The sequence below is a fragment of the Puma concolor genome, chromosome C1 (genome assembly GCF_028749965.1).
Source record: "Puma concolor isolate L17-30 chromosome C1, mPumCon1.1.hap2, whole genome shotgun sequence".
NCBI lineage: Eukaryota > Metazoa > Chordata > Mammalia > Carnivora > Felidae > Puma > Puma concolor.
Window position 1 is genome coordinate 215,264,154 of NC_141674.1, and position 139,224 is coordinate 215,403,377.

At 44.4% G+C, this 139,224-nt stretch overlaps 2 protein-coding genes, 1 long non-coding RNA gene, 2 other non-coding genes and 1 pseudogene across 7 annotated transcripts; 2 read left to right on the plus strand and 4 right to left on the minus strand.

Moving 5' to 3' along the window:
- Window positions 1-3,185: 3,185 nt before the first annotated feature.
- Window positions 3,186-60,189, minus strand: PDE6D (phosphodiesterase 6D). The gene is made up of 5 exons (XM_086719928.1): window positions 59,948-60,189; window positions 11,746-11,834; window positions 11,007-11,132; window positions 10,176-10,281; window positions 3,186-8,291 (listed from the first exon to the last, which is right to left on the minus strand). Exons 1-5 carry the CDS (start codon window positions 59,995-59,997, stop codon window positions 8,210-8,212), a joined length of 453 nt encoding a protein of 150 aa, XP_086576054.1. The 5' UTR covers window positions 59,998-60,189; the 3' UTR covers window positions 3,186-8,209.
- LOC147578737 (uncharacterized) lies at window positions 25,022-59,930 on the minus strand. Its single transcript, XR_015255627.1, has 2 exons — window positions 59,212-59,930; window positions 25,022-27,398 (listed from the first exon to the last, which is right to left on the minus strand). It is a non-coding gene; the product is annotated as an uncharacterized LOC147578737 (long non-coding RNA).
- A 372-nt stretch (window positions 60,190-60,561) lies between the features above and the next one.
- On the plus strand, window positions 60,562-85,325 carry COPS7B (COP9 signalosome subunit 7B). Of its 3 annotated transcripts, none has more exons than XM_086719926.1 (7): window positions 60,562-60,777; window positions 67,877-68,054; window positions 71,785-71,860; window positions 73,203-73,291; window positions 74,954-75,156; window positions 77,452-77,557; window positions 83,569-85,325. In XM_086719926.1, exons 2-7 carry the CDS (start codon window positions 67,893-67,895, stop codon window positions 83,725-83,727), a joined length of 795 nt encoding a protein of 264 aa, XP_086576052.1. In that variant the 5' UTR covers window positions 60,562-60,777; window positions 67,877-67,892; the 3' UTR covers window positions 83,728-85,325. The 3 variants fall into 3 exon arrangements, with proteins under 3 accessions (XP_086576052.1, XP_086576053.1, XP_025790673.1); XM_025934888.2 differs by lacking the exon at window positions 60,562-60,777 and adding an exon at window positions 65,914-66,021; XM_086719927.1 differs by lacking the exon at window positions 67,877-68,054.
- Window positions 85,326-97,679: 12,354 nt separating this feature from the next.
- On the plus strand, window positions 97,680-97,787 carry LOC112849026 (U6 spliceosomal RNA). The gene has a single exon (XR_003222477.1). It is a non-coding gene; the product is annotated as a U6 spliceosomal RNA (small nuclear RNA).
- A 4,537-nt stretch (window positions 97,788-102,324) lies between these two features.
- Window positions 102,325-103,568, minus strand: LOC112872078 (pre-B-cell leukemia transcription factor 2 pseudogene; annotated as a pseudogene).
- Window positions 103,569-123,036: 19,468 nt separating this feature from the next.
- On the minus strand, window positions 123,037-123,109 carry TRNAA-GGC (transfer RNA alanine (anticodon GGC)). Its single transcript has one exon. It is a non-coding gene; the product is annotated as a tRNA-Ala (tRNA).
- Window positions 123,110-139,224: the final 16,115 nt, after the last annotated feature.

Consider the following 139,224-nt stretch of genomic DNA (forward strand, 5'->3'; position numbering starts at 1 on the left):
TCTCTCAGCTGCCGGTAGTCTGGGGCCCTGTGACCCTTGTCAACACGGCCCAAGAGGTGGTTGGTATCAGTAGGTTTGGGTGGAGCAAAAAGTGGAAAGTGGTACAAATCTTTCTGGAAAGCATTTGACCCTGTATATCAAATTAAAAAAAAAAAAGTGCACATATGCTTTTGACTTAGGGATTCATCTGCAACTCCATTCTGTACCCTAGGAAAATTGCTACCACTTCCCACAGGTATTCTCTGGGTCCTTCTCACCAGTCTCCCCACAATGTCCCACTAGAGCTGGGGGCTGTGGCCTGTTGGAGACTGATGATGGGCAGACATCTAGTCTTGAAGATACTGAGGCTGGATGGGTTCCAGCACCAGGGGGGAGGTGACAGTGGATTCTACAATTCCGATCCCGTTGTCAACATTGTCCCTAGCCAGCTTTGAGGGGCCGCTGGCCTCTCTACTGGTCAACCTCTCAGTAAATATCTCTCTCCAGGGGATGCTCATTTCTTTCCTTGGAGACAGTGTGGTCTGGACGCATTTTATTTTATTGATTTATTAAAAAATTTTTTTTTAACATTTACTCATTTTTTGAGAGACAGAGAGCACAAGCAGGGGAGGGACAGAGAGAGGGGGAGACACAGAATCTGAAGCAGGCTTCAGGCTCTGAGCTGTCAGCACAGAGCCCGATGTGGGGCTTGAGCTCATGAAACACGAGATAGTGACTTGCGCTGAAGTCGGACGCTTAACCGACTGAGCCACCCAGGCGCCCCTGGATGCATTTCAAAGACCTTGGCATTAAATGAGTCCCATTATTAGGTAGGCGGGCTTTATATTATTTTCCTGGTCTGCTCAGGGGCTTGCCAAAATCACAAACAATGACTTAGCTTTTAAATTTTCTTTTTTTTTTTTTTTTCAACGTTTATTTATTTTTGGGACAGAGAGAGACAGAGCATGAACGGGGGAGGGGCAGAGAGAGAGGGAGACACAGAATCGGAAACAGGCTCCAGGCTCTGAGCCATCAGCCCAGAGCCTGATGCGGGGCTCGAACTCACGGACCGCGAGATCGTGACCTGGCTGAGGTCGGACGCTTAACCGACTGCGCCACCCAGGCGCCCCTGACTTAGCTTTTAAATGGTAGTCTCTTGTGGGGCGCCTGGATGGCTCAGTTGGTTAAGTGTCTGACTTTGGCCTAGGTCATGATCTCGCCATTCCAGAATTCGAGCCCCGTGTGGGGCTCTGTGCTGACAGCTCAGAGCCTGAAGCCTGTTTTGGATTCTGTGTCTCCCTCTCTCTCTGCCCCTTCCCCCACTCATGCTCTCTCTCTCTCTCTCTCTCAAAAATAAATAAACATTAAAAAAAAGTTATAAACGGTTCGTCTCCTGTAATGCCATGACATTTTTTAGATGTGGCACTCCCAGTGGCCACTTGCCTCTGCAAGGAGGCCAAGGAGGTGCCTGTGGGCAGGGGCAAGGTTTTTTTCAGCAAATGATGATGTGTCTTCTTCAAAACGCCACCAAATCCACAGTGAGGTCTCAGAATTCTGTGCCAGAATGATATCATCTGGGCCTGGAAATGTTTGAGGATCACTGTGGCCATAAAACCACCTGGATATCATATAAGGTGTCTACTTTTGGGGTGCCTGGGTGGTTCAGTCGGTTAAGCCTCCGACTCTTGCTTTTGGCTCAGGTCACCATCTCCCGGTTCGTGGGTTCCAGCCCCACGTTGGACTTGCACTGGCAATGCAGGGCCTGCTTGGGATTCTCTCTCTCCCTCACTCTCTGCCCCTCCCCCACTCACAGGCATGTGTGCTCGTGCACTCTCTCAAAATAAATAAAGTGTCTACTTTTAAGTAGATGTAAACCCCTCAAGAAAAACCTTAACCCAATTGTACCAAATGTATTGCTGATCATTGCTGAATACAAGCCAATTAAAAGAGGGTAACAATTCGACAATTTGCCAGAAGAAGGGATTTGGATCCCAATCCTGACCAAGGGCTGAGCCCTGAGTAAACAGTATATATACATGGCCCACAATATACCATGAAAGAAAAGAAATGACCATTATCAATCTCGAACAACATAAAAAAGTGGAATGAAATTCCAAGTTCTGTAAATAGAACCCCTGATGACATAGGGGTTCCCTGTGCACCATAAAATATTCAAATACCATATTGTATGGCTTTAATACACATATGTTAGCCCCAGATGAAAATAATAATTATACATAAAACATTCATGTGATAATAATCTTGCTTATCCTCTTATAATTGAGAAGAGCTATTTGGAGGATGATTTGAATAAATCAAGTCACTTAAAAAGCCACTCTAAGAAATTTGAATAAATGCCTTCTTTTCCCTTGAAAACATTTCCTCTAATAAGTACAAGAATTCAAAAGCATTCCATGGAACCAAGAGCTGTCTGAGTTCGGGAGATGGGGTGGGGAGGGGGTGGTCAATACCCAGTTTTGCTAGCTGCCATTGAAGGTTTTATGTGCGTGTGTTTCTAGCCATCTGAAAGGTGGATTTCATTTTAAGTAATCTCTACACCTGATGTTGGGCTCAAACTAATGACCCCAAGATCAAGAGTTGCATACTCTACCGACTGAGCCAGCCAGGTGCTCCTGAAAGACATATTTTTTTAGAGATTTTTTTTCCTCAATGTTTATTTATTTTTGTGTGAGAGAGACAGAGACAGAACATGATCAGGGGAGGAGCAGAGAGAGAGGGAGACACAGAATTTGAAGCAGGCTCCAGGCTCTGAGCTGTCAGCACAGAGCCCAACATGGGGCTGGAACTCACGAACTGCGAGATCATGACCTGAGTGGAAGTCAGACGCTTAACCCACTGAGCTCCCTGTAAAGCATATGTTAAACTAAAGGCTTAGGGCACCTGGCTGGCTGTTGGTAGAGAATGTGACTCTTTGATCTCAGAGTGGTGAGTCTGAGCCTCACACTGGGTGTGGAAATTACTTGAAAATAAATCTGAAAACAACAACAACAGAACACCTAAGGGCTTACTAGAAAGTCCTTAAACTTTCTCTGTTCACAGCATCCTTAGTGTCTCAGTAGTTTTTTCATAATGCAACTAAACCAAAATAAACAACACTTCTCTTTATTATGTAGTATATTAAATATTTATATCCTAACCTAGTTAGTAGCTGTCATATTATCTGGGAAAAAGAAAAGCCACATAAATTGCGAGAAAAAATATTTTTATTTTATTTGTAATCACAATGACTTACTGATGGGCTATGTGCCTGCTGAGCACCGCACAGCTTCTCAAACTTTGGAATCAGATTGGACACAACCACCCTCATTTCCTATTCACGTTGATTTTTAAGGGGTGCTTACTTATCACCCAAACTTCCCAAAACTCGGTTTCTTAAAGATACCTCCTCAAAAAGAATGTAACGTGGTGTAATGTGATGTTGAAACCGAACTGCCTTGAGTTCATAGTGACCAGTGTACAACACATGTCCCAAATTGTTGCATTTCCTTTGAAAATTAAAATATCCTTTGGCACCCTTGTGAATTTGCTGAAGTGCCCTGGGGTGCCTCGGTGCACAGTTTGGGAACCAAATCTCTACTTTTCACTCCATTCCACTTCACCCCTCTGTTTTATTCAAAACTACAGCCAAAGATGCTCGTTTCAGACCCAATAAAAGCACCGAAAAAACTGCTAAGCAGATTATGTCTTCACTGTGAGGACTATTTTAACAGTGTATTTTGAAAGCTGCCGAAACAATTGCCTGCTCACCAGCAAGAAATTCTAAAAATAAACCATTCAATACAGAGGGATTGGCAACCAGACGCACATTTTGGGGCTCTTTTTGGCCGTGATGCGAAGGATAAATCAGAAGGGGAGGCGATGCAGTTGGCCCCACAGGCCCCAGGTGGTTGTGGGAACCACAGCACGGGGAGCAGGGCTGGAAAAGATGTCTGTGAAGCTGGTCAACAGGCTGGTCTGAATTGTGGGGCAGCCCATTCTCCCCACTAACCTCCAGGGAGGGGTCATCAGCTCTGAAGTTCTCCTCCTTCCCTGACCTGGGCAGATGTTTCTGCCTGCCAGTCCCACCCGAGCCTGGGGGGTGGTGGTGAAGGAAAGCAGGGACCTCTGTGGCCCGTTTTGTCCTCAGTTCTCCTCTCCACCCTGCACCAGGCTGCATGGGGCCGGTTCATGCCTCTCACAAGGAGGAGTCCCTTGTAGTAAATTAGAGAGTCGTGGGTACCATACCGGGTTCTTGCTTTGTTGAGCGTTTAGGGGACTTAAAACATCTTTTCGAGGAGAAGCCTGGCTGTCAAAGGCTGTTGGCTTGCTGGGGACTCATCCAGCCTGTTTTGGTGGTCAAAAGCTGAACGCCGTCTTCTGTTCCTTTTCACACCAGACTGATGCTGCCATTGCGCTGTCCTATTTCTTCAGAGCATTGATCACTATCTGAAATTATTTGCTTCCTGTCTCCTCTCATTAGAATCTAATGGTAGGGACTTCCCTAGTCTTGTCCAGCAAGTACCTCCACCATTTAGAACAGTGGTTGGTATATAAAAAGAGCTCGATACATATGCGTGGAGTGAATGTATAATGCTTAAAGGGTTTGCATATCGTATATTCTCGATATTCAAGAGCTAAAAAAGAAAGAAAGAAAACAAGAGAAAAGAAAAGAAAGGAAAAGAAGAGAAAAGAAAAAAAATCCACTAACAAACATTTTAGGGACAAGGTGGTTGGAAGCAAATGAAGAGTCTGAAAGGAGCTGAACTCCCAGAAAAGGGGCTCCCTGAATCCAGAAGAATCTCCAGATGTCAAAAGGATTAAAGGCAGGAGACAGAACAGGAAGGACCAGAAGGGGGCAGTGGATCAGTGGCGTTCGAGTATGCACTGGAGGAGAGGAGGCCCGGGCCAGAGCCAGACAGCAGTGGCCGAGGAGTGAATGAGAGGCAGGGAGTGGAAAGGAGTGGAGACAATTCCAAGGAGTTTGCATCTGCAGAGAAAGAGAAGGATGCAGCAGGACTGAGGGAAAACGTTATTTTTAAAAACTTGGTTTTTAGGGTGACTTGAATACATTTTGAGGTTAAGAGCTGAAGGACTCAGAGAAGAGGGCTTTGCTGATTTTTCTGAATTGTGTGTCATCTCTTCTTCCTTTTTAAATTTTCATCTTATTCATTTATTTTTTATCTCTCCTTCATTTCTTTTAAAGTTGTATTAAAAAAATTTTTTTTAACGTTTATTTATTTTTGAGACAGAGAGAGAGCATGAATGGGGGAGGGTCAGAGAGAGAGAGGGAGACACAGAATCCGAAGCAGTCTCCAGGCTCTGAGCTGTCAGCACAGAGCCCGAAGCAGGGCTCAAACTCACGGACCGCGAGATCATGACCCGAGCCGAAGTCGGACGCCCAACCGACTGAGCCACCCAGGTGCCCCTAAAGTTGTATTTTTTTTAAGGGGCTCAAACTCACAACCTCGAGATCAGGAGTTGCATGCTCTTCCGACTGAGCCAGCCAGGCGCCCCGATCTCTTCTTCCTTTAAATTCACCCGTGCTTCCCTTATGGCAGGCACTTCTACTCGTCACGTCCCTCTACTAGAGGCACGTGAAAGGCAGGCCTGTGCCTCACACACACATATATAGTAAGAGTATAAGTGTGACCTAATGTGGCCTTTGGTAGACTTGACTGCCTGCACCCCCTGCTTTTGCCCAACGGGGGCCAGACTCAGTGCTTCACCACACGCCCACCACAGAAGTCCAAAAACACCGGCAAGGAACGCAGCAAACCTCAACCAGAGTTTTCTACATAGAAATCTGTGTTTGAAAGGGTCTTCTAAGTTCTCCCACGTCTTTCTCCAAGGTCATCTGTCTTCTCCTCCCCTACCTACACAGACTCTTCAGGTCCTCTTGATTGCCCGCAGCATCTGAATGCTTACCCTCTGCCTGCACAAGTCCGAACTGGGAGCACCCTTTGTTCATCAAGCATGCTGCCTGGAGACTTTAGTTTATCTTACAGCCACCTGTGTGGCTGTACATATTTACAGCCAGTAAATGTCTCCACCAGTACTTCTCAAAGTATGGTCCACAGACCACCTGCAACAGAATCACCTGGGGTGTTTTAACAGGTGGATTTCTAGGCCCCGCGCCGACTGAATCAGAGTCTCTGGCAGGTACTTGTAAATGTTCGAGAACGAGTGGCTGTACGCTGTGCTACGCCTGGGCTGTATGCTCTCTTTCATAACGTTCTGTGGCCTTCGATGTATCCACGGACGGCCCAGCTCTGCAGGCATTCGGATCTGCACCCACTCTACCAAGGCGGACTTTAACCTACGAGGGCCTCGTCCCCGCAGCTCTGTCCTCTCCTTCTGCCTGTGCTCCCCGCTGCCCGTGCTCCTCACCCCTTCTCCTAGTCCACCACAGCTGCAGCCCCCCTCTGGGCCTGCTCCGGTCCCTCCTGCACGGTCCCTCTATCACACTGTCCCTGGAGTACACACTTTTTTGGCCTTAGTTGTTTCACGATAAGATGATCCACATTGCCTGAGCATATGCGCTGTTGCCTGAGGAGATGGTAGGAGTCTAAGGAGGACTGGGCTGTAACTTTTTTTTTAAGAGCAGCTGGCAAAGAAGTGTGTCCCTGACAGTGAAGGAGGCTCTAAGCAGGTGGAGAAGCTTCCCTGGGATGGTCTTTTCTCCACTGGGAGGTGTCCAGTCCCCTGAGAGCCTTCCTTGATGGGGAGCAGATACAGTTTAGGAAAAGGAAAGGAGACGAGCTCTCACTCTGAGAAAAGAGATGGTATTTCCAGAAAGTAAAAGGAAACCTGGATTCATTTGAACTTTGTTGTTGTTGTTTTAATCCAACCTTGGAATTTAAAAATTGGCTTTTGGAGACAACAGCCCTAATGTGAAGAATAGAATTACCACTGAAACAGGGCAATAGTATACTAAAAATGTACTTCTCTCCCCATCCACAGATGCAAACAGACCCTTCGGCAACAGACAGAAGGAGAGGAGGAATCTGGGAGCAGGGGCTACACCACAGAGGGCCCATCTTTTGGTGTAGTCTCCTCCCCTCTGGCCTCAGACCTTACTACTGTGGGAACCGCAAAACTTTTAATTGTTGGTATTTTATAAAGGATAGTGAAAGCTACTGGGAGGTCAGAGGTAAGTTCCTAAAAAAGATCCCTTCTCTCTCTCATGTCGGACTTGCAGGCACTGCAGATATGATCGCTCTCTCCCACACCACACCGGTCACACCACCATTTGACTGGGTTTTGAGGCCTCCCAGCACCCACCCCATCCCAGATGCATTCCCATCGTTCTCCACATGACTCGAAGGAGATTTTTTTTCTCCATTTTGTAACCTCTGTTCTCTCACTTAGGAATATAAGAGTCCCTACTCTGCCAAGGAAATCTCTTGAACAAATGTACATCATAAAGGTATGAAAAAAGTTAACAACAAACAAACAACAGGCGCATCTATGTTCTGGAAGAGAACCACTAAATATCACGTCTAAAAGACAAATGTTAAGGTCATGGGTCTTGTCTGGGTACGTTGTAACATTCTTGGAAAGCAGCAACTGAAGCAACAGGAACCGCAAGATCTATCAGTCGATCTCTGGAGTAAAACATAGTGGTGATCCTATGGTCTGATAAATGTCTTTCTTCCCATCATGGGGCCGAGTTCATGTTCCAGAAAAAGTAGAGATGAAAGCAGTGCCATGCTAAAGACTGTAGGAATATTTTAATTCATATGTTTTAATTCATTATGTAATAATAATATCAGTCTATTTTACAAGTTAGGTGTATGAGAATGTATGAAATAGAAATGGTAGGAAAAAAACTAAACATAAGTCAGGAATATGAATTTTTCCAAAACCAGGGGCCAAAGGAAGATGTGTTGCCTGCAGGGCCCAAGGAGGAGGCGGGGAGGGGGTGGGAAGAGCATCCACTCTCGTGGTAAGCGTTTGTCCCTGTGTCACCGTGGGAAGGACTCAAGGCTCGCCTTCTACCCTGGTCTGGGGTTGGGAGTTTAGTCTGGTCAGTGGAAGATGGCAGCTTGGGAGGAAGCAGCCATCTGGTTACCTACACAGAACTGGTCCCCTGGTGGCTGCAGGTGGGTTTTGCCATAGAGGGAATTAGGGGTGAAAGTGTCAAAAACCAAATGTGTGGAGGAAAAAAGTAAACAGTTTCCTCCTTTCTCCCCAAAACCCCAAATTCTTGAAATGCACACACATTCTTCTCTCAAACGTAGAAAAGTCTCACTCTGGATGTGCTTACAAGAAGATCGTCGTCAAAAAACTTTGTCTCTATGATAACATTCCCACTATAAGTAAGAAAAGAGGGCGAAAGAGTGAATGTGTTAGGCAACAGATTTCATTCTCACCAAGTGGTTTCAGTTTGGGTCTGCTGGGCTCAAGGACATGCACCCACCTAGAACCTTGGCTTGGGGACACTAAAATCTATGTCTAAATGGGGTTAGAAGTCTAATGTGACATTTAACTTTCTGCAAGTTCAGAAAACAGAAGAGAGAGCATATCTTAATCCTTGATATATATAAAGCCCTTAGTAGAGGACTTTGCACACAGGGGTGCTTATAAAATGTGACTTTTTTTTTTTTTTTTTTTTAAATAACTGACTTTTTGTTACGCTTGGAAACCTGTAGGCCTCAGGGGTGGTATCTTTCCCTACAACACCTACTCTGGTGGACAGCTGAGGGTTGGCCTTTCCTGCATCTGTTCTCATCACTTTGGGTAACAGCACTCTGCTCTTCTTTTGGGGACCCACACCATCTCCAGTCTGTGTCAGTCAAGTAGCCCCCGCTTCACCTGGCAAAGAGGTGGGCATAGGACATAATTTGGGCCAGTCAGACTCTCTCCCTAGAGCAGGATACTTCCTATGGCTGCTCCTGAAGGGAATCATCCACGGATTCCTGCCATCTGCATCTTTTGAGCTGCCCAGGTCTCAGGACACCCCACACCTTTCAGCTCTGTCCTGCTAGCTGGAGTCAGTTTCTACGGCTTGCAGCCAAAGAACCCCAAATGATACACCTGTATTGCTGCACAGAGTGGAATTTCATTTTTCTTGGTGGGTATCTCAGTGTTTCCAAACCAAAGCACTCTTGAACCAAGTTAAGGGCAACAGAGGAACTGATTTTAGGTTCCAAAAAGTAAAATATGACTGAAATAACCTAGATATGTCATCATATACTTACTGGTTTTAGTACCTGAAAAAAATTGGGCTTGGTCAAGTAGGAGTCAAATGAAGGCTAATAAAATATAAAAAACGCCCTTCTATATACTACCCTGTACTTTTCCAGGGTAATTAATAGCCAGCAGATACATTTTTGCTGGTAATTAATTATAAAGTAGGTACATAAGAAACTCAAGATTTAAATGGCTAATAGAATATAAAAACACCTACTATTGTAATTAAAAAATCTATTAAGGACTTATAAACAACCTCTATATTCAGTGTGGCTTTCATCAAGGATCTGTTTAAAGGGACAATCCAATATTACACGATTATCTGTGTGAATAACCCAATACAACACAGTATTACTAAAACCTTTGAAAGACTAATACCTTTTTCCAAGAGAGAATGGTAATTGGGTTGTTACTGACAGTTGTTTTGGACAAAGGACAAACTAATTATTCTTTGAGCAGGAAGCATAGCTATTAAAAATGGTAAGCTAGTCTCTGAAAAACTGTAACCAAAGATTATCCTCTAAAACAAAATTAGACCTTTGACAGACTCCATTAAAGGCTATTCAAGAAACGTACAGAGTATCAGACGTTTGGTAGTCAGGAAAGTGAGCAAAGTAGCATAGATTTAATATATAGCACACGCCAGTGTCCTTCCATATCATCTCATTTTGTCCGGACTACACCTCTGTGAGACAGAATTATTAATTCTATGTTTAGAGAGGAGAAAAATAAGGCCAGAGGTATTGTCCAAGATTGCACAGCTAGTCAGGGTTAATCAGGAATTTAGTCTAAATCTAAAGTTGTTTAGTCTAAAGTTGTATATTTTTTCCATTTGATCACACTATCTTTTTCATATGACAGAAGTCAGTAACCTGTAAATCTGAATATCTCTGGATACTCTTTACCCTTATTTTCAACCTAGGTTGCCTGCTGACCAGTCCCCCCACTGCCTGGAACGCCTGCTTCTAGACACACTCCACAATCCCTGTGGTCTGCTCACTCACGTTAGCACGCTGGCAGGCATCATCTGGGACTCGGGCGCTGCCTCTATCAGGGACTGCCAGGTGTTTGTGGAGTTAGGGATCACAAAGCCAAACTCGAAGAACCATTCTGAAGGAAGAAGGAAAAGCGGGTGAGTGGGCGTCCCAGACAGTCTCAGGACTCTTTGTCCACCCCCCTTTGGAGCGAGCCTCTTCTTACCCCAAGAACCATAAATGCAGCCATCAGAAACCTCTGGAGCCAGAGCCATAAGAAAGGACATGGAAGCCCCCTCAGGCTGTCCTCTGAACCCACCAGAGGCTTGCTGCCTATGCTCCAGGGTCTAAAGCACTAGGACCAGTGGGCAGATACAGCATAAGCAAGGCTTTCTTAGAAGTAGGCAATATGTAAATGATAAAGAGAAGGACAGAATAGGCCTTCTACTTGGAATTTCAGCTCTAACACACATACGTGCACTCTTACAGTCCATGGTTAGAAAATCAGTGCAGAGTGGCCTTGCCAGTCAGATCTGCCTGAGACTGTATGGAGAGCACTGTACCAGGCCCCAATCGGCTGCTTCCTCGTGACCTCGTTACAATTCACCAGTGACAAAGTAGACACCAACCCCAGGCCCACCAGGGTCAGAAACCCTTTTGTTGGGCTCAGTGCCCCTTGTCATCAGCTTTGTTTTTGTTTCTTTTTGCTGGGGGTCCTGAGTCTCGCAGGGTGTAGGAATCCTATCACAAATTGAGTTGCAAAATGAATGTTACCAAAGCAGTGCTTTAGTTCCCTGGATCTTGCCTTTTTTTTCCCTGTCACCCGAAGTGTGGCTTCTAGGCACAAAGGCCACAGAATACCTTCTAGGCATTGCCCTTTGAAGTAAACTTTTTGCTCCAGGCGGAATTTTTCCATTTGCTCTGCTGAAGAGAAGTTCAATTCTCGAGACACTGCCTTGCACTTGAGGATTTTCTTGGGAACACGGGCTGGTAAAGAAAAAGAAATATTGAAGCCACCCTCAACGAAAATCACATACTATGGTGCTTCAAGTTTCTGGGAGCTTTTTAGAGCTGATTTAGAGAACACATTATCTATGTTAAATTTCAGAGGATGCCTTGGTAACAGAATTATACTTTTTAATTTAGGCAGAGGTCCCCAATTGGTCAAGTGCATCTGACTGAAAGATCATCAAGAAACACAAGATATAGTGCATCTAAGGGCCTTCCCTAGCTGCTGTCATCAGGAAGTGGGCTGAACAGGCACCTTCTCTACTGTGTTTTGTTAGTTTTAACCCCTTAGTTTTTCTTTTATTTCAGGGGGATAAAAAGGCAAATTTTCTTTTGGAAAAAAAAAAAACAAAACAAAGTTGAGATCTTAGTTTGTATCTTTAGGTATGTTCTGATGCTAAAATTTCAGCACAAAGTGGACTTTGGGAAGTGAGAGAAAGAACGATAGGAAAGGAACTAGGAAGTTCAACAACATGTGCTGTGCCTGCAGGGGCTTGCCCCCCATTAGGGTCTGCATTAATTCAGCTCCCTGATGCTTGGGCCCTGCTCCTGAAACATGAGAGCCCTGTGCAGATAAAGGGTTGGGGAGTACCTTCATGCTCCACACCGGGGACTGACAGGTCTTCTGTTCCTTGCCATAGTATCTTCCCTGTCTCAGCATCCCGGAGGTTCATCCAATTTCTGATCAAATATACTAAGGAAAAATAATGCACTGAAAGTGACTCTTACTTTGTAATCTAGATGTGTTCTAGCTCTCAGATCTGTTCCTACTGACTCCTGTTTACTGTTTAGCAAGTTGGCCTATCTGCTAAGTGCCATGGAAGCAAATAAGAGTACAGGAGGGTCTAAAGGACATCTAAAGAAAGATTTTAGCAGAGACCCAGTGGAGATATTTTTATCTACAACATAAGAACCAAAGACCATATACACCTAGAAATTGCAAGAAAGTGGTAGAAAATAAATAGTGCAAAGTTAGAAAATTTCCAACAGAATCAGACCAGCCAAGATAAAAGACCTAAAGAGGGGTGCCTGAGTGGCTCAGTCAGTTAAGGGTCTGACTCTTGATTTCAGCTCAGGTCACAATCCTGGGATGGTGGGACTAAGCGTAGAACTTGCTCGAGATTCGTTCTCTCTCTGCACCTTCTCTCCCTGCCCTTCTCCCCTGCTTGTGTGGTCTCAATAAATAAATAAACAGACCTAAAGAAAAAGGTAAGACAGGTATACCAGTACGCATGCAGACCACCCCAGCCCACAGTGAGGCTCACAGCCTGTAAGTTTTACTCACAAGTCCAGAGCTCTCACGCACCTGTTTAGTGGCCTGCTCTTCAATATCAGAAAATAGCCAAGGATCACCAGAAATTGAGGAAAGCATTTACTATGAAAGATAGACCAAAATAGGGAGAAAAAAGCAACTCAGAGGAAAAAAGAGAATATACAGGAAGATACAAACTTTTAAAAAGATACATTAAAAACAAACAAAACAGCCAGAGATAACATAACCCTTATGGTCGCTAAAAATTATATACAATAGAATTTTGTATATTTTAGGTGATTTTCTCTGGCTCAAGCTTACAATTTTTTTTTAAATTTATTTATTTTGAAAGAGAGCGAGAGAGAGAGAGCACTGGAGGGATGGAGAGAGAGAGAGAATCCCAAGCACAGGCTAGAACTCACGAACCGTGAGATCATGACCTGAGCCGAAACAGAGCCAGACCCTTAACCAAAGGAGCTACCCAGGCACCCCAAGCTTACAAATTTTGAGGCTAGTCGACTGACAATCTCTTTTTGTCATAAAATGCCTTCAAGTAATTATATTTTCTAGTTTCTGTATTGTTCATCATACAATAAATGAGTCAGTAATAAATAGCAATGAAAAAATGAACATTCAGAAAAATGTTAGAAATAATGTTAGAAAAAAATATTTTGTTTATTCATTCACATTTAAAAATGTTTCTTTTTGAGAGAGACAGAGAGAAAGCATGAGTGGGGGAAGGGCAAAGAGAGGGAGAAAGAGGATCCGGAGTGGGCTCTGCACTGACAGCAGAGAGCTCGGCATGGAGCTTGAATTCACAAACCACAAGATCATGACCTGAGTTGAAGTGTCTGACTTCAACTTCAAGCCACCCAGGTGCCCCAGAAAAATACACATTTTGATAGCAGAACCAAACAACTCAATGTAAGGGTTGGAAGACAAAGTTGAGGAACTCTTTCAGAAAGAAAAATAAAAAGCCACAATGATAGAACACAGGAGAGTAAAGATACAAAAACTGGGTATCAGTCTAAGAGGTCCAACATCTAAATAACAGCAGTTCAAGAAAGACAGAAGAGAAAGACTAAGGAGAGAAAGTCATGAATGAGTTAATTCACAAAAATGTCCCAGATTGAAAGGGTCCAGCAAGTGCCCAAGTCACATCAGAGAGAATCTGCAGAACATCAATGTTAGAGAGAAGCTTTCAGAGGGAAAACAAGCTGTCACATAAAAGGTCAGAATCAGAATGGGAAAAAAAGAATCAGAATGAATTACACTTTTCAACAGGGACTCTGAAGGATAGAGAAAAAAAAAATGAAGCAGTGACTTTAAAATTCTCAGGGAAATTCCTGGAACTAAAAAAAGATTTACTTTCTCAAGAAACTAATGGTAATCTGCTATTTCAAAGTAACAGGTGAAGACTAAGGAAGAGAACAATATTGAATCCAGGAAGCAAGGGATCTGAAACAAGATACAGGTGAAGGTCCTCAAATGATTGTGAAAGAGACCCCAGAACAACAGCTCCTTAGTGGGTCTGGAGGGCAACTGGTCAAGGGTCCAGACAAGAACAGGTCAGAATGCTTAGGGAGAGGGGTGCCTGGGTGGCTCAATCGGTAAAGCATCTGACTTTGGCTCAGGTCATGATCTCATGGTTCATGGGTTCAAGCCCTGCGTTGGGCTCTGTGCTGACAGCTCGGAGACTGGAGCCTACTTCAGATTCGATGTCTCCCCCTCTCTCTGCCCCTCCCCCACTCATGCTCTGACTCTCCCCTCTCAAAAATAAATATATGTGTAAAAAAAAAAAAAAAAAAAGAATGCCTAGAGAGAGATTAAGAAATTCATTGAATATCGAATGTGTTTATATGGGAAGATTCCTACAATTAGGGGAGATTTGGGGGTTAAATTTGTGAGAAGCACAGAAAATCTAAGCAAATAAATAAAAAACCAAGACAGTAATCATCACCAGGGAAAAACCAAAGGTAGTATTGGAAGAAAAGAGTAGTTATAGTTGACTACACGGCTTCATCGCAAAAATGTTCACATAGTCATAATAATAAAGACACAGGCTGTGGACCCAATACCGCTATCCCACGAGGATGGGGGAAGGAGAGCATGTATGTATGCTCAGGCAGAAGTGCTGGGAAGAGTAAAACTCATTTTCCAGAGTGGGAAGTTGATAAGCAATGTCTAAAGTGGAAACATTAAGACATAGCCACAGTGTGCAACTCAGAAATATGAAGACAAATACCAAATAAATCAGCCAGAAATTGAAAACAGTTTTCTCTGGGGAGTAGAAAACAGGAGTCAGAGGGCACAGAACTCTGCTCATCATGCAAAACCAGGTAGAACTAGGACACTGAGCCACGCACACACACAACTGTGACAAAGATGGACTAAACTTACGAAGATAGTCCTGAGGTGTTGTTTTTTTTAACAATGGACAAATAATTACGGAAAAAGAAAATTAATATTATCTATCCATAGAGGCTAAGTCTGAGAAAAATCGTTCATATTTGTAAAGAGACTGAGCTTCAGATAAATACAGGTGATACGGTCTGGTTTGCAGGTCTTGTGTTTTCTCTTTCTGCTGTCTAGCAACCAAACCCTCTTCCCAACAGCACCCTGCAGCCTCCATGCCCTCATGGGAAACAGCCACTGCTCGGCGGTACTGTAACTAGCAGACCCAAATCCTTCTCTCGGGAGCCTGGAACAGCGCGAGGCAAGCACATGGCCTAGGCTTGGACGCCTGGGCACCAGTTTGAGGGCCCAGTCACACAAGGGCTTGAGGAAAAGGCGGCCGTTCTTCAGAACGGGGCAGCAGGTGGTGCTAAGCCAACCTTTCCTGCAGTGTGGCTGTTGCTGCAGGTTCTGGTCCGACTGCCAGTCAGTTCTGAAACCCCAGGGAGCCTTTGGCCTTTCCCACTGTTTGGGCAGCTTGCGGTGTTGAACCCCAAGCGGCACAGCTGGTTAGCATCACTATGCACGTAATGGTACATTTAACCCTCTGGAGAGATTCTTTCTAGGTTTTGCTGCGGTAAGAGAAAAGTCACAAAAGGTAGCCAAGGGTTATCCAGTAGAGTGCCTTGAATGTGAGGGGTACGAAGCCTCCGGGGCCCTCCATTTGCTTGTGCACTATATCCCCACCCTCCCACATGAACCTACCACTGCTGTGCTACTCTCCTCTCGGTGTGTGCAATCCTAACCACGTCTCCTTGTATGCTCATTGTATCATCAGATACTGCTGCTCTTATACACCTATGTGGTGTTCTCTTCCCTACTTCATATTTTGAAATTCCACTTTATTTTTAATGTTTATATGTTTATTTGGAGAGGAGAGTGAGAGAGAGTGGGGGTGGGGGGGAAGGGCAGAGAGAGAGTCCCAAGTAGGCTCTGTGCTGTCAGCACTAAGTTCAATACAGGGCTAGATCTCAGGGACCCTGAATTCATGACCTGAGCCAAAACCAAGAGTCGGATGCTTAACTGACCGAGCCATCCAGGCATCCCTGAAATTCCACTTTTTTTAAAAACAACTAAATTCAAAAGCAAGTCAAAAGTATACATACTTATTAGATCACTTTGTTGTTTTTTTTTTAAAGTAGGTCCTACACCCAGTGTGGGGCTTGACCTCACCATCCCAAGATCAAGAGTCAAATGGTCTACTAACTGAGCCAGCCAGATGCCCCTAGATCATGTATTAAAATTCCAATTACTACAAATACACTTATGTATTCTGGGGTCTCCATATATTAAGAGAAAGCTTCCCCAACTGGAGAAATGAAACAATGTATACTATCGCTCTGTCCAGCAAGTCCACTCTTGAGCTCAGATCTAAACAGAACTGCCTTAGACATTTAAGCCCAAGGTTTTCAGAAGACACGGTACTCACTTAACCTATCCTATACATGCTTTTCATTCTTTCTCTTCAGATAGATACGTGTACCAATATAGCTACGTTGGACACCAGATTTTCTTAAATTAAACAACAATACTAAAATTATTCTTCAAGTTTCAGGCTCACACACAAGTGGAGCTTTCTAGCAAAACTACTGCAAGAAAAGCCTGGGAAAAGGGGCTCCCTTCATAAAGCAACAGCTAGATCAGACCTAGCAGTTTTCAGAAAAAGCATTATTGCTGCTTGCCCAGGTCAGCAAAGAAAAGCCTGGCACCAGAACTTACTCTTCAGTCTATTAGAGGATAGAAAGAAAATGAGTGTTCTCTCCGGTAATTAGTGGATAGTGAATTTAAGCTTCCTCCATTTTATAGCAAGGGAGATAAGCTGCTAAAAATATATGGCTTATCTCCCTAACATAAGCACCTCTTCTCTTTATAAATAATCAATTTAAGAACTTTAATTATCTTTTTGGGAAATAGATTAAAAAAATATTTTGGCTAGTTCAACAACTAGGCATTTCCTACATGTACCTTAGTCTGGAAACCTATCAGTGTCTATGTCATGTGCTTCATTTTATAATCCTAAGAAAACCTGTAAGACTTTACCCTCAATAAGTAACACAAAATGAGAGAAATACATACAGAGTTCCATCCAGTGATGTTGGGGTGGAGGCTGCTTAGAACCCCTCCAAGTTCTGTAAGTCAGAGGTACAAAGGAATACTCTTTAATTCATGGCAGAGATGCAGCCATTTGGGAACAGCTTTATAAATCATAAAAATAAAAATCCATAACAGCCCAATAGCAAAAAGAAATAAAAATTATTATTATTTAATGTTGATCTACTTTTGAAAGAGAAAGAGCACAAGTAGGGGAGGGGCACAGAGAAAGAGAGAGACAGAATCTGAACTGAGAGCAGAGCCTGATGCGGGGCCTGAACTCATGAAGAGCGAGATCATGACCTGAGCTGAAGTCGGAAGCTCAACGGACTGAGCCACCCAGGTGCCCCAGAAATAAAAATTATTAAGGTAGGTATCTTAAAATAATAACAATGAGAAAAGATGGTCCTCAAAAGAAGCAGCATATTTGGCTAAAAATGCTGGAAATGAAAGGCAAGCTTTGATGGCTGATCATTTGGCTGAAAACATTTTTAACAGCTTTTTGCTAACTAGATTTTTCAGAGAAAAAGAGCCTGAGTTTTAAGACTCAAAGGTCAAGTCACTTCCAATCTTGAGAGAGGAGAGGATTAGGCAGACAGGCTTTAAGGAGGGGGGCTGGAGGACTATTTATAAATACCACCTTCTGGGTCAGCCAGGTCTTTTCTCATTTAAAAGCTCCCAGGTGATTTATACCTAAGATGAGCACAAAGGAACACTCCTTTACTATGGGAAGCCTCTCTGAGAGAGCTGTTCCTGGTAGCTTATTTGGAACCAGGCAGACAAAAGTAGCACTCTCATATGTAAGAGCATCTTAAAAATAAGCTTCGGCCTGGAAACAATAAGCTCCAGAAAAAAAAAAAAAAATCAATAGATGGTAAAGTGTCCAGCCTTTTAGGAAAGGTAAAAAAGGAAGTATAAACTAAGATAAACATGGAAGAGTGAGAGTCACTTGGCTCAACACAGAAGGTTACATAAGTCCTCTTATGTTTTAAATAGCTGTGACCTGGTATGATTTCGATCCAGTGCGGGAGCTGAGGACAGACCTGAGGTAGAGAAGACAGCCAGGGAGGTGGTGGTGGAGTGGGAAGTGAAGGCTTGGGGGCTGGAAGAAACTAGTCAGGTGAATGAGGTACTAGGTAAATTTCCTTGAGATGTGAATGAAGGAACTGGGATAAAAGAATTTAAAATATTTAGTGACAATCATCTAGAAGCATTTTGGAATGAGTACTGGCTCTTGCTTAGTTTTAAATGGAAATGGTCAACCTCAATTTTTACATATTAAACAGAACAGATACATGGCAGTACCTCACTGGCCAGTTGAGAGGAGAGACAAGAGGGAGATTAGGGGAGGGGGAGAAGGAGAGAGGAGGAATGGGGAAGGCAGAAAGGGGAAAGAGGAAAGAAACATAGAACACGTAAACACACAGAGAGGCATACACAACAGATGGAGTGAAAGAAAAAAGATACTGAGAAAGAGACAAATAGAAATGCCCACATGTAACTGATGACCAAGAGACAGGCCCAGAACGGATGGGAACAATAAGGAAGAAGTTCAGAGATGAGATTCTAGTTTTTCCTGCTTGAATCGTGTATTGTAGAGTTGTCTTGGTTAGTGGCTTTCATAGAATGATTTGAAATTGATGGGTAGGAAGACTGCCTCCCTGAAAATGTTAATTGACTGATTCATAGTTTCCTGTAATTTGTCATCCAAACTTGTACTTTTGAGAATGAAAGAGGGTGCTAACTGGACAGCACACTTAAATGAGTTGGTTCATGTAAGGTGCTTAGAACAGTGCCCAGGCATTTAGTGAACAGAGTGTTGTTACAAATTCTTTATCATCTCCTACCTAGTCTCCTGATGGTTTTCCTTGCTTCCATTCTTGCCTCCTCTTTCAATCCATACTCCTCACAGAAGGCAGTTTCTTAAAAACTGTGAATTAGATGGCAATCCCTTGTTTTCCTTTGCACTTAAAAACAAAACGCAAGTCCTTTCCATGGTTTGCAAGTTCCCCAGTTACTATGTTCCAGCCATAAGTCTCCTTTCTTCAACACGCTAGTGTCTTCTGCTCACGATGTCACCTGAGTGCTCTTGCCCTTACTCTTCACACCCCCACACTCTTGGGACCACTCAGTCAGTCTACAGTGATCTCTGAATCTAGATTTGCTGCCTCCTAAGTTGGGGTTCCTTCTGTGCCCCTATGCCAACCCTGACCACAACCTGGCTTCCCCTGAGCAGTTGGTGCTATCTCCATTTCCCCTGAGAGGAGACTAAATACCACTTCACCTTTGCTGTATTACTTTCCTGGTCAAAGACCTTCAAAGGATCCTCACAGACTGATCCAGGTCTCTCCATATATCTGATTTCAAACTATTCTTCTTCTTTTTTTTTTTTTTTTAGTGTTTATTTTTTAGAGAGAAAGAGAGTGTAAGCCGGGGAGGGGCAGGGAGAGAGAGAGGGAGACAGAATCCGAAGCAGGCTCCAAGCTGTCAGCATAGAGCCCGACGCGGGGCTCGAACTCACGAACTGTGAGATCATGACCTGAGCCGAAGTCAGACGCCCAAACGACTGAGCCACCCAGGCATCCCCCCCCTTTTTTATTTATTTTGAGAGAGAGAGAGAGAGAGAGAGAGAGAGAGAGTGAGCGAGCACATAAGCAGGACAGAGAGAATGGGAAAGAGAGAGTCCCAAGAAGGCTCTGTGCTGTCAGCGTGGAGCCCTACTTGGGGCTCCATCTCACAAACCATGAGATCATGACCTGAGCCGAAGTCAGGAGTTGGATGCTTCAAAGAGCCACCAAGGTGCCCCTCAAACTATCATTCATTCGCTAAGTACTTATTAACAACCTCCTATGTGCCAGGTATTGACATCAAAGTTGCATGTAAAAAATTTGGGCAATACGGTTTCATAAAAAGTGACAGACATATAAAGCACAATATTTTTATATCTATACATTATTTTATAAATTTATGGTGTCCGAGAAGTAAAATATATATTTGTCTATTCCACTCACATCACTTTAAAAAATATTTTTTCATTGGAATGGTAAAAGATTGTCTTATATTCACGGTCACCTTATATTTGGGCATTATTCTACTAATTTTGTGGATTTCCTCTATATATATGGCCAAAAAACTTATTTATTCATGCCCTTCAAAACAACTCATACTCAAGCTGGATAATTCCCAGTGATACTGAGATAACTCTCTAATGATATTAACTCAGATCCTGATTACTAATCTAGGGATGGAAGATCTATATCATTTCAATTCCTAACAATTCACCAGGAAGGGAACTGGTTTATCAAGTGTTATTCTGTTCTAGCTCTTTTTAAGAAGTTTTAGATTTACAGAGAGGTTATAAAATAGCACCGTTCTCATATACCCCCACACCTAGTTCCCCTATTAGAGACAGATTTGCCACAACTAATGAGCTAATATGGATACATTATCAGTAACTAAAGTCTACAGTTTGTTCAGATTTCCTTAGTTTTAATCTAATGTCCTTTTTCTGTCCCAGGATCTGGTCCAGGATCCCACATTACATTTAGTCGTCATGTCTCCTGAAGCTCCTCTGGGCTATGAGAGTTTCTCAGACTTCCTTTGTTTTTGATGACCTTGACAGTGTTTAGTACTGGTCAGGTATTTTCTGGGTGTCTGTCAATCAGGGTTTGTCTGATGTTTTTCTCCTGATGAGGCTGGAGTTGTGGGTTTTCAGGAGGAAGACCACTGAGGTAAAATGCTATCTTCATCCCATCACATCATGGGTACGTACTATCCACGTGACTTATTACTGTTGATGTTGATCTTGATCACCTGGCTGAGGTGGTGCTTGTCGTTTCTCCACTGTAAATATACTTTTCCCCTCCTTTCCACGTTGTATTCTTGGAAGGAAGTCACTATATGCAGCCCAAACTAATGAGTGGGGAGTTCTCCATCTCCTTGAGGTAAGAATAACTATATGAGTATTTGGAATTTTGCAGTAGAGATCGGTCTCTTCTATTTTTTAAAGTAGGCTTCACGCCCATCGTGGAGCCCAACGTGGGGCTTGAACTCATGACCCTGAGACGAAGACCTGAGCTGAGACTGAGTCACTTAGCTGACTGAGTCACCCCTCCCATTTTTGATTCAATTATTTATTTATATCAGGCCATTTGTTTATTATCAAATGACTGTGCTCTGATCCCTAAATTTTTATCTCCCAACATGAAAATATTTCAACACTAAGCAATCTGCTTAAGAATATTTAGTTAAGATGCTCATCTATACAGGTGCCTGGGTGGCTCAGCAGGTTGAGCATCTGACTTCGGCTCAGGTTCATGAGTTTGAACCCCATGTTGGGCTCTCTGCTGTCAGTGTGGAGCCTGCTTTGGAACCTCTGTCTCCCTCCCTCTGCCCCTCCCTTGTTCACTTGTGTAAGCATGCATGTGCTCTCTCAAAAATAAACAAACATAAGGGGCGCCTGGGTGGCGCAGTCGGTTAAGCGTCCGACTTCAGCCAGGTCACGATCTCGCGGTCTGTGAGTTCGAGCCCCGCATCAGGCTCTGGGCTGATGGCTCAGAGCCTGGAGCCTGTTTCCGATTCTGTGTCTCCCTCTCTCTCTGCCCCTCCCCTGTTCATGCTCTGTCTCTCTCTGTCCCAAAAATAAATAAACGTTGAAAAAAAAAATTAAAAAAAAAAAAAAACATAAAAAAAAAAAAAGCTCACTTATAAGTCTCAGGGATTCATTTGGGCTGTGGGAGGAAGAGAGAGACCACAGGATATATTAGCATATAGTCATAAGGCAAGGCTGAGAGAGGGGAAAATAAAAATTGGTTTGGAGCAAAACACCTGGGTTGGAGTTGTTTCTATTGCATAATAGCTGTGATCTTAGATAAGTCTTTTAACTTACAAGAGTTTTAGTTTATAAACCACAGATAATACCAAAGCCTTAAGGTTACTGCAGCATTATATGAAATGCCTACAAAAATGGTTTATACATTGTAAAACATGATGCAAATGTTGGACATTATTATATCATTATTATTCAGGACTGGCAAAAGCAAAAAAACCTGATGAAGTAACTTTTTATGAGCTATTTCAAATTCTCTAATAAAAGCACATATTATCTTGGGGCACCAGGGTGGCTCAGTCGGTTGAGCATCTTATTCTTGATGTCGGCTTGGGTCATAATCCCAGGGTGGTGGGATCAAGCCCCATGTAGGGTTCTGAACTAAGCATGAAGCAGGCTTGGGATTTTTTCTCTCTCCCTCTACTCCCACTCCCCTGCTTGGGCTCTCTCCCACAAAAAAAAAAAAAAAAAAAAAAAAAAAGTAAAAAGAAAGGAACATATTATCTTAGATACTCTATAATTTTCAATAAGGGAAAAGTCACCAAAAACTTAGTTGTATGAATATTTGACTTTGGTTTTATTCACTCAAAATCTTCTAATTCCCAGAAAATATGCTGCAGTCCTTTGTGTTGCTCATATATTAATCTACATCCCTTCATCTGTTTCCGAGTACACATAAGACCTAATTCTACTTTTATGTTTGTAAAAACTTATATTCTACATATCAGATATATAGAGAAAAACTGCATTTGAGGGGTTTGAGTTATCTTAACCATAAAACAATTTAAAGGTAGGGATGCTCCCTAGTTTTAGCATTTCCAATAAAACCTAACTTTAAGTCCTGATTTTCTACTTTACCCAATTTCACATAGAAATCAGGATTGATATGTATTAACTAAAATAGAGACTTAAGTAGATTTCTTTGAGAAAAAGGACTAGAGAAGAATGATTTCCCCCCAGTGTTGGCACTTGTAGTTTAGCTAGTTGTCTTAAGGTATTTTTTCTCTTATTTTTTTAACAATTGTTTTAATGTTTGTTTATTTTTGAGAGAGACAGAGTGCGAGCCAGTGAGGGACAGAGAGAGGGAGACACAATCTGAAGCAGGCTCTGAGCTGTCAGCACAGAGCCTGATGTGGGGCTCAAACCCATGAACCTCGAGATCATGACCTAAGTCGAAAGTTGGAAGTTCAACCCACTGAGCCACCCACGTGTCCCTATTGTTGATACAATAGCCTTTCAGCTAACTTATCTCCTTCAATCTCTAGTCCATTGTTTCTCAAAGCATAGTTTGATGATCTTGTTAAAAATGCTGTTTCTAGGGCTTCATCTCAAACCTACTTAATTAGTCTCCCCAAGTGAGGTCTGGAAATGCTCATTTAAAAATGTATGTATGTATATATGTATGTATGTATGTATGTATGTTTGTATGTAATCTCTATGCCCAATGTGGGGCTTGAACTCACGAGAGATCAAGAGCCACGTGCTCTTCTGACTGAGCTGCCCAGGAGCCCTGGGAGTGCCATTGTAAAAAGCAATTTTTATGTGCAGTAAAGTTGAAGTACCACTCATCTAGCCTTTATAATCTAATACACAGTGACTAGAGTAATGCTCCTAAAATCCAAGCTAAATCATATCAATACTTCCCCTTAAAAAACTTTCAAAAGATTTTCACTGAGTAAAGTCCTAATGTCTTAATGTTTAAAGTTCTTGTTTTTTGAGGGGTGCCTGGGTGGCTCAGTCAGTTAAGCATCAGACTCTAGATTTTGGCTCAGGTCATGATCTTACAGGTTGGTGAGGTCAAGCCCCGCACTGGGCTCCTCCCACTTATAGTGCGGAGCCTGCTTGGATTATCTCTCCCTCTCTCTCTGCACACCTCCCCACACCCCCACACATGCTCTCTCTCTTTAAATAAACTTAAAAAAAACTTAATAAAAAAAATAAAGTTCTTGTTTTTTATTTTTTTTATTTTAGAGAGACAGAGTGAGTGCAAGTGGGGGAGAGGGACAGAGGGAGAGAAAGAGAATCCCAAGCAGACTCCATGCTTAGCATGGAGCCCAATGCAGGGCTCAATCCCACGATTCTGGTACCACGACCTGAGCTGAAATCAAGAGTAAGGCTCTCAACCGACTGAGCCACCCAGGTGCCCCTAAAATACAGCTTTTAGTCCTTTCTTAACATTAGGTCACTTAAATTTCTCTTTCATTTTCTTTTTAGTGATGATTTGGGTCTGGGTTTCTAATCAGTCTAATATACACCAACTTCTTTTGGAAGGAGAAGAGTCCAGCAGGGTCCACTGAATTTGATCAGATTACCCTGTGCACCTTCTACCATGTCAACTCCGGAGTCACTGGTGTCACTTCACTGAAGGCAGAGGTGTGCAGCCTCTCTAAAGAGAGGGGCAGAATTATCAGGCCATATACATGTACTTCCCAGCTAAGACATTATAATTCTACATCTCTGAACTAATCAACACCTAAAAATCAGCTTCTACTTGCCAAATGGCCCCTCCTCAGTGCCTGTTTCTTCTCTTCCTCTGTGATTTTCTAGTACGTGCTCCCTCTTACACTTCTCAACACTCATAGTGCTTTCAGTGGGGGTTTTGTGTACTAGTTACTGTCTCCCTAATTTGACCAGGTGCTTCTTGAGGGCAGAGGTGTTTCCTCTCGTTGAGCTGACAGCAAAAGCAGGGAAATCTTTGACTATGAGTTTCTGGCATTTAGCTACGTCAATCAGTAACTTTCTGGTGTACGAAGGTACTTACCAAAGATTTTTTCTTTTGGATAATATGGCTAGGAAGGACAAATGATAGAGAAACTATTTTTAGATTATTAGGTTTGGGGCACTCTGTATAAGAATAGTCAGTTATCAGTTTTTTCCAGGGTACATTTTCTTAGGAAAGCCTTTCATTTTATTCATTTTTTTTTTTTAATGAAAGCTTTTCATTTTAGAATTATGTTTGAATTAAGGCAAAAAGGGGACTGATTTCTTAATCGGTATTAAAATTTTTTTTAATTTTAGTTTTTTAAATTTATTTATTTTGAGAGAGAGAGAGAGAGAGGGAGGGAGGGAGAACAAGTAGGGGAGGGGCAGAGAGAGAAGGGGACTGAGGATCCAGTCCTGTGTTGACAGCAGAGAGCAGGATGTGGGGCTTGAACTCAAGAAGTGTGAGATCATGACCTGAGCCGAAGTTGGATGCTTAACCAAATGAGCCACCCAGGCGCCCCTAAATATTTATTTTTGAGAGAGAGAGAGAGAAAAAGAGAGAGAACGAGTTGGGTAGGGGCAGAGAGAGTGGGGACAGAGGATCTGAAGTGGGCTGTGTGCTGACAGAGAGAGCTGAACGCGGGGCTTGAACTGACAAACTGCAAGATCATGGCCTGAGCCGAAATCGGACTCTTAACTGAGCCACTCAGGCACCCTTAATTATTATTATTTTTTAAGTTTATTATTTATTTTGAGAGAGAGAGAGAGAGAGAGAGAGAGAGAAAAAGCACGAGTAGGGGAGGGGCAGACAGAATCCCAAGCAGGTTCCACACCATCAGCCCAGAGGCCCACTTGGGGACCAAACCCACGAACCATGAGATCATAACCTGCGCCGAAGCCAAGCTGGACGCTTAAGTGGCTGAGCCATCCAGGTGCCCCAATCAGTATTTTATTTTTATTCTACTTTGTAAAGTCCAAATGATCTCCTTCTTATGGCACTTATTAACAGGTATCTTAGAGTTGTTGTACAGTTCTTATTTTTAGTCTATTTAAAAAATAATCAGATTCTAGAAATAATCCTTTCCTGTCATTTTAAGGACAGTTTAGAATTATAAACTTTGGAAAATGAAATCTCTTAAAGATACTACCAAAGTCAAAACAGGGGCACATTGCTAAAGCTACGCCAGAAAAACAAAGATCACTAGCTCGACTAGCATAAATATTTTTTTGTTAAAGTTTATTTATTTATTTTGAGAGAGAGAGAGCAAACCATGAATGTGCATATGAGCAGGGGAGGGGCAGAGAGAGAGGGAGAGAGCAAGAATCCCAAGCAGCCGTGTGCTGACAGCAGGGACGTGGGGACGCCATCTGACAAACCCTGAGGTCATGAGCTGAGCTGAAACCAAGAGGCACACGCTTAGCCAACTGAGCCACCAAGGCACCCCTCTACTAGCATAAATCTGGAACAAGCACAAATAAATCATTATTTTGGTCTTAAATGCTTTTAATGAATAAATCTCATTTAGAATGATTTTTCCCATTAAGTGTAGAAATCATAAACACACAATCTTTATCTTATAAATGTCTTCAATTCACTTTCAAATAATAGGCACATCCATTTGGAAGTCCTTGAATTTTGCTGACATAAATATTCCACAGGATTTTACGCTGAAAATTTTTTTGTATTTTTATTTACTTACAATTTTTTTTATTATTGAAGTATAGTTGACACACAACAAAGGGATCTTTTTAAAATGGGTACTGTTCTAAATAAATAACAGAGTCTTTTTAGATTTCCATACTATTTTTGGAGATTTGTTAGCTTCTATTTATTTATTTTTCAAGTTTTTTTTTTTTTTTTTTAATTGAGAGAGACACACACACAAGTTCATGTGCATGGTTGCAAGGGGGGAGGCAGGTAGGGACAGAGGGAGAAGAGAGAATCTTAAGTAGGCTCCATGCTCAGCACAGGAGCCTGATGAGAGGCTCAATCTCACAACTGTTAGTTAGCTCATGACCTGAGCCAAAATCAAGGATCACAGGAGATTTGTTAGCTTTTAAAAATAAACAGATTCGTCTGCTCGCTGGTCATGTGAATGCACACTTTTAAGTAGAAAAAGATACCGCATCTAAGAGCCTGTGAGATGCCTTAATATGAGAACACAGAGGGCTGCCTGGGTAGCTCAGGCAGCTAAGTGTCGGACTTTGGTTCAGGTCATGATCTTGTGGTTCAGGAGTTTAAGCCCCGAGTCGGTCTCTGTGCTGACAGCTCACAGCCTGGAGCCTCCTTCGGATTCTTTGTGTGTGTGTGTGTGTGTGTCTCTCTCTCTCTGCCCTTCCCCCACTCATGCACTGTCTTTCTCCCTCTCAAAGATAAATAAAAACATTAAAAAAAAAAGAGGAACACAGAAAGAATGCTTTTTTATACAGGCGAATTTTAGCAACTTAAAACAGTCGGTGGGAGGGGTGCTTGGGTGGCTCAGTTGATTAAGCATCTCCCTCGGCTCAGGGCATGATCTCACAGTTCGTGGGTTCGAGCCCCACGTTGAGCTCTGCAACTTTCAGCGCAGAGCCTGCTTTGGATCCTCTGTCTTCCTCTCTCTCTGCCCCTCCCATGTTCTCTTTCTTAAAAACAAAGACAAAAACAAAAACAAAAACAACCCAAAACCCCTAAGACATTAAAAACAATTGGTGGGAAAAGAAAAAAGAAACAGTGAAAATGAAGTTTGTTTTTGTTTTTGTTTTCGTAAATTAAACAATTTAAAAAGCTCTGTTTTAAAAGTACCAAATGGGGACTGCTGGGTGGTTCAATCAGTTAAGTGCCTGACTCTTGATCTCAGCTCAGGTCTTGATCTCAAAGTGTTGAGTTCGGGCCCTGTGTCAGGTTTTGTTTTGGGCTCCACACTGGGCGTAGAACCTACTTAAAAAAAAAAAAAAAGTACCAAATGAGTTATCTAATCACATTGCAGATACTGAGTCCCCTAAAAAGCCAGACCTTAATTTGTCATACCACTGTAATATACCTTTCCTTGCCACACAGGACTTCTCAAAAAAAAAAAAAAACAAAAAAACAAATTTCCTTTGATGTCTTCATAAAGTTAGTTGTTTTTTTTTTCCCCAAAGAACCTGAAATGTAGCACTGTCATATATACCGATGACACTCTATGATAAGCATACACTTCCAATATTGCCTCAAGCAAGGGCGAAGACCAAACTATCTATGGGAAACATCCAGGGCAGCACAAACTTTGACCAAAAGAACCTGACATCTAGGCTATATTAGTAACTGCTGGCAGATGCGGCCATTGTCAACTTGTTCCTGTCATATTATTTTCCTTTGTCTCAGTCAGAAGCCACAGGGGAGGGCTACGGGGTTTGCTTTTGACTTGTAACAACAGCAGAGGCTATGGATTCCCTCCCCTGCCTAACTTGACTCCTGGCTCCTCCCCTGGAAACAGGATAGAGCTGGAGACAGAACATACCAAACAGGACGAGTAATCTGCTATTCCATGAAACTTCTGGTTGGCTACTTGGGGAACATGGAAATGTCTGTCAGAGGAGGATCAGGAGGAAATTCTGAAGACCTGGCTTTGACAACAAAGTCCAATTATTACCCTTTGCTTCTTTGTTCAACTTCTCACTTCTTTTGATGTACATCACCAAACCTGAATGTAAATAAGATACTTGAAAAGCTGCCGGTTCCATGACTGTTTTGCATGGTTATTTGCCAAGTGAACTCTCAGGGTAATTCTAGAATGTCTGTTATCTAGGTAAAACAGCAGTTAATGGTATTCTACCACTGTCCATTTCCTGGTTTTGATAATATACTATGGCTATGTAAGATGTTATCATTGAGGGATACTGGATAAAGGGTTTATGGGAATTCACTGTACTATTTTTACAACTTCTTGTAAGCTAAAATTATTTCAAAATGAAGCTTAAAAATAAAAAAATTAACAAAGACACCCACATGTACACCCACATTGCTAGTTTCTAAAACACTCAAGACTTTACAGCTGTGCCTTTCTTTATGGCCTTCAATACCCCATTGTTGTTTTACTTTACTTATGTTTTAAACCTTATCACTTAGTTTTTTTATTCCTTAGTAATATCAGAGTAAATGATATTCCAGTAGTATAACAAAAATTTCAATAGGGAAAAAAGGCAAAGAGAGGCCAGGAGTATAGTCCAAGTGAAATTAAAGGGAAACTACGGAAAAGGCTGGGAGGAGGGTTTTGTTTTTGTTTTGTTTTTTGTCCTCCTTTGACTGGGGTCCATTTCTCTGCCTGACAATTACAGGTTTCAGGGTGGGAGAAAAATTAAGAAAAGTTAATAGTTGTAAACAGCTGGTGGTGGTTTGGAACCAGGGTAGCTAGAAAAATAAGGAAACTTTCTAAAACTTAAGGAATTCAATGGGGCAGCTGGCTGGCTCAGTCAGTAGAGAACTGGACTCAATCTCAGGGTCGTGAGTACAAGCCCCACGTTGGCATGGAGCCTACTTGAAAAGCAAACAAACAAGGAATTCAAGAGAGAAAACGGATTTTACTTTAGAGAGGAGGGTTTTGGAAAGGGTTGGTAAAGAAGGAGGCTAACAGGAAGGCCCTCCACAAACCTTAAGAAAGGGGGGAAAAAAGGTAATGTAGAACGCGTAGGTGGTAGTGGCGGGAAGTACACTAAAGTATACTTTTCCAAACTACAATTAGTGTGGTACTAGCATAAAAATAGGCAGATTGATATACCAAAAAACTTAGCTGTGACCCTAGCATGTACTGACTTTTATATATGCTAAATTCCAAATCAGTGAAAAAACAGTTAATTATCTCACACTGCTTACTGTAATAGACAAGTTTCCCCCACTATCCAAAAGTGCAGCGTTCCTATAAAACCTTTCGCAAGCCGAAATGGCAAAAAGCAAAGAAGTAATTAGAGTTTATGTGGAAAAAGTTCTGAGTGTTTCTACACCTATAAAACCATCTCTCTTAGGCTTTTCTGATACCGTAGAACACATCTTGCCAACAGATGCGCAAAGTAAATCCAGATAAAGCACAGATTCTCAGTTCAAAGCTATGGTGGGTGTAGTTTCCAAGGTAGGAGCTGGATGGTGCTGTGCTCGCAGCTGGCGGGGGTGGGGGGGGTGGGGGGGGTGTACTGCTTCCATAATGGCTCACGGCTGGACAAACGCTCAAGGCTATTGTTGCTTTTTACCTTTTCCATAGAAGTGAAGATTCTCTTTGGATTTCTTTCAGTTAGTGAAAACAAGTACTGATGTAGGTCTTTCATAAAAGTGAAGTGGCCAAACACGAACTTTTGAAAAGCAGGGGAATCCCTTAACCCAGGTGGCCTCAAGAGTTAGATATAAAGAAAATAGAGGTGAATATTTTATATGAACTAAGGATAAAGAAGGCCTCCCCGAGCAGAAAAACAAAAGAAGAATCATTAAAAAAAAAAAAAAAAAAAAAACAACTAAATATATATGATTCCACAGAAAAGGTTTAGAACCTGAGTGGTTTCAGTAGAAAGGAAAGAGGACTAGGATTGGGTACATACAGACAAAAAGAGACAAGTTTATTCAAATTGTTGTTAAGTTTTTACAAGTTAAATATATTTGTGTATTCCCTGAATTAATTAAATTTAGTTCTGAAAGTATTTCTGAAAGTAAAAACAGAACACCTTCTACACCTCAAAGCCATCATAAATCAAGTCAAATGAAAAACTAGAAAAATATTTGTATTATGACAAGCAAAGGGACAGGGTCTTTACTATACAAGGAGCATTTATACAAGAAAAAAAATAATGTTTCAAAAGAACATTAGGCAAAACATGGGGGAAATGCAAATTTTCACCTGTCAAACTGGCACCCTGAGCCTGGCCCTCAGTGGGTGGGGAAGAGCTGTCCTCCCTAGCCCTCTCAAAGAAGTGGCCTCCTGGGGAAGGGTCAGGTGTCAGGGAGGCAGGGTCAGGGAGGCAGGAATGGGAGGGAGGACTCTGTGAAGAGTCCCAGGAGGGAAGGGTTTTGTTTAGAATGGAAAAGGGCATTCAGACAGGGTGCTGTTGGAGAGAAATGGGTGGAGTATAAGCAAAAGGATGAGGCCACCACAAAGGGCTGAGGCCCGAGGAGCCTGCATTTTGGAAGTACAGGAAGTTTACAGGAATGAGAGTCAGGGAGACATTTATAGCCTATTCTCAAGGTTTCCAAATTTGACAAAGCTATTTTGGTGTCAAAATTGCCTGAGGGCTCTGTCTCTTTGGGCACTGACCTTCACGACCTCCTGACCTTCCTTTGTAGTCAGTCACCAAGCCCTGCTATTTCTCCCATAGAAATGCATTTGCACGTTTTTTCAACCCAATCTGCACACTACTGCCAGACTATTGTTTCTAAAATTTCACTTGGATCCTGCCATCTCTCTGCTTCAAAACCTTTCAGTGCTTTCTACAGTCACTGGATCAAGTATAAACACAGCCCTCATCCAACACCCTTAACTCTGAGATGCCTCCAGTTTGCCTCAAAAAATATCTGCTCCAGTCTACTGGTTGGTTCAATCACTGACCTATCTCTATATGTGACACCACCCCCTGAAACCTTTTCTATGTCTTCCTATGCCCGACACTGCACCTGAAATCCTCTTTTCTTTCCCTTTTACTTCTCCACATTCTAGCATTCTCTCATATTTGGTTCCATTCCCTCTCTTACCATCACTGTACATGTGGTTAAAGCACAGGTGTGGAGTCTCACAGCCAAGGTTGTAACCATGGCTCTGCCAGCCAAAATGTAATATGTACTTACATGATTTTTCTGAAGATTTGATGAGAATTAAATGACAGTGCCTAGAACATAGTAAGTACTCACTAGATCAGTATTAATATTATTGTCCAAATACACTCTTTTCTCTGAGTGTCAAGTCTGTTTCACTAGCTGGTAATAGCTTGTGTGCATTGTTATTTTATCTCCCACTTAAACTTTTTATACTTAGGTCTTGTCTCCTATACTATAGACTTCATCTCATTAACAGTCGGTGTGCCAAGCCGTGCATTAGGGGCTTTACAGATACAAAACCCCATGATTTAGGTATCGTTACCTCTATTACTTCACTTTCTGGATGGGAAAATGAAGTTTTGGAGATATTAAAACCTTACCCAATATTAAACAGCTAGCAAACAGTGGGATAAAGACGCAAGTGATTTTTTTTGATTGACTTCTTTTTAAGATAAAAATTGCCTAGGATTTCTACAAATGATCACTGGGCAGTCCTAATGAGCCAGTTCTGTCATTCTTCCCTTACCTAGAGATTTCCCCAGGGAGAACTGAGCATTGTCACTAGATCTGGCTTCAACATCACTCAGCAAACAGTCAGAGCCCATGCTTTCCTCCAGGGACTGCTTGTTACCCTTTGACTTTCAGACAGAGAATATACTAGAAGGACCATGTTTTGTTAGAAGAGAGGAAGATCATTTCCAGAGTCAGAAATCATGCCATCAGGGATCAAGAACAAAAACCAGGTTTCCATCAGCAAAAGGCATCCTTTATCCTCCTTTAGTTTTTTGAGGATAAAAAAGAGGCTCTTAATACAAAGAGCCAAGCCTCCTGAGCACAGAAGAGGCCAAATTTTCCCAAAGGTAACATTTAAAAGAGTGTGAGTCTTAAGAGTAAGAAAGACAAAACCCTCAAGGGCATGGGAAGGACAAACCCTACCACTGTGTGTTCTTTACTCTGATCTATTACATGAGAGTGCAACTACATACAAGTAGAATTTGGCAGGGCGGGGGGGGGGGGGGGACGGGTAAGAACTGAAGGAACATAAAAATGAGCCATTAACTGATATTGTATTTAGGTTTACAAACTGATTTCCAATGGAATCATTACACATTGCTTCTTTAGAAGCCTACAGTTTATAGACTGAAGAAGCATGGCATCTAAGCTAAACCTGCAAATTTTATCTTGCTAACTCCCAAAATGTTTTGGTTGATAAAGTTTAAAGAACTCCTCCAAAAAGACAAGCAAAAGAAACTAACAGCCATAAGACAAAATGGCAACAACGAAAAGCAATCTTCTCATGTTCAGGAAAGTGAAAGTTCTGAAGGAGACAAAACCAAAGGGTTCATCTACTTAGGAAACAAACATGTCTCCCCTGCTCTACTGTGTCTGATCACTTAGGATACTTTAGAGGTCAGAAGGAGCAAAATATACATCCCCATCAGTAGGGGAGAGGCCCACTGTCAGCCTATGGAAACCCTAGGTGTGGATTCTCCAAGGCTGGGAAAGATGGATGACTAATAGGGTTCTGAGGGTTTTTTTTCTTTATCCATCCACTTGTTGGATTCTCCCTGGAGGCTTTTTACTTGTGGAAGGAGAGCAAGAACTTCTTCCATGATGCTTTTTGTTATTCTCTCCTGTAGATCAAAAAAGAATTACATGGATGGCACAAATTAATACTGTTAAAATGGCAATACTTCCCAAATTCATCTACAGATTCAGCTTAATCCTTATCAAAATCCCAGGTGGATTTTTTTTTTATGAAAATTTACAAACTGATACTAAAATCATATAGAAATCAAGGGTCTCATAGCAGCCAATCAATCCCAAGAAAGAGAACAAAGTTGGGCAACTCAGATTTCCTGATTTCAAAACTCACTATAAGCTACAGTAATCAAGATAGTGTGGTACTGGCATAATGACAGACATATAGATCAATGGAATGGAATTGAGAATACACAGATAAACCTCACATATATGGTCAATTGATTTTTGCTAAGGTTGCCAAGATAATTCAATGGGAGAAGAGTCTTCAATAAATGGTGCTGAGACCACAGATACCTACATGCAAAAACAAACTGGATTCCCAACTCTCCCATACATAAAAATGAACTCAAAATGGATCACAGATCCATATGTAAGAGTTAAAAATTATGAATCTGTTAGAAAAAATACAGGAGTAACTCTTTGTGATCTAGAGTTAGGCATAGTCTTCTTAAATATGATAAAAAAAACATAAGTGACCAAAAAAAAAAAAAAAATCCCACCAATTGGACTTATTCAAAATTAAAAACTCTTAAGCTTCAAAGGATACTATCAAGAAAGTAGAAAGACAATCCACAGAATGGGAGAAAATATTTGCAAATCATAGATCTGACAAGGAAATTGTATCCAGAATATATAAATAATTCTTATAACTCGATAATAAGCCAAATAACCCAATTAAAAAGTGAGCAAGAATCTGGACATTTCTCCAAAGATGGCCAATAAACACATAAAAAGAAGCGGAACATCATTAGTTATTAGGGAAAGGCAAATTATAACCACAAAGAGATACCATTTTATACCCTCTAGGAGGGGTATTATCAAAAAGACATAAGTGTTGATGAGGATGTAGTGAAATTAGAACCCTTATCCACTACTGCTGGAAATGTAAAATGGGGCACCCACTTTGGAAAAGAACCTGGCGTTCTTCAAAAAGTTAAACATGGAGTTACCATATGGCCCAGCTATTCCACTCCTTGGTATATGCCCAAGGGAGATAAAAACATACGTTCACGCAAAAACTCGTATGTGAATGTTCATAGCAGCATTATAGATAATAATCAAAAAAGTGGAAACAACCCAAATGTTCATCAACATATAATTATTTTTTTAAAAAATTACAGAAATATTAAAAAAAAAAGACTTTCAAAATTAATAAAAGGGTCATAAAATGTTTCAAAAGCAAAAATCCAATAAAGAACAGAGAGACACTTGGTAAGCATGTGAAAAAGGGATCTATAGGAATGGAAAGGGTCTAGAACAAAGAACATATTCTTGGTCTGGATTTGTTCTGAAAAAAAAAAAAAAAAGAAAAAGAAAAAACATGTTGATTATATTGTGATAAAACTGGAAAAATATTAAAAGAAAAACTAGGGAGAGTCTAACATAACCTGTTCCACCTTTCTTTGCAGTATTATTGTATAAATTACAAAAAAGAGTCTAGTCTGCATATAGACTCTGTAGATATACAAAAAGCTTAGTGGTAATTATTTTTTATGACCAAGAAAACCTTCCAACCAAATGTTTTCCAAACCATTGTTTTACTAGATTTATTATGATTATGCAATAATAAAAAGATACAGAATTGGTTTATCAAACCTAAGGCCATTAATGAAACCCATCATTCATTTGTATAGCACCTTAAAGTTTATAAATCATTTTTAAACATATTTTCTCAGCTGACCCTCTTAAAGTAGGTATCATTCCCATATTAAAGATTAAAATACAGGGGTGCCTGGGTCACTCAGTTGGTTAAGTGTCCAACTCTTGGTTTCAGCTCAGGTCATGATCTCACGGTTCTTGAGTTGGAGTCCTGCATCAGGCTCTGCACTAACAGTGGGGAGCCTGCTTGGGATTCTCTCTCTCCCTCTCCCTCTGCCCCTCCCCCACTTGTGTGCATATGGGCATGCACTCTCTCTCTCTCAAAAAAAAATTAATAAAGATTAAAAACAGCCTGAGAGACATTAACAGACTCAAAGCCTCATAGCTAGTGAGAGGTAGAACTACATTAGAACCCAGGTCTTACCTCTACTAAGCCACCTTTTAAGCTTATGAAGAAATGCTCTTTTGTACAGAATATTCCTTTATTTTTAAACTTTATTTAAGTGATCTCTATACCCAATGTGGGGCTCAAATTCACAACCCCAAGATCAAGAGTCAGATGCTCTACTGACTAAGTCAGCCAGGTGCCCCAAGAATATTCCTTTATTTTACTACAGGTTTTTCTTGATGAATTTTCTCTTACATACAATATTTAGAACTCAGTATAAATAGTAATTTGGTATATACTAAAACACAGTTAAAAATACAGTATAATATATATTCTAATCTCAATCATATATATTTCATTTCTTAAACATAAAAATAAAAAACTATCAGGCTGAACAAATTCCAAGCTGACTACCACAGATACTAATGCTTAAGAGGTCAAAATAATGCTCTCAGGCAATAACTTTGCTAGGCATCCAAATATCAAACATTCAATTTACCTAATATATTAACATCAGTAGCCACAGAAATCATTTTCTTTGTGTTTTCATCTTATTTAAGAGGTAAAGCAAGGGGCGCCTGGGTGGCTCAGTCGGTTAAGTGGCTGACTTCGGCTCAGGTCATGATCTCACGGTCGGTGAGTTCGAGCCCCACGTCGGGCTCTGTGCTGACAGCTCAGAGCCTGGAGCCTGTTTCAGATTCTGTGTCTCCCTCTCTGACCCTCCCCCGTTCATGCTCTGTCTCTGTCTCAAAAATAAATAAACGTTAAAAAAAAAAAATTAAAAAAAAAAAAAGAGGTAAAGCACTATGAGGACAGTGCACTATACACACATACTCCAACACATGTTCATTCTGGACACAAATGTGGTCTAAAATTTAAATTCCCCAATTTTGGGGGAAGATCTTATTTTAGGGGCGCCTCAGTGGCTCAGTCAGTTAAGTGTCTGACTTCAGCTTAGGTTGTGATCTCGTGGTCAGTGAGTTCGAGCCCTACGTCAGATTCTGTGCTGACAGCTCGGAGCCTGCAGCCTGCTTCAGATTCTGTCTCCCTCTCTCTGCCCCTCCCCTGCTTGCACTCTGTCTCTCTCTCTTAAAAATAAACATTAAAAAAAGTTTTTTTCTAAATAAAGATTTTAAGTAATCTCTACACCCAACATAGGGCTTCAACCCACAACTCTAAGATCAAGAGTTGCATGCTCCCCCGACTGAGCCAGATAGGTGCCCCCAAAGCCCCAATATTGATGTAATTTTAGATAAAAGGTTTCATAATTATTTGCTTCCAGAATGTCCAGAATAGTCATCAACTTTACAGTTGTTAATCACTCACTGGCATAACTGGTGAAAAAATAAAAAATAAAGCTAACCCAGATTAAAAAAAAATTTGTTTAACATTTATTTATTTTTTAGAGACCGAGCATGAGAGGAGAAGGGGCAGAGAGAGAGAGGGAGACACAGACTCTGAAGCAGGCTCTAGGCTCTGAGCTGTCAGCACAGAGCCTGACGTGGGGCTCAAACTCACAGACCACGAGATCATGACCTGAGCCAAAGTCAGATGCTTAACCGACTGAGCCACCCAGGTGCCCAAAGCTAACTCAGATTTGAATACGATCAGAGGGTTTTGGATTATAACAAGGCTGAATTGGACATTCCAATTGCCTAACATTTACTGAAGATTTATAAGTGTCGGGCTCAGGGCCAGGATATACTATGATTAATAATACATAATACCTGTACATATTCCCTGGAGCTTCTCCTCCAGGAAGGGAAAACCACCAGGTAAAATAATAATTACAGTGCCATGTGAGAAGGACTGTCTATAAGGGAAGCTTGTACAAAGTACCATCTTCAGCTTACTTGTGATCAAGTCTTGTTAGATAAGATAAATATCAGTGTCTAAAACATGACTCCAAAGCTGAACACACACTCGCTAACCTGTATCACCTTGCGATACAGTGTTATACCCTGTCCCTGTGCTATCTTGTCTCTTCCTGATTTGCATATTCAGATAAGATAGCCAAGGTTGATAGTGTGCTACCATCTCAGGTTAAGGGTAAAACTCAGACCAAACATTAAGTACTTTAAAGAATATACATCATGTCATGACCTCAGTCAACAGGTACAGCTCCTGAAGTCTTTAGGTTATGAAGTGCTTGGGAATCTTTCTCTTCAGAAGAAATGCTAAGTTTAAAAGCTCTATTAGTCAGAACTTTAATTCTGTGAATAAATATTAAGCCTATTTTTCCAAAACTGCACATTTCTGAACGTTTCATATACAGATTTTGGTAGAGAAAAGGTTATAAGGTAAAGAAGATGCCAAATAGAGCTTTTCTCCTGCAGTGCAAGCTACTGTGCATCTTTGAAAGTTTCCCCAAATGCAGACTGTGTCTCCTTTCGTGCAGAGACCACTAGCAAAATTATTCTCTTCCCATATGATACAACTTAACTGGGTTAAGGACAGAAAGGTTTGAGAGGTAGATCATTGTTTTGAAGTTGTAAAACCAGTTTTTATTCCTAAGGTTTGGGAAAGAGGATGTACTTGACTTTCTTTGATTACATAGCTTGGCCAATTCCACACCACTGAGGTTTCAAGATGTTGCTCTAAGAATTTGCCAGCTTTCCATATCATAAAGTACATATTAATAAACAGGAAATTCAAACTATAAGAGATATTGTCCTGAAGCACAATTCCAACTAACCTAAAAAGGAAGTTTAGAAATATAATTCCCTCCAATAGGACACACAGGTTGCAATCCAAACATCATTAAGAATTCCCTGGGAGCAGCATATTCTGCAAGAGTAAAGTCAGGTTCTATTTATTGGGTTTCAGAGCTCAACAAAACTAAAATGCAGCCTACAGAATGGGAGAAGATATTTGCAAATGACATATCTGATAAAGGGTTAGTATCCAAAATCTATAAAGAACTTATCAAACTCAACACCCAAAGCAAAGAATCCAGTGAAGAAATGGGCAGAAGACATGAATAGACGTTTTTCCAAAGAAGACATCTAGATGGTTAACACATGAAAAGATGCTAAACATCACTCATCATCAGGGAAGTACAAATTAAAACCACGATAAGAGCCACCTGTCAGAATGGCTAAAATTAACACAAGAGACAACAAATGTTGGCGGGAATGCAGAGAAAGGGGAGCCCTCTTGCACTGTTGGTGGGAATGCAAACTATGCAGCCACTTAGAAAGCAGTATGGAGGTTCCTCAAAAAGTTAAAACAGAACCACCCTATGATCCAGCAATAGCACTACTAGGTATTTACCCAAGAGATACAAAAATACAGATTTGCAGGGGTATGTGTACCCTGATGTTTATAGCAGCATTATCAACAATAGCCAAACTATGGAAAGAGCCCAAATGTCCATTGGCTGATGAATGGATAAGGCTGTGGTATGTATGTATGTATGTATACACACACACACACACACACACACACACACACACACACACACACACACACACACACACACTGGAATATTACTCAGCCATTAATAGGAGTGAAATCTTGCCATTTGCAACAATGTGGATGGAGCTGGAGTATACTGTGCTAAGCGAAATAAGTCAGTCAGAAAAAGACAAATACCATATGATTCCAATCATGTGGAATTTAAGAAACAAAACAGATGGGGCACCTGGGTGGCTCAGTTGGTTAAGTCAGACTTCGGCTCAGGTCATGATCTCACAGTTCTTGAGTTTGAGCCCTGCATCGGGCTCTCTGCTCTCAGCACAGAGCCTGCTTTGGATCCTCTGCCTCCCTCTCTCTCTCTCTCTGCCCCTCCCCTGCTTGTGCATGCTCTTTCAAAAATAAATTAGGGGCGCCGGGGTGGCTCAGTTGGTTAAGCATCCGACTTTGACTCAGGTCACGATCTTGCGGTTCGTGAGTTTGAGCCCCACGTCAGGCTCTGTGCTGACAGCTCAGAGCCCGGAGCCTGCTTCGGATTCTGTGTCTCCCTCTCTCTCTGCCCCTTCCCTGCTCATGCTCTGTCTCTCAAAAATAAACATTAATAAAAAAATTTTTTAAAACGTTTGAAAAATATAAGACAAAAAATAAGAAAGGTATAAATCTTATAACCCAGAGATTACTGTTTAATATTTTGGTGTACGTATTTCCAATATTTTTTCTATGCATATATACTTCCTCCCAATAGATGTGACTTTAAAAAATACAGGTTTTTTTGTTTTTTTTTATTCATTAGTTTTGCATTGATTTACATATACACGCTATTCTAAAAATCTAGGACAAATTATAAGATTCATGTACAACAGTGGTTCTCAACCTTGGATACATATTAGAATTGACCTGGGGAACATTTAAAACTCCCAATGGGACCTTTCCCAGACCAATTAAATCAGAATTTCTGGAGATAGACTGAGGTGCCTGGGTGGTTCAGTTGGTTAAGCATCTGACTTTGCCTCAGGGATCTCACAGCTTTTGAGTTCGGGTCCTGTGTCAGGCTCTGTGCTGACAGCTTGGAGCCTGGAGCCTGTTTCAGATTCTGCGTCTCCCTCCCTCTCTGCGCCTCCTCCCTCACGCTCACTCGCGCTCTCTCTCTAAAATCAACATTTAAAAAATTAAGAAAATAAAGAATTTCTGGAGATGGAGTCCAGGTATTGGTATTTTTCAAAGTTCCTCAGGTGATTCCACTGAACAGCCAGGGTTGAGAACTACATGACAGTTTCCCCTGCTGTGAACACATCATGGTTGATAGCAGTGCTTTCTTAAACTGGCATGTGCATACAAATCCTCTGGGGACCTTGTTAAAATATACATTCCAGTTCAGTAGGTCTGGGTAGGACCTGAGATGCTGCTTTGCTAACTAGCTCTCAGGTTATGCCAAGACTACTGGCTCAGGGACTATACTTAGAGATTTAGGGTTCTGGGAAAGAACCTTTCTTTTAAGAATGGAAAGAACAACTTGTAGCCCCTGAAGCCCATTTTTACACCGTAAGACAGGGAGTGGTGATCAACAGGGGATGAACAAGGAACTGACGCTGTTTGTTAAAAGATGTTTCTAGGAAGTTAAGATTTTAGAGAACTGGAAAAAAGTTCCCAATAATACATTTTTCAGAGGAAAACCAGTCATTGAAGCTTATCTATTTTGTGTGCACAAAGGAGGACAAACAAGCAGGGGGAAGAAGAGAGGTGGGCAGTGAGAAAAAAGATCAAATGTCTAAAAAATTGTTACGGAAAAAATAAAACCCTTGGCTGCAGTGCTAGAAAGGGACAGAGAAACACTGCAAGGAGACCTGCAGAGTTCATTTCTCTGCCAAAAACATGTTTGGGAACCACTATAGCTAATAAACTGAAGGTGGTGTAGATTAAAACCGTCTTCCATCAACTCCCTCCTGGGAGCCTAAGAAGAGACCCCAAGAGTATTAAGTCTCCCTTGGCAGTGCTTTGGGAACCAACAACAAACAGTGGACTATTTGCCCAAATGTTTCTCTTTGTGCACAGAAAGAACATCAAGAAACTCAAACGTGGGGTCTCTTTGCGGCTTCTCCACAATACCCTTTGAATTTCTAAACGTCACTAGAAGTATTAAAAAAAAAAAAAAAAGGGAAAAATTTCTTCTCCCTGAGGACTTTCCCATGGAAATTGGAAATGTTTAGGATATTTTTTTAGCATGACAAAGTTAATAAATACTTAATATAAAAATATTCATGTCACTACCAAGCTGTTATTTTTTCCAAAGTAATTTTAAAAACAATAAAATATGAAAACTTTCATATAAGATTACCTGGAGCAGTTATAAGAATCAGTTAGTATACTTTATCAGACATTCCTTATTAAATGGGCCATTTTTTTGTAATGTCTATTTATTTTTGAGAGAGACAGAATGTGAGTAGGTGAGGAGCAGAGAGAGAGGGAGACACAGAATCCAAAGCAGGCTCTAGGCTCTGATCTGGCAGCACAGAATCCGACACGGGGCTCGAACTCAGGAACCGTGAGATCATGACCTGAGCTGAAGTCAGATGCTTAAATGACTGAGCCACCCAGGTGCCCCTAAAGGGGGCCATTTCTAAGTAAATTTCTGTTTAAATGAACAGAAGAAATGAAAGGGGAAGATTTTACTAAGAAATGGAAAGAATTCTGTTGCCAGATAATTCATGTTACACATTTCTTGAGTGTAAGGATCTTTGGCAGAAACATAGACAATCACAACAGTACCGCTGATCTTTACATTCAGCACTTATTTATTGTATAATGACAATGGCTAACATTTACTGAGTGCCAGATATGGGGCTAAGTGCCTTATCCATATCTAAATCAATCCTCACAATGCTATGAAATAGGCATTGATTATTAGAGTTGGTATATGAATGAGGAATCTATGGTTTAGGGATGGCAAGTACCTTGCTCAAAGGTCAGCAAGCCAGTAAGCAGTAAAGTTAGTTTTTGACCACCTGATTTAATGTCTATATTCTTAACATTTATGACAAGATCAGCTATCCTGCATGCCCAGTTTGTATCAGGGAGAGACTATACGTAAGACAGGGGGACATAAGATGAGTAAGTCATGATCCTTAAGCTCATGGTACAGGGTAAGCAGTCCTTCCAGGACCAGAGGCTAGAAAGGCAGTTCGAAACACTGTGGGATACAGCTGTCTTTGGTATCATAGAATGCCAGCTCGGATTATGCTTGCTAGTGTTTTCCCCAGGTCAGAATTCATTTACTCTTGGGGTCCCTGATTCTCTCTCTCTCTCTCTCTCTCTCTTTTTTTTTTTTTTTAAGGGAGAATGAACGTGAGTGGGGGAGAGGGGCAGGGGGAAAGAGAGAGAATCTTAAGCAGGCTCCATGTTCAGTGTAGAGCCTGATGCAAGGCCCAATCCCATGACCCTGGGATCATGACCTTAGCTGAAATCAAGAGTCAGGAAGCTCAACAGGCTAAGACACCCAAGCACCCCTGGGGTCCCTGATTCTTGATCTTTTATATATATTTGACGGGTAAAAAATATATTTACAAAAAGGACACTTTGTGTGACTAGAGACACCATATTCTAGCTTAGTCAAACTTTTTGGAAATTATCGAACCACATCAAACTATATAAAATTGATAAAGCCACAATGTCCAAGTAACAGATCTAGCACCAGTTGAGGGTTGGTCTCTTCCACGTTCAAATGCTAAGGCGTGTGGCCTAGTTAAGATTGGGAAAACAGATCAGTCTAAGATTAAGGTTCTGGTCTCTCTTCTGAGTTTCTATAAAGTCTTCCAAGGGTAAGGAAAACCTCACTCACTGCATTAGCCTAAGGATGGCTAAAAAGGTTAAGAATTCTCTTTATTTTTAAGTTTTACTTATTTAAGTAATCTCTACACCCAAAGTAGGGCTCAAACTCACCACCCAGAGATCAAGAGTCACATGTTCTTCCCACTGAGCCAACCAGATGTCTCAAAGTCAACGATTCTTTATCAGTGCTTCATTACTAATGCAGACGAAGTCCTAACTCTTTTGCATTTCTCAGAGCTGGCTTCCTAACAGTCTTGTTTAACTTAGTAATTGCTGACAGTATAAGGCCAGGGAAAAGGTAAACAGTACCTCCAGCCTTATCTGGCAGCTGGCTACATTCATTGCTTAAAGCTAGTACTCAAAGAAAGATGAGGCAGGGTAAAAGAACTAATATTTGAGTACCTACATTCAATATATATATATCTCAAGCACAGTAGGAAGAGCTTTTTCTTTTAAATTTTCCAATCTTATTTAATACTCACATTCACATGAAGCAGTGGTGCTCTCAAAAGTTAAATACCTTTCTAAGCAACCCACAGCTAGTAAATAACATAGCTAGCATTCAGAGATATGTCTACACTATATACTCTTAGAAAGACAGTGGCTTCAGGCAGCTGCAGGGTCCTAGGTATTTTTTTGTGAGGACAGGTATCCAGAGCTGGAAGAGCTGAGGGAATTGATAAGAGGGTGCGAAAGGCAGCCAGATCCCCAAATATGCCATGGAAGTGATCTTTTTGGTCTGCTAACAATGTTCTCCTGGGGTATGTTTAGCAGAGAATGAGGATGATATACTGAGTTATTGATGCTGTACTGATCCATGATGGATACAAAATTCTACTTATGATAATAAAACTCCCCTATTGTAAGTTACATTCAAATATTGAGTTTGAATATTTCAAAATAACAATATCCTTCAAAAGCAGCCAAATGTCTGAATATTAAAAAACAGACCTGCTTTTCTATCTTCTGAATGCTACCATGAATCCCTGTTATTTGAAGGGGATTCAAGACCTTACAATTGGCTTTTAAGAATTGAGAATTTGCAGTGTTGTAAGCAAGCTAAAATTATGTTAATTGACATTGAAGGCTAATTTGTTACAAAGTTTTTGATAAAAAGACCTTTTGGGGTGCCTGGGTGGCTCAGCTGGTTATGCATCCCATGCCTGATCTCAGCTCCAGTCTGCTCTCAGAGTCATTCATGAGTTCAAGCCCCACATTGGGCTCCATGCCTGGTGTACTTTAAAAAAAAAAAAAGAAAGAAAGAAAGAAAAAAAAGACTTCTTACCCTATTCAGAAGATACCAAAGGAAGCGAAAATCTGAGGCAGGGAAAGCATTTGGCAGTATGGTCCATATTACAAAATGGAGAAATAATGCTTTGATTCAAAGAGCAGGGGTTAGTATTTGAAATCAATCCTAGCCAACTGAAGGCTTGCTCATGAGAGCTAGTTCAGAGACATGGGTTGACATCTGCAAACACTGAGTTAAGTTTTGCATAATCGGCAAGATCAAACTATTATTTCTCAGAAATCTACACAAGTGATTTACTAATATGTTTCTTCTTGCTACAGAAACAAAGGAACGACAATGTTCAGAGAGAGTGATGAGAAAGAGTTTGTTTTATATGGAGAGTAACATGCAGCATTCTTTCTCCCTTTATCATTTCCCCCAACCCTCCAAGGAGAGCTGCTACTGCTATTTTCTCTTTTCTACTGTAATCATGTAGCCATCTCATTACAAATCAAAACATGCACTGAGGTCCTACTGTGTACCCACAAGCTGTATTGAGGATTCTACAGCTGTGCTGCCGAAAATGTGATCCACAGACCGGTGAAGCTGGTTTGTGAATGGTCTGTTACCAGTCTGTGGCAAGGTTAAATGTTTAAAAACTTTAAAACCATTAAGCAGAGTAATTTGTTGATTCTAATAAAATTTTTCAGCTTTTATTTTGTATGTCATTTTTCTAATAACTCATTTTTATTTATTTTATGAAAATATTGGTCTGTGAAGGATTAGAAGTAAAAGCCTGGATTTTTACCAGTAATAGTTTAAGGACTGTTCTAGATACAAAGATAAGACCTCTGGTCCTGACATGGTCTCAGTATAATTCTATGTCAATGTCCAATGAAAAAAAAGTCCTTCCATTTTCAGACATAAACCTTTCCAAGGGGCATATAAAGTTCAGGTTTTGTAAAAAACAGGGTTGGGGAATGTTGATTTTTTTTTGAAACTATTTTTTTAATGTTTATTCATTTTTTTTTTAAATTTTTTTTTTTTTTTTTTTTGAACGTTTATTTATTTTTGGGACAGAGAGAGACAGAGCATGAACAGGGGAGGGGCAGAGAGAGAGGGAGACACAGAATCGGAAACAGGCTCCAGGCTCCGAGCCATCAGCCCAGAGCCCGACGCGGGGCTCGAACTCACGGACCGCGAGATCGCGACCTGGCTGAAGTCGGACGCTTAACCGACTGCGCCACCCAGGCGCCCCTAATGTTTATTCATTTTTGAGAGAGAGAGAGAGAGAGAGAGAGAGAGAGAGAGAGAAAGTATGAGCGGGGGTGGAGCAGACAGAGAGGGGGACAAAGGATCTGAAGCAGGCTCTGTGCTGACAGCAGCAAGCCTGATGCAGGGCTTGAACTCACAAACTCCAAGATCATGACCTGAGCCAAAGTCAACTGACTGAACCACCCAGCCGCCCGATTTTCTTTTTTTTTTTTTTTCTTTTTTATTTTTTTTCAACGTTTATTTATTTTTGGGACAGAGAGAGACAGAGCATGAACAGGGGAGGGGCAGAGAGAGAGGGAGACACAGAATCGGAAACAGCCTCCAGGCTCCGAGCCATCAGCCCAGAGCCCGACGCGGGGCTCGAACTCACAGACCGTGAGATCGTGACCTGGCTGAAGTCGGACGCTTAACCGACTGCACCACCCAGGCGCCCCTGATTTTCTTTTTAAAGGGTTAGGAGTTAATAGTAGGTTAAAAGAACAACAGAGAGGGGTGAGATAGGAAGGCAGTGTCAAGTAGAAAGGACAATTTGATAAAAAACAAGAACTCAGAGGGTAGCAGGTATAATAAAGTGCTATAACCCTGGGATAATGAAGTTAAGAGGGTAAATTAAGGTTTGTTGGGGGAAGAAAGACACTGAGTCTGGTCTCTGCCTTTCATTCCATTCTTGAGCCCCCAGATGCACCCTATCCTCCAGCCATGTTTAGTTGCTACATTTCCCAAAGACGGTATATTCTTGTGCTTCAGCGCTTAGCACATGCTGCTCTACTCCGCCTACAACATGCATCCCACTCCCAGCATGCTCCTTAAAGCCACAGTGCTACGCCAGCTTCCTCTCTAACTGTGGTCCCTGATACACCCTGAGGCAAGGCTATTTATTTGATCTCTTCTCACTGCACCTGTACACTTGTTTACACCTGCATCACAGTACTTACCAGAATGCAAGCTAAATTCCACTGGCACAATATTATTTACACCTTCTCAGTGCTCAGCCCATAATTGGCACTCAAATATGTGTTGAACCACAATGAGTATCAGAGAGCAAGTCAGAGGGGTTGACTAGAATTCTCTCTCTCAGGCTGAGCAACCAGAAAGCAAGGCTCAGTGAAGAGTATCCAGGAGCCAAACATGGAGAACTGTTCACTGAGGATTCAGAAGGCCGTTGAAAGGACTACTTAGAACTGGAGCTCGGCAAAAACAAGAAGCAAACCAACTAACCAAAAAACCCCCCTTCTCCCTAAGGAGAACAGCTAAGTCAGGCAGCCAAATTGCAGGTAAAAACACATTAGAATTTAAAAACCCATTCTACTTGAAGTTGAATTCATGACTTGGCAGAGTATCTGTAAATTATATATGGGCATGTGGTTCATTACCTATAGTTTGAGGAATTTCAAGGTAAGTAGAATTTCCAGGCAAAGTGCCTGACTCAGCACATACTGATATATGCTAATGTCTACCATGGCAGGCCAGAGCAAAAGGAGGCAAAGCTTCAACACCAAGGTCACAGGCATGAAGAAAAACCTCTCTCTTCTCATTTCTCTGGGCTGGAAGCAGCTGCAATGACCAGAAATAAACAAAGGGAGTTTCTATTTGGTGGTATCCTAAGCATTTTCATCATAGGAATGCCTTTCTTTGCTCTGCTTTCCTAGTTTTGGGTCGTGGCTTTTTCTTTTTCTTTCTTCTTCGTGCTTGCTTTTAACACTCTGCCTTTATGATCTCTCCCCACTCAAACTCTCTCCATGCTCACTTTCTGAACTCATTTCCTTTTCTTGCTCCCACCTTCATTCTTTCACTTTTATTTATTCATTCATTCATTCATTCATTCATTCATTCATTTATTTATTTATTTTTTAAGTAATCTCTACACCCAACATGGGGCTTGAAATCACAACCCTGAGGTCCAGAGTCGCGTGCTCTACTGACTGAGTGGGCCAGGTGCCCCAAACCTTTGTTAATTCTTTTTTTTTTTTTTTTTTTTAACGTTTTTTCATTTTTGAGAGGCAGAGAGAGACAGAGCATGAGTGAGGGAAGGGCACAGGGAGAAAGGGAGACAAAGGATCTGGAGTAGCCTCCAGGCTCTGAGCTGTCAGCACAGAACCCAAAGCTGGGTTCGAACTAATGAACTGCAAATTCACGACCTGAGCCGAAGTTGGACACTTTACTGACTGAGCTATCCAGGCGCCCCGAACCTTCAATAATTCTTAAATATCACTTCTTTCAAAGCCCTTCTTGTAGGCTTTTTCTGCACTAGCACTGGTTACACAGAGCAATCTGTACATATCCTTACATTTATAAGAGCCAATTCTAATTCACAGACATTTACACATCTTTCTCTGCCCCAAAATTTCCCAGTGATTTTCCCTGTGGCATTTTTTCCTGTTTGTGGGGGACAAGGTGAGAAAATATAAATGGATCCCTGAGAAACCAGGTTTCAGTATCCTTGAAACATAATATGCAGCACTGTAATCAGTGGTGATGATATCCCTGTGAAATAATACTCTAGCCCTGGCAAAGGCGCTGTGTTTGGAAAGCATACAATCAAAATTCAAACTGGCCTGGGAAACAGTGGAGGCAAGTAATTTAGTAATGAGAAAAAGATCACTATTTGAAATATAACAGTCTTCTCACCAGCAAAGTCAAATGAAACAAACCCTTTTTCTTCTAACAGGTCCATTACTCTACTGATGTGTGCAGTTATGTGCCTAAAACTGGTCAGAAACAAGCTAGAATAGACATAGCCCTAGAGATTCTTAGAGATCCACTTTGCATTTTTATTTGCTTCCCAGAACCTCCTGATTGAAGAAGAGATAATACAAGGTCCTTTCCCAAGGATATGTTCCTGAAAGTATCAGCCACTATTTCTTATATACTATTTGGAGGCAGAGGGATATTGCTTTGAATCTAACCAAAAGCCACATTCAGAGATATGTGAATTTTACCTAGATTTTAAAAAACGCTAGTATTGAGAGGGAAATCAACTTCCTCAAGTTATAACCCTCTTTTTTTTTTTTAAAGATTTTACTTTATTTAAAATGTTTTATTTAGTTTTGAGAGAGAGAGAGGGGTAGGGGCAGACAGAGAGAGGGAGAGAGAGGATTGGAAGCAGGCTTTGCACTGATAGCAGAGAGCCCGATGTAGGGCTTCAATTCACAAACCCCAAGATCATGACCTGAACCGAAGTCAGACACTTAATGGACTGAGCCACCCAGGTACCTCTAAAGATTTTATTTTTTAAAGTAATCTCTACACCCAACATGGGGCTAGAACTCACAATCTTGAGATCAAGAGTTATATGCTCCATAGACTGAGCCAGCCAGGTACCCTCTTCAAGTTATAATCCTCTTAAAAAAAGAAAAGCAAAAGCAAAGATGATTTTGGTTTTCAAATAGGACATAAGTGCCATGTAGAAGGCTTCCTTTGCTATCACTCTAATAGTCACTACCTCCCAGAACTGTGAAAACAAAGCTTCAGATTTCTAAGCTGGAGTAAAAAAGAATCACTAAGACTCTGGCTTTTTATTAATACCCTGAAACATGAAACCTACACATTTACAAAAGAGAAAGCAACCCTGAACTTTAAAGCAAAAATAAATAATTGAAACAATGCTATAGTAAGCATAATGCATTTGTAGAGCTATGGTTTTTAAAGTGAGTAGGCATGTATTATTTCACTCAAATTTCCTAACATCTCTGTAAAGCAGACAAAGCATTTTCCTTGTTTTATAGATGTTAAGCAACTTGCACAAGGTTAGATAGCTTAAATAAGTGATTTTCATCTTTTTAAACTAAGTAATCTCTATGCCCAATGTGGGGCTTAAACTCACTGCCCAACCATAAGATCATGACCTGAGCCAAAGTCGGACACTTAACTGACTAAGCCACCTAGGCACTCCACCCCTCCATTCTTTAATAAAGATCTATCTACTAAAGCTACTTCTCATTCATTCAGCTATTCATTTAAAAATTTTTAAAAAATGTTTATCTTGACAGAGAGAAAGCACTCATGGGCAATGGAGGAGAGGGGAAGTGGGGGGAGGGAGGGATTAGGGAGAGAGGAAGAGAGGGAGAGAGAGAGATCCCAAGCAGGCTCTGCGGACGACAGCAAAGAGCCTGACAGGGGGCTCCATCTCATGAAACCATGAGGTCATGACCTGAGCCAAGATCAAGAGTCGGCCACCTAACTGACTGATCCACTCATCATTCATTTATTTATTTTAGAGAAAGAGAAAGAGTGTGCTTGAGCAGGGGAGAGGGGCAGGGGGAGGAAGAGGGAGAGGAGAGGGAGAGGGGGAGGGAGAGAGAATCCCATGCTGAACATGGAGTCCAAAATGGGGCTTGATCTCATGACCCTGGGATCAGGACCTGAGCCAAAATCAAGAGCTGGACATTTAACCAACTGAGCCACCCAGGCTCTTAAAGCCACTTCTCTAATCTCTGCTTTCCTAGGTCACCAGATTCTTTATAAAGTAATTTATTCTTGGGGCGCTTGGGTGGCTCAGTTGGTTAAGCGTCTGACTCTTGATTTCAGCTCAGGTCATGATCTCAAGGTTTGTCAGTTCGAGTCCTGTGTTGGGCTCTGTGCTGACAGCACAAAGCCTGCTTAGGATTCTCTCTTTCTCCCTTTCTCTCTCTGCCCCTCCCCTGCTCACACACTCTCTCTCGAAATAAATAAACTTAAAAAAAAAAAGAGTAATCTATGCTTGGTGACTTTATTTCCTCATCTATTATCCATTTTCAAATCTTGGCAGATTATAGTTAATTTGTTTCCCCAAATATCAGGTACTGTCAAAAGGATCACCAATGATCATAAGGGATCATCAGATGTTCAGTAGAGTCTCAAATATTCATTCATTGAATGAATAGTTTCCAGCAATTCCAAGGACTTGTTTTTAACCCTCAATCCTCCTCCTTCTTGATCCCAAATCCCCGCTGAAACACTCTCTTTCTGAATTTTTCACATCATCATTTTTCTTCCTGTTACTCTCCAATGTCTTCAAAATTAAACTGCTCAACACCTACTCATCTTTCAAGATCCTATTCAAATGACAATTCTGAAGTCCTCCACAACACCTCCAGCAGCAGCCATTCTTCCTCTGAGATTCCACAGCACTTTATGCTACTAGGCACTTATCACATTGTGTTCTGCCTGTTACTGTCCCTTCCTCTCTCCCTTATACAACTTCTTTGGATATGAAAACTGGTTTATCATTTTGCATTCGGTTAACAGTTTACATGGCACTTATAGATCCTGCTAACAAGTGTCCGAATGAATGGCCAGTTAAGTGGCAGCCTAAGGCCAGAGCTCCTCTGCTTTTGCTCTTTCCACAGAAGATGGCTCAAAAGCAAAGGCTTAGAGTTAAATTCCTTATTTCTTATTCCATGAAAGTGGCCGGGTTAGATTCTCAGATTTAGTCTCTTAAAAAAACCTTTCATTTAGCAACAACCTGTCCATGAACCACCCTTTCCAAGTAGAACTGTCACCCAGGTAGTAGTGCCACATATGGTATAGTTGTGCTCTCCTACAATCTGCCCATTCACTCTCTTGCCACCATGTGAGGACACAGGGAGAAGGTGGCCATCTGCAAGCCAGGAGCAGAGACCCCTCTAGAAACCAAATGAGATAGTATCTTATCTTGGACTTTCCAGCCTCCGAACTGTTGAGAAATAAATGTCCATTGTTTAAGCTACCTAGTCTATGGTATTTTGTTATAGCAGCTCTAATAGATTAATACATGCTGCTTAAAACTTTCTGGAAGATGTCCTTTTCAAGTAACTCTAATCCCAAGCTACACCTTACTCTCTGTAACTGAGAGTTGAGGAAAAACAAAGAAGACCACAATAGAAAAGAATGATTTTCAAGTGAAAAATAAATCTGTAACTTAAACACTGAGGCAAGTTTTTAAACTCAAAATCAGTAATACAGAAAAAATTTCTCTAGAGAGACATCATGGTACATTGTAGAAAAAACCAGTTTATACAAAGATAAAGCAAGGTTTAAATTAAGGTTCTGCCTTTATCTCAGTGATAACCTCATCAATCTTTAATTTCCCATCTATAAAGTGAGGATAGTAATGTATAGAATTGTCATAATGTAATAATATATCAAAGTACTTTGAAAATTTGAAAAAGACTATAGGAAGGTCAGATATTATTAGGCCACCCCTTTTCTTCTTGTCATAGTTAAAGTGTTATTTATATTAGAGCTATTTTGTTTAGTTCTGTAGGCCGCATCTAAATTCAGAGACAATAATTGCTCTCCATGATTCTGAATCAGTGGATCCACAATGCACTGAACAGAATACTTCATCAATACTGAGTATCTAGGAAGAGTGGTCTGAAAAATAAAATGGAAATGATATCTTGTTTAATTATATCAAATTACAAAAAAATGTTTTGCCTATTTTAGGTGTAGCATATATCTGAATAGAAATACTTGCTGAAAAGAATGCTTGTTGTTAATTAAGAATGACTGTCACCAAATCAAAGAAATGCGGTATTGGAAAAGGATTTGAGTCCTTCTGGAGAACATCTACTCTAACACCTTCTCTGATGCATGTATAATCTCCTGCTGCAATACTCTTGATGGACAGGAGCACCCATGTGCTGCTGAAAATACTTTCTGGAAAATATGTGTGTGTGTGTGTGTGTGTGTGTGTGTGTGTGTGTGTGTATTTTTTTTTTTTTTTCTTTTTCCCCTCAAGGTAATTCTAATTGTTAGAAACTGGGCTAAGTAAACCTTGTCCCCTATAATGTCTACCCTTGAGTCTCATACTTCTCTGAGAGCCACATAGAACATGTTTACTTCTCTTTGGAACAGTATCTTAAGCTTCAGAAGAGAACACTCACCTCCTTTGCCTCATTTTTCATCTTTAGGTCAAACCTTCCCACTTCTCAGATCATTGTATGTATGACATGTTTCTAGTGCCTCTCCTCTGGGACAGCACCACTTAACCATGACCCCCTCATTGTAGACCAAACAAATTCCTCACGTGTGGGACTATTACCTTCTTTGCCAATCACTGTGATCTTTATGGACATGGGACTGTAAGAAAATAGATTTGCTTTTCCTCTCAGCTCCAAAATTATCAGCAGGTCAGAAGCAAATAAAGAACACTGCTCTTAAAAATCTTAAAAATTAAATTTTAAGTATTCAAGCAATGACTGGCCTTTAAACTACCTTCCTACGATGCTAAAGCTCAGGAATAGGGACAAGTCCATACATTCAGAAGTCAAGTTCTCCTCTGTCATGGGGATTTGAGGATGCAGAATGCTGACAAGGAAGGCTTGTGAGCCAAAAGTGAGGTCAAGTTTAATAAGAACTTAGGGCTGCCAAACCTCAGCACTGTTGCTAGCCCTTTATCAAATACATTGACAATACAGCTAGAATTTTTCATGGGAGTCTTACCATGTTCTGTTCCATTTCTCCAGAAGTTACTATAATTTTCACTATAAACCATATATAGAACCTGAAAGAAATTTAGAAGGTCTGAAGAAGACTATAAATATCTAATTATATTCCAAAATCTTTCCCAAAATGCGAAAGTAGGAATACCCATTTTAAAATTCTAAGTAACATGATCAATAGGACATTATATTCATTTAATCCGTTCAGGATAATAATAACAACTTCTCAGAGTCCATGCTTGAGGATCCTGGAAAACATACTACCAATCACAATCTACTTGAAATTTATGACTAGACAATGTGTGATCCACAGTGTTCACTGGCTATATGAATGCTATGTTTTGGTTGCTTTCCCAGAGCTTCAGTTGACAAACAAAACTGTATTTTAGAAAAGCATAAACCACAAACTCATTTTTAACACTTGGCAAAGGCATCTATTAGGGAATACTGATATTCAAGAAAAGTTTGACGGTCTACTATTTTTTTTTTTTTTAAAGTAGGCTCTATGCCCAGCGTGGAGCCCAACGTGGGGCTTGAACTCATGACCCTGAGATCAAGACCTGAGCTGAAATCAAGAGTTGGATGCTTAACCAACTGAGCCACCCAGGTGCCCCAGTCAACTATTTTTAATAAGGAAATCTAAGTGAACAAAAGATCTAAAGCCAACTATTTTTGACTGGAAGTAAAGTCAAAGATCAAGGTGCTATGAGAAAGAGGATATGGGGGATCCAGGACCAAACTATGGACAGGAAATGCAAAAACACAAGTGAAAAATACTTTCAGAAACCTTTTGAGCCAAACTAGCTCTTTTTCTGTTGTCATACATTGAAATGTAATTAGTTCCTAGAAAACAAGAAAACACTAGGCATACATATTTGCTTATTAACTAAATCATTTCTTCAAAGAGGCAAAACAGAAATATTATGGTTTCTCAATAAGGAGAATAACAGCATGAAGGCATTGGTTTATCTCAGGAAAAAAATATGGCTTTCCAGTAATACTAACATCCTGGTTATTATCATAAAGTTAGTAATTATTAATAAAACAAATAACACAGTTAACACTTATTACTATGTGCCAGGAACTGTACTAAGTACTTTATATGTGCAGTCTCATTTAAGGCTCATAACAACCCTCTGAGGAAATTAAATGGATACTGAGGTTCCGAGTTTGAATGCTCTGTCTAGGGTAACAATAGTGGAGGCATTAAGTCTGAACCCAGAGTCCACACTCTTAACCACTGCTCTATGCTCTGCTTCAGTTATGTGTAAACTTTTGTAGGTCTCAATTATTCTCCATAAAAGCTATACACACACAGCATATGAAGCAAATGAAGTCCCTTTCCATCAAGAGTTGCCAATACTGAATATTATCAATTGATCGTTATTTATTTATTGATTGATTGATTGATTGATTGTACACTCCGTGCCCAATGTGGGGCATCTGGGAGGTCAGCTGGTTAAGCATTCAACTTCATCTCAGATCATGATCTCGTGGATTGTGGGTTTGAGCCCTGCATCAGGCTCTGTACTGACAGCTCAGAGCCTGGAGACTGCTTGGACTCTGTGTCTCCCTCCCTCTCTCTCTGCCCCTCCCCCACTCATGCTCTGTCTCTCTGTCTCTCTTTCTCTCACTCTCCTCAAAAACAAATAAACATTAAAAAAATTAATAGGGCCCCCTGGGTGGCTTAGTCGGTTAAATGTCTGACTTTGGCTCAGGTCATGATCTCATGGTTTGGGAGTTCAAGCCTCACGTCGAGCTCTCTGCAGACAGCTCAGAGCCTGGAGCTTGCTTTGGATTCTGTGTCTCTCTCTCTCTCTCTCTCTCTCTCTCTGTCCTTCCCTGCTCACGCTCTGTCTCTCTGTCTCAAAAATAAATAAACATTAAAAAAAATTTTTTTTTATTTATTAAAAATACTCCAATGTGGGGCTTGAACTCATGACCCCAAAATCAAGAGTCACAGGCTCCACCAACTGAGCCAGACAGGCACCCCTATTGACAACCTTTTAAATTTTTGTCAATTAATTGGGAAAAAGGGATAGTTTGTTGAGTTATTAAGGTTGAATATCTCTTAATTTATTCATTGGCTATTTTTCTTCTGTGAACTGTTCATAGCCTTTGTCCATTTTCAGTTAAATATCTTCTTGATTTGGAGGCAGTCATTTATATTCTAGATATTATATTAACTTCTGGAATATAAGTAAATAGGAATGATTAGCTAATCTTCAAAGAAAAAGTTAAATTACTACTTCATACCTTAGACCAAAGCAAATTCCAGTGGAGTAAAAATAATAAAATCATAATTTTTCTTATGGTAGTCTGTCAGCTTCTTGATATTAATAAAGTTGTACAGTTGATTCTTGAGCAATGCAGGGGTTGAGGCATCAATTCTCCTCATGGTCAAAAATCTGTATATAAGTTTTGACCCTTCAAAACTTATTAATAGTCTATTGTTGGCTAGAAGCCTTACTAACAACATAAACAGTCAGTGCGTGCTTCATATGTTTATATATATACATATATATATACACACATATATATAATAATATGGCATATATTCTTATATACATATAAAAATATGGTATATACTCATATATATATATACACACACACACACAGCATATACTCTGTACACCCATTCTTATATATATGAATATATACCATATTCTTACAATAAAGTAAGGCAAGAGGAAAAAATGTTATTAAGAAAATTGTAAGAGGGGTGCCTGGGTGGCTCAGTCAGTTAACTGTCTGACTTCCACTCAGGTCATGATCTCAAGGTCTGTGAGTTCAAGCCCCGCATAGGGCTCTTTGCTGACAGCTCAGAGCCTAGAGCCTGCTTTGGATTCTGTCTCTCATTCTTTCTCTGCCCCTCCCCTCCCTCAAAAATAAATAAACACTAAAAAAATTTAACAAAAAAAAAGAAAGTCATAAGAGGGGCCCCTGGGTGGCTCAGTCAATTAAGGATCTGACTTTGGCTCAGGTCATGATCTCACAGTTGGTGAGTTACAGCCCCGCATTGGGCTCTATGCTGACAGCTCAGAGCCTAGAGCCTGGAGCCTACTTTGGATTCTGTGTATGTGTCTCTCTCACTCTCTGCCCTTCCCCCATTTAAGCTCTGTCTGTCTCTCAAGAATAAACAAACATTAAAAAAAAATTTTAAAAAAAGGAAAATTGTAAGAGAAAATGCAAAAAAATAAGGAAAACACATTTACAATACTGTATACTGTAGTTATTGAAAAAATTGTCGCATAAGTGAGCTCATATAGTTCAAACCCATGTTGTTCAAGGATCAATTATATTTATTTTGAGGAGGAGCAGTTTGAATAGGTAGAATAGTGCATTACACAGACTACCCTAGAAAACTAGTATAAGAGGACTGTGATACGTTTATGTCATGGAAAGCAATTAAAAGTAATTATCTTTGGAAATTACGAACATGGTAAATTTATTAAGTGAAAAAAGTAAGTTACAAAATAATGCTTGTGATTCTATTTTTATAAAAGCAAATACATTACATTAGCTACATTGGAAGGCTGTATTAAATTATCAATAAAGGTCATTTCTAGGTGGCTGGAGTTTGTAATAGAAAATTTAAATTTTTTTTTTTTTTTCAACTTTTATTTATTTTTGGGACAGAGAGAGACAGAGCATGAACGGGGGAGGAGCAGAGAGAGAGGGAGACACAGAATCGGAAACAGGCTCCAGGCTCTGAGCCATCAGCCCAGAGCCTGATGCGGGGCTCGAACTCCCGGACCGCGAGATCGTGACCTGGCTGAAGTCGGACGCTTAACCGACTGCGCCACCCAGGCGCCCCTGTAATAGAAAATTTAAATACCATTTTATTTACTTTGTAAAGATTATATATATATTAAATAATCTCTGCACTCAATGTGGGGCTCAAACTCATAATCCCAAGATTAAGAGTTGCATGCTCCATCAACTGAGCCAGCCAGGTGCCCCTAAATATTTCTTTTTCTTTTCTTTTTCTTTTTTTTTACAGTTTTTAAAAATTTATTTTTGAAAGACAGAGACAGAGCGTGAGCAGGGGAGGGGCAGAGAGAGAGAGGCAGACACAGATTCAGAAGCAGGCTCCAGGCTCTGAGCTGTCAGCACAGAGCCCCACATGGGGCTCGAACCCATGAACTGTGAGATCATGATCTGAGCCGAAGTCGGATGCTTAACCGACTAAGCCACCCAGGCGCCCCCCACTAAATATTTTTTTAAGTGGGCTCTATGCACAGCCACCCAGGCGCTCCCCTAAATCTATTTTAAAACTGCACAAGAACTTAGAGTTCTACCACATATCATCTGTGTAAATACATTCCAGGTGGATTAAAGAGCTAAACATTAAAAAAAAGATGAAAATAAAGAGTATTTAATTAATCTTGGGATAAGGAAGGTCTTGTTTTATCTGTCTGTTTAGTTATAACAATTCACTTAATCGAATTCACTTTAAACAATTCACTTTAAATTGAATATTTAAAAAATGGATGCAAAATGAGAGTTGAGTGACTAGCCCAAGGTCAGGAAAGTCTTCTTAAAAATTTTTTTTTTTTTTCAACGTTTTATTTATTTTTGGGACAGAGAGAGACAGAGCATGAACGGGGGAGGGGCAGAGAAAGAGGAAGACACAGAATCGGAAACAGGCTCCAGGCTCTGAGCCATCAGCCCAGAGCCTGACGCGGGGCTCGAACTCACGGACCGCGAGATCGTGACCTGGCTGAAGTCGGACGCTTAACCGACTGCGCCACCCAGGCGCCCCAGGAAAGTCTTCTTAAGATACAAAATGCAAAAGCCATGTGCAAAATATTGATGAATTTGAAATGATAATTTAAAATTTGTTTAACAAAAAAGGAGATGAGCAATACATTGATAAAAAATAGTTGCAATATACAGAACAGGCAAATGATTGATATTAAAATAAAAACACCTATAAACCAATAAGAAAAGTAAAAAATTCAAAAGTAAAATGGGCAAAGGGAAAATTAACAAGCAATTCACAGAAAAGAAATTGCCAAACAGAAGATTTTGCAACTTCTCTAACAATAGCTAATACATAATGCTTACAAGGGATCAGGTGTTTTTTTAAATGCTTTAGCTATCAACTCATTCAATCTTCACAACAATCCTATGAGATAAGTACTATTTTTATCCCTGATTCCAGATGAGGAAATTGAGGCAGAGGTTAAAGGAGTTGCTCAGGGACACACAACCAAGAGTGCAAGGCTGGGATTCCAACGCAGACAGCATATAGCTCTACAGTTCGGAATCACTCTTAAGCACCATGCTATATTGCCTGTCCAGGGATCTAGGTACCCAGGGAAATACAAATTAAAACAAGATTTCATTTGTGTAAATTGGCAAAAATAAAAAAGACATAGTCAATGTGAAAAATGAGTACTGTCAACACGGTCAGTAGGAGAATATCTCAGCACTTTCTTTTTGTAGAAAAAACTCTTACAGAAACAGATACAAGGAAAGTTTAGAAAAACAATTTACCCAATAAAAGGTGGGCAACAGGTAGTTTGTTTTACTAAAATACTGGATGTTTTCCTTGAAGGTACTAGCAAATATTAGAACTCTTTTCCTTTTCTCTCTTAATCCTCAGATGTCAACAAAGGGTACCAGACGATGGCATCTTATTGGTCCTATGCTAACTTTTTAAATTTTTTTTTTTCAACGTTTATTTATTTTTGGGACAGAGAGAGACAGAGCATGAACGGGCGAGGGGCAGAGAGAGAGGGAGACACAGAATCGGAAACAGGCTCCAGGCTCTGAGCCATCAGCCCAGAGCCCGACGCGGGGCTCGAACTCACGGACCGTGAGATCGTGACCTGGTTGAAGTCGGACACTTAACCGACTGCGCCACCCAGGCGCCCCATATGCTAACTTTTTTATGTGGCTGCTTCCCTTGAGATTTAATCAGCTCAGGTCAAACCTTCTCTGAAAGCCTGTTTCTTGACACACTAGCGTCATCATTGAACTGATTAATTCACCTGCCCTCCTAGTGGGCTGTCGCAGGTTCTTCTTTCTACTCTCTTCCCTATTTGTCCCTTAGCCTCTTCTCACAGCTGCAAGAGCCCAGAATGAGGTGAGAAGTTAAACTTTCCCCCTCTGCTTTGTCTGAAAGCCATTTAAAAAATTCTTTCTTGTTTTCGGCAATACATTAATTCCTATCGGATAAAAACGTTGCTGCTGAAATCTCCCAATTCCACAGTCTCTGGCTTTACTGTCTACAGCATACCTGTTAAGTAACAATACAAATTCCTTAAGGGAAAAATAAAATCTGTGTCAGAGTTCTTCTAACACGTCAGCCATCCCGATTTACTTCTAGGTGCCATTATGAAGAGAAACAAGGAAAGGTGCATGAAGCTATAAAAGAGGCTGTTACTAAACTTCACCACGTAAAAGTATGAAAGTTTACAACGCATGGCAGTACGCATAGGTGATGATGCCCTATCACAGCAGGTCAGGAAGGTCAGTTTCCATGTGAAACTTCTCATTTGTACATCCAAAACATCCTGCAACTTTTTTGCATTTCTTGTTCTCACATTTACTACCAAGTTGGTTTCTGACTGTGACAAAGCAATTAAAATCTGCAGGGCTGAAGTGGGCATTGTGAAAACACACAGGCGGCTCAGAGAACAGTCTCCGCCAAATCTGTTAGGGGAGGAGACCTAAAGGGACGACTACAATTTCGCTGAGAGAGGAATTTAAGAATGGTCCATATTGTAGGCACAGGATGTAAAAAAGAGATTAAGGTCAGCAGGAAAATGTGAAATTGGAATGTACGGGATTGCATTTTTTCATCCGCATCATACGGTTACCGACCAACACTCCGTTAAAACACGAGGCTTCCTCACTACGTGAAGGAGAGAGGCTGCACAAGTGGCACCACAACAGGCCCGAGGCAATGATTTCTATATCCTGCTAAATCCTACCGTGTCCCCAACGTAATCAAATAATTGCTGGACAGCTCCACCCTGTCTACGCGTTAACCACACCGACGCGACCCAGCAGATACCTTTGCCAGGAGTCCCAGTGCAAAACCCAAACACCTGAAGGCATCTCACGCACAAGTTTAGGGTCCTCATTTCGCTGGACAGAAAAGTGAAAAGCTGAGAAAGCAGCAGCCACCATCCAATGCCTCAGAAGGCCAAGCCAGAATTAAGATAAGGTCGATCCCGGACTTCTCTTTCCCCACCTTCCTCGGCTCCAGTCCTGGAAGGAGCCACAAGTGAGGCAGAGAAGTTGTGGAAACAAGGCGGGGGTGGGATGGGATGGGATGGGATGGGATGGGATGGGATGGGATGGGGGAACCCGAGAGAGTTTCACACAAGCATTTGCATTTGTCCCACACAAGGTCACTCGCTCCAAGTCACTTTTTCCTGCTCCCCCGGTGCTTCCCGCCAAATGGGCTGCTGGGCTCCGAGGCCAGCCCACCGCGCCCCCTCGGCCCTCCCCTGCGGGCCGCAACCCCTTCCCGGCCTCTGGGTGCGGGCCGAAGCTCGGAGCCAAGCTGGCCTCCCCGACACCCGTGTCCGACGCTCCGCGCTTCTCCCAGCCCAATTCCGGGTCTCCTCCGCCTCCAGCCCCCGGGGCTCGCGTCAACGTCCCCTTCCTCCCTCAGGACGCCCCTTGCCCCGCCTCCAGCGCCCGGTCCCGCCGGGGGCATGGACGCCGTTCTTTCCGTCGCCTCCCGCCGCACTCCCGTCCGGTGTCCACCTGGCGCGACCCTCGCCCCCCGCCAGTCTCCTCAGAGAGCGACCGCCTCCCAAGTCCTCCCGGCCCCGCCCCGCTCCCGGGCGGATACAGTTTGAAGCCCCTCAGGATCTCCCTGGCCCGCTCGTCCTTGGCTGACATGATGCGGCGGCCGCCGCCCGCGGCTCTCCCACGCTGGCCCGGCGGAGCCTCGCAGACGGTGCCCAGGAACCGAGGACGGAGCCGCAGCCCGGCCTGGAGACCTCGGGCGAGCAGCAGCAGCGGCCAGACCCGGACCAGCCTCTCCCTCCCCTCAGCTCCCGCTCCTGATCTCTTCTCCTTCCCCCTAGCCTCGGAGTGCCCGCCCCGAAGCCAATGGAAAGCCCGCCTCGCCGACTGGCAACCTGACCAGCCAATAGAAATACTCAGCGGCTTCGCGGAGGGGGGGGGGGACGACGAGCGTCAGTGGGAAGGGCCCTCCCCGGGAAGTCCCGTAGGACAAATCGTTCCTTAGGTCTTGTTGCCTAGACTTTGCCCCAGCGGAGGATTGGCTTCAAATCTGCAGAGGCTCGAGGGGCCCGCTCCCGCCGCTGGGCTCACTAAGGTTCTGGGATGACAGCTGGTTGCACTGGGCGATGCGAAAGAGACTACATTTCCCAGCATTCCAGGAGAGTGCTCGGGGGACCACAGATCCCATCACGCAACAAAGAGGCCCAGGGACTACAAATCCCAGCATTCCCTGCACCCCGTTCCTCTGTAACTTAGACTCCAGTGTGCCGCGCAGTGTGCGCAAATTCATAAACCGTCCTCTGCCTTGGGGGTTTCTGAATTCGGAGACTTGAAACTAGGCGGGAAGACCCCGTTAACTCTCAGAAGAAGATGACAGCCCACAGAGAGGTAACATCTGTTTACATGGAACTCAGAAATCTCCTGCAAATCATGGTAAGACTGCAAACAACAAACAAAAACACTGATTAAACCATGGAAGATAATGTAACAAAATGACTCCTTCAAATTGTGCTTGTTTGCTGGTCTGGGGCGCTTTTTACTTGTTTTTCAGGGGTTTCTGGTGTGCTGCTGCGTTGGACTGGGAGAGATATCGATTGTATACTCAGAATATCCATACCGGAAGGGATATTAAGAAAATTTGCCAATCCAACCCGTGTCGTTTTACATGTGAGGAAACTGAGGCCCAGAGAGGCTCAGAGATTGTCCACCGGCTACAGCAAGTTGGGATAGAGTTAGAATTCGGCCCTAAGTCTCCTGATCCGCAGTCTGGGCTGTTTACACCACACTAAGGTGGCGATATTTTTAGCAGCATGGCTATGTGATTATTCTGCTTGGTGAAGTTTCCCCATCCAGGTTGAAATACCCAGAGGTTAAGTAAGCATTTATTTGGTGAATTTCCTGCAAGTGAAGGAGTGTGATGTTTATCTTCAGTCTAGGAAGGACTTGGTGTTTTGATTTGTTCTTTGTTGCTCAAGGTGACATTTAATGTGCTTTCAGTTCAGGAACTAGGTAAAATTGTACTGCAAGCTAAGGTTTCCTTAGAGATCTCCTATCTCTTTTCCTAGGCCTTCCTTCCTCTTCCTGTCCCCTTTTCACCCACCCAATTTTTCCTTCCATGTAATTCAACAAAAAGCCTTTTCAGGTTTCCGGTAAAGAGTGAAAGGCATTGTCACTGCCACAAGGAAGATAACCATCTAGTTAGGAAAAAAAGGAGACTCTGCTGAGATTTAAGATGGGCTTCAATAAATGTCTTAAGGGAAAGGTCATCGGAATGCCACAGAGGTTCTGTGGAAAGATTAATTCTAGCTGGCAAGACTTGATGGAGGAGGTGGCATTTGAATTTGAAGGACGGGTGGATTTTTTTTCTGCTGAAAAACTTACTCTTGAATTTTTTTGTTGTTGTTAATGAGGTATGGCATATGCAGGAAGGGCCCAGGTTTTGCATATGTATACACCATCCCCCAAATCAAGATTTCTAACACCCTTGTGCCTCTCCGCAATCAGCACTGCATCCTCCCACCCCCAAAACCACTCTTCTGACTTCTATTACCACAAATTAGTTTTGTCTTGAATTTCATTTAAATGTAATCATTTAGTATGTAGAGTAAGTGGCATTTTTTGTTCAGTTATTTTTGTGAGATTCATCCATGTTATATGTAACAGTAGACTTTTTTTAAAAATTGCTTACTAGTATTCCATTGTATGTATGTAGCGATATTTATTCTGTTGATGGGTATTTAGGTTGTCAGCTATCAGTTTTTGGCTTTTATTAACAAAGCTGCAATGCTCATTCTTATACGTTTCCTTTTTGTAGACTGCACTCATTTCTAGGAGAGGAGTAGCTGGCTTGTACAGTATGCATATGATCAGCAACATTAGATATTGCCAGTTTTCCTAAGGGTTTGTATCATTTTGCCTTCACCAGCAATGTAAAAAAATTCTAGTTGTCTTTCATCCTTGTCAAAACAGGGTCTTGTCAGTCTTTCTAATTTTAGCTATTTTGGCTAAATGTGGTCTCTTATAGTTTTTTCTTTTTTTAATTTTTTTTTCAACGTTTATTTATTTTTGGGACAGAGAGAGACAGAGCATGAACGGGGGAGGGGCAGAGAGAGGGAGACACAGAATCGGAAACAGGCTCCAGGCTCCGAGCCATCAGCCCAGAGCCCGACGCGGGGCTCGAACTCCTGGACCGCGAGATCGTGACCTGGCCGAAGTCGGACGCTCAACCGACTGCGCCACCCAGGCGCCCCTCTTATAGTTTTTTCTTACATGGTCTCTGGTGTTGAACACCTTTTAATTTGCTTTTTGACCATCTGAATGTCCTCTTTTGTGAAGTGCTTGTTCAAGTCTTTTGCCCACTCTTTAGTTTGGGCTTTTTGTCTTCTTATTTATTTGTCGTTCTTTATAAAGTTTGGGTATGGAGTGCTTGGTCTGATACAGGCTTTGCAAATATCTTTTCCAAGTCTGTGGCTTGCCTTTTCAGTTTCACACTGGTGTCTTTGGTAAACAGCTTTTTTTTTTTTAATTTTTTTCAACATTTATTTATTTTTGGGACAGAGAGAGACAGAGCATGAATGGGGGAGGGGCAGAGAGAGAGGGAGACACAGAATCGGAAACAGGCTCCAGGCTCTGAGCCATCAGCCCAGAGCCTGACGCGGGGCTCGAACTCACGGACCGCGAGATCGACCTGGCTGAAGTCAGATGCTTAACCGACTGCGCCACCCAGGCGCCCCGGTAAACAGCAATTCTTAATGGAGTGCAATAGTTCAGTGTTTTCTTTTATGACTAGTGCCTTTTTGCATTGAGTTTAAGAAATCTTTGCCTACAGGGTTGGTAGGATTTTTTTTAATGTTTATTTACTTATTTTGAGAGAGAACATGAGCGAGTGACAGAACATGCGTGTGAGCTGGAGAGGGACAGAGAAAGAGGGAACGAGAGAGAATCCCAGGCAGGCTCCACGCTGTCAGCACAGAGCCCGATGCTGGGCTCGATCCCACAGTGGTGACATCATGACCTGAACTAAAATCAAGAGTCAGACGCCTAACTGACTGAGCCACCGAGGCACGCCAGGGTTGGTAGGATTTTAACAGGCAAATATGAAGGAAGAGCATTGCAAAAAAGAAGAGAGAGCTGGGGCATCTGGGCATGCTGGCAGGGCTGAGCCTGCTTGGGATTCTCTCCCTCCCTCTCTCTCTGCCCCTGCTCGCTCTCGCTCTCGCTCTCTTTCAAAATAAATAAATAAAACTTTTTTAAAAAGAGAGAGAGAGGGGCGCCTGGGTGACGCAGTCGGTTGAGCGTCCGACTTCAGCCAGGTCACGATCTCGCGGTCCGTGAGTTCGAGCCCCGCGTCGGGCTCTGGGCTGATGGCTCAGAGCCTGGAGCCTGTTTCCGATTCTGTGTCTCCCTCTCTCTCTGCCCCTCCCCCATTCATGCTCTGTCTCTCTCTGTCCCAAAAATAAATAAACGTTGAAAAAAAAAAAAAAGAGAGAGAGAGCAAGTTTCAGCATAGACCCTGGTGTCAGAGGGAAGGTACACCTCTTGTGATGGGCATGGGAAGGCCTGGAGTTTGGGCTGTAGGAAGGTGGGGTGAGACAAAGCTGGAAATGTTGAGGGAAGCATACTGAGAAGGGCTTTCACTGCAGCCTTGGAGTCTGGACATTATTCTGGAGGAAGTGGAGGCACTGCCAGAATATTTATGAACTCAAACAGAACTTAGTTGTTTTCCTTCCACTGCCAAATTTGCCTCTTCTTTTCTGCAGCCCTATTCACTTAACACCACCTCCAAGACAGCTCTGTCTGGCCTACTCAGCCAGAATCCTGGGTAATATCCTCCTCCCCTATACCTGCATTCAGCTGGTCACCCAGTCCAATAGATTCTATGGTCTAAATGTCTCCAACAACATCCCTTCTTTTTCACGCCCAACTGCCACTGCCTTTGTTCAAGACCTCACAATCTTTTATCTAGACTGTATCCCCTCAAGAGTTTCCTGGCCTCCAGCTCTTTGCATAGCCAGTCCATTCCTATAGCAGCTAGTGTGATCATTCTAAAGTGGCAATCATTCACACTTCACAGGTTAAAACTCCTAAATAGTTCCCCAGTGCCCTTAAGATAAAATTAAAAACTCCTTTCCATGGCTTACCCTTTTTGTGATTTTCTTGCTCATTTTTCCATGCTCAACTCAAGCCTCATCTCCTCTAGAACCCTGCCTCAAATCACCTCTTCCCAGAGCAGAGGCAGGAGAGCCTTATCACTAGGGTGCCTATGGCAACTGTTTGTCATAGCCAGACAGGTCTGTCTGTCTCAGGGGCTGTGGGCTCCCCCAGGTAGGAACTTTGCTGTATTAAGGTTTTTGCTGGGTATAGTGCCTTGCATATGGTTTAGAAGACCCTTGATGACCTGACTCCGGGTCTGTAGCCCTCATTTCTCACCCCTGAACCTTGGGTTCCAGACACTCCGTGTTTCTTTTCTGCATTAGTGTATGCTACACAGAGCAAACCTCTGTGACTATGGTCTGCCAACTTTTTGCCTTAAAATAAAATTTTTTTTTGCCTTTTTGCCTGGAAGATGCCTTTCTCTTCCCTAGCATACTCATAACACATTGAATTTTTTTTTTTTTTATAAGTAGGCTTCATGCCCAACGTGGGACTTGAACTCACCACCAGACATTGAGTGTCACATGCTGTACCTACTGAGCCAGCCAGGCGCCCCCACATTGAAGCCGTTTGAGGGCAAGAACCTTGTCTTCTCTTTATATAAATCTTCCAGAACATAGAAATTAGAACAAGACATCTTTTGAATAGATCAGTGAGTTGGTGCTAGGTTCCTTTGCATCTGTCTGATTTCTGCACTCTGTTTCACCAAAGGCAAACAGGGCTCTTCAAGTCTCGAAAGTCTGTGGTATACGCTTTAAAGGAACCAGCTTAAGTGTTCAGCTGCCTAGCATCCCTTAGCCATCTTCCGGGAGAGTTGCTGAGTACCAAATGCAACGCAACCTCTGTCATTTTGCTCACAGAACCATTGTTGGCTCAACCCGTCTCTTGCTTATTTTAAAACTATTCTGAAGAGGTCACGAATATGGTCATTGGCTTCCGAAGCCTGGGTTCCAAAGCAACCTTTGCTACTTACTGGCTTTTGGATTTTTAAGCTTTGTTAACTCATCTGAAAAATCGGATTACTGCTACAGGCCATAGAGTTTTGATAATTCAACAAGACAATGTACGCGCCTGGCACAATAAGCGGTAGCTGTTGTTAGACTTAATAGGTCTTTGTACCCCTGGGTAGCCGCAGTCGCCATAGGGAGCTCCTGAGGGGTAGCTCGGCCAAAGAGGTGAATTTCGGGCCCAGGATGGTGATGGCGACGGTTTGGGCCCCAGTACTGCCCTAGGCTGCGCTCCTCGGACTCCTCTCCACCTGGTTCCTGGGCTACGACCCGCCTCTGACGGTCTCGCCCAGGCCCAGGCCGCACGGGAGATCTGAGGCCGCCTACGCCGCGGGGGGAACGTAGTGTGGGCGGAACTCGAGTGCAGCGGCAGGAGGCTTCCGGGGGAGCCGCAAGGGCAACGGGTCGGCGGAGGCAGAAAAGCGTCGGACGCCGGGCCGATCATGGACGCTTGACAACCTGCGGACAGGCGCCGGGAGGCCGAGCCAGCGACCGAGAGGACGGAGAGGTGGCGAGGGTAGGTAGGGGCTGGCGAGAGGGCGGAGCCCGGCGCGCCAGCCTTGTCCCAGCCGTCTGGTTTAGCGCCAGCCCTCAGGAAAGCCCGCGGCCACACCGCTCCGGCCCCGCCCCGGGGAGCGCGCCCCGCGGCCCCTCAGTCCGCACCCGCGGCCCTGCCTGGAGCACGCCGTCCGCCTTGAAGTCCACCCCAGCCTGCGACCCTCAGTTCCTAACCCGCGGCTGCTTTCGCTTCCCCACCCCCACAGGCTGCCTCTTTGCCCCTCTGCTGTCCATCAAAATAGCGCCCCCCCACGACGCGAATTCATCTCCCCTCCTCCTCCGCCCCTCCCACTTCACAAAAAAGCGACTCTGCGTCTTCTTACCTCTTTGCCCCTACGGGCTTTGCGCCTTAGGCCGGAATTTTTTTGAGGGACTGAAGTTTATGTCTTTTCTCCACTCCCTCTCCACCCCAGGCCTTTCCATTCAGTCTCCACACGTGTCCGCTTGGAGGGGAGGTTTTCTTTCTTTACTCTCCTAACCATCACCTCTCTCCCGCCTTCTCCCACCCTACCCCATCCCTCTCCTCTTTCCTCTTTTCTCCTCAGCAACTTTTATTCCCTTAGCACTTCACTTTTTCTGTTTCCGACGAGACGTTCTTACGTAACCCTAAGTGAGGCGACATCATTGTTTCTGTCCTACTCTGAAAGGGCTGCTGCTCTCTATGCCTGCCTCCACAGGAAAACTTAGTTTCTCTTGCACCAAACAGTTCTTGGAATTGTTCTCTTCTTTTTGTCTTAGTACCCCCAAAATGTGTCATTCTTGGAGGGGTAGTCGACTCCTGCAGTGTAGGTATGCAGTGTGTGTTCACATACACCCAGCATGTAATTGGCTTGTACAATTGAGGGGCCATCCTCCCTGATATCTTCAGGATTGCAGTACAGTATCTTCGTTGTTTTCTCAAACCTTTTTCTTGAGATTTTGTACAAATTCTGAAGTCATGTTTGGTAAAATCATATGGCAGTGGGAAGTCAAATAGAGGGATTTTCCTTATGGACTTACACAGCATGTATTTTCTGAGTTTGAATATGTTGCTTATCTTCAATATGATTTCCTCTCTTTTTCTATGCTTAAATGACTTCTTTGACTTAATGAGAGGTCTTGTCTGCTTTTTGTGGCTTTCCTCATTTGTATCTGGCTGTAGGTGGGATTCCATTGATACACTGAAAGCTGTAACTGATTGCTTTTGCTTACATCTGCTGCCTCTGTGTACGGGCCAGATTCTCTCTTAACTAGAGTCTGTAAGTGAGGTGGATAAAACAGCTCCTGAGAAACTCCTGTGTGTTTCTTTGGGTCTGGTCAGGTTTAAGGGCTTAGAAGGTGCTGCTTGCTGTTGGGAGAGGGCCAGATGGGGATGAAGTGGTTTTTCCTAAACGTGTTTCAAACCTTTGAGCAAGGACAAAATCCCATTAACTCTAGGTGGAACCCTGTCCATCTCACATTGTGGCTGTAGCATATGGACTCAGGAGCTGTTTTTCTTTTTGAATTTTTAGTTATTTATTTTTGAGACACACACACACACACACACACCACAGAGTGCAAGTGGGGGAGGGGCAGAGAGAGAGGGAGACACAGAATCTGAAGCCGGCTCTAGGCTCCTAGCTGTCAGCACAGAGCCCAATGCGGGGCTCGAACCTACGAATCATGAGATCATGACCTGAGCCGCAGTTGGACACTCAACCAACTGAGCCACCCAGGCGCCCCTCTTTTTAAATACTATAAAATTAAAGTATTACTGATGTCTGATCTGGCATTAAATAAGCATAGACTTTGCAAAGGAGAAGGAAGAATGACTGAAACACTTTTCTTTTGGACAGATCTCAAGGCCAGAGAATGGCAGGTGAACAGAAACCATCAAGTAACCTCCTAGAACAGTTTATTTTACTAGCCAAAGGTACCAGTGGCTCAGCCCTCACTGCTCTCATAAGCCAAGTCTTGGAGGCTCCTGGAGTGTATGTCTTTGGAGAACTGCTGGAGCTGGCCAATGTGCAGGAGGTAAGAGCAGTTTCCAAACAATTTCTCTGTCTTCTTTGATCTAAACCTTCCTGTGATTCTCCAGGTTTCCAAGGAATTTCGGGGCTGAAGCTCTGTGGACCTGTGAGGTGCACTGTTGAGGGAGAGATGGGAATTTGGGGGACGGGGAGCAAAGGAGAGCAAGGATGACGTCTTGAGCTCCTTCTGGTCAATATTTTCATCTCAACTTGGGGTAAAATTAGATTGGGTTACTAATAATTTGAAAGGTAGGGGAAAAATCCATTTGAACCTGATAAATAAGAAAAGTAGAGTATAAGCACCGGCTGATATTTAACAGAGGTTGTTTCAGGCATTTGCAGGGATCAAAAACCTCTAGGGCAAATATAGACAAAGATTGGTCAGGTACATACGTAGCAGAAGATGGTTGCTGTTGAATGAGCTGGGCACGAAGAAGGAATATATTGTAGAAGGAATATATTGTCCTGATGAAAAGGACAATGTTATGCTAAGTTGGTATGTAAAAAAAAATATGACATGAAAAGCTGGGAAGTAGTCCTTTTTGCTTTGTTTACTTTTTTTTTTTGATTGTTGTCCTTAAAACTTTGGGTATCTAATTTTGGTTATCGTGCCTTAAAAATGAGAAGACTGGTGAAGAATGACCAGGTAGAACAGAGAGTTGTGAAGCAACCTATACTTTTCAATCTCTGCTTCTCACTTTGGATACTTTTACATTTATTGATTGATAATTTTGTGTTGACTAATTGATTGAAAAGTCTGGTGACATCTTTATTATTTGGGGGATTGTGCTCAGAAGCTCTTGGAGGGTGGGTGAGCTTGCTCTTCACCATCACAACTTCCCTCTGGCTGCCTAGGATGGTGTTGGCGCTGCCAATGGCCACTGGCTCTGTGGACGGCCGCTGGCTCTACGGATGGCCACCGTACACAGATCTGTGTGGTGCTCGTTCTTGTGGATTGCGTGCGCCTTGCTGTGTGCACCATGCTGCTGAGGGCGGCATTCTTGTCGAGGGTGGTCCACATATAGGAGGTAGTGGGTTCTTGCCGACTGGTTCTTCACTTCATGACCACTAGGACACCTTGGCTGGCAGTTGCTGGCTCCGTGTCCACAGCCTTGTGGTGAATCAGCCCCTCGTAGGAGAGGTGTGGGCCGTCAGGCTGTGGGACTCACTGCTGCACATCTGCTGTTCCTCTTGATTAGGAAACTGGAGCGGTTCCCCGTGGCTGTCCATTGCTGATGTATGGACCTGCATCATCTTGTCTCCCTATGGCAGCCGGAGACCGAAAGAGCCGCTTTTATTTTTTAATTGTGAATTTTTATTTAATGTCAGCCTTGCTTACTGGACTGTGAACTCAGTAAGGGTAAGGTCTCTTGTGCTCCTCATTGTTTCCTTAGCACTTAATATATAGCTTGACATACAGTTGGCTTATAGTCAAATTTTAATTTACCAGTGATATAAAAGGAATCCTGTGAAGAAAAATTTTTAAAGCTAGGTTTTTGTTTTTTTTTAATAGATTTTATTTTTTAGAGCAGTTTTAGATTCACAACAAAATTGAGAGGAAAGTATAGAGATTTTCAATATATCCCTGCCCTCATACATGCATAGCTTCCTCCATTACCAATATCCCTAGCCAGTGTGGAACCTATAGTGACACATTATCACCCAAACACCGTAGTTTACATTAGGGTTCACTTTTGATGTTGTACATTCTGTGGATTTGGAGAAATGTGTAATGACATGTGTCCACCATTACAGTGTCATGCAGCGTAATTTCTCTGCCCTAAAAATCCTCTTTTTGCGCCTCTTCATCCCTCCCTCCCCTCTTAATCCCTGGCAACCATTGATCTTTCTACTGTCTTCCTAGTTTTGACTTTTCCAGAATGTCGTAGAGTTGAAATCATACAGTATGTAGCTGTTTCAGATTGGCTTCTTTTACTTAGTGATATGCACTTAAATTTCCGTGTCTTTTTATGGTTTGATAGCTCATCATTTTTTCAACAGAAGAGATGACAAAGGGGTAATATGTTCCTTCAGGTTCAAGCCTAAATGAATATGTCAAGTGGTGGTTTTGTAACTAAGGAAGATTGGCTAAGAGGAGATGGATGGAAATTAAAGTGAGAAAGACATTGATTTAGGCCAGTGGGAGCAGTTTTGGAGTATCTACTCTAGAGAAAATAGTCTTTTAGGGTTAGTTTTGTAATCATCTGTCTGAAAAGTAGGGGCTGGGTTTGATGATCTCTTCCTCCTCTGATTCAGGACCTCAAGAGGTTCTTGATAACCCTGATAGGGTAGACTAGGTTATTAGGATGTGAGAGTTCTCATGCGGGTGCTGAGCAAATCACCTCTATCTCCCCACAGTTTGGTTTTTGTTTGTTTGTTTTTCTGTATGTGAGCTGGGAACACTAGTAGTTTTTCAGTGATCTGAAATTATGGATGTAGTTCTTGGAACCTTTTTTTTTTTTTTAAAGATGGTTAGGGGCGCCTTAGTGGCTCAGTTGGTTAGGCGACCGACTCTTGATTTCAGCTCAGGTCATGATCTCACGGTTTTGTGAGTTTGAGCCCCACATCAGGCTCTGTGCTGACAGTGTGGAGCCTGCTTGGGATTCTTTCTCTCCCTGTCTCTCTTCCTCCCCTGCTCGCACTTTCTCTCTCAAAATAAACTTATAAAATAAAATAAAATAAAATAAAATAAAATGATAGTTTATTTTCTTTTTAATTTTTTTTAATGTTTATTTTTGAGAGAGAGAGCAAGTTGGGGAGGAACAGAGAGAATGGAGACACAGAATCTGAAGCAGGCTCCAGGTTCTGAGCTGTCATCAGTACAGAGCCCGACGCGGGGCTTGAACTCAAGAACTGAGAGATCGTGACCTGAGCCAACGTCGGACACTTAACTGACTGAGCCACCCAGGTGTCCCAATAAAAAGATAGGTCAAATTAAGTAGTATTACTGTCAGTGTCCACAGAATACTCCTTGGGTACTACTTTATGGAGTTTGGTATATGGAGTTTATGGAGTAACAGGTACACATTTGTAAGTAAAAGAAACACCCAGTTAACCAACAACAGAGCAGAGCAGTTCCAGACAGATTAGTATCTCTGTTTTACTTCCACAGATGACTCTTTGCCATTTTAGTGAGGAATAAGTAATTTTAGTGAACGTTTTTATTTGAAGCTGCCTGATATTGTGGTTTCCTGTCCCGCCTGGGCTCTTGTGTTACATTTTATGCTGTGCTAATCTTTCCTAGCGCGCCTTCTACTTGTGTGGTCCCGAACCTCGGAACCTGCCCTACACCTTGTTCAGGTTGGACTGATAGTGGCTAGTGTTGTACCCGCCAACCTGGTATGTAGACAAGGCTGCTCCACTCTTTGTTTTAATGGCAAGGAAATCCTGAGAAAACCTGCACTGCTTCCAGCACTAACTACTGTGTGTGTGTGTGTGTGTGTGTGTGTGTGTGTGTGTGTGTGTATGTGAGAGAGAGAGAGAGAGAGAGAGAGAGAGATGGACAGACAGAAGTAGTTACTTGGGCATGCTGTGCAGTGCATAAAACATGTTAAGAGAGAAGAATTAAATTTAAAATTAAATTTTATTTTTTTCCAAAGAATCAGAGTTGGAAGGAACCTCAGGGACCATCTAGTGAAACAGTCAACTGAGGCACACGATCATCACCCTTTGCTTGAACCCTGCAGTGACTGGTAGACGTCTGTGAACTCTTTTTTTTTTTTTTTCTTCCTCAGCTTGCAGAAGGAGCTAATGCTGCATATTTGCAGTTGCTGAACCTGTTTGCCTATGGAACATACCCAGATTACATAGGTGAGTTGGTTAAGATCTTCCAAAGACTTTTCTTACTTATGTCACTCTATTTGGTTTCCAAGGAATTTCAGGGCTGAAGCTTTGTGGGCTTGTGAGGTGCACTGGTGAGCAGGAATGGGAAGTTGGGAGACGGAGAGGGAAAGAGGGCAAGGATGATGTCTTGGGCGCCTTCTAGTCAATATTTTTATCTCAACTTGGGGTAAAATTAGATTGGATTACTAATAATTTGAAAGATCGGGGAAAAATCCAATTGAACATGCACTCCTTGGGCTAGATGTTTCAGAATTTAGAATTTTGGGGACTCTAAAGAGGTAATATGATACACATACACCTTTTTATGGAACATGCTTCAAGACGTGGACAGCACCTGTAGTCAAAACACATTCAGTTTTTCAGCTAAACAAATGGATACTTACAACAAGTAGGATTAAAAGCCTGCATCAATTCAGGTCAGGAATTGCCACCAGATGAATTTCAGCACCATGCTCAAGGAAAAAAATCAGTTTGGATTCACCTTTTTGGAATCCAGGATTACAGATAAGGAATTGAAGGCATTTGGGATCTATCTTGCGAGGTCGTTGTGAAGGATTAACTGCATGTGTGTGTATACACATGGTCTTTGCTGCTGCCTTTGCTGCTGTTATTATTATTATTGTTATTACTAAAATTTTTCCCAGTCTTCAAAGCTCATCTCAAATTCCATCTTTGTTTTCCTTTCCTGTACCTCCTCAATGTGATTGTACTCACTTGCTCTCTCCCTTTCTGTTTCTTTCCTTTTCTCCCCTGCCTCCCTCTCTCTCCCTTTCTGCCTCTCCTCCTCTTCCTCACTCTCTGGCTCTCTTCTGGTGGTTTGTACCTTTCTTGTAGTATTTCTGTCTTGGACTTGTAGCTGTTGAAATACTTGATTGTAAGACTGAGGACAAGTCCAAGGCCATTGAGTTGCACGAGTCTGGTGGTTATTATCCCTGGGGTTGTATAGTGCAGCAGCCCTGACAAAGCCCATCTATTTTATCCTTGATGTCTCTGAATCACTTAGGACAGTGCATTGCACGTAACAGATTCCCAGTGAAGACATGTTGAGCTTCGTTGAATGTCACAAAGGGAACAGATAGATTAAGATGATTGTCCTGTCATTTTGTGCATTCATGCCTGGCTTTTCAGGAGCACATGGTCTTTCAAAGAAGACAGGAGGTGCTCGTGGAACATTTGTCTCATGAATAAGTGCAGAGTCATGACAGTGAATCAATAGTAGATTTCATGTGGGGAGTTGGTAAGCTTGTTCGGTAAAGAAATTCTAATTTTATTTTGTGTCTTGATTTTTGTGGTGGGTGGGACTGAGCAGCCAACAAGGAGAGCCTGCCAGAATTGAGCACAGCTCAGCAGAACAAGCTGAAGCACCTAACCATCGTGAGCTTGGCGTCGAGAATGAAGGTACAGTCCTGAACTCCTTCCTGTCTTGCTCCTCACCCTTAGGCGGGTGTCGCACTGGCATCAGTGTGCGAGCTGCCAGCTGTGCACAGTAGTCATGTCATAAATGCATAAAATTTGCTTGGCAAAGGACAAAAGAAGAAAAGATAACAATTAGACAACTACTCACCGTTTCATTCAGGAAAAGTATGCCCAGGAGACATTGTGAATCAGCGGGTCTCAGTTCTGGCATGCTGTGGTGACTCACTCCGTGTGAGCATTTTGCTGTACTAAAGGGAGACATAGTTTTTCAAACAGCAGGACATCTCAAGGCAGGTTAACCACTTCCATCTGTTGCTCAGTGCACAGTGAATTGTTCCAGTGCTGGAGGAAAAACTGGCTTTGTTGGACTTACTGAGACTAGGTTTTTAATATGTGGCCTTCTGGGGATTGTCAAGGTTAATTATACTGAGCTGGATTTTTGCGTTAAATGCTATCTTTAGACCCTAACCTTCTGTAAGAAAACTACTTCATCATCTCTCTGAGGTCTCTGCCCCACTCAATTTAGAAAAGGCCTTGCAGCCAGCTTCTCATAGCCGTTAACAAAGAAGATCCAGATTCCGTTAATTTATAGTTGATTTTGGCTCTCTACCCAACCTTGGCATAACTGTCAAAGTTTTTGTAGTGCTTTGCCATCAGAAGAGGTTTGCCCTTTACATTTCCCCTTTGTGATTGAGCTTGAGAGATGTAGATTTGTTCTTGCATTGCCATTTCAGTTGCTGAGATCATTTTCCCTGGTCTAGTCACAAATTTCTGATTCTCAGCCTGGCATTTCAGGTGGGATGGCTGTTTTGTTAGGAAATGAGGACCTGATCTTTCTTTTTGTCCTGATCATGGACTTCCCAAGTGTAGCAAATTTTAGGAGTAACTTTTTTTTTTCCTATTTCTGCAACCTGTCATTATAAACCCATCTATACCTTTAGTTATTAAAAATCTCCCTAGCAGTGTTTGCTGTTACTCTCTTTTTTATATACCTCTTCCTCCTGTCTGATTTTGCAGATTTGATTGCTGTGTTAATTTCCATACTAGTAGCGATGTGTCCACAAAAGTGGATATTTAGATACACAGTTGTCTTGGAGAAAGGCAAGATGTTGGTGTACCCCAGTAAGGGACTGTTGTTGGGGCACTGACATTGGTTTCAAGTCTGAGAAAACAGATGCAGTACCCACTGGCTACCTGTAGGTGGATATGTTAGCTTGCAAATGTTTTTTGCTTGTGCTTTCCTGGGCAGGCAGCCAGTTCTCTCCAGTGTCTGAAATTGTTTGGAGTTTTTTGATGATCTGGCATTTTATGTCAAGTCTGCAAGCTTCCAGAAGGTGGCAGAGTGGCACCCACCGAGTATTTCCCTTTCTTGTCTCGGACACTTTCTAAGAGTGCTTCACAACATGAAAGCTAAAGTCTGGGTGAAGTCCAGGGGTAGAGAATCTAGGAGAATGCATTCCTAGAGGCTCTGGGTCTTGTTTGGCTCCTAGAGGTCTCACAGCTCATTTATCCATGTCTTATTGCCATAGATGTTAATAATTACAACCAGACTGCATTTCCCAAAGCCCCGAGGCAGGTGTACACCTGCATTTTCTTTAGTGCTTGTCAGCAGTTTTTGTAAATATCACATGGCTTTATCTACAGTGTATCCCCTACTCCGTGCTGCTGAAGGACCTGGAGATGCGGAATCTCCGGGAACTGGAAGACCTCATCATTGAGGCTGTCTATACTGACATCATCCAGGGCAAGCTGGACCAGAGAAACCAGCTGCTGGAAGTGGATTTTTGCATTGGCCGTGACATCCGAAAGAAGGATATCAATAATATTGTCAAGACCTTGCATGAATGGTGAGGCTGAAAGAAGGAGGGGTGTGCCATTCGTGCTCTGCTTGGGGAAATGTCTTCCAGTGTCAGCTGGGGCTGCATGGGAGCTGGAGCCTTGGGACAGTAAGCCAGGGGGTTGGGCTGCATTTGTGACTAAAGCTGTGTGGCAGCAGGAGTCACTGCAGGCCTCCCAGGGCCTTGGTTGTCCTGTTGCAGTGGGGGGACTATTGAATGGTAGTCTTGGCAGCTGGAGCCTCTGAGACCTGGCTTCTGACGTGGATCCAGTGCTTTGCAAACTCAGCCTCTGAGCTTGATGAAGCTCAGGAAGTTAGTGTTGATCAGATTCCTTGGATAAGAGAACCCATGTTCAGCATCAGTAACCTTGGGCTAGTGTTGGCAAAACATTGTGAGGGATCATGAAGACAAAGAATGGGTTATTCTAAGTTGGAACACAAGATGTACACATAGACTGTTTGATAACTTCTGGTATGTAAAAAGAAGGGGGGCGTTTGCATGTTCTGTATTTTATTTTGTTTTTGCATGTTTTCTATGTTAATAGGATTTGATGTTTGCAATAGCTTTGCATGTTCTAGAAGGATTTGTTATGGAGTTATTGAAATGATTTGGAGCTTACAAAGCTACATGGGACTAGTTGGAGAAGAGGTTCTAGCTGAGTTTTGAAGGAGGGCAGGGTTAGGGCGTAGTTGGAGGTCAGGAGAGCATGTCCCCAAGCAGGCACGTGGTGTTGTTGGAGATCATGAAGCAGAGCACTCAAGCTTTGTGCAAGGGGTAGGGAAATTGTCTTCTTTATTTTTTATTTTTTTGTTCATGTAAAAAAAAATTTTTTTTTTAATGTTTATGAGAGAGACAGAGACAGAGCACGAGCCAGAGGGTCAGAGAGAGAGGAAGACACAGAATCTGAAGCAGGCTCCAGGCTCCACACTGTCAGCACAGAGCCTAACATGGGGCTCGAACTCATGAACTGTGAGATCGTGACCTGAGCTGAAGTTGGATGCTTAACCAACTGAGCCACCCAGGCACCCCTGGAATTGTCTTCTTTAAAACAGACTGAAACTTTACAGGCATGAATGGCTCAGCTTTGACTCCCCACCCCCACCCCACATTCAGAGCCCCCCAAGTTTCCCTCCTTCAGCTACTATTGGAACCCAGGGTATGTGTCGTCTACCCTTTACCCCAGGTTCTGTCCCCGTTATGACCCCAAACACCTTCCTTACACAGGCAGGAACTTTCAAAATACTGTAAAAGTCTTCAATCAGAGTAAATGGGGAAAAAAACTTAGAAAACGCCCCTTGTGTGGAAGTGCTCTAGCTGGAGTACAATCCAGGCCTCTAGCCCTACCAGTGTTGGCTCTTACTCCATCTTTGAGATGGCTGACACTGTTCTCACATCCATAATCTAGCTTCACTGTGTTTCCACCTAGAGGTGCCATCCTAACCCCATCCCAAGATGTTTGCCAGTCCAGGTTCTTAAAGCTTATGTTAAAGCACTGAGTTAGATTTAAAATTGTTAGGTAGGACAGTACCCCAAATATGGCGGAATGTTTGCACCTGTTGACTTTTAGGTAAAGGGTAAATGGGTATTGTACTGTTCTTTCAACTTTTTTTTTAGGTTTTAACATTTTCAAAATAAAAAGTTGGGGAATGAAATAAGGGGGATGGCAATTAGGAAGTAACAAACTTCTGAGGAGAGGGGCAATCTTTAAAATGGGAGGCTTGGGGCGCCTGGGTGGCGCAGTTGGTTAAGCGTCCGACTTCAGCCAGGTCACGATCTCGCGGTCCGTGAGTTCGAGCCCCACGTCAGGCTCTGGGCTGATGGCTCGGAGCCTGGAGCCTGTTTCCGATTCTGTGTCTCCCTCTCTCTCTGCCCCTCCCCCGTTCATGCTCTGTCTCTCTCTGTCCCCAAAAAAATAAATAAATAAACGTTGAAAAAAAAAAATTAAAATGGGAGGCTTTTAGAAAATCATTATTTCCTTTGAGAAAAGCGGTGAATCTGTTCTACCTGTAAGGGCTGTCCTAATCTCTTTAAGGGCACATTCTGTAAACCTTTCCCATTGGAGACAAAGGTTGAAATTCAAGCTGTGTTCTAGGAAACCATCCCACATCCTCCGTGTTTGTCTCCAGGTGCCCTGTGTTTTGTATTCAGAAACACTGGTCTTGGAAGGAGTGAAGCACAAGAGCCCTCCTTGGCAGACAGGGTGTTAAAGGAAGTCCCCATAAGGGGTTAGGGAGGGAGATTTTGGAGGCTGGTGGAGAGCTCCCAGACCTTTCTGTGGCTCAGAGCCCATTATCTCCTTTGTAGGTGTGATGGCTGCGAAGCAGTTCTGCTGGGCATCGAGCAGCAAGTTCTGAGAGCCAACCAGTACAAGGAGAACCACAGCCGAACTCAGCAGCAGGTAGAGGCCGAGGTAAGGAAGAGAACATTTGTTACTTGCTCCAGGGTATCCCTGTTTGCTCCTTCATCTTGCGATTCTTGGCGTAGATGAAACAGACACCAACAGATAGGCACTGGGCTAGTGGGGTAGAGATGAGTATGACATGGTCCCTGCTTTTGATGCTCTCTGTCTCCTTTCTGATTCCTGGTTACCAGAGGGTGAGCAGGCTTGGAGAGTGGAGAATGCTGTCCTTCCGCAGTACACATGCATTCTGCAGCTGTGGAGTAAAAGAAACGAGTTTGGGGATAGGTCTTCGAGATGGGTGAGAGGATGGTGGTTAGCTGGCGGGATGGAGGAGGGGGGCAGGGGGCAGGGGCGCATGGAGCTTCAAGGCCCTCGTTCTGTTCTGCTTCTTAAAGCCGTGTGATAGGCTCACAGCGTCCATTTTATTCTTTAAACTATACGTGTGATAACCTTTTGACATGCATGATAGATTTCATATTGAAAAAGGAAGAAAGGGAAAACATTTGGCAGGTGAAAAACAAGTGAAGTTAAAAGTGTGTGATTGTGGTTTTAGTGACACCTGGTTGTTCCAGACACTTTTAACCTGTCCGAAAGACATAGGCTCTAGCCTTTGGATTAATGGGAGTTTGTGTGCCTGTGGCCGGGACACCTGTAGGGAGACCTCAGAATTTGGAGCCCATAAGAAAAATTTTAGCATTTAAAGTCCTTTTCTAGTGCGATGGAGGTTGAAGTGTTAATGTTATTTAATGGGTTTTATAAATCAGGTGGCCAAGAGTATGGCAGAATGGGACCCAGAGTTATACTTAAGAAACATAAGAAATATGTAGATGTGCTTTTCTTTTTCTTTCTTTCTTTCTTTCTTTCTTTCTTTCTTTCTTTCTTTCTTTCTTTCTTTCTTTCTTTCATTATTTTTGAGAGAGAGAGAGAGCACAGACGGAGGAGGGGCAGAGAGAGAGGGAGACACAGATCCGAAGTAGGATCCAGGCTCTGAGCTGTTAGCACATAGCATGATGTGGGTCTCGAACTCATAGACTGTGAGATCATGACCCGAGCAGAAGTCGGACCCTTAACTGACTGAGCCCCCCTCAGGCGCTCCTCTTTTTTTTTTTTTTTTTTTATGTAAGTTTATTTATTTATTTTGAGAGAGAGTAAGTGTGAGTGGGTGAGGGGCAGACAGAGAAGGAGAGAGAGAGAATCCCAAGCAAGCTGTGTACTGTCAGCGCAGAGCCTGACATGGGGCTTGAACCCACAAAGTGTGAGATCATGAACCTGAGCTGAAGTCGAATGCTTAACCAACTGAGCCACCCAGTCTCAGTCAGGTTTCAAAGGGGGACTCGTGGAATTTGAAGATTTCCCTTACTCTGTTATATGTATTCCTTGAAAATAAAACTTCTCTTGTCTATGTAAGACCATCTCTTTGTCACATGCCTGACCCGTAGTAGGTGCTGAAATGTTTGTTGTACTGAATATTTCTGGTACACCCTGTGTGTCGGTGGACTGCTGAACTAGACTTTCCATGAACTAGAACAAATTTATTTTGGATACACACAGCCCCCTACATGCTTGTAGGTACATACCTACCAAGTCTGTGAATTGGTTCAGTACATTAATTTTTAACCCTACTTCTAGCTATAGAAGTGTGAACTACATTTAATTTAGCACTAGCCAACAACATATACAATTAGGATAGAAAGCCTGCTGTTTCTCTAATCTGTATAATTCCCCTCTTAAATATGGTGACCTCTTCTCTGAGCTGAGATTGATGTCTCAGCAAAGTAGGAAGGGCTGAGCACTCTCTCCTATCCTTGATACTTCTCTGTAAATCAAACCGTGGAAACATGAGGTTTGGAGGTGAACCGTGCCCACCTGACTTGGGGTGGCCTGTGTGAAGCAAACCATATTGTAACCTGGTTAGTAGCTGGCTGCCCCATTGTGCCCAGACTGTTGCTCATAGTGCGGTAGGTGGTGGGCTTGGAGTGTGGTCACTAGCAAAAATGAATGATATTAATTTTAGAATTTTGAGTGGTTCAAGTTTATTTCTGTGACAAATGGCATCTGATGAAAGAAGGCACTGACTAATGTTGGGCCATGACCAATACTTGAGAACAGTGTGGGTTCCTTAAATTACAGATATTAAAACAAAAAAGAGAGGGGCGCCTGGGTGGCTAGGTAGGTGAATCATCTGGCTCTTGATTACGGCTCAGGTTACGATCTCACGGTTTGCAAAGATGTAGCCCGCGTCAGGATGTGCACTGGCAGCATGGAGCCTGCTTGGGATTCTCCTCCCTCTCCCCCCTGCTCTCTCCCACTCATGTTTTCTGTTTTTGTCTCAAAATAAATAAACATTAAAAAAAAAAAAGGACCTGTGCATGTGGATTTGTTGGAAAACCACAGCTGAGGTTACTCCTGCTGGCAGAGCCTGATGCTGCCACCAGGTGGCGGTGATAATTTAATTAAATTTTGAGAGAAAGAAATTTGAGAAAAATACCAAGGCCACTTCCACCACCAATTAAAACAGTCTACTGACTTAACAGTCTTTTAGAAAACCTGGAACAGACCAGTATGAGGAGAGAAGGAACATGGTCAAAACCCAGAGCCTTGTCAGTTTTCCATTCAGTAAATGCATAATCTGTGTAGGATACTTATTGATCATTCCCCAGCTTAAGGCACATGGAAGGCTAGCTGTTTTTTGTTTGTTTGCTTGTTTTTATTTTGAGAGAGAGAGGGAGCGAGCGTGTACATCCAAGAATGAGCAGAGGAAGGACAGAGAGAGGGAGAGAGAGAATCCCAAGTAGGCTCCATGCTGTCAGTGCAGAGCCCGATAGGGCTCAATCCCAGGAACCATGAGATCATGACCTGAGCCAAAATCAAAAGTCAGATGCTGAGCCACCCAGGCATCCCAGTTTGTTGACTTGAAAACAAATCTATTAAGAATGAATGTGTAATTCTGTCATATTCTGCTTGTACTTATGCTTCTGTTACCCTTAACCCAACTTTTTTTGGGCATTTTTTTCAACTAAGTTGATCTTTTATTTGTCCTTAAATTAGATTGCTTGTTCTCAGAGGGAAAAACTTGATGTTTCCCCCCCCCCCCCAATCTTATAACAGCAGCTTTTTTTCTGGTGAATATTAGTTTTGAGAGCCTTCCCTATTAATGAAGTCAGTCCCATCATAAACTGCTTAGGAATCTTCTCTCCTTTCTGCCTTTCACAGAAGTGATACATATTAGTTACAATTCCAGCATACCTGGGGGAGATAGAACATTAACATTGTGAGCTATTTCCTTATCTCGCAGCCAACAATCTGGAGGGGAGGTAATGATTAGTTGAAACAACACGAAACACCTTTTCATTTATATTTGATTTTGGAATGTATCTTTCTTTACATTTGAATGTGCTTATGTCTGATGTTCTATGGAATGTCAGCGTATAGCTCTTGCTACATTCACAAAATAGGCTGTGTTCCAGGCATGTAGGTGATAAACCGTAACTGGGCAAAGTAAGCTGCTTTCCATTCTGCAGAGAATCCCAGGGGGTTAAGTTAGTGATGGATCTTGAGTCTGGCAGCTGCCAGAGTACAGGGTGCCCCTGCTTCCTCCTGGAGGCTCATTCTCACCACTCCCCGCTCTCCTCATCTTTGACCTTCCCAGCTGTGACTCTGCTTCCTCTCGTCCACCTTTGCCCCACAGCCAAAAGTTTTCCTCCCCCAGGAGGCTCTTCTCCCTCCTTTGGCTTGAATATTTAAAGTCTCTGATGGAGTTAGGCTGTAGTCTTGTTAGCGGGTACAGTCCCATTTGAAAGTTTCTGAGGCCCATGGTTTATAGGGCTTGACAAACTCTAGGTCATCTGGTAAATGAGATGTGATGTCCTGCCAACTAGCTACTCAAAGAAAATTGGAAGGGGCCAGGGACATTTAGGCCAAAAAAGACAAGTCATTGGGATGTTTGCCATCACTTGAAGGGTGGCTCTGTGAAAGAGGAAGTGGACTTGTCCTGATTGTTCCACGCGGCCACAACAGGTTTAATTGGTGGACCTACCTTGGCAGCCAAAATACGCCTTGAAATAAAACAAAACCTAAATATCTCTTTTACAAGATAAAAGTGGCAGGCCATCCATTTGCTTCAGATTCTTCTCTACTCTATCCCCAAGTAACTCTCCTGAACAAGAGATCCCAAAGCAGGCAGTGACGCCCTGGGAGGTGTGCCGCCTGGGGTTCGAGATGGCATGTCTTGGACTGACTGGACACAGGACGAAGCCACACTTGACTTAGGCTGCCCTGTGTCTTCAGTGTCCCAGCCCACAGCCCTCTGTTAACCCTCCTTTCAGAAAGGTTATAATGTTGATCAAGGTGACATCAGTTTAGGGCGTGGCTGTTCCTTCATCACAAAACAACAACAAAAACCAAAATAAATGATGATCTTTAATCTAGGCAAGGCTCATTCTGCAGATGGTAGATCTGCAAGAGCCTGGTGTTGGCCTCAGTCACAGCATTGTTTTGTCTCTGGGTTGAACTGCCTCTTATTCCAGCTCCTGGTAGTCTAACTGCTGAGAACTTTTGACCCCGACAGTTCCCTTCTTTATAGCAAGCCAGGCCTGCTTCCCAGAATACATGGGGGCCGTCAAACTGGGGAAACATCTCTACTTTCTCTTCTTCCTTCCAATGCTTTTCCTCCCATTTTTCTTCCTCTCATCTGGCTGAAGGGCAAAAGCATAAAAGATCTTTTTTATTTTTTTTTTAACGTTTATTTATTTTTGAGACAGATAGACACAGAGCACGAACAGGGGAGGGGCAGAGAGAGAGGGAGACACAGGATCTGAAACAGGCTCCAGGCTCTGAGCTGTCAGCACAGAGCCTGACGCGGGGCTCGAACTCACAGACCATGAGATCATGACCTGAGCCGAAGTCGGACACTTAACCGACCAAGCCACCCAGGCGCCCCATAAAAGATCTTTCAGAGCAGCTGTTGGGGAATGTGTATATAAACAGACACAGGAGGACACAGTTGGTAGAAGTACAGGGTGGTGCAATGAGTTTCCACAAGATAACGATAGTTGTTAAAATGTAAAATGTGCCAACCCTTTGATCTGGAAAGCTCACTTCTAGGAATATGCCCTCCAAAGCTGGTCGCACAAGTACGAACAGGTAAACATAGGAGACTGTTCATAGCAGCGCTATACCTAAGTGCAAAGCAAACTGGGAACTAACTTAAAAATTGTAGCACGTTCGTAATAACAATATGCAGATGTTACCAAGGACATGTATTCCGATGTGGAAAATGTTCAGAAGTTGCTTAAATATTTTTGAGCCCTCCTTTGTTAAGTGAAGAAAGGTATGCTGAAACCTAGCGTAATCTTGTCTGTCAGTCCTTTTGCTGTGTTTTCGTCATTTGTCACTTGGTTGGCTCAATTTCATCCACTAGTTGTTTATTCCAGAAGGCTCATGGAGCTGTATTTCCAAAGTTCCTATGAAAGTATTTTTAGTTTCATACATGAGCCAGTGGTGAGCTGACTATTGCATTCTTGGGACCTCCTTTTTGTTTCTAAGGCCGTTTTAACCTGGTGTGTTGTACCTCTTTGTCAGATGGTCCGCTTCCACTGGCTTATCCTCTCTCATTCTCTCTTTTTTAAGTTTGTTTATTTGGAGAGAGCGAGCGAGCAGGGGGAGGGGCAGAAAGACAGGAGAGAGAGAATCCCAAGCAGGCTCCATGCTGTCCGCATGATCATGACCTGAGCCAAAATCAAGAGTCGGATGCTTAACTGACTGAGCTGCCCAGGCGCCCCGTATTCCCTCTTTTCAACCAAGAAAGTGTTAGTTCCTTTTTTTGCGTGATTCATTTCAACATATCTTCTATGAGTGGCCCCTGCTTGTTTCTCCTCATCTGGGTTTCTGAAGATAATCTCAGATTTTCTTGCAGAGGATTCTGGTTTCTTCCCTGGGTGGCCCCCAGTACAATGAGAACAGGTTTCAGTGAGTTTCTGGCACTTAGAGGCTGAGCACCTTAATCCTGTGTCTCCCTCCAGGTTACCAACATTAAGAAGACACTAAAAGCCACCGCCTCCTCCTCGGCTCAGGAGATGGAGCAGCAGTTGGCTGAACGGGAGTGTCCCCCTCACGCTGAGCAGAGGCAGCCCACCAAGAAGATGTCCAAAGTGAAAGGTCTGGTCTCCAGCCGCCACTAGGGCCGGCTGGGGCAGCTGGCACTCACCAGGCCTGGGTCAGGTGGGGAGGGGACACCAAGGGCCTATTTCCTCCCCTCTCTACCTTCAGTGAGTTCCAGACCTGCCCGTCCCCTCACCAGCGCCTCCCACCCTGTTGGTACTGTTCCAGAAGAACCGTTAATCCTTCCCTCACCCACTCCCTCCTCCCCCAGTTCCTTCAGACTCAGGGGCTCCACTGATGCCATCCCAACAGGGTCAGACACTGCCCAGCTTTCCTCCAGGAGGTTCTCGTCTCTGTGTAAGGGCTTGTCTCCCTCCCAGTTTTTCTTTTGCTCCATGTCATTTTGTCAGGCTGGTCATAAGCCGGAGGCAGCTTTAGCCGGCCCACAGGGATGACTGCGGAGGAGGCCCCTCTCTGCGTGAGGAGGGGGGTGTGCCTTCTCCAGCCCATGTACCACAGCTCCCACACTGGTGCAGGTGATCTCTAGCCAGGTATCAAATGCTTTGTTTCCCCTCTCCTGCCTTATCCCTTGTTGGCAGCTCCGATCAGGCCACGGAGGGATGTGATGCTGGGCTATGTTTACTAAACCTGCGGGTTTTCAGCCTCTTAAGCCCAGCTCCAATCTCTCATCCATTGGGAGCACTAACCTCTGGAATCTGAGCACCAGTGGAGGGCGCTGTGGGTCTGCTGGGTGGCAGAAGTTTCTTCCGGGTTGGTGTTCTCTGCTGGCCGCGCTTCCTGCCGCCCCTGACCACTCAGACTGGTTTTCGGTGCGAAGGCCCCAGCTGCCACCCGGGACTGTCTGCCGACACTTGCCCTCCCGAGATCTTTAATCCCTCCCGGCTGTGTCCGTGCTGGGGATGGCAGTGCCCAGGCCCCTCTGTCTGGTGAAGGACCTGTTGCTGCTTCTGTTTCTCTCTTTCTGCCCCTCCTTGGCTGATGACCCAGGGCCCTCTGATGACGGCATTCTCCTGGCAAGAGAAAAGGACTTGACTGGCCTTTCTGAACTTGACTGTTTCAGGTTATATTTTAATTTTTTTTTTTTTTTGTACAGGTTCTGATTCTAATACATTTCAACATGCTTTTTTTCCCCTTCGTGTCAATATTTGTTACAGACTAATCGCCGGGGATTTTTCACCTGGTTGGAGGGTGGCATGTGTGTATGTGTGCGTGTGTTGTAGTTGTTGTTGTTGTTTTTAAAGGGGAGGTGGTGGTCCTGGACTGACTTACTCAAGTTCATTGAGAGTAAAAGCACATTTTGGAACAAAAAATAAAAGTGTAGATTTAACGTATGTGACTGTGGAGTGCGGGGTTGCATGGCTGGTGGATCTTGAGGGTCTGGAATTAGGGTGGTTCAGGGAAAATGTGACACTGTTTCAATACCATGGTGAAAAAATGGGTTTCTCCTTTTTCCAAACTGTCCAGCAGGTGTTGACTGTTGGATTGAATGTCAGCGAAGTATTCTCGTTTCCCTTTTCAGCTGGTCTGTGTGCCCATCTAACCTTGTGCCCGACTGGAGAGTTTAATTCTCAAAGTATGTTCCATGAAACCCCTGACAGATGCTCTGTGGAAAAGGGGTTCCGTTATTAAATAAATACGGCACATCCTCTATCCCACATCCACACTGGAAATTCATTTTTAAGGTCTCAGAAGAGGCCTGAGTGAGGAAACCTATTCCCACACTGATCTCTCCAAATTCTTGGTAATAGCTAGTGGAACACATTTTGAGGAAATCTTTGGAAACATTATCTGTTTCTCAGAAACACCTTCCAGCCTCTTAGGTTTTTACAGATATTCTTTAGATACCTGAAACGGGCACTGTCGTCTTGGCAGGTGGTCTTTCATCCTTATCTTTCCCACTGGCAAGTAGACCAGGAAGCCGGCTTGACTTGTGTGAAATGTTTGCCCCAGGGCCCTAAGGAGCTCTAGGTTCATCTTCACAAGTCTGCTGTTTGCTTACTTAAAGATGGTAACGGCAGCACTTAGAACATATTTGTCAAGTGCTCTGTCAAGTGTCTCCATGTACAATAAGCCATTGAATACTTTCCACTCAGTCTCCTCCGGCCGGTAAAGGGTAAGTAAGTAAGTATTACCACAGTCATCCTCACTTTCCATATGAGAAAATGGCGACTCAGACTCGAAGTACCCTGATGTAAGTGGCAGACAGACTCCTAGATCTGAGTCGTACATCCCGCCATCTTCTCTCTGGTACATTCTAATTTAGCGTCTGCTCCCCAGTGCTTGTGTCAGCAGCACATGTACTAAAATTTGTCCGCTCCCCAGACAGACCCTTGGCATCCTTTTCCTCCTTGTTCCTCCGAGGGCTCATCTTGTTTTAAGTGACACCCCACACACCACAGCCTCTGCTTCCCAAACCCACTTAGCCACTTTGCAAGGACACACAGAGAATGGTGGTGGGTCTTCAGGCATGGTGGGAAGAGCTAGGATGTTCACTGCTCTGTTGGGTTTCCCACTTGCCATGCTGTGATGGCTTGGGCTTCGGTCTGAAATAACCAGAAGGTTTTAACGTATGGTGTTAGAAGGAGTGTCGTCATCAACAGGGCAACATCTTAGGCTGGAGACGCTGCAGCATTAAGCAGAATCAGCTTGGCAGCAGTGCCTCTAACCACCTTCTTTAAGCCTCAGCTGTTTGCTTCCTGAAGTCCTCTGGTCTTTACTGTCCAAACGAGACACATTCTGGTTCCTACTTGGGAAGCAGTAGGGAGGTGGTCAAAGCCCCCAGTACAGACTGTTCATATGTTGTAAGTCTGAGATGACCACCACTGGTGGTAGATTTCTTTTTCACCCTATGCTTCTGAGCCTTAGAAAATGGGGTGATGACCAAAGAACTAAGATGATCAACAGCTTGTGATGTACGATGTATTTGCTGTCTTCTCTGTCTGATGTGCTGGTTGCTGGAAACCAAACCACCTTCTGGTTGTTAGAATTAGAGTCGTATTCTAACAGCCTGAGATTTCAAACATTTTTTTGAAAATTGATTGATTTTTACTGGACCTGAAGGACTGTCGCATACTCATGTATTTTGAATTTTGAGCATAACGTACTTTGGTCATTCTGTGATTATACCGGTATCTTCCTGGGGATTCTGTATACAGCTATGAGCATCTGACTGCTTCATTAAGTCTTTTCTTGTAGTTATGCTTGAGATTTACAGATTGAAATCTATTTTTTTACTAGAAATTTAACTTTGCGTCTCCTTTACGTTATCCTGAGGACCTTAAAAAGGATCTTTTAAACTTTATGTTTGTTAGGCAGGTTGTGTATGACTTGACCTCAGGACGGTAAAGGTGGGTGGTAACTATTTATTATCAAAAGGGAATGTTGGGTCTTTTAGGGATAAGAACTGTTCTTTGTTAAGGTTGAAATCCACAAGGAGGTAAGTGATGGGGAAAGGAAAGATAGGGTGCAGCCTAACTCTTCTTGGGGTCATTTATGCCTGTCTTTATACTGCTTTTCCCTAACCAGACCCCACTATGCATTCATCTAGTTACCTTCCCAGACTATCGAGTCATAAGAACTGGGATGGAGCCATGGGAGTGAATCACAGGACTTATGGAGAGGGTATGTAAGTAAATAAGAAGGTCACCACAGAACCCTAGCAACACCCCCAGCTAGACTCTAAAGGAAGAGAGAGGGGCTCCCAGGTCGCTCAGTCATTTAAGGGTCCAGCTCTTGATTTTGGCTCAGGTCATGATCTCACAGTTTCCATGAGTTCAAGCCCTACCCACATTGGTCTCTGCACTGACAGCACGGAGCCTGCTTGAGATTCTCCCTCTCTCTCTGCCCTGCCCCTGCTCACATACGCTGTCTTTCTCAAAAATAAATAATAAACTAAGAACTTTTAAAAATGTTAAAAGAAAAAAAAAAAAAAAAACTAAAGGAAGAGAGTGATGCCCCTGAAGAAATCTTAGCACGGGCAGAGAAACACAGGAAAATCTGAAGAGATTGAGAACTCATGTAGCACCTCCTATTGCTGCTGGAGAAGTCCCACGACTGCAAGGTGGTGCCACTGCACGATTGTTTCTAAATGTAACTGAGTCCTCAGAGCTGTTGGGCCATCCCAACATCTGTCCTTAGGCAGCACACGCTCATGGCCTACAGCTGTTCGAGTTTCACCATTCTCTTGAAGCAGCTTGTTCCATCACCCGTCACTCTCAGCGGGTGACTGTATTTTCCGGCTTTGTAGTGGAAAGAAAACACTAGGGTCTCCCCACCTTCCAGCCTTACATCCTTTGTTCTTACCGCAGTGGAAAGGATGGCCCTCCTTCCACGTGAGTGGAATTCGTCCACCTGTGCTGTATCGATCCGCCTCTCTTGTCCCTGGAGTTTTCTGCCTCTGTCGCCTTTCATCTTAATGGCTGTGTGCGATGAGGAATTGTATACTTCCAGAGACTCTCCCTGAACCTGATGTCCCCAGCCACCACCTTTTTTCTATTTGACAGGCTGGAGAGTTGCCTACCCTGTCTCTACTTCCTTCCTCACACCTGCATTTGTTTGCCACTTGATGCCTACTGCGAACCACCTGCTGATGAATTTCTTGTCAAGGAGACCATTGATCTCCAGCTCCCTGATCACTTCAGTTTTTATCTGCCTTCATCTCTATGTTACAGTTGACGCTGTTGAGCTCACTTATTTAAGTGTTCTCTTAGTGTTCATGGCCTGTCTCTAGATTTGTCTTGTGTTTTCCTGCCAGTTCTAATGTTTTTCAGGGGCATCTCTTCCTTTGGTTTTAGTTGTAGGCATTTGTTAGGGTTCCATGGTGACCTTCTTATTTTACTTCTGTACGTTCTCCATCAGTTCTGTGACTCATTCCCATGGTTCCATGTCTATTGCCTAACACCCCAATCTACTTCCACTCATTCTGCCAACCTGTGTGGTCAGCGGCCAAGTGGGCATCTGTACGTGCTGTTTTCCAGCTCTACTCAGGTAGGCCATAAATGGTGCCTACCATTTGCCAAGTGTACTATTTTGTAGGGCTGACATCGCAGAATACCACAGACTGGGGGCTAAAAGAACAGAAATGTATTCCCTCACAGTTCTGGAGGCTGGAAGTCGAAGATCGAGGTGTTGGCAAACTTGGTGTCTCCTGAGGCCTCTCTCCTCAGCTTGCAGATGGGCCCCTTCTCACTGTGGCCTCATGTGGCCTCTCCTCTGTGCATGTATATCCCTGTTGTCTCTGTCTCTTCTTATAAGGACACGAGTCATATTGGATTAGGGCCCCACTTTTATGACTTCGTTTAACCTTAATTACCTCTTTAAAGTCTATCCTCGAGTACAGTCACATTAGGGTTAGGGCTTCAACACAGATTTGGGGAGAACATAAATTTCATCCTCTCCATCCTTCCCTGTTTGTGGCAGCAGTTTCTCCTGCCATCAGTGCAGCCTCTCGCCACCTCCCTCGTCATCTTTCAAGTAAGTAGTCCCTGTTGCAGACTACATGGCATCCCCCCTCATAAAGTCCAAATTTCTATCTGGTCTTGAGAAGCCCCCTCAAGCTGTGGACCCAGACCCTGTCACGTGTCCCTCCCCTCCTCACCCAGTATGTTCCAGTCTTCCTGAACTTCTGTGGCTCAGAAAGCGCCATGCCCGTCTGCACCGTTGGACCTCTTTACCTTTGTGCTGTTTGCTCTGTCTGGGTTTCCTCCCTCCCCTGCCCCTCTCCACCTGGCAAACGCTCATCCACGAAAGCTCCCATTGCCAGGGGTAATCCCCAGTTGCACCATTTGGTACCCTACTCCTTTTTTGGTGTTCCCACCTATTTCTTGCATTATAGTCCTTTGTGATTGATTTGTCCCTCCCCCCCCCCACCAACTAGACCATGAGCTTCTTCGGAGCAGGGGCTGTGCTCCCTTCTCATGCCTCCGTGGGGCTCAGTTAGAGAGAGGCCTTCCCCAGCCCACGGTGCTTGTGCCACAGGAACTGGCAGAGGCACGGTCTCGGGCAGGTGTGGGTGGAGGCGGCTGCTGTGGTTACCTGGAGCCCCGGAAGGTGGAGGCACGCTGACTGACACGGGGAGCTAATGGAACGTAGAATGGCATCCTGTCGCTGCCCCAAAACGTTCAGCAGGATCTTGGCTCCCAGCGCACAGGCCTGCGTCAGTCTAGGCTTGTCCAGGTGGGGCAGCTAGCGCCTGTGTTCTGGGTGCTGAGGTGAGCGCTCCTCACGGGTAGCTCACTGGATCCTCACAGGAACTGTAAGGTGAGCACTACTGGTTTTACTACTCTGGTTTTACTGGTTTTACTCTGGTTTTACCTCTAGTAAAACCTCTGGTTTTACTACTGAGGAAAGAGCTCTGAGTTCCCATGTGGCAGAGCTGGGATTTATATATCCAGACCTGACACTCAGACGGCACCTGAAATTAAGGCATGGCTGTACCTCTGAGAGGCTGGGGGAGGTCAGCTTCAGGCCCCAGGACTGGGTGTACATAGACGGCAAAGGGGCTCTTGTTCTCCCAGGCTGTTCCTATTCTTCTGTAATTTTTTTTCTCTTAATGTATTGTAAACATCTTTCCATGTTGTGGTGGTTTTAAAGTATGTCTACAAAGTCTTTGCTACTCCTCCCACAAAAGGTGGAGCCTGATTTTCCTCCTCTTGAAAATGGGTCCATCTCAGTGACACATTGCTGTTGAATAGACTGTGGCAGAAGTGATGGCTGAGTGTCTTTTGAGGCTAGATGAGAAAAGGCAATACAGCTTCCCCCTAGCTCTTTCTTGGGATGCATGCCTTGGAATCCTTGGCTTTGCTGATGCTGCCCTGCTGGGAGATCACCCCAAGGGGCAGGGGCAGGAGGAGGGAGGGAAGAAGGGAGAGAGCGAGACGCCAAGGCATCTGCATAGTACAGGTGCTACCTAAGAATGAGCAAGTCTTCAGGTAATTCCAGTGCCTAACTTTTGAGGCTCGTGTCAACTGGAGCAGAGACTGGCTCTCCCTGCCAAGCCCTCACAGATGGCAGACTGGTGAGGAAAACACGGTACAGATCTTTCTTGACTTACATTGAGGTTATGTCCTGATAAACCCATTGTAAGTTGAAAATATAAATTGAAAATGGATTTAAAACACCTGACCTACTGGGGCGCCTGGGTGGCTCAGTCGGTTCAACGTCCGACTTCGGCTCAGGTCATGATCTCACGGTTGGTGAGTTCGAGCCCCGTATTGGGCTGTGTGCTGACAGCTCAGAGCCTGGAGCCTGCTTTGGATTCTGTGTCTCCCTCACTCTGTGTTCCTCCCCTGCTCACACTCTGTCTCTCTCTCTCAAAAACAAACATTAAAAAAAAAAAAAAACCTAACCTACCAAACATCATAGCTTAGCCTAGTGTACCTTGAACGTGCTCAGAACACTCACATTAACTGTAGTTGGGCAAAGTCATCTGACACAAAGCCTATTTTATAATAAAGTGTTGACTATGTCATGTAATTCATTAAATACTGTGGTGAAAATGACAAACATAATGGTTGTATATATCAGTTGTTGGCTCTTCTTTTTTTTTTTTAATTTTTTTTAATGTTTGTTTATTTTTGATAGACCGAACACAAGGGGTGGGGAAGGGCAGAGACAGAGGGAGACACAGAATCTGAAGCAGGCTCCAGGCTCTGAGCTGTCAGCACAGAGTCTGATAGGGGGCTCAAACCCACAGACCATGAGATCATGACCTGAGCTGAAGTTGGTCACCCAACCAACTGAGCCACCCAGGCGCCCCTTAGCTCTTCTGATTGGGTGGCTGACTGGGACCTGCAGCTCTCTGCCGCTGCTCAGCATTATGAGAGGATCATAGTGCACATCACTAGCCGTGGGTAAAGATCCAAATCAAAAATTTGGAATATGGCTTCCACCGAGAGTGTATTGTTTTTGCACCATTGTAAAATCAAAAGAATCGTAAGTTAAATTATCATATATCGAGTACTGTCTGTAAATGCTGCTATTGTTTAGGCTTCTGGCTGGGGAGTGGCTTGTTACTCAGCATTAGCTAATTGGAAGAGATACCAGCAAGAATAGTGCTAGGCCCTAGTTTTGTCCATGATGTAAATGCATCAATTTGTATAGCCATTGGACAATTGGTCATGCAGTATTTATGTGAAAAATCTCCCTATTCATGTAGAGTTTTATAGGCATGTAACAGATACTAGCCCTTTGTCTTTGACAATTGTCCCCTTCACCTTGCATTTCGGGGTGGTGGGGTGTTGTCTCATATCCGCCTGGGTCAGTTCCTCCATGCTGATTTGGCTCCCTTGGGCCTCAGCTCCCTCCTACCCCACGGAACTCCTAGCCTGCCTTCATCCGCGTGGTAATGCTCTCCTTGGGGACCTCTTCCTCGGACATTCAATGATACCCTCTTTTTCTTCACCCCTCTGCAGAGAACTTGGCCTTGCCTACCTGAGTACAGTGCTGAGGCCTCGATCTTCTTGGCTGTTCTCTCCGCATCTCTCAAGGAAAAATACAAATTCTCAGCAGTAAGGAAGACTACTAACAAATAACATTTATTGAATAACTTTTCTGTTCAGGGCACTTGGTTTGGCACTTTGCATGGATCACATAATTCAATTCTGACATTAACTTTTTGAAGCATGCATCATTATCTTTTTATTAAGATGATGAAACTGAAGGTCAGAGAGGTGACACGACCTGAGGTCATACAGCTAGAAAATGGTGCGGTCTCTGCTCTCAGCAGGTCTGTAGAACTGCCTTCCTAGATCTCTGTTAAAGAAAAGAATTCCCTAAACTCAACACAATTCCAGGGTGGGTGGCACTTGCCATTGTTAAAGAGCAGCGAGTCCCCTTTATTCACCGTCTTGCTTCCAGACCGTGCCTGATGCCTGTAGATTCATTCATTTGACAAGTATTGTTTGTCTGTAGTGTGTCAGGCACGTTCTGAGTGCTGTGAAGGAACCAGAGGACACATCTGACTTCACAGAGCTTTTGTTCTCGTGCAGAGATAGACAGTAAAGGAGTAAAAGAGGTAAAAACCGGCCCCATTACTGTGAGTGTGGGGAAAGGTTTCACGCAACAGCCTCTTGGGGGTCGGCTTCAAAGGAACCACAGGCTTGGTTCTAGTTTTGTGTGTGTGTGTGGGGGGGTGGTGGGTGGGTTGGGTGAGCAGTGTTTAAATTTGAAATGGTTGCCTGGTTCACTTCTGGGAGAAGAATGAGGGCATCTTGTCTGAGAACATGGCAATATGAAGACTGGCTCCTCTGGTTATAATTTCTTCACTCAATTGTCTGATGACTTCTTTAGGAGAAATTCCTAAACATTTAGGTGAAATGTTTGAGAGAGTAGTTGGAATTTTTAAGGTCATTGGTACATAGGACCAAACTCCCCCAAAAGGCCTTGCTGACTTACCTCTGTCCAGCTGTGCGAACCAGAGCTTCACCACAGGGTACCAGGGTGCCCGAGCCCTGGTGGTTTCAGAGGGTGCCCTGCTGGTGTTGAGTACTTTCTGTGTGTGCCTCGTGGGACAAGCCCTGAACAGCACTAGACCTTGCCATTGTTTTCCATTATAGCCAATCTGATTAAGGGGGAATAGTATCTCTTTGACGTTATAGTTTGAATTTCTTTAATTACCAGTGAAGGTAAATATTTTTTATATGCTGATTATCCCATTGCATTTCTTCTTTTGTGACTTTCTTGTTCTTGTCCCTTATTTCATTTCTCCACTGGGGCCATTGCTTTTTTAGGATTTCTAAGTACTACCTAGAAGTCACCAGCAGAGTGCAGCAGTGCACCAGGGTGCTGAAGACATGGTGTTGAAACCTGAACCTTAACAGTGTTATTTTTGACAGTCAGATCCTGGGTCCTGGGGGTGTTGGCGTCAATGGGTTCAGGGGGAACTTAGACAAGATGGTTACTTTCCTATCCAAAGTGAATGATTTGTCTGAAAGTGTATGGGTGGGTTTGGAACAAGATGATGACTTTTAAAGGCCAAGACTGTAGGTCCCAGAGTGGTAAATGAATTCTGTCTGGTAGGAGACATCCAGGAGCCCTTAGGCGGAAGGCACTTTTCCTGTCATTGTGGCACTGTGAGTCCCAGGTTGTTGCCAGAGTAAGGGTGTGTATATGCACACACGCGTGCACAAATGTCCACCCCAGCCTCCAGAAAGGTAGTTGAATACACTGTCATGTATGCCAGGCACTCTCTTTGAGCTGTCTTGTTCTTAGTCTCACTGAGAAATTGAAGCAGCATAATAGGGATGGCCTGGTGATGATTGTGGAAAGTGGGATTATGAAGGGCAGGGGACTTGTGAATGCTGCTCCAGGAGCTAGATGAGCCTCCGGGAGATAGGAAGCCCTGAAACCTTACGCAGAATTATCTATGCACTTACATGTCTTCTTTTGAAAAACACTTAATTTTGAGATAATTACAAATACCGCTGTAGAAGTAGTTGCAAAAAGTAGAGACCCCATGTACCTTTCACCCGGTTGCCCCCAGTGCTGGCATCTCCCATAACTTTAGCACAGTATCTAAACTAGGAAATTGCTATTGGTACAATCCAGGCCTTATTCAGATGCCATGACTTTTACATGCATTCATTTGTGTGCATGGCATTGCTGAGCTATATGAATAGTCCTGGACACCATCTTTTGGACTTCTTGTTTTGTGCAATAGTATACCTATATTTGTTTAAGTCAAATGTTAGTAGCATTTTCTGTTACTTCCAGCCATAACATTCCTAACATACACACCATTACAAAGTGCAGAAAATCTGTTGCAAACCAGGCCAGTTTGCGCGTGGGTGGCATTGAGCATCTGACAAGGGGCAGAGAAAGAGGGAGACACAGAATCTGAAGTAGGCTCCAGGCTCTGAGCTGTCAGCACAGAGACCGACACGGGGCTTGAACTCACGAACCGCAAGATCATGACCTGAGCTGAAGTGGGATACTTAACTAAGCCACCCAGGCGCCCCAAGCATCCAACTCCTGATTTCAGCTCAGGTTATGACCCCAGGGTCGTGGGATCGAGCTCCAAGTTGAGCTCTGTGCTGAGTGTGGAGTCTGAGATTCTGTCTCCCCCTCTCTCTCTCTACCCCATGCTCCCTCTCCCCCACTCTCATGCTCTCTTTCTCAAAAAAAAAAAAAAAAAAGAAAGGGAGGAATAATGGTTCATGTAATAAAATCCAGAGGAATGACTGAACTGGTCCCAGAGGCTCAAAGTGCCATCAGAAATCTTGCTCCATTTCTCTGGAATGTCCATGGCTCTGCATACTTTTGAGTTCTGGCTTTATTCTCAGGCACCTTCCCTCAAGATCAACAGAAGCTGCGGCAGTCCTGGACCTTTCATCCTCACTGCATGTGACACAGAAGTGAGGGACTGGGGGGATTTCATCATTTCCTACAGGAGTTGTAAGGTTCATTCTAACTGGACCAGCTTCAGTGCCTATCCCTCAACCAATCACAGGGCCAAGGGAATGACATTCACTGATTGGCTTGTGCCTGGACTCCTAACTGCTCCTTGAACACTTGGATATAGGGATATTTTATTTAAACTTAAACTAGAGATAAGATCATCCCATCCCCTGACCACATGGGAGACGGGAGGTGTCTGAAAAGAATTGAGGTGCTGCTGCGAGTGGGAGGGGAAATAAATGCTGGACAGTAAAACCACAGGGGTCTACTGCCTCCAGCATGGGGCGTTCCTCTCTGGTGAAATCAGCTGTGATGGGGAGGACAGGATCATATAGTTCAGGCATGTCTACTGGGATGGGGATGCAGTTCTTGCATAAACGGGGATGACAGCTGGACAGATATCCTAGGAGGTTTCTACCACAATAGTGGTCCATGCCTCCGAGTCCCTGTTCTGTGGGTCTCCACGTGCCTCAAGATTTTAAGCTGGTGGTGGCATCTCTGGCCATCCCCACTGGCCTGGTCAGGTCTGCAGGAGCCCGGTGGGCCGCTTAGGAGATGCTGTGGTTGAGACAGGGTCTTGGGTTTCAGCTGCATCTGCTCGGCACGGCTTAGGATGTATTTAGGTGGGAGCCCTCCCTCCCTGCCCCACCCCATCTACACTGCGTTCACTGGACAGCTGCTCAGGCTGTCCAGTACGGACGTCACTTTCCTGCTGTACTCTTCCCTACCCCCACCATGAAGTCCACCCAGTCCAGATGGGCACAGAGATCTTTGAGAGAGACTTTCCTGTGGCAAGGTGGCTTTTAGTGCCTCTCATTACCCGAGCTTATGGAAAAGCTCAACATTTCTCAAAGCGCACTATTTTGTACCATGATGTTATGTGACACGTGCATCAATTTTTTAATATTCCTTTTTAAATCTTTGTACTTACAACATTTGTTTTGGAATAGAGATACAGAAAAATACACAAAACAAAGAGCTTCATGAAGTATAAGGCAAACACCCCAAATGCTTTTGTAACCCAAGAGGTGGAATGTTGCAGCCACCCCAGAAACGCCTTCATGTTCCCTGTCCAAGTCACAGTCATACCCCCCGCCAGGAGTAACCACTGCCTGGCTTCTGTAGTAATCACTTACTTATGTTTATGGTCTTAGCGTCCAAGTGTGCATCTTTAGAAATGATGGCTCTGTCTTGCCCACTTTTAAAAATGTATCTTTATTTACCTCCTTTTCATGTTTCGAGTCCCCTCTCATCTTTTTCCTTTCATTTTGTCTGTTGAATCCAGGCCATCTGACTGTAGCATTTCCCACAGTGCGGGGTTTGTTTGCCGCCCACGCATGGGACATTTCAGCATGCTCCGTTCCCCTTTGCCTGTGCCGCACGCATTGTCAGCTGGATTGAGAAGCTTGATCAGACTCAGCTTCTGTCTTCTGGCAAGACTCTAGGTGGTGATGTGTTCCTTCATCAGGGGCCACGTAATGTCAGGCTGTCTCTCCTTTGGTGGTGTTCATAGCTATGGATGCTCAGTCCCTAGATCCTTAATTCCCTGGGGGTCCAAAATGGTGGCATATATCGTTTTCATTGTGGTATGATTCACATTTTATTGCTTATTAATTTTGTCATTCCACACAATTTATAAGTAAGTAGGCTTTGAGAAAATACCTTGAGAATGTTAAACAGATGATGGCAATGTTGATGAGACTGTTCCAGTGTTTTACATGAGGTAATGAGAAGAACCACAGCTGCCACCACTACAAAATGATGATATTTTAATTCCATCATTTCTTTTTCATTTATTTGCTGGAATTCTTTATAAACAGATGCTTCCTTTCATCTACCATGAGGTTACCCAGTGGTATAGCTCATGTAGAAGAGGCAGGATAAATGCCTTTATTCCTTGTGTTTATCAGTTTGCAAAATAATAAACTGGTTCCTTATCCTCTGGAGGTGACCAGTTCACTTTTTCATTATCATTATGAGTTCACGGATTTAAATAAACCTGGTGAGTTTCAGTTTGTTGCCATTGGTACTATGTTCGAAGCTCAAATTGTCCTGTCTTTGGCCAGTGGGAACCCTTGTGAATTGGCTTCGGTGTTCTTTTGACGCTACCCTGGGCTCCATAAGCCTGTCTGTGATGGCGTGTGTGCTGTCGTTTATGTCAAGATGTTCTAGACTTCGTTTGTATTTCCTCTTCTGACCTGCAGTCAGTCATTTCTCCATGCAGCTCTGACTTTCAGTGGGAAATGGCATGTTATGACCACAGTGTGGACTCCAGGGATACTAGCTGCTATGAATTGGTCATTGTTTCCAGGCCTTTTCAACGGACAGAGCTATTCGATATAGATAAAATGATAGATTGAAAACGTCATACGTTCATACTGTTTTTCCAATTAAGTTTCAGGACTATAGATTTTTTTTTATTTAATCTTTGAAAAAATTACAGCTGTCTCTTCTTTCTTCCACACTGAGAATCTTGATTTTTAGGACACGGGGGATGATAGTTAAAATAGCTCATAATTACTCACTTGTTTTAGGCTACATTACACACACAACAGGGAATATCAATACTAATGCTGCTACCACCAGAATGATAACTGAGAAGAGTTTGAAAGTTCTCGTGCTCATTCTTGCAGCACATATGCTAAAATTGGAATGATACAGAGAAGATTAGCATGGCCCCTGTGCAAGGGTGACATACAAAATTTGTGAAGTGTTCCATATTAAAAAAAAAAGGTTCTCACCCTAATTTTTATAGCTGTTCTGTATTAAAAAATTTTTTTAATGATTATTTTTGAGAGAGAGAGGGAGAGAGGGAGATGGAGTGCAAGTGGGGAAGGGGCAGAGAGAGAGAGATCCCAAGTAGGCTCCATGCTCAGCATGGAGCCTGATGCGCTTGATCCTACAACCCTGGGATCATGACCTGAGAGGAAATCGGGAGTCGGGTCACTTAAACAACTGAGCCACCCAGGCACCCCTAGCTGTTCTGTATTTACATCAATAGAGCGTATAGCTTTCATATACCATATCCTCTCTTTTAAATATCATACAGTTTTGGTTCTACAAGTAATTATGTATTTAATGCTCTCTGCTAGTTCTTCTGCTGATATAGCTAGTAATTTTGGCAGTCTGAGGCTTGTTCTCTAGTAAATTCTTCAGGAAATGCTCACGGGAACAATATTCCCTGAGTTCTTGTACATTGATTACAGTTCGTACCTTTTATACTTGAAGGTCAGTTTTCTTGAATATAAGATCCTTGGCTCAGACTTTTGCCTTAGATAGGTCACACCATTTTTTTTTTCTCATACAAAGAAGTGCTGTTGAAAAGTCTGATGATAATCTAATTTTCTTTCCTTTGTGAGTCACTTTTTCACTTCCATGATTAAAGGATCCCCTCTACCTCTTAATATCCAGTAAATTTACTAAAATATGTCTTGGTGTTGCTCATTCTGAGTCAGTTTTCTCAGGCATATTGTATTCTTTTTTAATATATAGGCACCAGTTATTAACCTATAGTGTCTCAGCTTCCAAAGCCATCTTCACTGTCCGCTCTGCAATAATGGAGCTAAACCGGATAGTTAGTTCCCCTTTGTGACTTGGCCCAGTGTTGAACTTTGTCAGTAGAGGGCGCTGTAGGGGCACTGGAGGAGGAAGGGATTTCTCTTCTTGACTCTAGGGTGCCTCTTGCACCAGGCTCATGCAGTTGTCTGCAGCTCCCGGAGCTAGCTCCAGCAGAGCCTGGTGGTCAGCATTACAGGGCGCCACCCCTGGAAAGCTTCCTTTGGCATCCCCTTGGGTGGTTTCAGGCCACCATCCAGTGAGTCACAGCTGTGTCTCCTACCAGGGTCTTGGTACCAACCCTGAGGAAGGAGGCCCTTTTCTTGGTTCCTCTGTCTCAGCCCTAGGTGTAGAGGCTTTACTACTTCCATGTTCTTTAAAGTTCCTTTTAATCTTTACTGGTCATTCCTCCATTATTCCAGCCTCCTGTTACAGTTAGTAACCCTTTATATAAAACTTTTCCTACTCAGATTCCTTTGTGATTTTCTTTTTTAATTTTTTTTCTTTCTTTTTTAATTTTTTTTTAATGTTCATTTTTGAGAGAGAGAGAGAGAGAGACAAGAGTGTGAGCAGGGGAGGAGCACAGAGAGAGAGGGAGACACAGAATCCGAATCAGGCTCCAGGCTCAGAGCTGTCAGCATAGAGCCCAACTCAGGACCCAAACTCACGAACCACGAGATCATGACCTGAGCTGAAGTCAGACGCCCAACCGACTGAGCCACCCAGGTGTCCCCCTTTGTGGTTTCTTTCTTCTAAGTGGATCCTGACTAATGCAATGTAATATCAAATCTCTGCCATGCTCTTTATTTTTAATTTTTAATTTAATTTTTATTGTTTTTAGTATTATGTTCCCTTGTTATGAGTTTCATTTTCAGGGACTTCTTTGCATACTTCCAGTATTTGTCATTTTCTCTTGAACTCCTTTATGTGTGCTTTTCTTTTTTGATTTAAAAAATTCCTACTTTTCACATTTTATGTCTCATGAGGCATCATCTGATTTGCTCTTGTATTTCTTCTAATTTAGACTTCATATCTGAAATTATTGTTTCTTTTATTTCTAAATCTATCCTAAGTGCTGTGCTCTCACTTCTGAGTTTTTCTAACTCTGACTTTTGTAATGTTTTTTTTCTTGACTTGGAATATTTGGTATAGTTTCACTTACTAGTCTGTATGGATGTTCTGCTTATCTTTTTTTTCATACAGATACTTTGGGTGGGACTTTTACATTGATACTTTGTGTTCCTCTTTTTTGTTTTTTTTTTTTAATGTGAGATTAGTTCTCTGAACTTTTGGAATGAAGTGGTTTGAGGAAGAGTTCCTAACTTCTGTCATTTTAGTATACAGTGTTTTTTAAAAAGAATTATTAGAACTAGTAAATTCAACAAGGTTGCAGGATACAAGATTAATATAAAAAATCAGTTGAATTTCTATATACTTATAATGCATAATCTAAAAATGAAATTAAGAAAACAATTTCAGGGGCACCTGGGTGGTTCAGTTGGTTAAGCCTCCGACTTCAGCTCAGGTCATGATCTCACAGTTTGTGAGTCTGAGCCCCATGTCAGGCTCTGTGCTGACAACTCAGAGCCTGGAACTTGCTTCAGATTCTGTGTCTCCCTTTCTCTTTTCCCCTCACCTGCTCACACTCTGTCTCTATCTCTCTCAAAAATAAACAAACATTAAAAAAAATTTTTCATTTGCAGTAACACCAAAAGGAATGAAATGAATAACTTTGACAATGGAAGTGTAAAACTTACAGTCTTAAAACCGCAAAATGTTAAATTTAAAAATCCCAAATAAATGGAAAGACATCCTGTTTATGAATCAGAAGGCTTAATATTATTAAACTGGTCATACTCCCCAAATTGATCTATAGACTCAATGTGATCTCTGTCAGAATTCCAGCTGGCTTCTTTGCAGAAATTGACAAACTGATCCTAAAATTCGTAGGGAACTCAAGAGGCCAAGAACACTAAAAATATCTTGAAAAAGAAGAAATTTGGAGGACTTTATAATTTCAGAATTTACTAAAAAAGAAAGAAAAAAACGTGATTAAGACAATGTGGTAGTGGCACAAAGATAGACACATTGATCAATGGAATAGATTTCAGAGTCCAGGAATAAACCTCACATTTGTAGTCAAACTGATTTTTTTTTTTTTTTTTATTATTTAAAAAAAAATTTTTTTTTTCAACGTTTATTTATTTTTGGGACAGAGAGAGACAGAGCATGAACGGGGGAGGGGCAGAGAGAGAGGGAGACACAGAATTGGAAACAGGCTCCAGGCTCTGAGCCATCAGCCCAGAGCCCGACGCGGGGCTCGAACTCACGGACCGCGAGATCGTGACCTGGCTGAAGTCGGACGCGTAACCGACTGCGCCACCCAGGCGCCCCAAACTGATTTTTAACAAGGGTGCCAAGACAATCCATGGGGGAAAGAATAGTGTGGCGCTGTGTGTGTGTGTGTGTGTGTGTGTGTGTGTGTTCGTGTTCGTTGGTTTGTTTTGAAGATCTTAATTGGCTTTATTAAGTGATTCATGAATCAGGCAGCATCCCGTCTAGCAAGTAGAGGGGTTCTCCCAGAATAGGGTTTTTAACAAATGGCACTGGGACAACTGGATATCCACCTGCAAAAAAATTGAAGTTGTGGATGTGTCTCACACTAGATAGATTAGCCCCATATGAATCTTAGACCTAAATATAAGGGCTAAAACCATAAAATTCTTAGAAGAAAATAAGGATAAATCTTGTCACCTCGGATGTGGTAATGGCATCTTAGATATGATACCAAAAGCGTAAGAAACTAAGACAAAAAACAGGTAAATTGGACTTCATCAAAATTGAATGTTTTGCGCTAAAGACACCAACAAGAAAGTTAAAAGACAGCCTACTGAATGGGAGAAATTATACATCTGATAAGGAACTGATAATCTAGATTGCGTACAGAACTTATAACTGAATAACAAAAAGGCAAATAACTTAATTGTGGTATAACACGAAAGATATTTGGTCCTTGTTTTTAGTTCCTGGCACAGAGCTCCTAAAACCCTTGGGATTTCCTGAGTGATAAGTGTGACAGGAGCCTCTTTTGTTCTCATGGGGTGACTCTTCATCCACCTCTAGGTATCTTTTTTTTCCCCTAGTCCACTGAGCGATTCTGTTGGTTTAAGATGAGCTGCATATGAGGTAATAAAGCCATCTGGAGGGGTACGGGGTGGGGAGACACAGGGTTTGTGGCCCATGTCCTCTGTCCAGAAGGTGTGTCTGCAGTTTTGGCATCTCTGGTCAGGCAGGGCTGGCTTCTCCACAGATCCCAGAGCAGATAGGCAGATAAGGTTGGGGAGGGAGAGTGGGGGGGGGGAGAGAGAGAGAGGGAGAGAGAAATGGAATATGGTTTGGGGTTGGGGGACAGGAAGAAGGGAAAGGGATCTGAACAATGGGATTCTGGGTATTTGTGAGAGAAAGAGAAAAAGACTTGAAAAAAGGAGACAACAGACCCCACTCTCCCCTTAGGGGAGCCCATTCTCCCTGCCACGTAGTCAGCACAGCACCCCCAGCACTGAGAGAGTCTGATTGGGGAACGGATGACCCCATTCTCCCTTCTCTGTCTTGTGCTTCTCCTGTGTCTGGGGTTTGTCCTCTGGATGCCTGTGTCCTCTTCAAAAGTCGTTTTGTGAGCCCCCACCCCTGTGGCCCTGAGGGCAAGATCAGTTGGAGGTGTCAGAGTGAATGCTCCCCGGCCCCTCTGTTGGGGACACCACTGAGGATGGGCTTACAGCCTCCTGCCGGCCACCGTTTGCCCTTACTTGCTGAGGGCTGTACATCTGGCCTCCCCCAAGGTCATCCCTGTAGCCCCCTGACCCCACTGAGTGCCGGAGTGATTCCACTGGGAAGCAGAGTAGAAATCTCCGTTGAGCCCAGGCATCCCCGGAAAACATGTCTCTGGATCTTGAGAGATTGAAAGAGCCACCAGAGCCTGCAGAGGAGGGGGGTATCTGGGAGCTGGTGTGGCTGTGGACCCCCTGGGTGACTGATGTGGGGGTCTTGACAGCATAGGTGTTGGCCTTCTCTTGGAACTTTCCAGTATTTTTCTCATACCCAATCCGTTTGCTGCCAAACCAGTTGGAGACCCGAGACACCTCCACACTTCTTGGCAAGCTCCTCCTCAGCCTCGTCACTAGGCTCTGGGTTACTCAGATGCCAGTAGAAATACTCACTGAGACCTCGGTAGCCTGTGTGCTCAAGTTGCAGCCTTTTCTTCTGCCATCCATCCAAGAAGTGGGAACGCGGGGCCATGACAGCCTCACGGGTGCTCTGCCTGAGTTGCATCTGGATGGCGTGGAACTTTCCATGGATGACACGTGCTCCATCTCCTTGGGTGCCACAGGCCGAGTGCGGCTCTGTTCCCTCAGCAGGTTCGTGACGTGGTTGTGAACTCGATTCATGCCCGCCGCTCACGTTTCTCCAGCTCCCAATGGCAGACGTGGCAGATCTGAGCAGGTTTGCTGCCATAGCCCAAGTGTTGGATGGAGTTATAGGGGGACACTGCTGCTGCTGAGTCCCCTCTTAGGCCCAGCCACACCCATGCCAGAAGCATGTTGTCTGGGCGCATCCACTGTGGGCCCACCGGCTCCTCTGGGAGCTTCGAATGCCGAGGCTGGTTTTCTCCTTGGTTCCACACAGGACACTAAAGAGCAGGCTTCATGTGGTGGCAGGTGAGGGCGTGTTTCTTGGCCTGGGCCTCGTCCAGGCTCTGGTCGGTTATGGTCATTATCTGCTGCAGAAAGTCCCTGATGTCTTGCTTCCCTCGACCTCCCGGGACCCCCTCCCTCCCCGCACCAGGGTCTCTGCCACTAGGAGGCTCATCAGGGTCCCCAGGCTCCCCACCCACCAATCTCAGGCGCCCCCAGCCCCCACCTGGAGGGGGAGGCCCCAGCAGCTGCTCTTCCATAGTTGTGGGGGGGGCCCTGAGGCCTCCTCCCTGCTCCTCCCCTCCCCCTGCCTGATTACTGCCCCCCCAAACTCGGTGGGCTCGCTGCTCCCTCTGCCCCAACCCTCTCCCATCTCTCCCCTCCTGGCTCTCCCGGAGGCTCACCCCAGCCCTGAAGGGAGACCTGGGTACCGGCTGGGCTCCCCACAGGAGACCCTGGCCCCTGGTGGCAGCAGAGAAAATGGAGTCATAGAAAGGAGGCCCAAAGGGGGGTGTATGTGAGAGAGGGAGGAGGGAGAAGGGGGGAAGCAAGGGAGGAAACTGGAAGAGGGGCCCACCTCTTGGTATCTTCAGGACAGGGACTGGTTCCCAGAAAGTCCAAGCCTTGTTTAGAAGCTTGGAACTTTCAACCCTACCCCCCAACCTCGAGGGAGGGGAGAGGGGCTAGAGATTGTGATAATCACCAATGGCACCGTCATGCCTACATAATGAAACCTCCACGAGAACCCCTAAATGACAGGGTTTGGAGAGCTTCTGAGTAGGCCAACGCATCCATATGTCAGGAGGGTGGCACAGCCCAACTCCATGAGGACCGAGGCGTCTATGCTCAGGACTCATTGGAGTTTTTCTGACCTTTATGAGTTGTCCTAGCAAATTATTGAACCTGGGGTGGGTGGGAACCCCTGACTTTTAGCCAAGTTGGACAGACGTGTAGGTAACCTGGGGACCTAATACTTGCAGGTGGCTTCTGAAGCGGAGGCACTCTTGTGGGACTGAGCTCTTAAACCTGTGGAGTCTGGTGCTAACTCCAGGCAGTGTTAGAATAGGATTAATTGTTGGACACCCAGTTGGCGCTGGAGAGTTGAAGAAGTGAAGTTGGGAAAGATACCATGTATCTGGTGTCAGGAGGGGGGAAAATAGCCTCTCACCAATTAAAAAATGGGCAAAGGATCCAAATAGATATTTTTCAAAGAGATATACAAAGGCCAATACACGTGAAAAGATGCTCGACATCGTTTACCAGGGAAATGCACATCAAAACCACAGTGAGATACCACTCCACACCCACTAAAATTGTTATAATCAAAAAGACCGAAAAAACAGCGTTGGTAAGAATGTGGAGAATTGGAGCCCTCGTACATTGCTAGTAGTAATGTAAAATGGTGCAGCCACTTTGGAAAATGGTCTGGTCGTTCCTCAAGAAGTTCAACACAGAGTTACCATTTGACCCAGCAATTTCACTCCTAGGTATATACCGAGAGAATGGGAATCATGTCCACACAGAAGCCTAACACAAATATGAGCCATTCTTTCTGTGGGGGAGGGTGGTGGTCAGACATAGGTCAGGTGGAGTCCTAACTGGGTATTCTTACAAGCCTCTTTTTGATCACTCTTGGAGGGCAATCTTTTCTCCCCTTCTTGCACATTTTTGGAGAGTTGGAAGAAGCCTTATTGTAAGCCCCAAGGAGTACCATCAAACATGAATCTATAATTAATCTACCTCTACAGCAGGGCCTCTGGGTATGGGGCCTGCAGAGTGACTATGATCCTATGAAATCAATAAGTATGGCTACAGGCATGTGCACTTCTCACTGGTCAAGCATCCCAAAGAGACAGGAGGGTGGTGATCAGTCATTCTCTGCCCTGAAGAATGAGTCCATGGCCTCCACATTGCAAAGTAAGTTTTTTAGCAAGTGCTCTAACGCAGGAATGGCAGATCATAGGTGGCTGTCCGACCGTTTGGGCTTTCCTCTACGAGGGAGCTGGGAGAGGATTAAGTTCCGTGCATGAGATACTTATTCAGAAACATTAGTCAGTCCTGACATTCCATGACCTCATAAAAATGCTAACACTCTTTTTCTCATCCATATATAACCTTTGGAAAAATTAACCCGGCCTCAGCCATAATTTATATGGGCAAATAATACTCCACTTATACTTCAACATTCTCATCGAGAAACTTCCTTATCTTTGTCACTGAATGACACTCTAAAGTTTATCTGCCACTGAAGGTTTCTTTTTATGGCTCTTAGAAGATGCATGGCCCTCCAACACGAACAGAAGAGTCAGAGCGCTACACAACAAAACAGCCAATTTCACCAAGAGTATGCTTGCTCCCTTTGCAGCCTGATGCTCAGTAAATATTTTTGGAAATGCGTCTTCCTCAGTGGGAAATGCCTAAAGTCACGTCTGGGAGTTAACAACTGGGACCACTTTCAAAGCTCAGGGATTGTAAGGCCTGGTAGTGGCCACTGCCCTGTCCCTACCTGCCTCCCACCCCTGCCATTTATGCCCAACTCTCCCAGCCCAGACCTTCTCCTCCCCAGGAGGAGACCTGGTGGGAGTTGTGTCTCTTTAGTTTTCCAGATGTGCTTCAGAATCATTTGGGCACTTTTCCTAAAAATTTCCATTGATATTTTGATTGACATTATACAGTCAACTTGAAAAGATTCAAATCATTACAACATTGAGTTTTAGATGAACATGGCATGCATTTTTACTTTCTTGTTTTGTAACTCTCCGTTTTTATATAGTTTCTGCACATTTATTGTTAAACTAATTTTAGGGTATATTATTACAGTTGCTATAGTGTATGTACTTTTACTGTTCCCCCACCCTTTTGCCTTCTGATTATTAGTATAGAGGAAAGGAATTGATTGGTGAAGTATTTGGTATCCATTCACTTTAAGTAAACTATTATTAGTCCTAAGAATTTTTCATCTGGTAATTTTAGGAATAAAATCACATTATCAACAAATGATCATTCTATCTCCTGCCTTTCCCTTCCTCTAGCTGAACCTCTTTTTTCAGCTGTTTCTTATTGTGTTCAGCAGAGCAGATCCTTTCTTAAATAAACCTTTCGTTAGGGAAGACATTTAGGACTCTACAGAATATTTAAAGAACAAAACCATGGAAGTGACATATCTCAATTTCTGGGATGCTGCCAATGCAGTACTTAGAGGAGATTTATTGCTCCCAGGGCTTATATTATGGAGAGAAAAAAAGAGAAACAATAAATCAAGTCCATACCTGATGAACTTTGTTCCCTTTAAGTTACAAACCAAGAGAAAGGAGAAAAAGGAAGTAATAAATTTAAACAAAATGGAGGAAGAAGAGAGAGAATTGATAAACTTAATCAATAGCACGTGGAAGGAAATGACCCTTCTGCAGAGTGGGGCAAAGTGGGACAGGATGGAGGAAGGGGCCTGGCTTCTCCAGGCAGTCCGCTCTTCCTTCCCATCAGATGCCTGGGGGCAAGTGGGCTTGGGGAAGGGGGTTCAGTTAGCCCTGTGGCCACCCACTGGCCGTGGATCCTGACGGGAGTTCTCGCCCTAATCAGTATCAGAAGTACTTGGGGTGGAATAGAGAATGCTCAAAATCAGGAAAGCGCCCAGCAGATCCTGCAGCCAGGGAGAGGGAGGCACACAACTTGAGGCAAGTGCACCCTATCGTGGGCCTTACACCCCTTCTTCATAAATCCGTGTGGTCCTACACTGCTTAAGGGTCCTCCTTTTCCTCTGTCTTATCTTGTTTTTAATTTTAAGAAGAAATTGAATTTCATCTTGAGTGAAAAAAGGACAAGTTCTTGGTTTTGCCTGCCCTCAGGACAGAGCATTTGGGGATCGGATACCACCGGCTGGGTGAAGTCACCCCAGTCACAGGTGACAAATGCGGGCACAGAGCGGGGAGACTGGCTATGCTGGGCTCACAAGTTCTTTTCGGGCTGGTTCTTTAGAGGATTTAATACTATGGTTATTTGAAGGGAAAGTTCCTTTATAGACAGTCTTAAAAAAATTAATAAGCCATTAGCCAAATTCTAAGAAGGAGCGAATGCAAATTAATATACTCTGGAAAAAAGCATGAACTAATATAAAACATGTTTTACAAGCAAAATGAGGGGATCAGATTCTCAGCAGTCTGCTTGGATGTTTTTGTAACAAAATAGAAATTAATATCTTCCCAGGGGCTCATCATCTATTCCCTTCAACTCAATGTAATAAGCAGCAATTTTTTTTTTTTAATAGAGAAGAAAAAGCTCCCAGCTGCTTTTTTGAACAAGCCGAAACAGAAGGACATCTTAGAGTCGATCTGGATCTGTTGAGAGTCACTGGGTGGCCCCTTTGTTTTGCAATGGAAGGAGAGTGGGCTCTCATTTTCCAGGTGGGGGTCAGTGAAGAACAGGCTTAGCAGGTGCTGGCCTCCCTGGCGTGCAGAGTTCTGGCACACGCAAACCAAGAGCCTCCGGGGAGGAAAGAACTGAGACCCGAGCCCCTTCTCCCTGAGATTCGAAGCTAGGCAGGCCCGTGGGGTCATCTAGCGGACTCTGGCCAAGGTTGCTATGCTGACAGGGCCGTGCTGCTCCGTGCACAGTGTGGGCTGAGGCTGGCAGTCCCCCACTCAGCCACCCTGCTGGCATGGCGGTTTGGGCAGAGTCCCAAGCTCATGAAGATGACCCAAACAAACTGAGGCCTTGGAGCTCAGACGAGGGTCAGGATAAGCAGGGGCATCACTGCAGCGGTCCATAGCATCCTGCAGATTTGGGGACCCTTTGTTAGCAGTGACCGTGGGTGGTAGCATCAGAGGCAAAGACGGCAGTGATTCTCTGCCTGGTGTCAGATATGGGTTGGGGAGGCCTCAAGATGGACATACTGAACTTCCTGCTGATAAAAGCTGTAGACGTGTAACTAGAAATTCAGTAGAGACGTGACTCCCTTTTTATCCTAAGCTGTTGAAGCAGGTCTTGCTGTTCCTCTCCATGCATTTAGCACCGTATATTGATTTTTAGTATTTGACAAAATCAAGTTCGTTTGTGCAGCTTTAAGAAAGGAAGCAGATACCACAAACACATCTAAGTTTCCAAGTTTCAGAACAGGACAACATTTTCCCTAATGGTCACATAGATCTTCCAGTTGGCTTTACTTAAGGGAATGCTAGCTGCTGTAACAAAGAAACATGATATATGGGGCTCAAACATGATGGAAAGTCCAAAGTGGGTGTTGTGCTTGGCAGGCTGGCTCTCCTCTAGGCACTGATTCTTGGGCCCAGGACCCTGCCGTCTTATGGCCTTGCTGTCTTCAACATGTCACTTCCAGGGTCGCCATGCTTGTCCTCATGAAGCTGACTGGAGGGGCTGAAGAGCACAGAGGATCACACGTGGGAGATTTCCATGGGCCAGCCTGGAAGTGGCACATGTCACTTCTGCCCACATTCCTTTGATCTGAACTGTCACATGGCCACACTTAACTGCAAAGGAGGCTGGGAAGTGAAGTCCAGATGAGGTGGAAATCATCTAGTGAACAGATAACAGTTTGTGTCCCAGACAGGACACAGATTATTACAAGAGACCCAGAGTGCCCCTCACAAAAGTTAGATTGGAGATGCCAAGTTCAATGTGAAAATGTCCAAGTCCTTGGAACACGTGGGGGTTTGTTTGCTTTTGTTTTTGTTTTCGATGACCGAATACGTGAACAGTACGTTTCTCTTGTAGGGAAATGAGTTTATGTTGTGATCCTTGGACCAAACTCACTAGCAGTATGAAAGCTTGCTCCCTTATGCCCTGCCTTGACAGCCTTTCATCTTAGTTGTCCTGAGAGCTGAGGTCAAAGAGCATGAGCTTCAACACTCAGCTCTGAACAGTGGCTCAGAGCTTTGGGCCCTCGAGATGTACCGGGCATCGACGGCCATGCTGAGAGATGCCGGTGGTAGGCACAAGTGGGGAGGCCGTCACACACCCTGCAGGAACTGAATGGGGTTGTCCAGGAGCTCATGTGTGACTACCCTTGTGGCCTCCCAGAAAACGGCCGAAGGGAACTGTGCAAAGGGAGAGGGTCCTTGGGAGTAAATGGAGTAAATGGGGGTTGTCCCCATGGTAGCACAGGTTCCTTCCATGCCTGTGATGAGAGCTGGTGGGACTGGGAAGCTTGGGCCACACAAAACCCAGAGCTCATTTGTCTTTCAGGTGATACTGTGGTCCCTTCAAGGCATTTATCACCTGATGAAGCTGCCTCCGGGCCATTTCATTTTCTCCTGACAGCCCTCAGCCCTTGGATCAACAAGGCTGTGGCTGTCAGACCAACAGGATGTCCTGTCTCTGTTTCCATCTTTGCTGCGTGTTCCACCCAGTGGGCACTTGGGGGTGGGTGCCGATTAGCTTCTGTGTGATGCTATGGGCTGCACCCCTCCCCGCGCCAGGCACCATGCTGGGCACTCCGTGCACCCCACACCCCAGTCCTTGTGACCTGCTGCAGGAAATGTTCTGTAGCAGACTCTTCTGGTTCTAGAAACAAGAGGCTCACCCCAGCTCCTCAAGCAGTGGGTGTTCATTGAGGGATCCAGAAACCCCCAGGCACTCTGTCTTCTGGGGTATTTTCTTAATGGATATTTTGTGCTATTTTACTGAATGTGCTGGATGGTAAAAGGTGTTTACCTCACAGGAATGCAAACTGTTTGACTCAATATTTTTATTGTCTTAAAAATCTTCTAGGTGTCCATCATCAGGAACTTCCCCTGTATACCTCTCTTGACAGCCTGCAGCCTCCTGGACATTTGGGGAGGCGCTCCCAACACGCCCTGATTCCATTTTGGGGGTCTTTTCTGTGCCTCCTCCAAACTCCTCCTCCACATCGTGCCGAGAAGTTTAATTTCCTCTCTCACTGGGGTCCGGGCCTCCCCAGGCAGCCCCTACCCCAATAATACTCTGCTAAACAGAGTATCTGCTGAGCACACACGTTGAAAGGGGACTGAAGAACTACCAGAGGCGTCTCTTTCTTCCCTGATTTTCTTTATCCCTTCCCCACGAGCCCCCACGAGGGGAGGAGAGCTGTGTAAAGGTTTCTTTCCCCACCGACATGAGTGGGCTGCCTCCTCCATCCCCTCCCCTCCCGGGCAAACATGGCTGCAGCCTTCTGTTTTCATTTATAATCAGATGGAGAGGTGCCCCCCAACATTCTAACACAGAGACCGTTGTGTCCCCGCACCCTGGAGATGAGCTGTGGATTTAAGGTAGCTCTAGGACCAGGTATTCTGTCATCTGATAAAAAGATGGTCTAAGGGGCACCCGGGTGGCTCAGTCGGTTAAGCGTCCAACTTAAGCTCAGGTCATGATCTCCTGGTTGGTGAGTTCAAGCCCCGTGTGAGGCTCTATGCTGACAGCTCAGAGCCTGGAACCTGCTCTGGATTCTGTGTCTCCCTCTCTCTCTCTACCCCTCCCCTGCTTGAGCTCTGTTGCTCCCTCCCCAAAATAAATTAAACATTAAAAAAAAAAAAAGATCTAAGGGGCACCTGGGTGGCTCAGTTAGTTAAGCATCCAACTTCAGCTCAGCTCATGGTCTCACGGTCTGTGAGTACGAGCCCCGCATCAGGCTCTGTGCTGACAGCTTAGAGCCTGGAGCCTGCTTCCGATTCTGTGTCTCCCTCTCTCTCTGCCCTTCCCCCACTCACGCTCTGTCTCTCTCCCTCTCTCAAAAATGGAAATTAAAAGATGATCTGGGGCTTCCCTGCCAGGTTTCACCACTGCCCACTGAGACCCAGCTGCTGTGATTAAAGCTGCTTCTTTATCCCAGTTTAGGTTTCTTTTTTTTTCCTTTTTATTTTTATTTTAATGTTCATTCATTTTTGAGAGACAGAGTATGAGCAGGGAAGGCAGAGAGAGGGAGATACAGAATCCAAAACGGGCTCCAGGCCCTGAGCTGTCAGCACAGAGCCCCCACATGGGCTTGAACTCACCAACCTAGAGATCATGACTTGAGCCCAAGTTGGACGCTCAACCTACTGAGTCACCCAGGTGCCTCTCCCAATTTAGGTTTCTGAAAGGGAATCTGATTGGCCTAATTCGTTTCCACTCGCCTTTCATGCCAGACATTCATAGGTCAGATGCCTACCCTGGCCCATCAGCTGTGGTCAGGGTAGTACAGAGTACCACTGCCTTAGGAGGGACAGAAGGGACCGAGGGAGCGGGTATTTCCTGCTGCTGCTGGGATAGACCATGTGGTATAGTCCCCTGTTTTGCCCAGAGTCATGCAGCTAAATGTCAGAGGCAAGGTACAGAGCTGTTCATGCCAAAGCCACTTAACCATCACCCCTTTGTTCTACATTCACCTGTCAAAGGTAGAGGTGGGAGACACAGGATGATGGGAGGGAGTTCCTTGGCCAGGACTAAAATATAGCGAGTATGGTGGAAATAAAGTGATCACTCCTGTAGTAGATACATTTCCAATCCTCCTATCAAGAACAGTTATCAAGCCCTTACACACACAAAAAACCTCACACTGCAGGATAATGCAAGAAAAGAAGCCAATAAATCATTACCCCAATTTTTGAAAAATGGCGTGAATTGCATATTAAAAAGTCAAGGGAATGGAGTGAGGTCATCTTCAAATGGCAGAAGGCCCCTCAAATTAGAGCCAGCTGTGCTCAGGCTCCACACCTGGCTGCACACACGGGCCAGTCCGCGTGACAGACGAGTTCGGAATGGAATAGAAACCATCCCGGGAACCCGCAGGAAATGCAAATCCCTCGCCAGGTAGGAGCAGAAGTAGGAACGCGAGGACATTAGCAGCCATTTCGACTCTCCACACAGTTCAACACTTCAGAGAAATCCTCCAGGGTTTTTAAAGCTTTGCATCCTTGTGTTTTATTTTATGAATTTTAAGAACTGCCTTCTCCCACCCAGTCTCTTTCTCCTCCTTGGGCCTCATGATTACTTCCTGTTGCAGGCACCTGCAAAATAGCCCCAATTTCCCCTGATTAAGACCTCTCTTTGTCCTAAGTCCCTCTGGCAAGCTTGTACCCAGGGCATCCTCTTTGAAGGATTGTTCATGGAAGGATTAAATGATTCCAACCAAGACTACCCGGGTTTAGATCCTGATTCTAATTTTTGCCAGCCTAATGAGCTAGCATCTATGCCTTGGTTTTCTCGTCTATAAAATGGGATAAGTATAGTAATCACCTAATAAGGATTGTTGTGGGGATTATATGAGATGATTTATGTTAATTATTGGAAGAGTGCCCAGCACATAGTAACTGCCCTGTAAATATTAGCTATTTTTACTATAAAGTAGAAGATAGGAGAGGAGTTAAATGACATTTTTTGGGATAACAAACCTTAGCAATTTTGGCCATTCCAGAGAAAGTCACAGAAAGGAATGCCATGGGATTGCCTGGTCTGGGGCTTAGAATATCCACACTGGCATCCCCTTGTGGGTCTTAGTCCCTCCAAACATCATGGCTGAGAGCAATTCTATGAATTGTTGTCTTTTCTACCACTGCAATGATACATTTTTCAGTGCTTTTCCATACATTTGTCATGGGCACTTGTTTATGGTCATCCAATATCCATTTCCCTTGATCTCTTTGGGGGAGAACACCCCTGTCCCACTGGGTGCAGTCTTTGGGAAGCAGTAAATCAGAAAGTTCTCAACCTGATTGCTGGGGAAACCAAAGAGGTCTTCATATCCCATCACAGAACTCAGACTGCCCATGACTCCTTGGGTCATAGGACCTATGCTCCATCCATGAGACTCTCTTGGGACTCTGAGATACGAGGACAAGTAGAGGGACACAGGACAGAAAAGAAAAGAATCAATGTTGGCTCATTGCAGGTGCAGTGCCACCCTGTCCCCTGCTGTTTTCGAGCTTGTTTCTTTTGCTTTTCCATCAGCCTTCTGAGTTATCTGATAGCCTTCCTACATACTTCCTTCTGTCCAGACTCACAGACTCCCTTGTTTGCAACCAGAGACCTCCAACATTCATTTGCTGAATTTCACCCACTGAGAGCTGTTCAGTTTCACAACTCTGACAAGATTAAAGGTATGAAGGCCACTGTTGGTTTCAAAATAGCTCCTGACCTATGAATTGAAATCTAGATGGAAGGTTGGTGGAATGATGAAAAGGTCACAGAACTTATGTTTGTATTCTGATTCTTCTTCATCTCAGAATGCATAGAAGTGATCTCTCGGGCCTGCTTTCTCTCTACAAACCTTCCACATATCACATAATCCTGGTTAGGAATCATTGGACCTGTTAGGCAGAGTGTGGAAAACTGGGCCATGGAACAGGAATCAAATGTGTAACCTTGCTTACCAACACCAGAATCTCCTTAACACCCAGCTTTCTTCTTCTTTGCTGACACTTTGCAAACTCACTCCCCTCTTTCCACTCCAGGCCTGCGCTCTTACATGCTCATCTCATGGTCTCCAGCCTCTGGTCTCCACCCCTAGCAAATCCATCATGCTTATGGCAGTTGGAACCATCTGAGCATCGAAGACTCATGATGGCTGGAGCTGGAGGAGATCTTGAAAAGCAGGCAGAAAAAACTATTTTATGTGGAAGAGGGGGACATTGAGGGTCTTTAATACTAAATGCTTTGCAGAGTTGGGGTTAGAGCCCAGGACCCCAGACCTATTCAGCACTCCTGTTATGCCACGTGGACACTCATGAACCAGGAGCTAAAGTTGTTGAAGAAGTTAGTTGGTGTTGGTGGTAATCAAATCATTGTTTCCAATCTTACATCCATGCTCTTGCTTTGAGATGCTGAGTTGCTTTCCACTGGAGTAAGCAAAGTGAATTTCTCTGCTCTGTGAATGTTAGGCTGGGCAAAGGGACCTGCTCAGATAATTCAATTGGAATCTGAGCAGAAATGACAGACATTCCAGTTCCAAAGAGCATGTGTGATGCTACCCACCTCTCTTGCACTTCCTGCTGTTCACCATGGGAAGAACATACTTCAGGTGGCCATAGGCCCCAGAATGAGAAACACAGAGGGACACTAAATGGAACCCAGAGCCTGAAGTAGAGCTGTTCCAGCCAACCTGCAGATCTATGAATGTGAAATAGTTGATTGCTGCTCTAAGCCACTTGGGTTTCTGAGTTCATTTGTTACCCAGCACAACTCATCAGGAACCTGCCTGATACATTGTTCTCAAGCTCAAGGATAAGCAGAGTGTGAAGAGCAGAGTTCATGGCTCCAGACATCCTGCAAGCTGTTGCCCAAATAGACTTCTTAAGTTACTCCTGTTCCCCAGTGCCTGATAATTAAGTCCATTCGCCTTGGCTCAGCATTGAAGGTTCTTCCCACCTGAACTGCAACCAGTACTTCAACCCCATCTTCCTCTTCTTCCCTCTACTAACCTTCCATTCCACATGCACCCCATGTACATTCGTATGCCTAACTCCTCTGTTCCACCTAATTAAGTCCTAAACTTCATGAGGACAGCCAACCCAGGACCATTGATCCCTCCTCTCTCCCAACACAGATCATTAGAGACAGAGCTCAGCGATGCTCCCCCACTCTCCCTGACTCTCCCTCACCCTGGTGCCCCACCCTGGTACCCTATCCTGTGTCTTCCCTCCCTCTGTGTTAGAAGTAGTGTCGGCACAGCCCTACCTGCTCCTAACCTAGACTCTTTGACATGCAGTCCTGACAACCCTGTGTCACCCCAAGCCACCTCTGGGCACTTTCCATGGTCCATCCTCATGCTAACAGGACCCAGGTGCCTCCTGATACAGAGAAGAGGATGTTGGAAGCCAAGGGAAAAAGACCTCACAGGGTGACTGAGACAAAGAGAAGAGACCAGGCAGCCTTGGGGCTTTGGCAAGACTGACTTGGATGCCAGGCTGAGTCTGTTAACAACCTGAGAACCTGCTGAAGAAGGCCTGGTAAAGCCCTGGTAAACTTGATACCTGGGATGGCTTGAAGCTCAGGAAGGCCCTTCCGTCCCTGGAAGGTGGACCTCAAGAAGTCAGTCCTTTGAACACAAAGGATGGGGGAGACAGAACCTGCCAGATCACAGCAAAAGAAAGCCGCCACCTGTTTTTTTGTTTTGTTTTTTGTTTTTTTGCCCAATGGTTCACTGAACATATTTTACCAAATGACATTTTTCCTAACTGGCAAGAGTGGTCTACAAGTGGATCACTGAAATCATGGAGGGAGTCCTTTGGAGGCCAGTGCGGTTCCTGCTGCCCTGACTCAGAACATCAAATACACCACCGGAAAACCTGAACACGCAAGACCACAGTCTCCAGTTTAGTTGAGAGAACCTGCAGCCCGTGGGGCCCAAAGCCAGAGAATGTGCCGGAGGGGAGTTTTATTGCAGGGGCCTGAATTTAACCAGCTGGAGCTCTTTTTAAACAATCATCCTATTCATATATTTAAAATAAATTGTGCATCTTTTAGCAAGCAGTCAGCGTTTCATTATGAAGATGGAAGAAGGAACAGAGTGTTCTTGGCTGGGTTGGTCCCAGAGTCCCAGGCTCCTTTTCAGGACTTCTCAGCATGTGGTAAAGACATTTATTAAGGTGAATGTGTTTCGGGCCTGACAGATTGGAGGCCCACATACCTACACGACAAGCATCTGCCAGCCAACAGAGTGGTACACAGTGAACCCTTTCCGAAGTGATGTCACATCTCCTGACGTTCTACCAGACTCCTGGAGGAAGTGACCAAGTTAGAGACAAAAGGGAGGTTTTAGAATGCTCAATGGATTTACCAAAATCTCTTGGTAAGAGATACAAAAATACTGCCCAGAGCTACAACAATTAAAATAGTGTGAAATGAGGGCACCTGGGTGGCTCCGTTGGTTAAGTGGCCGACTCTTGACCTTGGCTCAGGTCGTGGTCTCGTGGTTTGTGAGATTGAGTGCCGAGTGGGGCTCTGTGCTGACAGCACGGAGCCTGTTTGGGATTCTCTCTCTCTCTCCTCCTCTCTGAGTCCCTCCTCCACTCTCATGCGCTGCACACACACTCTCCCTCTCAAAATAAATACACTTTAAAAAATAAATTAAGGGGCGCCTGGGTGGCGCAGTCGGTTAAGCGTCCGACTTCAGCCAGGTCACGATCTCGCGGTCCGTGAGTTTGAGCCCCGCGTCAGGCTCTGGGCTGATGGCTCGGAGCCTGGAGCCTGTTTCCGATTCTGTGTCTCCCTCTCTCTCTGCCCCTCCCCGGTTCATGCTCTGTCTCTCTCTGTCCCAAAAATAAATAAAAACGTTGAAAAAAAAAATTAAAAAAAAATAATAAATAAATTAAAAAAAAATAAAATAGTGTCAAAGGGTTAAAAAAGAATTTCTCAAAAATAGACTTTGGAATATATGGGAAGTCAACATATATTAAAGGGGGGAAAAAGAAGCTCATTCCTTGAAAAGATCAACAAATGATGAAACCTTCTGGCAAGTTTTACAAAGAAAAAGTACATATAATGAGGCATGAATATGGAAGAATAACCCTTGAGGCAGCCCCTGATACCCAAACCTGACAAATCAGCACAAAAAGATAATATGGATCAATCTCTCTTTTGAATATTGATATAAAATATTAAATAAAATATTAGAAAATCTGATTCATCAGCATATCAAGCCAGTTTTATTACAGGAGTGCAATAGTAGTTAAAATTTTGGGAAATTTGGTCTTGTAGTTTATTACATTAATAGGATAAAAGTAAAAAAAAAAAACTTATACATAATTATCTTCAGTGCCTCTCAAACTTTAATACATGCAAGTATTACCTGAAGCTCCATTAAAGATGCAGGTTCTGATCCAGTATGTCTGGGATGGGCTGAGTGTGTGCATTTCTAGAAAGCTCCTGGATGATGCCCATGCTGGTGGTTTAAGGATGCCACTTTTAGTACAAGAAACGCAAAATCTCAAGTTCCAGACCTCCTGAATCTCAATCTGCATTTTATCAAGATTATCTGGCGATTTTTATGCACATTAAAGTATGAGAAGCAGGGGTCCCTGGGTGGCTCAGTCAGTTAAATGTCTGTTCATTTTGTTTCAGGTCATGATCTCACGCTCTTGAGATCAAGCCCCATGTCATGTTCCATCCTGATGCTTGAAGCCTGCTTGAGATTCTTTCTCTCTCTCTCTCTCTCTCTCTCTCTCTCTCTCTCCACCCCTCCCCTGCTCACAAGCATATGCTGTCTCTCTCAAAATAAATAAATATTAGGAAAAAGAATTGGGGGCGCCTGGGTGGCTTAGTCGGTTGGGCGGCCGACTTTGGCCCAGGTCATGATCTCATGGTTCGTGGATTTGAACCCCACATCGGGCTCTGTGCTGACAGCTCAGAGCCTGGAGCCTGCTTCAGATTCTGTGTCTCTCTCTCTCTCTGCCCCTCCCCTGATCTCTCTCTCAAAAATAAATAAACATTAAAAAAAAAAATAAAGATTGAGAAGCAAAGCTCTAGATCGATCGTTCTCACCTGTGGGTAGATGGAATAATTGCGAGAAGAGCTAAAAATGCTGATCCCTAGGCTCCACTCTGAACCAATTAAATCAGAATCTAGGCAAGAGGGCACACAGACAACAGTATTTTTAAAGATGCCAGGTGATTCTAATGTGAAGCCAATATTGAGCCACTGACTTAAGTAAATGCTGAAAAGACACTGGATATAATTCAACATCCATTTCTGACCAAAATGCTGGGAACTCTAAAAACAGGAGTGTGAGTCCTTAGTTAGCATGGTTGAAAGTATTTATCAGAAACCAACAGCAAACACTACTCCAAGGAAAAACAGAAGCAACTTTCATTACATCAAGAATAAACAGAAATGCCCATTAACATAGCAACTATTCAAAAGCTCTAGATGTTTCAGATGATTAAATTTGGTTAAAAAAGAAAAGTTGAGGATAAATTGGAAAATAAAAGACAAACCATCATATGTCCAGATGATATGATTATCCACCTAAAAAATAAAATCAACTTAACAGAATATGAAAACAATAAGAAACTGGGGCACCTGGGTCGCTCGGTTGAGCGTCTGACTTTTTTTTTTTTTAACGTTTATTTATTTTTGGGGGGGGCGGGGAGAGGGGCACAGAGTGTGAGCAGGGGAGAGACAGAGAGGGAGACACAGAATCCGAAGAAGCTCCAGGATCTGAGCTGTCAGCACAGAGCCCAATGTGGGTGCTTGAACTCACAAACCATGAGATCATGACCTGATCTGAAGTCAGATGCTTGACTGGCTGAGCCACGTAGGTGCCCCAAGTGTCTGACTTTTGATCTCGGCTCAGGTCATGATCTCATAGTTTGTGGTATTGAGCCCCACATGGGGCTCTGCACTGACACCGTGGAGCCTGCTTGAGATCCTCTCTGTCTCCCTGTCTCTCTGCTCCTCCTCCACTCATGCTGCCTCTCTGTCTCTCTCAAAATAAATAAATAAACTTAAAAAAAAATACGAAACTTATATAATGTGTCCAGAAACAAGCTAAATACATAAAAATCAAGAGCCTTTTCATATGTCAGAAATGAGTTGAGAAATACAATTTTTAAAATAACCCTTTGACAATAGCAACCACATATAAAATATATCCTAAAATAACTTCATAAAAATGTGCATGGCCTACATGTGCCATACATGACAAAGCTTTACCAAAATGACAAAAGTGTATCAAAGAAGGCTTGGACAAATGAAGAGATACATCCTCTTTGTGGATGGAAGGTCTTAATATAGAAATGTCAATTGTACCCCAAATTAATAAATACATTGGACACAATTCCTATCACAAGTCTGATGAATTTTTTTTTAACTTTATAAAGTTAAAATGTTCTAAAATTCATCTGGAAGAATAATTGTATAAGCAGAGAAAAGCAATTTTTGGGAACAGCGACGAAACGAGGAAACTTGCCTTATTAGAAATTTTTAGATGAGGTATAATTTACATACAATATAATGCATTTTAAGTTACAATTAGATAAGTTTTGACAAATGTATGTACTCTTGTAACCAGCAACCCAGTCAAAATATAGAACATCTCCACAGAAGGTTCCCATATGCCCCTTTAAGGTTACCCTCCCTAGTCCCCAGCCCAACACTGGGCCTGATGGAGGCAACCACTGATTTTCTGTCACGGTAGATTCGTTTCACCTGTTCTAGGATTTCATCGACGTGGAATCTTCCACAATGTTCTCTTCTGTGTCCAGCTTCTTTCACCCAGCGTGATGTCTTGAGAGTTACCCTCTATCAGATATTTAACTACTCTGTTGAGCCTATGGTAATCAAAATGGTGTCATGCTGGCATAGACATAGACGGATGAACAGATTAAAACAGAGTCCAGATCTGACTTCAAGTTCAAAAGGGAATTTAGTAGCTGAAAAAAAAGGCAATTAATATCAGTCTGGAAGAAAAAAAAAAGATCAGTGTGGAAAGTACAGGTTAGCCAATAAATGGCCTTGGGGCAACTGGCTCATCATTGGGGGGAAATGAGTTATTTAGATTCCCTGCTGTTTATCTTAAATGCTGAAATAAATGACAGATAGATTAATTAAATATAAAAATAAATCTATCAAAAAAGAAAAATACAGGTAAAATATTTTATAATCTTAAGGTCAGAGATCTCCCTTTAAGCACTGATCAAAAGCCAATGCATACATATATATGTTTACATAACTTTATGTATATAAGCAGTGGGGTTTAGGAAATACAAATGACAATTAACTGTCTGAGCAACTTTTGTTTATCCAATTGACTTTTTAAAAATTAAGATACTCATTTTTGGTATGTGTAATCAGGCACCCATACCTATTTTTTAGGATCGCTTAATTTTGAGTGGTGTTTTACAAAATGCTCCCATGTGTGATTCCATTTGATGTTCATGGCAACTGCATGAAGTGAGAGGATGAGCTGTTATATTAATTTTGCAAATGAGAAGTCCTGGGTTTAGTGAACTTTCTTGATGTCACAGAGATAGTAAGTGGTAAAATCAGGGGTTAACTTGTGGTTTTCTGAATTTTTATTACATCATGGGTTTCTTGGAGCCAATATGGTTTGCTCTGGTCTTTCCCCGCGAATTTCCATCAGTTCAAAAGTTTCAGGGTTATTAGTGAAAATATATTATGCCTTCATTTCAGGGGAGATAAATGTAATGCCATGGGGATCTCTAATCATTTTTCTTTCTATTTTTTTTTTTTTAGAGAGAAAGAGAGAGAGAGCACAAGCTGGGGAGAGGGGCAAAGGGAGAGAGAATCTTAAGCAGGCTCCACACTGAGGCTCAGGAAGCAGGGGCTCGATCCTACAACTCTGGGATCAAGACCTGAGCCGAAATCAAGAGTCAGATGTTCAACTGACTGAGCCTCCCAGGCACTCCTCCAATTTTCTTTCTTCCTTCCTTCCTTTCTAATGTTTATTTTTGAGAGAGAGAGAGCATGAGCAGGGGAGGAGCAGAGAGAGAGGGAGACACAGAATCTGAAGCAGGCTCCAGACTCTGAGCTGTCAGCAAAGAGCCTGACGCAGGCCTTGAACTCACGAAGCATGAGATCATGACCCGAGCCGAAGTCGGACGCTTAACCGACTGAGCCACCCAGGCGCCCCAATAGATGAAACATCTTTAAAAGAATGTGGAAATGACTGCATTCTATTCTTTAGCATTGCAAGGAAGGTGTGAGGTGTAACACCAAAGATATTTTAATGTATTTTTAAAATCTGTGAAAATTGATCAATTAACTAGTTATTTCACTCCTTCCACAAATAATGTATTGAGTGCCTACTACGTGACAGGAACTTTTCTCGATGTTGGGAATGCAGGGTCGAGCATGATGGACAAAAATCACTCTGCATAGAGCTGAAATTCTAAATTTGTTTTTAATGTATGATAAAATATCGTTTGTCCTAGTTTAAGTACAAAATATATGACTGTGCTGCTGTTTTAAATTACCCAAATAGCATACAGGCATATAATTTAATAAACACACATTGCAGTTGAGAGTAACCACTGTCTTTGCTTGAAAATTAAACTTAGAATTATAGGAATGTCAGGGTACGCTGTTAGAGCCCAAGTTTATATTTTGTTCCTTTTATTCTTAAGAAGCTCCCAGGAAAACCTCCGTGGACTCATTGACAGCAGCCCCTGCCCACCTTAGGAGAATGGGAAAGGATGCCTGCCCCTGGCCCGAGTTGACATTAAAGAGAGGGGCAAGACAAGAGCGCTCTGATCTCAGACGAGGGAACCTGACAATGACCTGGGCAAAGCGGCTGTGATCAGCCCTCCCGTTTCAAAGGTTAAAAGAAAAAAATCTGACCAACCCCTTGGAGAATCCCTGAGGGAAACAGAGGACCTTAGTTGTAGGGCTTCTGGAAGATTGGCCTCAGAACAACTCAGGGCCTTCTGGGCCACCTCACCCCACCCCCGCAGGGGTGTGGTCATATATGTGCCCCAGACAGGGGCCTGCCTGGGGGCGGGGTGGGGAAGGGGCCTCATGGCTCAACCGAGAGCAGAGCGGCCAGAACTGCAGACTCAGTTCCTGCCCTCTGTGCCCAATCCAGCCAGCGGGTCATGCCCCCCGCAGGTTGCTGCAGGACTAGATGCTTCCCAAACTCCCTGAACAGCGGGGGTCAGCCCAGATCATACTTGGCGCTTAAGAGTCTCGGGGATCACACAGAGGAGAATATATAGTAGGGGGCGGGGACCCCAACATCCATCCACAGCATGGGGGCTTGGAGGGGAGCTGGGAGGATGCCGGTCACTTCTTGATTTAAAACATCATATTTTGGGGGCGCCTGGGTGGCTCAGTAGGTTAAGCCTCTGACTTCTGACTTCGGCTCAGGTCATGATCTCAGGGCTTCATGAGTTCGAGTCCCACATCGGGTCTGTGCTGACAGCGCAGAGCCTGCTTGGGATTCTCTCTCTCCCTCCCAGTCTCTCTGCCCCTCCCCTGCTCATGCTCTTTCTCTCTCAAAATAAATAAATAAAACTTAAAAAAACAAAATACCACATTTTTTGCAGCGAACACTAATTATTGGCTCAAGTAAGGCAAAGAGCTGTGTGACACAGCAAGAACTTGATAAACTCTTCCCCACCTATGTACAAGTACACATGAGCTTGGCACGTCCGTGTCAGGTGGGGGTTGTCTCTTGGCCCCCTGGGGTCCTTTGGGCGCCCTGAGCAGTCCCGCACGGGACTCTGCAGCACCTAGTGCTTTCCCCAAGTCACCGATGAGCGTGGACCCTGCTCTGCAGGCCAGGATCAAAGCGTGCGGCTCAGTCCTTTATCCTCCCATCCCCCAAATGCCCACCCACGAGGAGGAGGATTTCCATCTTAGCAAAAACAACTACAAACGGACCCTTTGATGCAGATGGTGTCAGTGTCCCTCCTCCTCCTTTGCCGGCATGGCCGGCCCTCTGGCCCCAGCTTCTCTGGCCCTCTCTCTTCATTCTCTCCCTCCTTGTCCCCGACGGAACAGCTCAGCCAGCCCTGATGACCGAATGTTTGTCCCCTCTGTGTTCTCCAAGCTCACCTTTCCCCCAACATGTCAAGGCGTTTTTCTGCTCCTCTCCCAAGAGGGCTTCTGCTGCCAGCTGGTAAGCCAAGACCAAGTTCACTTCCTCTCACCTCATGTTGAACCTCTGCGTCAGGAAGCACAACCGGACGAGGATGAGCTACTTGATATCAGTCGTTTGTTTCATAACCACTGATAAGATGCAAAATATTTTGCACAGGCCCCTGAGATGTACTTGGAATGTTGTCAGTGTGTTCTAAAAAAGATTTTGTTTTTAATTAATCTCTACACCTAGCGTGGGGCTCGAACTCACAACCCCGAGATGGCCAGTTTCGTGCTCTACCGACTGAGCCAGCCAGGCACCCCTTGGAGTCGGTTAATGATGGTTACTTCAGAGGTTGTAAACAACAACAGCAACAGCAACACCAACAAACCCTTAAAATTCTTTGGTGAACTGCGCACTTCAAATGGAGAATCGCATGATATGTGAATTACATCTCCACAAAGCTGTTACAAAAAGTTAAAAACCCTGCGGCAGCTCTGAAATTTTCTCTCTTGAGCAGCCAGGCTGTCACGGCATATTAGTTTTCTAGTGCTGCTGGAACAAGTTACTGAAACTTTGTGGCTTAAAACCACACAAATTTACCATACAGTTCGGTAGGTTAAGAAGACCAACAAATCAAAAGTGTTGGCGTGGGAGCCTTCCCTTCTGGAAGCTGCAGGGGAATATCTGTTTCCTGACTTTTTCCAGCTTCTAGAGGTGCCCACATTCTCCTTGACTCGTGACCCCCTTCTTCTACCTTCAAAGCCTGCAGAGTGCATCTCTGTGCTTTTCTTCTGTGCTCATGTCTCCCTCTGAGGGACCCGTCTCCCTCACTCCTCCATTTTTAAGGCCCCTTGCGAGGACACTGGGCACACCACATAATCCAGAATCATTTCCCCATTTCAAGGTCTCTACCCTTGAGGTGTGATGACATCTGCAAAGTCTCCTTTGCCTCGTAAGGCAAAATACTCCCAGGTTCCGGAATTAGGGGCCATTACTTTGCCTCCCAGACATGGTTAGGTTGCTGAGCAAATCTGGAAATGATGGGAGAGTCTGGCACTCTCTGTAACCACCACCACCCATCTCCAAGAGCAGCCCATGGCATTTGAGACACAGGGCTTGGTGAGGGCCTGTGAGTTATTTCAGTTCGTGGGTGCTGCGCTGGGGCAAGTCCAGAGCCCTTCCAAGCAGATCTCGTAGTCACCCGGGGCACCTGGGGGGCAGGCGGGGCCAGGCTTAGCAGTGGCCCAACCAGGCCTGTGGGGAGAGTGTGGGTTTTCCAGGACCCACGAGGGGCATGTGGGCAGTGGGCAAGGTCAGCCCTGGCCTCTTGATGTGCTCTCCTAGGGGGTTGTCTTGTGGGTCACTGGACCCCAGCAAGGTATCTGTGGACGGGAACCATGTGCTTAGGGAGGCTTTCGGCTGGTTGGGAGAGCCAGGCCCCAAGCCCAGGGCTGCTTGGCAAAGTCACCCAGTGCTCTACCCTCAGGACTGCTTCTGTCTGGGGAGGGGGCAGGAACCCCCAAGCTTCTGGGAAGGAAAGCTCGCTGCTGGGATCGAGAACAGGGTGTCAGTCTGGGGCTGGTGCAGCCTAGGCAGGGCCCCCAGCAGGTGAATGCACTTTTACAGACTAGCCTCCTGTAGGCCCAGAGGTCTTCCCCACCCTGGTCAGGGCCCGGCCCTTGTCAGCAGGAAGCCCACTTCTTGGGCATCAGCCAGAGCAGGACCCTTATCTCCCCAGTCTCCGTGGAAGGAGAGAGAGTGTCCATGGTCTCCCAGGGAGAGGGTGGGGGATTGGAGGCAGTTCCATCATCTGGCCACCTTGAGGCCCTCCGGTGGCTCCGTCCTCCAGGGGGACAGTCCCCTTTCCCCCAGGACCTTCCCTCTGGTCATGTGGTATGGAGCACTCAACAATAGGCACTGCCCTTCTCAAGCGCCCCCACCTGCTGTGCAGGAAGGGGCAGGCAGCCATGTGCAGAGCTCAGATGGCTTATGTCTGCCGCAGCCAGAGGGAGAGCCAGCCGCTGACGGCAACCTGACCATGGCAAGCACCAACCCTGGGGAGCCGGGGGAATTATACCCCAGGCCCACCCAGCTGCTGGGACACGCACTTTGCCCAGCCCCCACTGGGAGGGTGAATCCGGCCGCACAGCAACCGAATGCAAGTGGTCCTCGTGGGGATGGGATGCCCGCATCACAAGACCCCTGGACTCTGGCCATGGTCAGTGGGCCTGAGGTGGGTCCTTGACCCCAGCTAGACCAGATGGGGTCCATCCCTGGGATTTTTCCCTTCAGAGTGCCCCCCCAAGCCCCCAGTTTGTCTCTGATGGTAATGCTGGGAGGTGAGAGGTGTGGGAACTGCCAAGCTCATGGTTCTAGCAGGTCTGAGAGAAACTGGCCGACCCTTAGAGAGAGACAGAGTTGATGCAGAGAAAGTCCCCGTGGCCTTGGAAATGCTGCTTCAACCCCACCCCACTCCCACAGCCCATTTTTCCCCTGGTCCGTGAGGTGTCCGGAGTCCTTTCTGCAAAGCCAGAGGGAGCTGACGGTCTCCTCATCTGCAGCCCCAAACCTGACCCATTAGCAGACAAACAGGGCAGGGGCCAGGCCCAGGTCTCAAGAGCTCTTGGAGGAGCAGGGGGAGAAGATGAGAGAACGGCCTGGGGTGGCAAGAGAAGAGGGCTCTGGGGCCCCCAGGCAGAGGATGAGAGCACCAGCCTAGAGGGACAGGCGGCTCGTCTTTGACTCAAGCCTGTGTTTGGGGAGCCCCCACTGCAGGGTCCGGGCACAACCCTCCTGGCGTGGCCTTTGATGGAAGGCAATTAAAAAGACAAAGAAGGGCCCAAGCTCTGAAGTGCACAGTCCAACTTTGCAAAAGTGGGCTCGCCTATGTCTCTCGGAAGGACACTGCGGTAACCATTCTCCAACAACTGACGTGCCTTAGGTCTTTTGGTTTTGCTAAAAACAAACCCAAAAGTTACAACCCCGCTGCAAAAATTTGGAACCTACAAAAAAGTCACCCATAAACTTCTGTTGCGTTGTAGGAAAATGCTTGTTTTAATTAATTTCCTAGCGGTCTAGTATGAGAAAAGCAAGGTGTTGGGGTAGACAAACCTAACGCAGTGATTCTCCGTGCGGCCCCGGGAACAGCAGCCCCAGAGGCAGTGGCACCTGGGAACTTGTTAGACATGCGCATTCCCAGGACCCACCTGGGACCTTCCCCTTTAGAAACTGGGGGTAGGGCCCAGCCCGCCCCTTTTAGCAGACCCCCTGAGCTGTAGTCTGGGCGTCGCTCCTCCAACTTTGGCAATCCCATGCAGTCCTCCCACTTTCCCACCAGAGGGCACCAGTGGGCTGTGGTTTCCTCCTTGCCAGCTTTTTCTTTCCTAAAGACCAAACTAGCAAGGATATTAAAGACCCCGCCAGACTTTTTTTTTTTTTTTCTTTTTAATAAAGAATGACTGAAGGTAGTCGAGAATTATTGGGTAACCTTAAGTGTCACCATGTTTGGAACAAATTGTACAGTCGTTCTATCCTCGCTTAACTGAGGACCCTTCGAGTTTCGGTGGTGGTAGAACTTACCGGATAGTGCTTGTTTCGTCTGGAACGTGAAGAAATGTACAAGCGTGAGGGTCAGCAACAAAGATTACCTCCTAATAAAAGTTTACATTCTGTAAAAAGCAGGGTATAGCTGCACGGTGGCCGCTTTTGCTTCTCCTGCAGGCCCTCACTTCTTACCTCCGCGGGAAGCTTCCCCTGGGCTGAGAGCATGGCTGTCACCTGTCTCTCCCCTCCTTCTGGTTACCTCTTTTTTGGTCATTTTCCACTCAACTGTACCGAGGTACAATTTACATATAAGTGTACTCACTCATTGGAGATGTTCGATAGTTCAATGAATTTTGACAAATATAGCCGCCACTCTATTGATTTTTTAAAAAATGAAACTTACAGACCCAATTATTTGCTTCTCTTTCCACTCCCCCTTCAAACACAACGTTTGGCTGTGGCTTTAGCACCAAAGGGGCTTTGAACTCACCTTCAGAACCCTGCACTTCAGGCAGCGGAGGCGGTCTTGGTGGTGCCCCGAGGGCCTTCCCGGAGGGCAAGGGTCCAGGAATGACTCAGTGGATCCGGCTTCCTGCTGTGTCTCCGGAGCATCTGATTTTCTTCTTCATGGCCCTGACTTCCCTTTTCTTTCTTTCTTTCTTTCTTTCTTTCTTTCTTTCTTTCTTTCTTCTTAACTTTTAAAATGTTTATTTATTTTTGAGAGAGACACAGAGCACAAGCGGGGGAGGGGCAGAGAGAGAGGGAGACGGAATCCGAAGCAGGAGGCTCCAGGCTCTGAGCTGTCAGCACAGAGCCCGACACGGGGCTTGAACTCACCAACCCTGAGATCATGAAGTCAGACACTCAACTGAATGAGCCCCCCAGGTGCTCCCTGAGTTCCCTTTTCTGAGAGTAAGCCATACCCCAGCGGTTTCTTTGAGTACTTGGGAAAGCCCTCAGACACCTTCTTGAGACACCTGGGCTGTTCTTCCTGTTCAGGGCTTTGCAGGGTTTTTTAAAAAACAGGAGATACATTTTATTTATTTACAGTTTTTATTTTAACTCCAGTTAGTTAATATACAGTGTTATATTAGCTTCAAGTGTACAATATAGTAATTCAACACTTCCATACATCACCCGGTGCTCATTACCTTAATCCCCATCACCCGTTTAACCCACCCCCCATCCCCTCACCTCTGATAACTATCAGTTTGTTCCCTATAATTAAGAGTCCGTTTCTTGATTTGTCTCTCTCTCAGTTTTTTCCTTTGCTTGTTTTTTTGTTTCTTAAATTCCACATATAAGTGAAATCATATGTTATTTGTCTTTCTCTGACTGACTTATTTCACTTAGCATTATACTCTCTAAGCTCCATCCATGTCATTACAAATGGCAAGATATCATTCTTTCTTATGGCTGAATAATATTCACATATATATATATATTCCACATCTTTTTAAAAAAATGTTTCTAATGTTTATTTTTTTTTTAATTTTTTTTTCAACGTTTATTTATTTTTGGGACAGAGAGAGACAGAGCATGAACGGGCGAGGGTCATAGAGAGAGGGAGACACAGAATCGGAAACAGGCTCCAGGCTCTGAGCCATCAGCCCAGAGCCTGACGCGGGGCTCGAACTCACGGACCGCGAGATCGTGACCTGGCTGAAGTCAGACGCTTAACCGACTGCGCCACCCAGGCGCCCCTCTAATGTTTGTTTATTTTTGAGAGAGAGAGAGAGAGAGAGACAGAGCATGAGTGGGGGAGGGACAGAGAGAGGGAGACACAGAATCGGAAGCAGGCTCCAGGCTCTGAGCTGTCAGCACAGAGCCTGACGTGGGGCTCGAACTCACAAACCGAGATCGTGATGTGAGCCGAAGTCGGGCGCCTGACTGAGCCACCCAGGTGCCCCTGTTCCACATCTCCTTTATCCCTTCAGCTATCGATGGACATGAGCTGCTTCCATATCTTAGCTATTGTAAATAATGCTGCCATAAACATAGGGGTGCACGTATCCCTTTGAATTAGTGTTCTTGTATTCTTTGGATAAATACCCAGTAGTGCAATTGCTGGATCATAAGGTAGTTCTATTTTTAACTTTTGAGGACCCTCCATACTGTTTCCCACAGTGGCTGCACCAGTTTGCACGCCCACCATCAGCGCAGGAGAGTTCCTTTTACTCCACATTCTAGATAACACTTGTTGTTTCTAGTGTGTTGTTGCTTTTAGCCATGCTGACAGGTGGGAGGCAATAGCTCATTGTAGTTCGTATGGGAGGTACATTTTAAAAGACAGATTGTATTTTCAGAACTGGCAAAAGTCACTTCCATCAACTTATGTGTTTTTTAAACTTGCTCGTAACTGAGCAGTTATCCAGGACTTGGCTGTAAACATGATGATTTATTCATTTGACAAATATTTATTGAGCACTTACCGTGTTTTATAGTCTAGACACTGGACTTTCTGTATAAACAAGACAAAATCCTGCCCTATGAAATTTACATTCTAGTGGGAAAGGCAAGCACTAAACAAAGACGCACGTAATATAAACGTCAGAGGCAAAACAAAGCAGGGTAAGAGGGTAACCAGTGCGTGGGGCACTAACGTGGAAAGGTATTGCCGATAAGATGATCAGTTGGCATTTGAGCAGAGATCTGAATAAGCGAATGCACCATGAGAATACCTGGGGACATGGTATTCCGTCCAGACTGAGCAAACGGCAGGTGCAAAGTCCTGGGGTGGGACTGGTTACTTGGGCTTGTGCACGGAGAAGAGAGGGAGGGAGACCAGGAGCGTGGAGGCTCACTAGGATTCTCTGCTGATTGTCCAGCATGCGATGCAGGTGGCTTGAACAGGCTGGGAGTAGAAGACTGGCCAGGTGTGGTCAGGATGTTCCTGGAAGATAGGGTTGATAGCATTTGCTTCTGTATTAGATGAATTAACACCCCTCTGCCTGAATGATGTCAGGTATCTTCTTTAAAATTCTGTTTCTGCGAAGCATGTTTGCTTGGAATAATTACAACCTAGGAAAGACTATAGCTTCATGGCACCTGGCTGGCTCAGTCGGAAGAGCATGCAACTCTTGATCTCAGTGTCGTGAGATCGAGCCCCATGTGGGGTGCAGAAATTACTAAAAAAGTAAGTACATAAAAACTTAGAAAAAGAGAAAGACTATAGCTTCAAATTCACCCCTGTATTCGATGCACTTTGCCAAAGAAGCCTATGCACATTTTATTGTTCTTCTCACCATTTATTAAGTATTAACTGTGCCAACAGCTAAGACATTATTAGGGCAAAACCAATCTTCTCCAGAGGCCTCTGAATTAGATATTATCCCCACTTTGCAGATAAGAAACTGGGGCTCAGAGGAGCCAAGATATTTGTTTAACCACACATATCCTAAGATGGTTGTCTTAACTGCAAAGGGTCAGAGAGACTTTCCCGTCACAGGAAAAGACCACGGAGTGGGAACATTGCCAGAGGACAGATGGAAGCAGTAAGCCAGGGAGAATGGGCTTTGTAGGGTCATAAAGGAAGTCTTAAAACTTTGATGGTGGCAGCGTCAGAGATTGAACAGCCACTTGTGTTGCTTTTGAGCAGAGATGTGCAGGGAGGAAGCCCAGAGCTGAGAAAGGGCACTTCCTGGAGGAATCTCTCCTTGGATGAGAGCTGTCCTGAGTACTCTTTGTTTCGGAGACCATCCCAGGGGACAAAAGCCAGCACCCCCAGGCCAGCCTCTCCAGTTTGACTTGATAACAGAATGTGGCCTGCTCATGGCCCCTGGCCCTTCTGTGAGCAGCCCCCCAGAGTCACTCCCGGGGACTCACCTGCGAGAGTTAGCCAACCTCCCATCTGCAGGAGCAGTAGCCTTCAGCTTGCCCTTGGCCTTCCACAAACTTCAGTGGAGCATCCAGGACACGCCAGTAACTAGATTAGATACTGGGAACATCAAAACAAGAACGACCCCATGCTTGCCCAGGAAGAACTTGCCATCACAGAGCATTCTGGCTCTGCCCAAATGGGATTACTTTTATGGACCTGGGAGCTGATGACCTCTCTGGTCATCTATTAGTAGAAGTTGACAAACACAAAGGAAGAGTTTTGGGGGAGTGCAGAGGTGTTGGGTGGCCTGTAAGGATAAGAGAAAAGGACAGACACAGTGTGATGAGGAGGGAGGAGATGGCCTGGAGTCATCTGCCACCCTTCACCTCTGCCCTTCCTCCACCCATGTGGATTGAGTTCAAGGTCCAGAGGCCAGAGCGGCTCCCCGAAGCAGCTCCTGGAGACCGCGGATTTGGCCCAGCAGCACCACTTAGGGACACGTGTTGCCTCCCACCCCAGCTCTAGACACAGGTGCCCGGAGATCACGTGTGCCCAGCAGAACAGCATCTCTGGGGGGGGGGGGGGTTGGGATTGACAGTGTGGCAGTGGCCAATGTCCCCTTTGGGCTTGGAAGCCATTGACGGTCAGCCTGGAGGAAAAGAGAAGAAAGTGTGTGCCTCTGGGATTTCCCTGAAATTGGGAGTGACTACGAAGGGGTGGCCCGAGGCTGCAGGCTGAGGTAATTCGAGTATCACTGTCATTGAGATTGTGGTTTTGTTCACAATCTGGGAAGCCCGGCACCCAGGAGGTGGAGCGGGTGTGCGCTTTGTCTCATAGGAACCATAGCCCTCCCGCTGGCCAGGCCCAGACATCAGGCCGTGCGTCCTCGCAGCCACCCCACCAGGTACGACTAGGATTGCTCCCTTTTTCTGGAGGATGCTGCTGAGATTATCACCGTCCAAGCCTCCCAGCTGGTGGGGGTGGGGCCAGGGAAGGGGGCCAGGCCGCCTGGCACCTGGGCTGGTCCACCCAGCTCTGTGCGCAGCTTAGGAAACACCACTCCTGCCAGCGGTCTAGCCAAGCATGTGGCTGCGTTCTGAGTGCCCGATTTATCATAAGAGTTTTCTTTCTTGAGGTTCTTGAAATTCTTCTCCCTTTTGAAATACTCTTATTGTTTTTTAGAATCTTTTTTTAAAAGCGTATTTATTTATTAAAAAATTTTTTATGTCTATTTATTTTTGAGAGCAAGAGAGACAGAGCACAAGTGGGGGAGGGGCAGAGAGAGAGAGAGAGAGAGAGAGAGAGGGGGAGACACAGAATCAGAAACAGGCTCCAGGCTCTGAGCTGTCGGCACAGAGCCCGACTCGGGGCTCACGGACAGTGAGATCATGACCTGAGCCAAAGTTGGACGCTTAACAAACTGACCCACCTGGGTGCCCCAGCTTATTTACTTATTTCGAGAGAGGTAGCATACATGAGCAGGGGAGGTGCAGAGAGAGAGGGAGAGAGAATCCCAAGCAGGCTCTATGCCCAGTGCAGAGCCCGACATGGGGTTTGAACTCATGAACTGTGAGATCACGACTTGACCCAAAGTCAAGAATTGGACCCTCAGCCGACCGAGCCACATAGGCACCCCACTTTATTGTTCTTTAAATAACAAATTTATTGAGATCGAGTTCACATACCATATACTTCACCCATTTATTTTATTTTTTACGTTATTTTATTTTTTATTTTGAGAGAGAGAGAGTGAGTGGGGGAGAGGGACAGGAGAGAGAGAGAGAATCTCAAAGAGACTCTACACCCAGTGTGGAACCTGATATGGGGCTCGATCCCGCAACCCTGGGATCATGACGTGAGCCGAGATCAAGAGTTGGACGCTCAACCGACTGAGCCACCAGGTGCCCACTTTACCCATTTATAGTATACAATTCAAAAAATAAATAAATAAAGTTTATAATTCAGTGGTTTTCCAGACATTCAGAGCTGTGAACCATCATCACAACCAATTTGAGACGGTTTTCCCAGCCCCGGAAAGAGATCGGCACTCCCTGCTTCCCCTCACGATCCCACGTCAGCCCCTAGCCGACCACTCAGAACGTACCTTCTGTTCCTACAGGGGTGTGCTCCTTCTGGACTTTTCATGTAAGTGGAACCATCCAACACGTGACCTTTTGTGTCTGGCTTCTTTTACTTGGCCTGACATTTTTTCAGCTTCACTTATACTGTTAGCGTGAGTCACTGCTTCATTTACAGATGAATAATACTCCAACGTATGAAGATACCATTTTTACTTATCCGTTCACCAGCTGACGGGCATTTGGGTCGTTTCTACTTTTTGGTTATTATGAATACCGCTGCTGTGAACACTTGTGTGTGTGTATACACGTACACATACATACACACATATACATACATGCATATATATACACTCATAGATACATACGTATGCACACTACCTCTGTGTTGCATACAACGCAAGTACAACCAAAACATACAACAACTAAAAAGAGCCACCTGAAACCCCTCATCTCAAGATAATAGCTTTGGCAAACATCCTGCCAGATGTCACCCCACCTCCAGCCTCAAAAAATGATCTATAAACCTTTTCCTTGAGTTTAGGTCCAATCTTTGGGCTCGTGCACTGTATATGGGAATGTGGGCCTAGCACAGGGCCTGGGAGGAAAGTCTATATCTATATCTATATTTATATTTGTATCTATATCTACATCTATATCTATACATACACACAACCTTACAATTGTATTTATTTATTTATTTATTTATTTATTATGTTTATTTTAGAGAGAAAGCGAACAGGTGAGGGGCAGAGAGAGAGAGAATCCCAAGCAGGCTCAGCACTGTCAGTGCAGAGCCTCACGTGGGGCTGGAACTCACAAACCGTGAGATCATGGCTTGAGCTGAAATCAAGAGTCAGAGGCTTAACCGACTGAGCCACCCAGGCTCTTACAGTTTTGTGAATACGGAAGTGCTTGTATTTAATGCACAAATAAACAACACCCAAGTTTTTACTGTTGGGGTGCTTGAGCTCACAAACTTGCACACCCCTACTTCACGGCGGGAAAAGGAGGTAGATGCTGAGCAGCTGGGGCAGCCGTCCTGCAGCAGTCTCTTCCCGGCCGTGTGCCTCCAGGAGGCTGCTGCCGCCGGTCGCCCGGTCTGGCCTCTCTGCGCACACTCAGAATTCACACCAGTACCGGACCTCCGGGGTCCGGAAGCACGTGCGAACTGAGCCCACAGACCAACTGACCTGAGCACCAAGCCGGGAGAGGGAGTCCTGTTGTCCCTACCCGGGCTCCGCGCTCAGGACTCAAGGCTCGGCCGGGGCCCCCATCTCACGCTGAGCACTCAAGCCTGGGGTCCGTGCCCCAATCCGCACGTGCTCCACAGGGCACCTCGATGCCCCTGCCTTTCTCGCCTGCCCTCTGTCCAGCCTCGTCGGCCTTTGTCCCAAGGGAGCCCTTGATCTTTCCGGAGCGATGGCGCCCCCTGGTGTCCACCCAGGTGCGGGGCGCCTTCTCTGAGCCGGACCAACAGGACACCTGGAAGCTTGTTTGGTCCTGCGCACGTCCGAAGGCCTCACGGGGCTCCCCCGCGGATTAAACGAACGGGGTGAAGGCCCGCGAGAGAGGCCTGGGCGAGCCGAGCAGCCCGGGAGATGACAAATCTGTCCGGTTCCGGATCCGCAGTTCGTCGGCCGGAGGAGCGAGGCGCAGCAGCTGCGTGTGGGGTGGGGGGAAGCGCTCCCTGTGCCGCCCAAGACGGTGCACAAACCCCAAACCACCCTGCACACGCGCACACACCCGCACACACACCCCCAACACCCCCAACAGACCTACACACACACACACACACACACGCATATACCCGCACACACACACACCACTCCCAACACCCCCCAACAGACCTACACACACACACACACACACGCACACACACACACAACACCCCGAACACCCCCAACAGACCTACACGCACACACACACCCGCACACACACACAGCACCTCCAACACCCCCCAACAGACCTACACACACACACACGCATGCACACACACACAGCACCCCCAACACCCCCCAACAGACTTACACACACACACGCACACACACACAACACCCCCAACAGACCTACACACATACACACACACCACACACACTGCACAGACACACAGACACACCATACAACACACCCCACATATACACCAACACCTCCCCAACAGACCTACACACACACCACACACATACACACTACACACACTGCACAGACACACACATACACCATACACAACACGTGCCACACGCCCAACATGCACATACCCCCAACATCCCCAATACACACACACACACCACACACCACACCACCCACCCACCATACACCCCTCCTAGTATACACACACACACACACACACACACACACACAACATACACACACACCCAACAACCCCCCAAACACACACACACCATACACACTCACAAGAAACACACACACTCCATACCCTGGGGCTGAAATTCAAACCACAGCCCTGCAGGGGGCCCTGGCTGCCAGACAGGCGGTGGGGGGAGGAGCCAGCCCAGGGGGAAGAGACAGTGTGTAACGTGACCCTAGCTGGGGAAGAGGGTGAGGGTCGAGGTCTAAATACCTGATGGCAAGGGAGCAGCAAACAGAAAGCTGAAGGAATTCTGGAGAGAGGATGTTTTGGTGGTCTTAACGGTCCGGTTGAGGAAAGTGCTCTCAGACTATGTTAACCGAGACCCAGAAAGGGCAGAGGAAGCCAGGGGAAAAGCAAATGGGCGAAATTCTTGGTCTCTCTTAGGAAGGAGCCTCAAGTTACTGTTTGTGATTTTGATTTTGATAATAATATAAATGTGGGTTTAATGATTTTCATGAAAAACTAAAGGGAACCATTAACAGAATTCAAAACAGGATATCTACTTTGTAAATCATTGCAGAGGATAAAAGCAAGCACAATCATCTACAGAAAAAAAAAATCAAGCATAAAGGAACAAAAAAATTAAAGAACCTTAAAAACAAAGTCCAAATCCAGATGAGGAGCTTGGCCCAAGAATAAGCAATACTGACAGTGAATGCGAACAATCTAGTTTCCTCACTAAATGCAAGATGTCTCCAATTACATATATTTTAGTCAAAAACTTTATGAACACACTGACATTAAAAAAATACACAGCATGGGAAAGAATCAAAGCTTGGGCAAAGATGTCAAGCACAAATTAAAGTAGGACACAGGGCACCTGGTGGCTCAGTCCGTTAAGCGTCCGACTTCGGCTCAGGTTGTGATCTCACAATTCGTGGGTTCGAGCCCCATATGGGGCTCTGTGCTGACAGCTCGGAGCCTGGAGCCTGCTTGGGATTCTGTGTCTCCCTCTCTCTCTGCCCCTCCCCTGCTTGTGCTATCTCTCTCAAAACTAAATAAACATTAAAAAAAAAAAAAGCAAAGTGGATTAAATGCTTACAGGGTTTCGAATGGTGCAAACATACTCATCTTTTAAAGTATCCATGAACTTTTACTCTGTCTCTCTCTGTCCCAAAAATAAATAAAAACGTTGAAAAACAAATTAAAAAAAAAAAGGGGCGCCTGGGTGGCGCAGTCGGTTAAGTGTCCGACTTCAGCCAGGTCACGATCTCGCGGTCCGTGAGTTCGAGCCCCACGTCAGGCTCTGGGCTGATGGCTCGGAGCCTGGAGCCTGTTTCTGATTCTGTGTCTCCCTCTCTCTCTGCCCCTCCCCCATTCATGCTCTGTCTCTCTCTGTCCCAAAAATAAATAAAAACATTGAAAAAAAAATAAAAAAAAAGTATCCATGAACTTTTACAAAATTGATTAAACATAGAAACGAATAATTTAATAAAGCAGAAAGTATATAAGCACAGAGTCTAGCCTCAATCAAATTAAAATTAATATAAATTAAGGAAAAATTAAATCCCACTTGGGATTATCAAGGGAAAAACACCAAGTCAACAGACTCCAGAGAAGAGAAAAGTAGGAATGACATATATCAGCATTTTGGGATATGAATACAGCCAGACTCAGAAATAAATGTTGAATCACAAATTTAGAAAAGGTACAGAGAAGTGTTAGGGAAATCAATATGAATAACATTATTAAGTAAAAAATACACAGATTAAAAAGTAGCAAAAGGGGTACCTTGGTGGCTCAGTCGGTTAAGCATCTGAAGTTTGATTTCAGTTCAGGTCATGATCTCACAGTTTGTGAGTTCGAGCCCCTTGTTTGGCTCTGTGCTGACCATGTGGAGCCTGCTTCGGATTCTGTGTCTCCCTCTCTGTCTGCCCCTCCCTTCTCTCTCTCTCTCTCTCTCTCTCTCAAAAATAAATAAATAAACATTAAAAAAAAGAAAATAGCAAAATAATGGAATTACTTCAGAGCCTGCATCCTGGTATCACGAAAAAGGGGAAAACATTAATGAAACAGACGAACTGCTCCTCACAAATCTGAATGCTTTGTTGGCACACGGTTCCTGGGTCCAACGCTGTTTCTGGTGGGGGTGCCACACTTACACGAAGGTATCGATGACGACCCAGACTCGAGGCTCTCCAAAGTGACTGCCAGACGACGTGATGCCAGAATCCGGAAGAATCAGGAAGGGGTGACCGTAATAAGGTGCCAGAGAGAAACACCTCCCAGGCCTCGGCTGAGGGCCTGTGAGGCGCCAGCAAGAGACGGGAGGAGGGAGGGGAGAGGGGAGTCGGGCTGTTTCCCCCCTTATCACTCCCTGTTTTGGCAACACGTCCCGCACCTGCGCCCCTCCACCCAGCTCCAACGCAGGGACAGTTTCCTCCCTTCATCCCGGGGAAGGAACTGGCTTCCCAGTGGGTCCGCGATGGCATCTGCCTCTGTAAATAGTCCCTTCAGTAAAGCCTCTCCATGTGAACTGTCTGGGTCAGATTCCATTTTTTTAAATTTGAGAGACAGAGAGAGAGAGAGAGAGAGAGAGAGAGATTAAGTGGGTGGAGAGGGGCAGAGAGAGAGAGAGAGAGACAGAGAATCCCAAGCAGGCTCCATGCTCCGCGCGGAGCCGGACATGGGGCTGGAGCCCACGACCCTGGGGTCATGACCTGAGCTGAAATCAAGAGTCAGGTTCTCAGCTGCCTGAGCCACCCAGGTGCCCCATCAAATTCCATTTCCGACGGGACCCTCTGACTGTGGCTCCCGCGCTCTTCAGACTGCCCCCGACCGCCTGCCTGTCCAGACATGTGGCCCCTCTGGTCACTGGCAGAGGCTCAGGTGCAGCCCATTTCGGACCCCCCTTTTGGGGTCATGGCTGCCACAGAAGGACCTCCCACGTCTTGGGTGGTGGGGGGAGGGTAGACCCCTGGAACCACGCGCCTGGCAGAGGACCTGGAGTCTCTCTGCCTTCCAGGTGCTTCCATCACCTCCATGCTAGGCTCAGGGGTGGTCTCCGGAGCTGCTCCCTCCAGCTGGCCCAGCTGTTGCGGTCACCCCACGTGGAAGAGAAGTGGCAGGTTCCCCAGGCAGCTTTGGGGGTGAGGTGCTCATGGTGAGGGAGGAGGCCAACACAAGAGCAGAGGGCTGGACGCTCTTGGGTGATACCACCTGGGGAATCTCTGGAGGTTGCAAAGCTTTTCCCGTTATTTATGGAATACTTGTCAATCCTTCATGGCTTTTCAGCAGAAATTCCTGTTGGGGTGACATGTCCTTGTCACTGCTGAGGAAGCAGCCCCCAGACTTCAGGTCTGGATATCAAAGGAGGACTGGCTGTTTAGCAACATCCGAAGCCACCATGTTGAGGGACTGGCTTCCACCTGGTGGGGACTGAAGTTGTCAACAGAGTTGTGCGTGCCCTTCGTCGGCTAATTCATGGGGTGAGAGCTACTTGGTAGGATAGCATGCGTAGCTTGGGCTGCAGGGTCCTGGGAGCCCTGGGTTACTGGCTCCCCGGACACTGTTCACAGGGAAAACCTTTAGCTTGGTGACCCCCTGAGCCCCAGAATTCTCCATCCTCACACCTTTGGGCTTTGGGGAGATGTGTCTGCCTCGCCACCAGCAAAGCCCACGGTCTACCCCCTGCCTTCCCCCTGCTTCTGCAGCCCCCCTCGGCATCCCCTGGCTTGGGGTCTGCAGACACGCAGTGAACTGAGGCACAGGTGACGCCTGAGTGCTGGAGCCCCTCACCCTCGCCGACACGGGGATCTGAATTCTGAGCCGCAGAGGTCGGGTGAGGCCAAGGAAGATAGCCATGCCCTGACTAGTGAGCCCGAGGAAGGGTACCTCGGGGCAGTGGCGGAGGTTGGAGGCAGTTCCCCAGCTGGGATCTGTCTTAAAAGCCGTTTTCTCACCTGGGTGAGGGCACTTGGTTGTCCCGAGAACCTGCTGCTGGAGGGAAGAAAGGCCATGGAGCTCAGAGGCCAGCGGAAAGGCCGGTGCTTTGGCCACCTCCCCCACCTGCCAGTTTCTTCGGGAAGCACTCAGCCAGGCCTGCTGACCCCATGACCTCGGGGCCACACCGCTCCCAACTCCCCTGAGCAGGGTCGAGGCCGCCTGGCGTAACCAGCCTGAAAGGCTCTTTTTGTCCCTGCTTTCGCCAAACGGGGCAGAAGACAGATGGGCTCAGGTGGCAACAGAGTGTCACCACACCAAGGATGCGGTGAGATTATCTGGGAATTAGTTTCCTGCAGGTTTCAGGAGAAGAGATTTTAAGTATTCACATTCAGGCTCCATGGGGCATAGGAATCGTAATTGTTAGCAGCTTCAAGTGAAAAGAAAAACCACACCCCCCTGGCAAAGCACAGCACGCTGTGCAAATAGGGAAGCTAATGCCTCCTTGTTCTCTCTGAGGTCCTCGGCCTCAGGTCCCCGTTGACCGTGACAGTCAATATGAGGTAACAACTACACACTGTAGGCTTTCGTGTGCTAAGGTTCGCAAGGTAACCTGACCAATTCTGCAAGATATACAGAAACCTAAATGTCCCCCAAACAAAAGGGAAGTTTCCCGTTCTTTCTCTCCTGTGGTCACAGAGAGAAGATGGACTAGAATTACAGGACCCTCAGTCAG

Coding starts and splice junctions, on each gene's coding strand:
- PDE6D (XM_086719928.1), bottom strand. CDS start 59,997: ATGTCAGCCAAGGACGAGCGGGCCAGGGAGATCCTGAGGGGCTTCAAA. Junction 10,282..11,006: donor CAAAGGGCAATGCCTAGAAG/GTATTCTGTGGC, acceptor TTCTTCCTTCAG/AATGGTTCTTCGAGTTTGGC. Junction 8,292..10,175: donor ATGCCTGCCAGCGTGCTAAC/GTGAGTGAGCAG, acceptor TCTTACTTATAG/TGGGAATGTTATCATAGAGA.
- COPS7B (XM_086719926.1), top strand. CDS start 67,893: ATGGCAGGTGAACAGAAACCATCAAGTAACCTCCTAGAACAGTTTATT. Junction 71,861..73,202: donor AACATACCCAGATTACATAG/GTGAGTTGGTTA, acceptor GGGACTGAGCAG/CCAACAAGGAGAGCCTGCCA. Junction 77,558..83,568: donor AGCAGCAGGTAGAGGCCGAG/GTAAGGAAGAGA, acceptor GTCTCCCTCCAG/GTTACCAACATTAAGAAGAC.